General features: G+C 42.4%; 2 protein-coding genes across 4 annotated transcripts; one reads left to right on the top strand and one right to left on the bottom strand.

Annotated features, from left to right (window-relative positions):
- Positions 1 to 9596: 9596 nt before the first annotated feature.
- On the top strand, positions 9597 to 18145 carry LOC147882951 (E3 ubiquitin-protein ligase ORTHRUS 2-like). The gene is made up of 10 exons (XM_087400360.1): positions 9597 to 10067; positions 10742 to 11274; positions 11371 to 11496; positions 11896 to 11995; positions 12106 to 12167; positions 14518 to 14620; positions 14751 to 14874; positions 16589 to 16806; positions 17192 to 17512; positions 17606 to 18145. Exons 1-10 carry the CDS (start codon positions 9627 to 9629, stop codon positions 17972 to 17974), a joined length of 2397 nt encoding a protein of 798 aa, XP_087256486.1. The 5' UTR covers positions 9597 to 9626; the 3' UTR covers positions 17975 to 18145.
- A 36034-nt stretch (positions 18146 to 54179) lies between these two features.
- On the bottom strand, positions 54180 to 103810 carry LOC147882950 (RING/U-box superfamily protein). Of its 3 annotated transcripts, none has more exons than XM_087400791.1 (8): positions 103334 to 103810; positions 87844 to 88296; positions 87557 to 87731; positions 87136 to 87424; positions 72148 to 72220; positions 71871 to 71961; positions 71539 to 71615; positions 54180 to 54757 (listed from the first exon to the last, which is right to left on the bottom strand). In XM_087400791.1, exons 1-8 carry the CDS (start codon positions 103454 to 103456, stop codon positions 54461 to 54463), a joined length of 1578 nt encoding a protein of 525 aa, XP_087256917.1. In that variant the 5' UTR covers positions 103457 to 103810; the 3' UTR covers positions 54180 to 54460. The 3 variants fall into 3 exon arrangements, with proteins under 3 accessions (XP_087256917.1, XP_087256918.1, XP_087256919.1); XM_087400793.1 differs by having other exon boundaries at positions 54548 to 54757; positions 71867 to 71961; XM_087400792.1 differs by lacking the exons at positions 71539 to 71615; positions 71871 to 71961.
- Positions 103811 to 133257: the final 29447 nt, after the last annotated feature.

Below are 133257 nucleotides of genomic sequence, written 5' to 3'. Positions count from 1 at the left end.
TACGATGAACACTTTTCGTAAGATGTGGAAACCCCCTAGTTGAGTCCCAAGGGCTGCAAACCATAAGACTTGGAGGTTGATGAACACTTTTCACTAGATATGGAAATAAGGTTGATGGAAATGAACATATTTCTAGTGGATGAGATTGACATTTTCCAAGTGGAAGCTCATATCAACCAAAGGCAAAAGGAAGAAGAACTAGTAGACCAAAAAGATATCTACCCAGAGTATTACTTATGGGAAAGAGAGAATTGGTCAAGCCCTGAGTGAGAATAAGATGGCTTAGCACAAAACACTTGGTTCCTTAGCCTATTCAAGAATTGAACTTGGGCACAAAGGAAGCATCTCACACAATAGAGATAAGTCAAAAGATGCCTTTACATGGAACCACACATTTGAGGGGTGTAGGCCTTAGATCTCCTTGGTTCCTAATGCCAAGCCATTATGCTAGTAGCAAACGTTTAGAATGAATCCTAGTTATACCAAATAGGTTAAGGCTTAGCTTGATGAACTAATTATTGCAAGATTCACTCACAATTGATTGAAGTGATTGGTTATCCTTTCCAATTATGGTGGTCCCTAAATAGAATGGGAAACTTTAAGAATGTGTGCATTACAACACGTTGGACACCTAGACCATAGCAAAATGATTTGCCATACCCTTCACAAATAGCATCCTAGACCAAGTGGTTGGCCACAAGCTATACTTGCTCATGGATAGGTACATTGGTTGTAATTAAATATTCTTAACGATAAAATACCAATAAAAGATGAGCTTCATCAATCACTAAGAGGGGTGCTTTTATACATGCAAGGTGATGCCCTTTAGACTAACGAATGCAAAATTAACATTCTAAAAGATTCATGGTGGAAACATCCAAGGAGTACTTGACTAAATTTATTGCTATTACTTAGACTCTTGTGTGTACACAATAGATACTAGTCGCCTCTTTCAAAAAAGTCAAGAGGTAGATATCTCCCTAAATTTGGCTAAGTGCATGTGTTCTAGATAGGATACGTCATTTTGCCACATTATCTCTAAGGATCAAATTACGATCGAGCAATTCAAGATTTGATTAGAGATTCATTAAGGATTTTGCTAGGATCTCAAACTTACCAAGAAAGAGGTAAATTTCCAATGGAACGAAAAATTTGCTAAGGCATTCTAGGCCTTGAAAAGGCAATCATCCCATAACCCCTCCATAACCACACCAATCTTGCATCAACCATAGTGGGATGTGATTTTCTATGTGCATGTTGATGCCTTAGGCTATGCCATAGGATTCATCCTAGCTTAACCCGATGGTTGATTGGATTATCCACTCTACCATGCAAGCCACATGATGACACCTGCTAAGTGTAGTTATAGTCCCACCAAGTGCAAATTCATCAGCATGGTCTACAATGTTCAAAATTTTAGGTTCTATTTGCTTGGTAATGCATTTATGTTTTATGTTGATCACCAAGCCCTCCTCTATCAGTAAACAAAATAGTTATCCAAGCAAGACTAGTGCATAGGATTCTATTGTTGTAGGAATTCAACTTTTGCATCATACATAAGCCAAGAAAGGCACGCATTGGAGTGGGAGATTGCCACTCAAGGCTTTCAGCACCTGAGGAAGAATCCAAAGTTTGCACCAAGCTACCAAATTCCCATTTGTGTGTAGTCAATATCATCGAGAATGAGTATGAAGACAGACTACAATACATATCATAGGAACCTTCCTAGAAAACATGCCCTAAGATAAATGGAGGCAGCCACGCTTGAAGGCCTAGAAGTGCAACCTGATAGGGGGGAAACTTTACAAGCAAGGACAGATGGAAATCTATGGACATGGGTGTTGCCACATGAACCATCTCTAGGCACACAAAGGAATTGTAGGAGGCCACTTCAGTTTGTGAATTATCGATGATGGTAAGGAAATTCCTTCAAGCAGGGTTATAGTGGAGCACACTATTCAAAGATGCATACAAGCTATGTGTAGAGTGTGATTATGCCAAAGAAAAGGGGTCTTTTGCCTTAATAGCACATGCCTCTACAACCAAGGTCACCATGTAAATCCTTTTAGGGATGGGACCTTTCAAATAGTACACCCAACACACACGAAACAAGTACATTATTGTGGCTATAGACTAAGTGGGTAGAGGCAAACACATCAAGAGACAACTTAACTTGGAGCACAATCTATGAAAATGCCATCTATTGACGTGATTGCCCAATCAAGTTTATTAGTGATCAAGGCACACACTTGAAGAGTGCAGCATCCTCGTGAAGGAGTTTATGATCATCCATCAAGTAGCAATGACATACTAACCAAGGTACAATAGTTAAGAAAATTTGACCAAAAAAAATTCTGGAAGTCCGTACTCACCAAGACAGTCAGTGACACATCCAAGCCTGAGACATGAAGTCTTGAGCCTCCAAGTAGCCATTGAGCACCAACTCAAAGAACATGATAGTAAGAGGATTCAATAACTCACTGAATTAGATAAGTTGAGAGCCTCAGCAGCATGGCCCTAGCAAGTCATTCAAAGACAGAGGAAGGCATGGCATGGCCAACATATTGTCAAAAAGAATCTCAAGAAGGATATTTTGCTTCTAGTATACAAGGACAAGTGGCCCCCTCAAACCAAACCTCAAGCTAGGGTGGAATGGAACATTCAAGTCAGATGAAGAGCTCAGCAATGGCATGGTCCAACTAGCCGAGGTACAAGGGAAGATGATTTCTGATTTTTTGATGGGAGTAAGCTACAACCCTACCACACAGCTGCCATTCAAAATTTACCTTGATGGCACTCTCATGAAGTTGCATGCACAAGGACCACAAATCAAAGGTGCCACATTGTATAAACATGCACTAATCCAAGGTGGAGCAATGCATGCAAAAATAAAAACAATGATGTTTGCTCTAATAAAAGCCCATTGTGCATGCAAAAGGACACTTTCATCTATTCAACCCTCCATTTAAGGACACTCTCATCTATCTAGCTATCTGCCATCTATCTCTTGTACACTCAAAATCTCTTTGCACGACTACTCTCCATGGAATACTTAGAGTCAATTTTGAACCCCATGCCACTCAAGAAGAGAGTCCAATAACTAGCATCCTGCATCCTCCCTCCATACCAAATTGGCTGGACCCAAAAAAGCTCAAACATAATGGATTGCATCAGCACACATAACTTCTATAGGATTGCATCCGATAACTAGCATCTTACATCCTCCCTGCACACCAAATTCACTGGACCCAAAAGAACTCAAACACAATGGATTGTGTCGATACACAAAACTTATGTGGGATGAGAAATTTATTATAGTAGCTTGGAAGCTATACTCAACACTATGTGACAATGAAGATTTGCCAATAATAATTGATAAGAAGAAGGTCCTCATTAGTTAGCACCTAATTGAACAAGTTTTGGAGATGCCCTTCATTCCAAACAAGCACCCTGTCCCCACAAATCAGAGGTGCGACACTTACTTCCAACATGGAAGTTATTCTATGGTACTTGATTAGCTGGGTAGAATGTGACTTAATGTGGCCATTCTTCAAATTTCTATTGGATTACACTAGCCACAAAAAGAGCATAGAAAACATCTCGAAGATAGTCGTGGCTAAGACCATCTCCACAAATGAGGACCTTTGGCTAGTGGAGTGGGCCACCCAATTCTACAACAATTTCCTCTCCCAAATTTGAGCATGTGCATGTGAGCAAGCCCATTGTAAGGTGGGAGCACACTTGTGTGTTCTCCAGGTTGAGATTACAGCACAACAGGTGCAATGGCCAAACTTCTCAACACCATCATTAGCACTAGGGCCTATCAACCCTAGAAGCAGAGGGAAGGAGCCCTTGCTTGCATCTAGCATAGAGTAGCCATTACCACCATGAAGCATAGAGCAACCCATGGTTATAACAAGCCCAACACTTGCCTAACTTCACTAAGCATTGGAAAAAGGGCAACCCCAAGGGATCAACCAAGCAACCCATTGGCCGAGGAGCATCCAAGCTTAGAGACACCATCAACAGAGCAAATGCAAAAAAGAGACCTCATTAGGGGCTTGCTATTCCCCAGTTTGCATTCCCTACCCCACAAAAAATCTTAAAGACCTAGCCCTTGAGGGAAAACCATCCCACTCTCTAAGAAAGGGACTAAGAGCCATCCTAGGAAGGAGAATTTAGAGGTAGAGTATAAGATTGTTGGTCGCTACTAAATTTGGGAGCACGTTGCTCGTCTTCCTAGACCAACCACTTGCCTAAGCCATACCACTAAACATTTTCCAGCTACAATGAGTTTGTACAATTATATGTATAATTATAATCATGATCTCATGATAAAGAACAAGGTGTAGAAAGAATGAGCCCAGTACAAGGAAGAGAAGCAACAGTTAGTCATAGAGTGCATCACAGCTATGGAGATGCCCACCACAAAGTTGTTGCTTAACAATATCACCAGCCTCTCTAAGTAAAATTAAAAACCTTTGGCAATCACACTCACAAAGTCACATTCAATGTGGGTGTATCTTATGCATGTCCCCATAACCAAGAGTCAAGCGACCACCACAAGGGTGCAACTCAAATTTGCACACAACAGCATCATCCACCTCGATGTGGTCCATGTGATAAAAAAGAATGGTGGATCTACCTACATATTTTAATCAAGATCAACACCATCTATATTTGATCTCCCTGTTACACATGTGGAGGCAACCCATCGTCCCCTTCATCTTGTATGAGCTTGACACCTCCAACCCTTAGAGGTAGCTCTACATCAAACCCAACATTCACATACACATAGCTAGACACTTGTGTGAATCGATGTGTTTAAAAACCATGCATTTAAAAGTCCTTCAATCTACACATTTGATTTATAGCATCTTTTCAATCATTGCAGCTATATAGTAATGTTTTAATTTGTGAGACTATGACCTTGTATGAGGTTTGCACAAATGTTGGGGATATCGGCGATGCATGAACAATTAATTGCCAACACACCCAAGATAATGAACATTTCTTTGAAATCCATAACCTAACATGAAAGGCATCTCACTTATTCTTCCATGAAAAGCAACTCCCTTACTTTTCTTCCATGAAGATCGTTAATTAGAAAACAAATACTAGAGTGTGAAAACATTCAAAAAATTAATTTCTAATAAAAAGAGAAGAGAGACACCAATAAGAGAGGAATTCCTTTCCACATGCTCTCTCTCTCTCTCTCTCTCTCTCTCTCTCTCTCTCTCTCATGATAGATGTGCCTAGTGGTAACATCATGTCCATATGTTAGGAAGTAGAAGAGACATCACCTCAAAATACCATTGACCATTGGACTAAATCCTTTTGTAGGTTGGACTTAAAAGATTTTAAACATTATCCAAACTAATTTTGAACAATCATTTTTTGACCACGAGGATCAGAGGGCATATTGATTATCTCATCAACTCTTGAGAGAGAGTGTCATGCATTATTGATCCCTCAGTATTCTGATTTGAGAAGGAAGAACATTCTGCTATGCTTTATTGATCCCTTAGTATTTATATTTCACAACATATATGCAATTAGCATTAGGTAATTAGCTTGCCTCCCCCAAAAAGGGAGGAGACTAGACTCTAAAGCAAGAGTAATGGGTTTAAAATGTGTAGTTCTAGTTAGTACCTCCATTGGAGCAATCACCTAGACTTCTCATTGGATGGAGTTTAAGGGGCTAGTTATATATTCCACACTTCCTTCAACTTCCATCATTAGAGGAATCAAGCAAGCTAACTTGGAGAGGGAGTAGGGCCTAGAACATCGAGTCATGAAAAACAATGAGCCATGCGTTGTCCTTTGCAACATGCTATTATGACTTTTCACTAGTCTTAAATATTAATCAATTTTACAATCTTTTGGAGACATTAATGAGAACTATTTTTATAACTTTTACAAAATAAGCATAGTTTCAAACTTCTTTTAAAAAATGTACATTTTGCTAATTCAAAGATGAAAAAGTTTATACTTTTCACTTCAAATAACAAATTGAAAAAAACAAGATCGATAATACGATCTAATATTCTTTGAAACTACTAATAATTCATGCATGTCTAACTAAAATATAATACATTACTTATTTAGAATTACAAAAATGTGCTTGTTCTTCTACAAAAAGTTCATCCTAATTAATGAAGTTTATCCCAATCATTGGATCAGAGCATATATTTGGTATTAAGATAAGTAGATATTTGTAGTCCATAGCCAAAGAGGAGGCTTGTTGAAAGATTTTTTTTTAAATAAATGTAGAAACAAAATCAAATATTTGAACTATCAAATTTTAGATGATTGTTAGCAGTACAATTTAGTGGGTTATCTTGTAAATTTGGATTCTGGAATCCACTTTGTTGATAAAGTTGAACATATAGAAATTTTAATCGATGAAACAAACTTTTCATCCAAAAAAAGAAAAATTTCATTCCATTAGAAGGCAAAAAATTTTGTCACTTAAAACTTTCACTGATGGGAAATTTCCGCCGATGGATTTTCTTTTTCCACCGACATGATTTTTTCCTGTTGAAGAATTTTGGAATCCGATTTTCATGAGCGGACAAAGTTTTTCCCCCAATATTTTTGTTCGTTCATGAATCAAAATTCATCTTTTTTTGATAAAAATTTTGTTCTTTGACAAAAGTTTCCTTTTTTATACAAAAATTTTATTTTGCTCACGTTTGTCAACAAAGTGGGTTTTAGAATCCAAATTTTCATCAAATTTTCAAAAAGACTACCACTATCATATTCACGCTTTCAAATCTTGCCTTTTTAAACTAAAAACTATATTTTTGCAAAGGCTAGAGCTCTCAATCGAACCGATAATAGACTAAAATTATAAAATATAGTAATCACAGCCATTTATAATTTGATCGTTTGAATCATTGGGTTTCTATCTAAATCTAGAGATAGTTTGCTTTGAATATACCTCTTTTATGGTCGTGGACTCCATATATACCTACCCATCTTAATATTAAAATATGTTAAAATTCAACCATGTGATCAATTTTGTATAAAAAGACAAGTTGTTTCTTTTGAAATACCCTATCCCAATGTAAAAGAGTTTCATCAAATTAAATTAGATCTTAAAGTAACATCAATTTTACCAACTACCAATTTGTGGATAGCATACTATGTACAACAATTATTCTTGAAATGTATATTGGTACAACTTTGCATGATTTTATTGTCATTTTTACTGACTCAGTGTTCTAGGTCATCACATCTACGGGGTCTAATTGCCTTTCCCTCTTATTTGGGCATGGGCTTCCTTTAGAAGAGTGCTATGGGGAAGCTTGTAGCAATCCAAGGCGATGATTCTTGCAACCTAGATAAAGGATCCACCCATGATACACCCACTCTACTCTTTGTTGGGCCACCCAAATCAAGGAGGACATGCTTATTTCTGGATTGAAATACAAATGCTTCCACACAAGCTATGGGGAGGAGGTACTTATTTTTGAATTAAAATACAAATGCTTGCAACAATGACTCCTATCCCACTTGAGGAATGTAAGACATGGCATGGGAAGAGACATGACTTGTTGAGTAGTGGTTTGCAAGAAGAAGGGTGATAGAGGTTTGTATCCTCATGTGACAATTGTTGCTCTCTTTAAATCATTTAATTGGATCATCCATAGGTGTCATGATTGTCATGTCATTGCATCCCAGGGTGTTGAGGTTCCATTTGATATTTTTAAAAATCCTTTGTTTGGAAAGGCGCGTTCTTCTGTAACAAGCACCATGAATCATTCAGTCTACATGGAGGGTTTAAGGCCATGAAGAAGAGTGACGTTGTGGGTTTGAAGGACAAGATTCTGGTTTTGAATGATGTGGAATTTTTGCCTTTACATCATGGGTTGTAGAAACGGTTCGCGTTTTCATTTTTATCTGCTTTATTTTGTTTTGTTTGGTTGCTTGTAATTGTGTTTGTGTTTTTGGTTTTGAGTGTTTGTTATGTGGTACAATCAAGACCGAGTGAGTGTCAAGACGCTAAAGGCTTTGTATGTTGAATATTGTGGGTGGTGGTGAGAAGGGGAAGTTCACTAACAAGATTTTGTGCTCTTTCGCTTTTAGTTGTCTTGCTTTTGCTAGGGTACTTGCAGAAGTTGCCACGAAGTTTTCAGGCCATCGTTGTGTTTTATCTTTTCAAAAGAATGATGCAATGGAGGATATGCAGCTACGTGCTTGCGAAATCTTGATTGAGAGGCCATATGAAGAGCATAGAAAGAGGAGGTCGTATGATGTTGTTAATATGATGAGCATAGAAAGAGGAGGTCATATGATGTTGTTTTGGGAGAGTTTATGGTAGAGTATGCACATATGGTGTTTTGTTACTTGGTTCTCTTGACCATGTAGTTTCTTCACCTGTTTTGGCTCTTACTTGTGGCAATTCTAGTGAACGTGGTGGTGATCTTCAAGGTGGTTATGGTGTGTCGAATATTTCTATAACGGAAATGTGATCTAATGGTGGGACTTTTTGTTCTGGTGGAGTATCTTTTGCTTTTGGTGCTACAGTTTTGGACGTTTCTAGTGGTTCTTCTTCAGTTGATTTTGTTGGTGTCGATGTTGTTGGTTATGGCATTGGAGGGCTTCTTGCTTGGGTTTTTTCCTATTAGTTTTGATAGTGGTTCACCGGTTGGAGATGTTTCCATTGTTCAAAGCTTCAAAGATGTTTTTGATTGCTGCATGAGGATGAGGATTTCTTGAAGGAGATGGTTTATTGTTGTGTGGACGGTTTCGACTCTTATGTTGGTGGTATACGTACCAGTCATGGTTCTTTGAGTTTGAATGTAACTAATTGGTTCTTTTAGAGGTTGCGTGTTTAATGTTTATGATGCCTCACCGATTGTGGATGCTTTTTCGAAGAAGAGGAAGCGATTTGGCGGAAGTGAATTGCCAGCTTTGGTTCAATTGTAGTTTTTGGTTTTAGTCTGGTATGTCGTTTAGAGGTGAATTGCCATTTTAGTGTCGGATGTTATGTATCCTTGCTATTGCATTTTAAAGACAATGGTAATGTTATGCTGTGTAATGCTTATGTGTTGAGCTGAGGTCTGTTCTACCCGTTTTAATCTTGTACGTAATGGATTAGGTGTCATTTTGTAGTGCATTGAATTTCTGATGGTGGGGTTGGTGGGTCTTATTCTTTAAAATAATTTCATTTGATCCAACGATTTGTTGTTTGTGGACCTTGATGATTAAACCACTTAATATAAAATCTATAGATGAGCCCGTAGGATCTAGGAGCTAAATCTATGGATGCTAAACCACATAATATAAAATCTATGGATGACAACAAGGCACACAAGGCCTAATGGATCCTTGGGGACAAGGATGGCATATGTCTAAGAGGCATTGTGTTGGCAAACCACATATATAAGCCAACAAAGTTACAAACTTAAAGGCTTACAAACGACGAATGACAGGTCAAAGGGGATGATTAATAAGAAGCTTTTACTTTACTAGTTTACGTTGACAGAGTTATTAATGGTACGTTTTTCCCGCCCAATTTTGGTCTCCGTCCTCGTCAAATGCTTCAAATGCATTTTGCATCGTTTCCTCTTTGCATCATCTTCTTCAGAAAGAAGTTCAGAAGTTCAGACTAGCGAGCGATGGCGCAGCTCCCCTGCGACGCCGATGGCGTTTGCATGCTCTGCAAAGCAACTCCTCCAGATTCCCAAGTCCTGCTTTGCAACAGCTGCTGCAGCCCCTGGCATATGGATTGCCTCATCCCTCCCATTTCCGTTGTCCCTGCTGGAGATTGGTTTTGCCCCGACTGTGAACCCTCGTCTCTCCCCGAGCAGCCGCAGCACCCGCTCAATCGCATCCCGGCCCTCGACATCGTGAGTCGAATTCGGGCTATTCGCTCGGACTCCAACTTGACAGAGGAGGAGAAGGCAAGAAAGTGCCAAGATGTAATGAGCAAGTCAGACAACATAGAGAAAGGCCAAGGCTCTCGCGTACCAGACAGCAAGAAACACAAGATGCTGCAAATGTTCGACGAAAACCTGAACTGCATTTTCTGTATGCAGCTTGCGGATCGTCCCGTTACAGTAAGTGATCACGCAGCTGTAGCTCGTCTCTTGAGGTTCCTTTCAAACCTTAGAGACTTTGTGATGAAGACCGCTTGCTGTTTTTGCTCTGCTTTGCTATCGTCCTGTGTTGGCCTGTTGATTTCCGGCATTCGCGATGGATATCGTTCCCTGGAGTTGTTAATAGCCCCTATAATCTACTTTGTTATGACACCAAGAAGACACCTTGCTTATTTGAGCATTTTTAGAAGGAGCTCCGGCCTTGAAACGTTTCCCTTTCTCTTGGTATATACTGTAAGAATGTCTTCCACAGTTCTCAGGACTAACGTCTATAGCATGAGACCTCAACCTCCAGATAGAGCTACGGCCTTGAAACGCTCCCCTTCTATATTCCATTAAATCTATTCGTACCTAGGTCCCTTCCAGAACTCCGTTGTCATGCTATTTCAGACTCATGTTTGGTGTCTGCATCTTCTCCTTTCCAAGGGAGAGGGTGTCAAATAACTCGCATTCTTGCTGCCCCGTCTGCTCATCTCTATTTCTTTATAATCAGTTCCTCATCAGTTCCACTAGTATGCTTTTGCGATCTCCCTACAATTTGTATGGGAACCTGTTTTCCAAGTATCATAGAAGTGCTTCTTTTGAAGGTTGAACAATGTACATTTTCTAATCTGCTGGTGTTTGTTTGGCTTCAGACGCCTTGTGGGCATAACTTCTGCCTCAAATGCTTCCAGCGTTGGATTGGGCAAGGTAAGAAATCTTGTGGTAAATGTCGGGCTGCGATTCCTGCCAGGATGGCTAGCCAACCCCGAATCAACTCTGCCCTAGTTATAGCCATACGTATGGCAAAATCTGCGGCAAATCCTTGCTCAAATGGACCTCCAAAGCCACACCACTACGTCCAGAACCAAGACAGGCCTGATAAGTGTTTCACCACTGAGAGGGCTAAGAAGGCAGGGAAAGCAAATGCAGCTAGCGGCAAGATATTTGTGACAGTGCCTCCTGATCACTTTGGTCCAGTAACAGCTGATAATGATCCTGTAAGGGGACAAGGTGTCCTCGTTGGAGAGACGTGGGAAGATAGGCTGGAATGTAGGCAGTGGGGGGCACACTTTCCGCACGTTGCAGGTATCGCTGGGCAATCAGATTATGGGGCTCAGTCAGTTGCACTGTCTGGAGGATATGAAGATGACGAAGATCATGGCGAATGGTTTCTCTACACCGGAAGGTTGCAGTCTGGATCTTTTCTCTCAAAGTTCATCAAGCACGTACGTGTGTTCTGTAATGACGACGGCCTGAAACTTTGTATTTTAATTTTATGCAGCGGTGGAAGGGATTTGAGCGGGAATAAGCGAACAAATGACAAGCAGTCTTTTGATCAAACATTTGATAAGAGTAATTTAGCTTTACGAGTTAGCTGCAAAAGGGGATACCCAGTTCGGGTAGTGAGGTGACCACTTTCCTCCATCAATTCCAAGTCTCCCCCGCTCCCCCTCTCCCCCTCTCCCGCCTCTTCACCTCGAAGGATGGATGCTTTGTAGTCTAGTTTATATTAAAAAAGGCATTTGGTGTATCACTTGGTGTCTGTAACACAATGATACAACTTCCCGAGTTTGTCAATCCCAAACACACCGCGGATTTATGCAAGTTATCATTCATGCATCTGCTTTATTTATGCAAGGATTTTTCCTTTCTATGTGCGTGATGGGTCTAGCTAACTAATTGAAGTTATTGATAAACAGAGATATAATTGCTCTTGAAGAAATGCAGGTGGCTTGTGGAAAAATACTGCATTTCTAATGACGGTATTGGAGGATTCAGTCTCGTAATGGCTCCCTGTTTATGTCAGGTCTCACAAAGAAAAGCGTTCTTCCTATGCCCCAGAGGGTGGTGTCCGTTATGATGGCATTTATCGCATTGAAAAATGCTGGCGAAGAAAAGGAATTCAAGTACAAACGCTATTTTTTAAAGCCTTTCTTTTTGACTCCGTATTTTTTCTGGCTCTAGTTGTGTTATTCATGTGCTCTATCTATTTAACCATTGATAATTGTTACAACAGGGTTTCATCGTGTGCCGTTATTTATTCGTAAGGTGTGACAATGAGCCTGCTCCTTGGACCAGGTATGGGTTAGACGCAGAAGGCATTTAAGCTGTTTTGTACAGAAGCTCCCATCTATGATCTTTGGTTAGGACGTGCAATCTTCATCTCTAACGTCAGCCAAAACACAGACAGACGCGCAGAGAGAGAGAGAGAGAGAACCAATGTCCATGGGAGACCAAGAGGTCTATGGGACAGCAAAAAACCAGCTAATACATCCGTTCAGGGAGGGCACATAGGACGGCATAAAGCAACTCCAAATTATTATAAGGTACCTACATAGTAGACTGAAAATTAAGATAACAAACATCAATACATCAGTTTAAGACTGAGGGTCTTTTGGATGGGATTGAAACTCCTTGATGAGGGCCACTTTCACACGATATATTGCCCTTGCCCATTTTCCATTCTTCCTAGAAGCCTTGACATTGGCCAATTCCGTTGGCTTTTGATACAGCTGAGCTCGTGCGAGTTCCTCTACTATCCATATCTTGGTCCCTTTCAGCTTCTAAGATTGGTGAAGAAGCTTAATCCGCATATCGTGTATGCTGTGTAATGAGGGTTACCCTTTATAGTGGTGTCCCATCTTCATCTTCATCTTCATCTTCTGGCCATTAAATACTAGGGGTGGCTGTTTTGATTTTTCCTAAATTCGCATTGTATCTATCCTCCAGCCTTCAAGAAGGCCTCCTATTCTAATCTTCAATGCATTCCTGCTTTTGGCTTCATATTCCTTTCTCTCATCCTGAATGCCAGTTTTACTTGCCTTGTATCCACCCTGCACAGTAGCCTTGCAGGTCTGCATTACCTCGACGATCATGGCTTGCTTCTTGGGTCCTTCAAGAACCTGGATTCAAGTGTCTGTGGCGATAATGAGCTCCTCTTTGGCTTGCTCTTGATCTCTTGAACTGGGTCAGGTTTGCCCTTGAGAGTGGCCAGCCAGGTTTCAACTTTGTTGAGATGATTCTTCAAGGTGGTTTCGACCTTGCTGAGCTGATTTTTCATTGCAGAATTTTCATCTCATAGCTTGTTGATCTCAGCTAATAGGAGCACCTTCCATGAGCTTGAGCTTTGACTAGGTAACGGCTTGGTTGGTGTTACCAAAGCATTGGCGAAGGATTTCCTTGGCATCTTGCTTGTGACAAATTGGGGAGACATCCGTGCCAATGATGGCTACGCCTATAGGCTATATCAATGGCTCACGTCTCAGCACTAACTACCATGGCTTGGGTGTGTCATACACTAGGGCAAGCAGCGACAGAGCTGGAACAGACAACAAAGAGCAGGAGGCCTGAACGGGAGGGGCTGAGCCCTACCAACATGTTACGGCTTGCTATGTAGGCAGACAGCATCTTGCTCCACGTGTCGTTGTTTGGTAGAGACCACATTGAAATAAAATGTTTCACTATTAAAGGTGGTTTTCTGTTTGGTTTGATCAAAGGTTTGTCAAGTGTTAAGCTGCACCTGATTTCTGTACTACCTTCACTTATAGAGCATTTATTTCAATCAATTGTCTATCCTTAACCATTTAAGTGCCTCTTTATGTCATTCCTTGCTGAAAGAAGGTGCAACGGGTTGGTATTCTTCATCTTAAGAAATATTACATATACTAATTTGAAAATTTGCTATCTTAATTTAACGACCTTTTTCATTTTGTAAACTTGGTAAGGGTTTTGAACTTTCAATTCCATCTTATCAACCATGAGATTATGTGGTCGTCTTCAAGCTTGCAATATATATAGAAAATCATGTTCATATTAATTTGGTCGGATTTTACTTTGTTCACATAATGGAGAGGGCTTTTTTTTTTGCTTTAGAGTCATTTGTCCACATAGAGGTGATTTGATTTCAAGACGTGTATATTTATTCAAGATAACTTTTTTTTTCTTGGGGGTGGGGCGGTTTTAAATTCACACTCGAAATACAAATATCGTTTTTTATTGATCTTATCTCGATTAGTTTGTTAGAGACTTGCTTTCAGGCAAACACAATTTCAAGTGATATAAACTTAGACTTCAAAATTGCCTTTATAATTGAAATGTAACTTCACACATATCATTCAAAATTCACACGGGCCGTAAGGTTTATAATAGGCTGTTGGCATGAATTAGCTACTTGTGAATGGGGTTGTTTAGCAAAGAAAAGGGATGGCAGCACAATGGAGTTGAGAGATTTTGTCATCTTGATCATGGACTATCTACTACAAAGCCTCTAAGTAGACAAAAGTTCAATGCCATAGGGGGGACTTCAATGCTGAGAGAGAGAGAGAGAGAGAGAGAGAGAGAGAGAGAGGGAGGGGGGACTTCAATGCTGAGAGAGAGAGAGAGAGAGAGAGGGAGAGACAGTATTTACCTTGGTACGTGAATTTATCAGTGATGAGAATGGCGATAGGCCACGACCATTGCCTAAAATTGATGAGTTGAAAGGTGCGATTGACGTGACAGAAAGAAAGTCTCAACCGGCATGGGATTGGAAGGTAAAATCTTGTAAACATGTTTGTATGCATATTAATTGTCATCGACATTCTTAGTATCTTTCAAGTGTAGGATCTATTTGTTGGAATAAATCTCACACTCATTCCTCTTTCTGATTTGTTTGTCCAAAAGGAGGAGGAAGGCGCGTGGGGTTGGGCAATTGCGCCACCAGCTAGTAGAAAGGCTGAGAACGGTGGAGGTGGGCAACGAAATGGAACTCGAAAATCCTTATCTATTGGGCAACGATTGCTAAAAGGTGTGTATGAGAGAGAGAGAGAGAGAGAGAGAGAGAGGTCCTTCCATGATATTGGCGTGATTTGAAAGCCAATTGAAGAGGGTGAGATGTTCTCATGAGGACCCAATTGCTTTGATAGCTCATTTTGAACTTTTGGCTTACCTTGGGACTCAGTTTGATCCCACCAGAGTTGGCCGATTGGTCGATTCCAGTCAGGTGTAGCAGGGTTTCATCGTCTTATTTGGTCGACCTCTTTCCTCCGGTGTGCAGAAGGAGAACTTGCAGCAGTCTTTTGAGCACTTTGTTCCTAGGTCCAGGACTTCGCTGGCAGATTTTGTTGTTGCAGCCCGATCTGAGTTTATCTACTTACACACTTGCGTATTGTGAGTTTGAAAGAGCTGACAGAACTTTGTTTCCCATATTCTACTGCGGTACAAGCAGTGGGTTGCTGTCGATTCTTACACATGGTATCATAGCTCAAATGTTTAACTCTTGTGATCTTACCAACAATGGAAGGGAGGAGGATTCTGACAAAAGTGTTGGGATAATAGGGTCGCTGCCCCACTTGTGAGTCCCCCATGAGGACATGCAACATGTACGGGATAGCATGGAATGAGAAACATGTGGGCAGGGGAGTAGACTGACACATGGGCAGACCTAGATGCTACATGGGCAGCAAGGTGGCTGCACGTGGGAAGCATGATTGGATACTATCTATGCAGCAGTTCTGGCTGCCATACTGGACAGTGCTACAGCATGCAGTAAGACCAGCCATGTGGGGTGGGTGGCCCAAGAGAAGGGCTGGAACGAGCAGGCTTATTGGCTTTTTATAGGCCAGGAGCTGTTGGACCAGAAGCAACAGGTGGGCCTAGTAAAGGGCAGGTCAGTGGGCCCTAGAAAAAGGTCATATAGGATTGGCAAAAAGAGCCAGTTCCAAGTGGCCAGAATGGAGGGTCAGCTCCAGGGATCAGGTTGGGGCAGAAAAAGGCCCCGGTTGGCTGATCTACAGACCAGTCGGTCTGTTTGGAGGAGTGGGGGCAGACCAGCCCTTCCTCATAAATGAGGTCCTAAGATCTGCAGAACCCACTGAAGCTCAGCCTTAGAGCTCGCAGAAGAGGGAGACAACAACGGCAGATGGAGCAAGTCTTGTGCCTAATTTTTAAACTGATCTAGGAGGACCATTTGGCTGATGGTTCATAGGACATCCTTTTTAATGAGATCTGTCATAATGATACTCTGGTTCTCTACTTCATAAAGTCGAAGCGTGGCTTCTCTTAGATCTTGGGGGACCCCGAGAGAGAGAGAGAGAGAGAGAGAGAGAGAGAGAGAGAGAGAGAGAGGCCCCAATGAAAGAAGCACATCTTGGGGTGGAGTCTTTATAGTTAGTGACTTCACAGATATGGATATTCCATGCAGAATGCTGTCCAACTTAAATTTAACTCTCTATGAGCCTTCGCTACCATCAGTAGACAATTCCATTATAATCGTCATCTCTAATATCAAAATCGTGATTCATTCTGAGTTTGGTGTGCTAATGAAATTTTAGTGGAGACATACTATGAGTTCATTCAGGCAGATGGAGGATGTAAGTATAAAGTGGCTTTTGCTCAACCTTTAACTATCAGCTTATTATCTGTGTTGTACGTCACGTCACAATGGTAAGATATTCTAATTCGGGGAGAGAGAGAGAGAGACGTACTGGGTTGATTCTGAATATATAATGTCGTGGTCACAGAATTTGGTTGTGGTATTTGCAAGAAGGTCTTGAAGCTGCCCCTATCAACTCCCTGTGGGCACAATTTTTGTAAATCATGTCTTCTAGCCTTCTTTGCGGGACAGAAAGATGTTCGTGAACGCAATGGAGTTGGTGGACGCTCCTTGCGTGTCCAGAAGGTTGTCAAGCGTTGCCCTGCTTGTCAAGGAGACATCAGTGAGTTCTTGACCAATCCAAAGGTACGCTGATTTCTAAGCACACGCTTGTCTCTTAATGTGTCAGCGCAGCATTGAATCTGCGAATATGTTCAAATTCAATTTCTTCTCCATTATAGTGCTGTAAGCTATACTCTTTATCCTGCCATTTCTTAGTGCGAGGTGCCCTGCGTCTGCAGATTACTTTCTTAACTTCACAGCCAGATCTTGGAAAAAAGACAACAATTCTGTGACACTTTGATCCGTTCAAACTTGCTCTAGGGTGGATGGAACCTTTCCTAGGCAACGCTAAACTATATTTATTCATCATAATTTTATGAGCAGCTGTAGGAAGTGTCACAGGTCTACTGAATGTGTGTATTACCCGAAAGCCTTTTATCAGACTGACAAATGTTCTGGCGAATCTCAGGTTAATCATCAAATGGACGACGTTATTCAATCTCTCACTTCAGAGAACGAAGGCGAGATGGACGAGGATGTTACTCCTTCCAAAGAAACACCTGAGGTTGTCGAGAACGGCCAGGATCCAAGAAGTGATAAAAATGAGGAAAGTGCATCTGATTTGTCACCACAGCTCACGCGATTTGGGGATGATGAAAAATCAGGAGTGGATATTCATGCTGAGATTAACGGTGATTCAAAATCAGCAATGGAAACATCAGAAAGAGAATTTTTACAACTTTGTGAGAGATATCCTGAGTATTCGCGGGAGCTCCTTCGGAGTATGCTGGTACTACGCGGTTCCTGTTATCAATATTTTAAATCAATGTTTGAGGCCGCGTCCGACCTAACCTAGTGGTTTTTTCTTAAATTTGTATTCCAGGCGGATCAGGAAGGGGATTGTCGTGAGCTTGATTCTCTCTTGAATGCCCTGGCAAAGCAACAGAAGTTAAATGACAAGAAGCAAAAACATAGTGGAAGTGTTTCAGGAGGTGGCAATGGCAAAGATAAAAGCAAGTGTGGTGCTAAAATCCTTGAGAAGCAGGATGGGGAGGAGGGAAATGACAGCAGGGACAAGCCTGAAGGAATTGTAAAGCAGGCGAACAAAAAAATGGGGAAGCGTAGAGAGGATGCATCGGAGCGCTTGAAATCTCTCTCCCCTTCGAGTCCATTGCAGCAACCCAGGTCCAAGCGCTTGAAATCTCTCTCCCCTTCGAGTCCATTGCAAGCCTTATCAGACAGCGATTCTTGAAATTGGACTCTTGAAGCTCTGGAACGATATGCTTCTTCTATTCCAATTGTGAGCTGGCTCAGGTCGCAACCTGCTTTGTTTTCAAATTTTGGAAAATGCCCTATCATCATCATGACGAATATTGTTTTGTGACATCCCAGACGGCGGCTATCAGAACACTTTTTGGCCTGCCACCTTCAAGTGGAAGCGTAAGTAAGCGTGTTTCACCTCATCAAAGCGAAAATCGTTGCTTTATTTATTTCAGGGAAATTTTAGAATTGCACTTGTCCCTTCTTTGTACCACCCTCGTATCCTCTCGTTCTCTCTCCCTCAACTTAAGCATAAATTTCTATTTATGCCCCGATCGTTTTCTCCCCTTTTCTCTCTTCTTCTTCTTCTGCTCTTGTTCTTCTGCGCACCTTTCAATTTGCCCCGGCAAGCCTCTTGAATGTATTCAGCTTGTTTGGCTTGGATTGAAAAGTGAATTGTGCTTATTAAAACAGACTTTCACTCCCATGGAATCCTCTCTCTCTCTCTCTCTCTCTCTCTCTCTCTCAAGCTTCCCTCATCACACTCGCATCACTCGTAATCCTTCCCACCTTCCTCTCTTGTACTACTACCGTTTTTTGCTATTGCTTTTGCTAGTGGTTCCACCAACCTTTTTAAGCAGACCTTATGAACAACAAAAGTTCGATTTCTTTCACTTGCTTCTCACTAGTACGTAACCAACTTACCAAAAACTTTTCGAGTATTGGGACCCAAACAAGCCCATGCGTGATAGTTTCGCACGATAGGATACTTGAAGTATCTTCATTTTTTGCATGCTAGGGACTTATGCCCAAACTGTGGTTGTTGGGGGAGGGGGGGAGTAAATGAATTGGGGGAAAAAATTCCTTTCTCTGTCTTCTTGTTCCCTCGTATCTTTTGGGTTTGCTAAGCTTGCTCCCCTATTTGCTTGCTCTCTTGTTGAACTTGCTCCCTTAATTCTTGTTGAACTTGCTCCCTTAATTACTTACTTAACATGTCCCCTCTCTTCCCAAATGTTCTCTCTGACTTCCCTTCCTTTGCAAGATTCCCTTGAGTCTTCTCTCTCTCTCTCTCTCTCTCTCTCTCTCTCTCTCTCTATATATATATATATATATATAATATAAATATAAATAAAAAATATATATATATATATATATGTGGTTTTTTGGGTCCAAAATGAGGGTTTTTGAGCCATAAGTTGAGTGTGGTCTCTTCCGTCTCTATAAGGTTATGTAAATTATGGATATGCTCATTGCTATCATAGAGCAAGTTGTCCATGAGTCTACATTTCGAGCCATAAGTTGAGCTCGGTCTCTTCCTTCTCTATAAGGTTATGTAAATTATGGATATGCTCATCGCTATCATAGAGCAAGTTGTCCATGAGTCTACATATAGTGGGGTGTGTGTGTGTGTGTATTCTCCTCGCCCCACTCGAGACCTTCAAAACAACAAATTGCTTATTCTCTTATGGCTTGGTGTGCATAAATAATACAAGCTCAATATGCTTAAAGTTAGAAGGCCCATTTTAGACTTAGTAAACCTCAAGAAAATTTAACTCAAGAGTGATATAGCTCTAGTTCATGGCTTTACTCTAGAATGGCGTACTTCTATTATAGCCTAGGGATATGTTTTAAGGGATTTATGCTTCTAGAGTTGTGGATTTGGAATTTGCAAGCTTGAGTTATTACCATGCATGTCAAATAGGTTGATTTAACACCTTGAATATGCAGACTTGACATGGTACCATTTATGACCATGGTCAAAAATATACTTTTGAACCACTACCAAGTTTTGAGGCTTAGCCATGTATATGATCTTAATAAAAATCAAAATTCCTAATTTTGTAAAGGTCACAACAATTCTTAATTATGAAGATGTGGGGATATGTTTTAAGTGATTTATACTTCTATTATAGCCTAGGGATATGTTTTAAGCAATTTATGCTTCTAGACCCGTGGATTTGGAATTTGCAAGCTTGAGTTATTACCATGCATGTCAAATAGGTTTAGGAAATAGATTTAACACCTTGAGTATGCATAGACTTGACATGGTACCATTTATGACCATGGTCAAATATATACTTTTGAACCACTACCAAGTTTTGAGGCTTAGCCATGTATGTGATCTTAATAAAAATTAAATTTCCTAATTTTGTAAAGGTCACAACAATTCTTAATTATGAAGATGTGGGATAAGCTATTCAAATGATGAAATTGTGCCAATCTATTAGGGATTTATGGTATTAGATACTAATCAACTAGTTTTCTACTAGAGCTTGAGGAAATAGATGCAATTGTCTAGCAATGAGGCTTGTAGTAACTTTAAAAAATAATCTTGAGCAAAAGTGTCTAATAGCCAAATTTGCTCAAACAAACCAATGAGTTCTTTAGGATCAGAACATGGGTGTAAATGTATATGGATTCAATTCATGAATGTGATCTTCATGTAAATGTATATGGATTTAATTCATGAATGTGATCTTCTTAAATGACTTCTAGTTGCATTCCATTAGTGGCATAATCATGGGTGTCTTGGGAGAAATTGTATTGCTTTAAATAGGAGGAATGTTTGGGGGGTCATGCATCATGAATGGTGTAAATGACTCTATTCTTGGTAATTAACTAGATTATGATTGAATGTGGGTTCCATTTATGAACTTTTTCAATATTGAATTTTTATTGGGGCCATTCTTCTTGAAGTTAGGATGTGGAATTGGATACATGAGTGATGATGCTTGGTCGCCACCAAATGTCCTTTGATATGTATTTCTCACAATGAGTAATGATTTTGGATTGGTTCTCGGTAAGAAGTTACTCTTTTTGGGGATCAGAACTCACTAAAAGTATAGATTTTGAATTGGGAATTTTTTGGGTGGATTTAGTCCCTTGGTCTCATACTTTTTCCTTAGAAGTTTGGCCCAAAGCCTTGTCTTTATTGATTTGTTGGAGTTGCGGTTGGGAATAGTTGTAGGGGTTGAACCTCTTAAACTACTGGATTTCCTCCCCATTTGGGGCTTGATATCATATTGAAGGTTTTGAAGCCTTTCTTATTTCTTCCCAAGACGATGTGCTTTAATTAATATTCGGTAGGCAATGTAAGATATTTTCAATTTAGAGCCAAATACTCTTCTTCCCTAGTAAATTGTATAGTCTACTTTTTAGTGGGATGGCTTGATGTGAGGTTAGATGTTCTCTTAATTTGATTAATGCATTTGGGAATTGAATGGATGGGTTTAGACAACTCCTCAACCCTAGAATGGCCTATGAGCAAATTTTAAGCTCTTTTCCATAATGCACCCAAGATTTTATTGAGATATATAAATGTTAAGAAAGTTTCTCAAGGATTCATATTGTAGTTAAGCTAGGGTGGCTACTAAGACATGTTTTTTGAATTAGTCGTTTGTATACCCTTGGTCATATATGGGGCCTTTAAATCACCATCTTGTGGACAAGAGCCAAATAGGAGATTCAGTTATTCTTGTGGATTAGGGATTTGCAAAATCAAAATGGCGGTTAGTGGGCTTTGGGTGTATTCTAAGTACTTTGGTGCATAATCCCACTAACGCCCATTTATACTCCCAAGTTGGAAGGCAATTAGTGAGACAACATCGCCACTTATCAGGTCGATCTGTGGGATAAGTGGTGACTTGTGAATAAATTTATTGCATTCCCATGCCATGAACTTGGTATGTGTGTAAATGTTTAAATTTAACACATGTAAGCACACTACCTAACATAGACCAATACTTAGAGTTCACTAATTCCATGTCATGTTAAACCATGTCAATGAGTCACCCAACTAGTTAGAATTATCGTATAAATAATGAGATAATGGGGTAGTAATAAGTGCACAATAAGGCACATAACCCAAGTAGAGGTAAAGCTATGAGCTATAGTTCTTAGGTTTCTATCAGATGGTGATTTTGACTTAAGGCCATAGTCCTAGACCTTGGTGGGATTTGGAGGCTCATGTGTGATGATCATGAGTGCATGTGGGAGTGTCTTAGTGGCTAGGGTCTTGTGTGAATGAGTGTGTTGCCACTTAATTAATAAAAGGGCCAAGGTAGGGGAGGCACGTGACACCATGGCTTTAGGTGAGTATTCTAAGTCATAGGTGAGGTCATTGATGTGATTGAGATAAAGTCTAATGCCTATAAATGAGGCATTGTACTTTGAATCAAAAGATGTGTCAAGTGTCTTTTGTCTCGAATAAGTCTCTCTCTCTCTCTTTGACCATATCCCATATGGTATAAGAGCCAAGCCTAGACAATCACAACAATGCTAATCACAAGAATTGTGGTATCTAGAAGTCTCAAAAACCTGACGAGAAGATGACATTTATGTTCTTGCAAATGTTTGCTTGTTCTTCTATTAACAACCTCTACTCAACTTTTGTTCCTCAGTCTCTCACTATGATATTAGCTCAGAGAGGCTACCTCTCAGACTTGTTCTATAGTGTGAAATCACCTTTGATTGTATGCAACTCTAACTCCTTTTCCTTTTCAAAGCATATTTTCTCTATCTTGGACAAGTCATCAAAACATGCCATTGTTGTGGATTTGGGCAAAAGAAACCACACTTGGGAGTGGTTCTTTGGAGCCAACTTTCCTACGTGGTAGAACAAGATAAGCTAGTCCTGATGCAAGATGGTGTATGGAACACTGTCAAGGGAATTGAAGAGCAGTCAAAAGACAAATAAGAGGGATACCTAGCAATGCAAAGCCTAGCAAGAAAAGGAAAATGAGGCACATGCATACATTAGCTTGGAATCTTTCAACAATCTAGGCTTAGTCTTTCAACAAAATGTTTCCCTCAAAGCAAAATTTAATGAGAATGACATGAAGGCAATTCTTCTATCTAGTATAGAAGAGATTTCTAAATGTGCAGACATATTCACTATTCTTAGAGTAGCCTATGAAAGGTCATACGAGGATATGGTCGCCATCTACTTGACGAGGACCATCATCTCAAAGATATTGCAAATGTTGAAGTAGACAAGGCCTTCATGTCAAAGATGTAAGCCAAGATCAAATAAAATAGGACTAGAAGGTGCATGTACTACAAGGAGCTTGGAAACTTCAAAGATAGGTGTTTTAGATGGATGGCCAAGAAACAAGCTAAAGACCATGCAATCCTAGTGGCTGGAGAAGAACAAGACGAAGATAAAAATGTAGCGGAGACATCCATGAAGTAGTGAAGGCCTTGATAGTGATGACACATCTCTCTCCTTATGAGGAAAGTTACGATCAGGCCTTTTGAGTGCTCCTCTTACTTTGTGTGAGTGTCAAGGGTTCTTTGCCTAGGGTGTCCCAAAAATGATTACAATAACTATGTCTGTTTTGTAATGGCTTGTTTCCATAAAAGGGTGTATTATTCATTTCACATCCTTGCTTAGAGCAGGGGTCTTTAGGTAGACTAATGTAGGGTTAGTCATGTGTGGTCAATCTCTTGTATTAGGCTTAATTGGAGGGTTTCAAATGTTGGCACACTATGTTCTTTTGTATCATGTTTTGTAGTTAGAGATAGAATCCCCATGGCTAGTGAAGATTTCCTCAAAAGAATCCATCTTTGCTCCAAATAGTGGTTTGGAGGTTCATGTGTGTGTGAATATGTGTGTTTGAGAGTGTCTTAGTGGCTAGGGTCTTGTATTAATGATTAGGTTTCCCCTTGGTGGATGCAAGGGTCAAGGTAAGTGAGGTCTATGACATCATATCTAAGATGAGTGTTTCAAAGTCAGTTGAGGTCATTGGTGTGATTGAGTGAAGTCTAATGCTCGTTAAAGAGGAATTATACTTTGAATTAAAAGATGCGTGAAGTATCTTATGTCTCTAACGACTCTCTCTCCCTCCCTCACTTCTCCCTCCCTCCCTTATTCCGTCCCTCCGTCCCTCCGTCCCTCTCTCTCTCTCTCTCTCTCTCTCTCTCTCTCTCTCTCTCTCACTCACTCACTCACACACACACACACACGCACACACACATGCACACACGCACGTATGCATGCACACATGCACGCACGCACACACACACACCCACACACACTTTCCCATCCTTTGAGAAGGATACCAATAAAGAGGCTAAGGAATATTATAGGACCTTGCCTTTAACGACATGGTATTTTATGGAGTTTTTTATTACAAGGGTCAATAGACTATTTAATGGCAAATGTACAATAGTCCAGATTAATTGATTGTGCCAAGGAACATTAGAATCAGGAATTAAAGATACCTTGGATCGGAATGAATGGGAGAGATATATGAAATGGAGTTGATACGGGATATATAGAGGAGTAACCCCAATTATGGGGTATACCCCAAAAAATCCCAATAAGTATTACGGATTAATAGAACTGGGATTCAATATGGCCAAAAGGAGAGTAAGAGGTGAGAGGGGAGTCCATTAACTGAGGGCGCCACACATGAGTCCAAGTGTAGTATTGATCAACGGCGCAGAATTAATGAGGGATGCAAAATCACCACTAAGGGGAGATCACCCCAAAAAATCCCAATAAGTATTACGGATTAATAGAATTAGGATTTGATATGGCCAAAAGGAGAATAAGAGATAATTAATAAAAAACCTATGAAATAGGGGGATGCGATACTATAGATATATTTAAAGAGAAATAGAACGCACCTATAATGCCCAGTGGATATCCATTGAGGTAGGGAGATATACACGGGTTATATCGAGGAACTGTGAGAGGGGAGTCCATTAATCGAGGGCGCCACACACGAGTCCAAGTGTAGTATTGATCAACGGCATAGAATTAATGAGGGATGCAAAATCACCACTAAGGGGAGATCACCCGAATCGTCGGGCCAGAGAGGGCGACAGCCGAACAACGGCTTAGTGGAACTATAGACAGGTACTGACATGTACATGGGAGAGGAATTAGACCTCCTCGAAACCCACAGTCAAAGCATCCAAGAGAGTCCCTTCAGGTAGAGAAATGAAATATTGAGACACTATTCCCAAGATATTGAGAGGGAGAAGGAGGCACGAGTCAGGAGCGTGTAGACTCTACAAACACGCAGTAAATCCACTTGAGGCAACAGGCTCGCACAACAAAAAGAGAGGTGCATGCGAGTACCCCCAACAGGAGAGGTGCCATGGACCTTCCACAAGTAAGATTTCACCTCGATAGATACGAGTAGATGAGTGAAACTCGCACTTTGGTCCCCGCATGTGTAGGGGGAGACCTTATAACCAAACAGAGAAGGAGTAGTAGCGCCCTCCTCAGACTTAATAGATTAGAGAAGAGTAGATTGCGTTGTAATATTATCACTGAGGCAGAGCGACGAAGCCTCCCTCAGGACCAAGAACTCTAGGAGAAGAAGAAGCCCTGAGCAAACGAACTTTGTATCATGATTATCGCCAAGCTCTCGGAAACATAGGAGTTTTAGGAGAGACGGATTATCGAATCGAGATAGGAGACTCCACGTATGGAAAACTCCTTATGAGGATTTACGGTAGTTAAAAGTTGAGATAGTTTCCTTGTTGCATAACACAAAATACGATGTCTGTAGCCCACCGGTCTGCATGGAGGGCTTACAAGGTAGAGAACTACGAAGGTTCATAGTTACGTCGGCTTTGATACACTGTCATGGATTGTTTATACATGAATGAGCAAGGATATACTGCATTGTGTGCAGTGAGCTCCTTCCGTGACCATGAATGCCATACAAGATAGGCCACTATGCACCTCGCGAGAATGGAGACTGTTGTAGCTTGTGTATAGTGATCGTTAGTGGGCACAACAATACCGACCAGGCTAGCTTAATGATTGTCGCTCTCGAGGAAACACTACATGCATAAGAAGGTCTCTTTGTAGTAAATCTATAATACCTCAGTAGACTCTACACATGCAGCCCATTCTATAGGTTGTAGTGTTATAGTTCGCCGACCAAAGTTGAGGGCGACACTGGCCTGAGGAAGACTTGGAGCAGAAGCATATATTTATAGTAAAACACTACTGGGGAGCTTAGAGCCTGATGTACGCTACAAGATTGATATGATTACACCTCCTATAGCTAACTAAACTATCTTGAACGACCAACCCCCGCCATTTTATTCAAAAAAGGATATATATTTTTTCAATTGTTTAAGGCAGAGAGATCATACACAAAACATTGAATAAGAAAGAAGGAAGAGAAGGCAAAGTTAAAAGGGAGGAGGTCATACCATCAGACCCAGGATACCCCAGAAGGGAACCTGTCATTCTTACCTACGGCCATATAGAATGGTCCAAAAAAATAGATAAATAGGTTAAGTAAGATTGATGGATAGTGAAAGCATGTATATAGTAGTGAGCACCTCGAAAGAATAGTATGGAGTAAGCTTGGATTAGAACGAGTCTACAGATTGATAGACTTAACAGGAATATAGACTAGCAGATTTGATACAATGAGAACTACAGAACCTAATTTTGCTTCTTGATTGTGTTACCAAGCATATTTATGCCCACTTAAGTATACTGATCGATTATATCTAATTGTTCAAACGTCACTATATGGTTACACAAAAATCGTGATTGTTTCTAATCCTGATCTCACCAAGAGTTGGTATTACCACTTGAAGAAAATTAGCATGGTCATTTATAGAGTATAGCTATTAACATGCAATATGTATTTGTATCTTGCAGTATGCCATGATAGCCAGACCACTTTACAAATTATTAGTGGAATTCTTATGGACAGAAGAGTGCGACCAAGCCTTCAGACCACTTTATAAATTATTAGTGGAATTCTTATGGACAAAAGAGTGCGACCAAGCCTTTCAACTTTTAAAGTGGCGCCTAATCATAGCACCCATCCTTATATCTCTCAATTGGGATATTGATTTTCATGCTCATACTGATGGATCCAAGTATGTAATTGGGAGTGTGATCAACCTGGTGAACATAAGAAAGACTACCCATTTTACTTTGCTATTTCACAACTCAATGATGCAGAGATCAACTATACCACCACCAAAAGAGAAGCCCTAGCAATTGTGTATAGTGTTAAGAAATTTGGACGCTATTTATAGGCAAATGATTTCGTCCTCTACACTGACCATCAAGCATTACTTTATCTTATGAACCGTCTAAGTACAACAGGAAGAATAACTAGATGGATCCTCTTGCTTCAAGAATTCAACTTCAAAATAGTGGTCCGCAAAGGTGCCCAACACTACATTGCCGATCACACGTCTCATGTCGAGTTGGGAGAAGAAGCCACTAGAGTAGAAGATGACTTGCTAGATGCCACGCTATTTCAGATAGATTCTATTCTAGATTGGTGTGCATATATCATTGGGTACTTAATGGCAGGAAGACCGCCCCCTAAAATGAAAGCAGTGGATGCCAGAAAACTATTTTAAAAGTTGCACCCTATCAACTCATTGCACGACAACTATACAAGATGGGCAAGGACCAGGTTTTAAGAAGATGTGTAATGCCTCATGAGATCATGCCAATCCTTAGTGTAGTCCATGAAGGCATTGCAGGAGGACACTTCTAAGGGGAAACCACAGCAAGAAAAGTCCTCCTCGCATGCTACTGGTGGCCAACACTTTGAGCAGATGCCTATGAATATGTCAAAAGCTATGATGTATGCCAAAATGGACTACTAAACCACAACACAAGGACTTCAATCCCCTAACAACAATTGTTGCACAAAAACTATTCGAAAAATGGGGGTTGATTTTGTGGGTCCCATCCATCCAGCAGCGAAGGGAACACATGCACACTACATCATTGTGGCCACATTGATTACTTTATCAAATGGGTTGAAGATAAAGCAATCAAAAAGGCAGATGCCAAAAGCACAACAAGATTCTTATACCACCTGATTCGGTTGCCCCATTGAAATTGTGTCAGATAGAGGCACGCATTTTGTCAATGAGGTTATCCAAAGTAAGTTATAAGAAGACACTTAGAAAAGCATACTTGGGAGGGGGAGGGGTGAAGAGAACTTAGGATATAGAGTATCGAATTAGAAATAAGAATTAAGAGTAAGGGAGGGAGAAAAGTAAAATAAAGAGGACACGAGATCAATTGTGAATTTAAATTTGAAATTAAAAGGAAGACTTGAGGTTTTTAAATTTGAAAGAGGGAAGTTTTTCCTTAAAAATGTTTAGAAAAGGTAAGGAAGATTATGTTTAGCAATAACTACAGTAAACTGGAAACCACAAAGAGAAATTAAATAAAGCATAATGTTAAAAAACCCAAAGAAGGAGATTAGTTAAGTAGAAATAATGAGATTAGTTAAGTAACAGTAGAGGGGTAAGGGGTAAATAGGGAGAAAGAGAAGAGAGGGGGGGGGACTGAAATAAATGGGACCTGCGAGTCCAAGGCGGGGCCACCGGGGTGTAAAGTTACTGACAGGGGAAATGTGTGGATGCATAGAGACATGTGCATAGGTATTTGTGGACAATGGTCATGGGACGCTCGAAAGTACACGGAACTATGGCACAGCAGAGCCGCGACAGCGATCAATGGAGCGGTGGAGGTCACTTTAGGGAGCGAGAAAGTGAGCAAGAAGGTGCATGAGTTCAGAGGCAATAAATGCGCAAGGGCTTGGGAGCTTATGGGTGTGAGGTAGGGCGCAGGGGGGGTGGGAAGTGGAGATTAAGACTTGTGTAAGCAGGTGTGGGGATTTCGCATGAGGTGTGGGAGCAAAGAGTAAGGGGCGGAGTTTGTGAGGGGGCAGTGCACAATGAGTAGTGAGTGATGGGAGGGCTTACATTTATAGGGAGAGTAGGCTAGTCGGGTTGGGGGAGTCGGGGAGGTGAGAAGTCAAGGGGCTAGGGGAGGTGTGCATTGCGAGGCTTGTAAAACAAAGCGAGCGGTGCCCGTTACGAGGTGTTTAGGCTACGCAATGAGGGAAGTAAAGAAGGGGTTAGAAAATGTTGCGCATGTGTACATTAAAGAGGAGTTTTTAATTGTGCGGAGGGGGTTGGTTTGGTTTCAGGATAGTTTTGGTAGGGTGTGGGTTTGGTAGAGTATAAGGAGATAGAGGGAATTAATACGAGAACCAACTTGAGTAGGTGTAAATAAAATGAGTTTATAGGTTGTGGAGTGGGATGAACCAACTTGAGATGAATATCTTGAGGTAAGTGTGGAGGGGGAAAGTAATTGTATAGGAAGATAATTTATTAGAGTAAAGAGAACATGGAGGGTGGGAAGTAAGTTAGCGAAAATATAGAGGAAAATTTTAAAGGCGTTTTAAAAAGAAAGGAAGAAATGGGGGGGAGGCAGAACCATACACAGTTCTGACTGATAGTAAGAGTTGGACCATCCCACTTCTTTACTTGCATATAGTACAGCACATCGTGATTCAAGCTACTCTTTGTAATGGTCAAACCAAGAGTAGATAGAAAAAATAGCATTATCATGGCAATTCTAAGTACTGCGCAATAGATGGAAATCACGAGCTTGAAGGAGTAGCCGGTTGGAACAATAGGAAAATCCCAAAATGGTGATCTTCTTGCCCAAGACCGTGTTAAAAATCTTCTTCCACAATGGATGGCCAAGACTCTTGAGAAATGGCTTCACCACCACGACTATCAAAGGGCTACTATCCATGGACTTCAGTGAAGAGAAGGCAACCATAGTCAGGACTTCGATGAAGTCACGTAAATGCAGAAGGAAGACAAGGTAGACAAGGTGGCATGTTGTGCAAAACCCTTCCCTCTGTTTGTGTTCTCTCTCAGTATACAAATCCTAGATCAAAGTAAAGGAGGGGCTCTCTATCCAACCATATCGCCCTCGTATATGCTAGACAATCGTAGTATGATAGGAGGATATACTGATCATCCTTCAACTTTGACATTCTCAAGGTCCGATCATCACGTTGGATTTCTGTGTCGTTCCCACGAGTATAGATTATGATATATTCAGTCACTAAGACATAGTCGCCAAGACCCCATAAGCTGTGAAGATAGTGGGAGAGAGGGAAGGAGTCTCACTTGTGGCTTTCTCACAATCACAATGGGGGAATACACACAAAGGTGGAGGCTGAAAACAGTTTTCCTCTTCTTAGTTGTGAAAGCCAAAAGAACTCTAGTACAAAGAAAAATAGAAGAACCCTATATGTGGGTCTCAAACCAAACTCAACTAACTAAGGTGGCTTACTAAATGAGCCACAAACTAGAGTAGATAAGGATAGCTGTCATCCAGCTATTATTTGTGGGCGGTGTACCAACCGCATCTCCAGCTAACAAGTCGGTGACATAAATGCACAACAGTCACCCTGGCATATCGCGAGTGGAGCTCGATATCTCAACACTCCCCCTCGAGCTCAATCCCAATTCCTGCACACCAAGCAGGTCTCTGAACTTGCGCAGCTTCTCTGCGCCCAATGCTTTCATGAATATGTCAGCTACCTGATCCTCTGTGCTAACATAAACTAGATCAATAAGACCTAGTAAAACCTTCTCCCGCACATAGTGATAATGCACCTCAATGTGCTTTGTTCTAGCATGAAAGACTGGGTTCTTTGCCAAGTGTATACTGCTCATGTTGTCACAATAAATGACAACCGGCCCATCTGTAGACTGATGCATATCATAGAGTAGCTTATGCAACCAAGCTACCTCACATGCAGCCATTGCTGCACCCCTGTACTCAGCCTCTGTGCTCGACAAGGCAACTGTAGGCTGTTTCTTGCTGCTCCAAGTGACTGCAGCACTCCCAAAAGAGAACACATATCCATTGGTAGATCGTCTATCAGAAATACTACCAGCCCAATCAGCATCAGTGTATCCATGCAACTGTATCTGAACCCCAGCCTCATAAAATAGTCCATACTGCAATGTGGACTTCACATACCTGAGTATGCGTCTAGCCGCATCCAAATGCAGTTTCCTTGGAGCCTGCATAAACTGACTTACCAACCCAATAGCATAGCTCAAATCTGGCCTGGTAATAGTCATGTAAATCAAACTTCCTACTATGCGTCTGTACATAGTAGGGTCTTCTAGAAGCTCACCTGCATCTGCGGTCAGCTTCACATTCTGCTCCAAAGGAACTGAAATAGGCTTACAGCCTGTCATCCCATATTTGGACAGCATGTCCAATCCATACTGCCTCTGCAAGAGCTGTATCCCACTTGGTGATCTAATCACCTCAATGCCCAAGAAATAACGCAGCTCTCCCAAATCCTTCATCTCAAACTTTCACCTCAATAGCATTTTCACATGAAGGATATCTTCATCACTATCACCTGTGATGATCAAATCATCAACATAAATGACAAGCAGCATAATCCCTTTCTCTGTTTTTCTCACATAGAGTGAGAAATCTGCCTTGGAAATCTTAAAGCCAATAGTGACAAGATACTGTCCTATCTTGTCAGACCATGCTCTAGGTGCTTGCTTCAAGCCATACAAGGCTTTCTTCAACTTGCAAACAAACTCAGGATGAATAGCATGAACATAACCTGCTGGCTGCTCCATAAAGACCTCTTCTTGCAAATCACCATGCAAGAAGGCATTCTTTACATCCATCTGATGTAAAGACCATCCCTTTGATGCAGCCATAACAATGGCTGCTCTTACGGTTGCTATCCTTGCAACCGGGCTGAAAGTTTCTTCATAATCAATGCCATATGTCTGTGCATACCCCTTGACAACTAATCTTGCCTTGTATCTATTCACAGAACCATCTGCATTGTGCTTGATCTTATAAACCCACTTACAGCCAATCGCATTCTTGTCTTTAGGCAAAGGCACTAATTCCCATGTAGCATTTGCATCCAAGGCATCCATTTCTTCATCCATGGCTTTCTCCCATTTTTCATTTCCCATGGCTTGCTCAAAAGAAGTGGGTTCTGGTTCCTATATCACTTTGACCATATAGGCATAGTGAATGGCTGTAAATCCATCATATTTCAGCCTATCCACAGGATACCTAACCCTGGTAGACCTGCGCAAAATAGGCTCACTTCCAGGTGCTCTCAAAACATCCCTGGTCTTCCTTACTCCAGGTGTAACAACAGAGGGAATACCCAACTCATCATCAATGCTCTGTTCAGAGCCACTGGATTCACCATCCACACAAGAGTGACCTGCATTCACATCAAACATGGGCTGATGTACCTTCTCTTTTCCTTTTCGTGATACCTGCGTACCACTATCTGCATTGCTTTGAGGAGATTCTCCTGATCTCAATCTACCTGTCCATGGCGAGGTATGTGAACCACTACTAGAGGACACTGCAGGTCCACTGATATTTTGTGATTGCTGCTGTGAATTCTGTGCAGCGTTACCATTTTGTGCATCTACATCAATCATCACATTTACTGGTTTATACCAGCTGCTCATCTCATCAAAAACAACATCTCTGCTCACTGTAAACTTACGAGTAGAGGGGTTATAGCATCTATACCCTTTCTGCTGCAGAGAATAACCAATAAAGACGCACTTCTCAGCTTTTGGATCCAACTTGGACCTCAACTCATCTGGCACATGGACATAGGCAATGCAACCAAAAATTTTCAAATGAGAAATATCTAGTTTCCTACCAGTATACATCTCCTCTGGCGTCATGCCATGTATTGCTGCAGTGGGAGTCCTGTTCATTATATAAACTGCTGTAGCACCAGTATACATCTCCTCTGGCGTCATGCCATGTATTGCTGCAGTGGGAGTCCTGTTCATTATATAAGCTGCTGTAGCAACTGCTTCAGCCCAATAATAATCTGGTAGATCTTTTTCATTTAGCATAGCCCGAGATACCTCTCCAATATGCCTGTTTTTCCTTTTTGCAATTCCATTTTGCTGTGGGGTATGACTGCATGAATATTGCTGCTTTATACCATGCTCCTGCAAGAACCTTGCAAACTCATTTGAGAAGTACTCTCCCCCTCCAGCTGACCTTAGGCATTTTATTTGCAGGCCTGTTTCTTTTTCAACCATAGCTTTGAAAGCTTTGAAGTGCCCAAACACTTCACTTTTCTTTTTCATAAAATACACCCAAAGTTTTCTACTGAAGTCATCAATAAATGTGACAAAATAGTGACAGCCTCCAATAGATGCAGCTTTAGTAGTCCACACATCAGAGTGGATTAATTCCAATGGCTTTTTACTCTCTTGAACATGCCTAGGAAAAGGTTTCCTTGCCTGTTTCCCAAATTGACAGGCTTCACAAACCTTGTGCATTTCTGCAACCTTGAATTTAGGCAATCCTGCAATAATATTTTGGGCTTGCATTGATTTAAGTCACTGTATATTAACATGACTAATGCGTTTGTGCCAGATATGAATATCTGCAACTACACCGGTCCCATGTGCAAACATTGCTGCACTCAATACAGGCATGTCTGCATCCAACGTAAACATCCTACCCTTCTTCTTTCCTTTTGCTATCAAGCGACCATTATTTTTCATATCCTCAACAAAGCATCCATGAGGATTAAATCTGACCTGCAAGCCCTGCTCAACCATCTGACCAACAGAAACCAGGTTCTTGGTGATGTTCGGGACATGAAATACATCAGACAAGTATTTCTTTTTCCCATCCTGCATAGACAAAGGAATTTTGCCAATCTGCGCAATAGGATGTGCAGTATCATCACCAGTCTCCACAAATCCTGGTTTTTCCATTTTCCTTGCATCCTGCATCCATTCAGCATGACCTGTCATGTGGTTTGACGCACCTGAGTCAACATACCACACATCATTGCTTTCTTCTGCACTTGTCACAGAATTTGTCATATGCTGCACCATAAACAAATGCTCATTTCTGTCATCACCCTGTCTACTAGAGGATGCATAATTGCCTTGCTGCAATTTTCCATTCATAATGTCATTCTGCTTTTTGTAGCAGTCTTTAGCCATATGCCCCATTTTACCACAGTAGTAGCATTCAACATTGTTGTTTGCATTTTGGCCTCTCTGCCATCCACCACGACCTCTTTGGCTCCCCCTGCCTCTAGAGTTACCACGTCCTCCTGCATAGGACTAGTTTTCTTGCATTTGCTGCATATTCTGATTTCTACCACGGCCTGCAGATCGGCCTCCTCTACCTTTGCCTCTACCTCTGCCAGCATTTGAGTAGAAGACAGTTTCTTTTGAAGTTCCTGCTGAAGAAGATGCACCACCATTTCTCTGCTCTTCAGAAATTAGAAGAGCAGTCAACTCCTCAAAATCAGGAAATTTTTCACGGACGGCAGTGGATGTCCGAAACTGTGCATAATCCTTTCCTAGACCATTCAAGGTCACAGAAACTAAATCGTCATCATCCACTGGCGACCCAATGGAAGCAAGTGCATCCGCAATTTTCTTCACCTTCATGTGGTAGTCATTGATGCTCATATTTTCTCTCTGCACATTGTGCAGCTCCTGCTTGAGCTGCATTTTCCTGGCTTGCGTATTTGTGCTATACATTTTTGCCAAAGTATCCCATGCCTCCTTTGGCGTACTTGCATCCTGAATATGCACAATCATGGAGTCCGAAATGCTGATCGACAGCCAGTACATAACTTTCCTGGCTCTCTCATGCCATTCTTTGAATGCCTGCATTTCCTGTTGATTGGGAACATTAGGAAGAACAGGTTCTTCTTCATTTCCTGTAATGAACTCCCAATAGCCTTTTCCCATTAAGAAATTCGTCATTCTAAACTTCCATGCCTGGAAGTTGTTCTTGTCAAGCTTTTCAGTGACAATCTGTGAAAGAGAATCAGATGCCATTACAGAACACTGCAAAATATTCTGTCACTGCAAAAAACACAGCTTTTGCCTCACACAGGCAGATCTGCAAAACTGACGAAAGTGGTATTTCACCACACAGTCACTTCCTAGTGACGATTTTGCATCAACAGGCAACAAGTATGAATTTGCAACTCCCAATGTCTCTGCGCATAGGCATACGATGCAATTTCTGCGGTAACTTTTCACCGACCTGCAGAACAGTGGTCGCACAACAAAAACAGGGCCTTTTTCTGAGTGCCTGCAGAGAACTTCCGCCTCCAAAACGGGCCCCGAAATGATCTCGAATCAGAAAAATAAAGTCAACAAGGGCTTCGGCCTTTCCCGCAGCATATAATGCCCTCTCGCCACACCGCGAAGGGCGTCTCAATCTGAGACAGTGCACTCTTGCACTTCCGGCTGTGCTACCTGTAGAGATTTGCTCCCAAACTCGAAAAAGGAAAGCAACACTGGTCCTCTTATCAGGACACTGCGAACTTGGTTTGCTTTCTTGAGCTCCTTACCACGAACAAGGCTCTGATACCATGTGAAGATAGTGGGAGAGAGGGAAGGAGTCTCACTTGCGGCTTTCTCACAATCACAATGGGGGAATACACACAAAGGTGGAGGCTGAAAACAGTTTTCCTCTTCTTAGTTGTGAAAGCCAAAAGAACTCTAGTACAAAGAAAAATAGAAGAACCCTATATGTGGGTCTCAAACCAAACTCAACTAACTAAGGTGGCTTACTAACTGAGCCACAAACTAGAGTAGATAAGGATAGCTGTCATCCAGCTATTATTTGTGGGCGGTGTACCAACCGCATCTCCAGCTAACAAGTCGGTAACATAAATGCACAACAGTCACCCTGGCATATCGCGAGTGGAGCTCGATATCTCAACATAAGCATCCAAGACAAGCCAACTAGGAGTAGTACTTTCGAGCAATTGAGTGAGAAACCTGTTGTTCCAGAGCAATGTCCTTTCTGAAGGGGTATTGTAGCCATAGAGTAAAGTAGGCTCATATGGTCAAGCCCGATACTTTACTCTCTTCTAGGTCACGACCCATTCTAAAGTGGATACACAGTAAGTGACCTTATCATTATAAACGATAAGGGCTCAACAACTTGCTTGGATCATTGCGAGCTACTGATACTCCATTGGGCTACTGCATTCATTTAAGTCGATCAACTTATGCTAATGATTAGTCACCCAAGTTTTCGATTGCAGTTTAGAGACTAAAACCTCTGATAATAGCACAAAGCTAAGGAAAAGAAAGATCTATGGTTCCCATGGAGTTTTGGCTGAGCATAGCTCCTCGCCAACGTCCTCAAGCCTTAATTCATGACCTTCCAGCACACAGTTATCATATATCCAATGGCGAAATACCTTAGGCAGCTCCACCGTTCAAGTCCTCTGCATCCTTGCTTGTTATAGCTAGTAAGTCACTAGATGATACGAGTATGAGTAGAGTACATAGTTTGGATGCTCTTTCGCACAATCTCCAGTTTGGATGCTCTTTTGCACAATCTCCCACAGCTTGCTCGACACTCCTTCAAGTCATGACAGTCCTCTACAGTGGGAAGCATATGTGCATTGGGTGGATGCCAATCTCGATAGAATGTTGGGATGAGGTTGAGCTATTCAAGTCTTCATGAACTGTGTGGGAGTTCTCTCCTCTCAATTCTTGTGCTAGGTAATGGAGTATTGTTCCCTCTAAAATTAGTCACTTGATTTCAATGCAAGTACTTCGTGCAAGCCTTTTATTTTCTACTTATAGAAAATTGTCATAAGATTTTGGACCATCCTCCATTCATAAGGCCATGTGAGTCCTTTCTTAATCTGCCATGAATTCTCTCAGTGGTCCCAACAAGCTTCATCCAAGTGTACTTAGTCCTCTCTAATAATGGTTCAAGGGATATTGTGGATCCAAGTGTTGGTCCAATGGATATTTTGGTATCCAAGGTCCGATGAATATCCCATTAATACCACATTATATTCCAATGAAAATGTTTATAACCTCACTTATGCCATTGACATTCATAAGGATCCTCCCATGACCATGGGCATGCATGGTTGGTCATTATCTAATCAGGGGAGTTCATGTATCTTTTCATTATCAAACATGTCGAGTATCTTTTCTAAGTGCATGCTAATAATCAAAATTCATGGCAGATATTCGATCATTGCCAAAAGCAATAATTCTCCCATTGAGTATAAATGTCTTTAGTGTTCAAGCATACACATCGTCATCCACCAACCATCACCTTAAGGACAATGATTTCCAAGGGGATGTGTGTGTGTGTGTGTGTGTGTGTGTGTATGTGTGTGTGTGTGTGTGTGTGTGTGTGTGTGTGTGTGTGTGTGTGTGTGTGTGTGTGTGTGTGTGTGTGTAGAAGACATTACAACACCCCTTTTTATAGTAAAGAGAAGACAATTTAAAGTAGGAATGAAAAAAGTTTAATGACAAACTTTAAAATAGATAGAAAATCCACTATGAATGAAGTAGCATCACTGGAGGGTGAACATTTTTTTATGAAAAAGGGAAATGTGGGAAGTCAAGCTTTGATAAGTCGAGCTTTGATAAGTCGTTGGCAACATCATTTTTATTGAAGAGGGGAATCGGCCTACTTGCCACCATCCAACAAGAAAATATCGTAAGAACCATTTTAACTTTGATTGGGAAGACGTGTCATAAACACTCCTCCCTTGTTATTGGGGTCACAATAAAATAAGCACTTAACCATGGACTTAAAAAACTCAGTGTAGGTGTAAATCATATGAGTTTACAGGTTGTGGAGTAGGATGAACCAACTTCAGATGAATACCTTGAGGTAAGTGTGGAGGGGGAAAGTAAGAATATAGGAAGATAATTTATCAGAGTAAAAAGAACATGGAGGGTGGGAAGTAAGTTAGCAAAAAATGATAGAGGAAATTTTAAAGGGGTTTTAAAAAAAAAAGAAGAAATGGGAGGGAGGGCGGGGGAGGGGGGGGGGGGGCAAAACCCTTAAAGGGACATTATAAAGGGAAACATATATATAGAAAATGGGGAGGGAGAAACAGAGGAGGGGAAAGGAACTATATATGTAAAGAGAAGGGAGAGGGAGGGAAAAATCAAACAAGGGAAAAGGCACTAAATAAGTTAAAAAAAGAAAGAGAAAGCAATGAGAAAGGCAAATAAAGAGAAGGAGGATATATAGATAAAGAGGGGAGGGAGGATAAATGCATAGAGAAGGGGGGAATTATAGATAGAGAGGGGAGAGGGGGGGTGGGGTTGAAATTAAATGAAAATATCGGGGAGAGATAAACATATAAAAGGGAGGGGGGGGGGGGGGGGGGAACAAGTAAATAGAAAAAGGAAGGAAAGGAGAGGGAAGGGGGGGGGGATTAAAAGACCTGAGAGTCGAATTTGGTGAAAAGGTCGAGAGGGGATCGAGGCTCAAATTCCAAATCAAAGAGCAGAGGTGCAAAGGGAGGGTTTTGTGTCAAAAAAATCGAGCGTGACCATCGTAGACGAACTGTGCAGGGAACTAGGAAAGGCAGGAGGCAGGCATACGGGACTCTTACACGAGTGCAGAGGCTGAAGGACAGGCCACGAAGCGAGCATTAATATAGAAAGCATAGTGGAGCATGGGCAGTAGAGTGGAGCATAGATGGAGGAGGCAGATTTTGCAGAGGTGGCATGCAGCAAAAGGTTTTGTATGGGCCATGAAGCTTTTGGAATATATCTACCACCGTCCTTCTCGCTATCTCCCACCACCTGCATTTATTTTTGCCGTCTCACCTTACCTTAATCGTAAATCATACAAAATTTATCCCTCTTAGCTGACCTTAATCGTGCCTCCACAAATTCTAATAGCTATTTTCCAACATCGTGGGCACCTACTGCTGAGCATACTTTTGTAAGCAATATGTGAACACACACTACCACATCATCACACCTTGTGACATCATCATTTTGATGACATTTGTTTGGGTCTGAAGAGTCCTTAAAAAGGTAAAAATAAAAAAGGTAAGTGGAGTAAAATAGTGTTTGCTCATAAGAGCAATGAAAAAGGCCGGGGGGCATGATGCCTTAAATGTATTGTTTAGGAGGCGAGAGCAAGAGTCGGAGTTGTTGAGGGTCTTTAATTGAAGTGAGACATCCAAAGAATGTTTCTGAAAGGAAAATGGGAGAAAAGGAGAACCAAGTTAGATCAAGGAGTCAAAAAGCCAAAGAAAGGCCTTGATGACTTAAAGGTCCTGCAACCATCCAAAGTTGCAGGGGAGAGCATGTGTGTGTAGAAGACATTACAACACCCCTTTCCATAGTAGTGAAGAGAAGACAATTTAAAGTAGGAACTTGAAATGTTTAATGATAAACTTTAAAATAAATAGAAAATCCACTATGAATGAAGTAGCATCACTAGAGGGTGAACATTTTTTAATGAAAAAAGGAAATGTGAGAAGTTGAGCTTTGATAAGTCATTGGCAGCATAATTTTTATTGAAGAGGGGAATCTGCCTACCTGCTACCATCTAATAAGAAAACATGGTAAGAACCATCTTAACTTTGATTGGGAAGATAGGTGTCATAAACACCCCTCCCTTGTTATTGGGGTCACAATAAAATAAGTGCTTAACCATAGACTAAAAAAACTCGATGTAGGTGTAAATAAGAGGAGTTTATAGATGTGGAGTGGGATGAACCAACTTGAGATGAATATCTTGAGGTAAGTGTGGAGGGGGAAAGTAACTGTATAGGAAGATAATTCATCAGAGTAAAGAGAACATGGAGGGTGGGAGGAAGTAATTAGCAAAAATATAGAGGAAAATTTTGAAGGGGTTTAAGAAAAAAAAGGAAGAAATGGGGGGGGGGGGGGGGAGAACCCTTAAAGGGACATTATAAAGGGAGATTATATAGATAGAAAAGGGGGAGGGAGAAACAAAGGAGGGGAAAGGAACTATGTATGTAAAGAGAAGGGGAAGGGAGGGAAAATTCAAACAAGAGAAAAGGCACTAAATAAGTTAAAAAAAGAAAGAGAAAGCAATCAGAAAGGTAAATAAAGAGAAGGGGGAATATATAGATAAAGCAATTCGAGATCTGAGGTCAGGGTCAACTTGCCTGCCACCATCCAAGCGAAACTACATGTTAGAACAACATAGCTTCAAATGGGTAGACAGGTAATGCCTGCTTACCTGGCCTGCTTACCTCAGCTTGTTATCGAGTTTATTGAGGAACCAAACTACCTTCCAGATCCAAAAGCATAAAGTACTACATATGTTTGAAATGCAATTATTATCCTTATGAAACTATATAATAGAGAGGGAGCATATTGGGGTCCCTTAGGTAATCATAGTTTGAAGTAGTCATAAAAACATTAGTAACATTAGTAATTCATAAAAATATTAATACCTCATAAAAGAATTATGGGGAATGAGGATTTACTCAAATGCATGCAGCTATTAATACCAAAAAGAGTTAAACTAGTAGTACAAGCCATTGTGCTATTTTAGGAATTAACAATAAATGCACAATAATTCCCATTAGTGTTGAATGCCAAATAAAGGAGAATTATAGCTTAATACTTTGAAATAGAAATTAATGTGACATACCTTCTGAATCTCAAATTAATACCCCATAATTAAATGAAAATGTTATAAAATATACATACCACTTAGGGCATTTATTAAAGTACTACAATTAGAGTGCAATTATTCTTAAAAAATACATATGCTTTTATATATATATATATATATATATATAAGAGAAACTTGTGATTCTTATATACTAGGAGAATTGCTTGGTGAAACTTGAAAAGCCTATTAGAACTTGCAAATCATGATAAAAAACCACTATGTATAAGAATGCCTTTCACCAATTATATATTTACAGATTGGAGATCTAGTAGAATAAATAAACATATATAAAAGTATATAAAAGTGTGTGTGTGTGTGTGTGTGTGTGTGTGTGTGTGTACATAGATACACACACAGTGAAAACCTCCTATATGGTAGAAAAGGCCCATTGAACTTGCAAAACCTATTAGAACTAGCAATAGCATATAAAAAACCACAATGTATAAGAGTACCTTAACGAATTATATATTAAAAAAAAAGAGATCTAGCAAAATAGAGATGATAGCCGCCGCCACAACGACTAAGTATGCCTTAGGTTACATAACCGCCTGATACAATGAACCATCCATGATGCCAAAACTTCAGAATTTGATTGAAAAGCAAGCTAGTGCTTGTCTCATAACGTAGACTAGTACACATACTTGTGCTATGGACATAGCACACGCATTATCCAGACCAGCTATTGCACGACTTGCCTGTGTTTGAGTGCCAACAACAAATTAGCTGGCACACACAGAGATGAGATAACCATGCGAAAGAATAGCGTATGTTAACTGCCAGTACAAAAACATGTTGAGTAGACTAGCATAACCAAGTTACAATGGTACCATCATAGCAGCAACTAGCTTGAGTAATAGAGGTGCCTCACCACCATACGTACGCAAAGGAGTGCAGAGCTGGATGAGTCTTGAATAGCACAAGAGTCCACAAGAAGCTAAGGTGTCAACAAAACATGCTACCATGCTGCTGAAAAGTGCCGCCAGTGTCAATACAAAACAACTCGTAGTAAAGCGGCCACACACTTAGAACACAGCCACCAAATGCCTTTACACAAGCGTAGAACCATATTTTGATGAGGTCACAGGACAACCATCTTACCTCAAACCACGTATGCACAAAGAGCTTACTGTGTAAGCAAGTAGGGGGATTAAAAAAAAGATAGGAGATGGCATTGTTCCTAGGTGCGCATAAACAAACAATATGAACCAACCTATCATAGAGAAAGGATTGCATTAGAGACATGCCGTAGGGATTTGTAAACTTCAAGCTGAGCATTATTAGGATTGCGAACTCAAAGTCTAGTCGCAGTATGTAGATCAGGCACCAGATAAACAATTACCAAGATATAACCTATGCACATGAGTATGTGTTCTCAAATCCGCCAACAAAAAATCATAGAGCTTAGATACCATAGGAACAAACGTAGCAAATGACCAAGCCAGTTCAACCTCTAACTTGGGAAGTTGCCATAAGTATGTGAAGCTTGCAACAAGTGCTACTACTGTTAAAGAGCTCGAAGCACACCCCCTTGAGCAAAAGACCCACACAGTAAAGGAATTCGTGATGCAAGGAGTCCAAGGTACAGAGATTGTCCAGTCTGTCCCTTCATGCTTAGCAAACGAAAGAGACAAGTTCCATATCTCGGTGGGTTTCTTGAGGAATCCACTAGATCCCGAAGAGACTAAGTCACATGCACCAACCCAAACATATGCCATAGAACATGCACCAACCCAAACATATGCCATAGAACATGATAACCTTACAATAGAAGTCTATAATGCCATATATCATATTCAAAACACTACAATTTACCTTGACTCTACATATACTCCAGTCAAAGGGAATTTTCATTTATAAGTGAAAATGGAGTCAGTATTTTGTTACCGCCATGCTCAAATTAATCTTTAAATTAATGGCATTTTTGTGACTTTGATATCACTCATGTTACCATTGTGGCAAGAAGGGCCACATGAAAAAGGATTGCTACAAGCTGAAAAGAGAGAAAAAGGATAAGAAAAAGAATGCAAATTGGGGTGCAAATAATATGGAAGAGAGTCCAAGGGAGGACAAAGGAAAAATGAAGATTGAGGAGATTAATGCAGTCACTGATAATAGTGACAATGATATTCTCTTCATGACTAGTCTACCTGTAGACTTGCTTACTACTTCAGATGATGCATATTCCCAAGATTGAATTTTGGATTCTGGTGCTTCATTCCATGTTACTCCTCATAGGGAATGGTTCTCCACTTATGACAGTGGAAAGACAGGTTGTGTGCATCTTGGAAATAACTATGCATGTGACATAGTGGGAGCAGGTGACAAAGTTTTCTTTTGCAAATGGGTCTGTATTTATTTTGAAAAATGTGAGACATTTGCCTAGCTGACCAAGAGTGTCATTTCAATGGGTTAGCTAAATGATGCTAGTTTTCAGACCACCTTTGGCTTTCAGAGTTGGAAAATTTAGAAGGGCTCTATGGTTTTGGCAAAAGGTTCCCAGTAAAAAATAGCATATGCACCCTCAAACAAGGCCTCACACTAACACTCCAAATGCAAAAAAACTATCAATATTTTTCCCATTATGATTTAGGGTCCTACAAACTTTGGCCCCATTCCAACCACCAATGCTCAACATTGCCATGAAATAGCAATGTTGGTGGATGCACAAGTGTCCCAATGCATGCCAGTAGGGTTTTCAATAAAAAAATGCATATGCCAAGACCTTTGTAAGGGACCAAATTTGAAAAAACGCTTGGTAATATAGTCCCCCAAAGGAAAACCAATTCTTGTCATGGATTTGGCCTTACTTGATGAAAATTAAGCGGGACTATGTGATTAAAAAAAGCATCCACAACCTAAAACAAGGCCTTCTGCTAATCCGAATGAAAAAAAAACCAAGAATTAATATTTATACCATGGTGATTTAGAGGCGTACCAAAGGGCGACAAAGGGGCTTTTCCACCACCTTGCAAAGAAAAGTTTGTCCCATCAAACTTTTTAATGTTGAAAAACTCCTTTTTAGACATGGAAGAGGATGCCATGATGCCACCGAGATGGTGCACAAGTTGCTCATAGGCATAAATCATGACATAAGGGAGAACCTCTTGCAAGAATTTGCAAGAATTCTCTAGGGAGAGGGAAAGTTCATGTCATAGATGCTCTTCCACATGAGGCAGAATTAGTATCATAAAAGCTAACTCCAAAGGTTCCATGACTCTAGCCTCTGATGTTATTACAAAAATCATAGCATGATGGATTCATGAGGCAAAAGGTTCATCAACCGCATGCTGCATTTGAGACAGTAATGGAGGAATTTTGGCACTAGCCTGAAAAGAAAAAGGACCGGGCTTCAAAGTCATTGAGATCAAAATTGTTGGTGCCAAATGAGCATGATTTTGACTCTTATTTGATGTTGATAAAGATTTATCAAGTGCTTAAATCACGAAAAGATCAAATACATAGGGTAGCAAGACATAGGAAAGGCAAGCCTACTTGGGCCCACATGGAATATTGGAAGAAAGTAGGGAAAGAGATGAGAAAGGAGCCAAAAAACTATGACCAACAGTGGGGGCTAGCGGTTGCTAGGGTAGCTAAAGTGTCCCAATCCCAATTAGATTTAGGAGATAGGGATGACTTTAATAAAGACTTTGTAAGTTCACTATTGTTCGTCTTCTTGTGGCATCTAAATCCTTTGAACAAACATGTATTCTGATTACAGTTGCACGTATCAACATGGTATAGAAAAACTCTCAGAGTGGATTAAACAAAATAGGGAATTTCTCCCCTTTGTTGATGTAAACTCTTCAAACTAGACATATTTATTTTCAATTGCTCAAATTGAACAAGTAGAAGATGTACTAATGTCTAACATAAGTGCTTATTAAACATCAATGATGAGGACAATGATGATGATGACTAGGCCGTTATATACGTCATAAAGTAATGATGAGTGGGTTTTTGTACTTGGCTAGGAAGTAGTGATGAATAGGTAAAATTTTGTATACAAGCCTACAATTTTAATGTCACAAAAAATGTAATGTAATACATACATATATACAAATGGGCAGATTAGGGCAAGGCCAAGCCTTAATCTTCTTTGGAAAGATTTTCCTCAAAAAAGTGTCAATGTTATCAAAAAAATATATTTTATAAAATTAAGAACATCAATGGACCATCCATATAATCATCGATAATGTTCTCAAATATCTCAGCATTGGTCTAAACATCAAAACATCCATTGATATTAGCATCAAAAAATAGTGTTACATATATCAATGTATTATTTTCAAAATTTATGTGGATATATCTATCAAAAACCAAGGTCAAGTACAAATTCTAATAGATTCTTATACTAATGCTAATATCCAAGTTTTTCCAAGTTACATTTATGAAAAAAATCCTTTAAAAAACATAAAAAAGGAGTAGCATTTCAATATAAAATGTCATAGTCAATAAAATAAAACCTCATTCAAACCCTAAGTCAAATAGCCAATCAATGCATTTATTGATAGTTTAGTAAGCTTAGGTGTTTCAAAAGACTAGCACATTTATTAATAGATTAGTAAGCTTATGTGTTTGAAAAGTTGATTCCAAATGTACTCGATGTCATCTCTACTATAGTGATTATTAGAGACCATAATATAGTTGATGTACCTAAATGTATTATAAAAATTTATAAGTACTATTCTTCAAAGTCTAGCAAGTTTTCAAATAAATTGTAACTCATACCATGCAAAGTATAAGCTACAATATATTGGTGAGCATGAGTACCCTATGGGGATACCGTTTTTTGGGTGGACTATGAATGTATCACTTTGAAGATAGGTCCAACACCCACTCTATTAATATCAAGGTTCCTTAGAAATCACAAGCATAGGGTACTTTTTAAAATACTCATTTGGACCAGTGAGTTGGGGAGTTATGGCGTACTCGTTTTTAAAAAGCAATAATCTTGGCTATTTCCACTATATTTGAGAGAAGGCTATCAATTCCTTTAATGAGAATGTCTTATAAACAAAGAGTAATGTTAGTAAGGGAATGTCTCATAACAAAACATTTGTAGTCCAATAGTTAGGATGATTGCCTTCCAACAAAGAGTAACGTTGGTAACAAAGATGTGATGGATTGTTTAAGGGACACTAATTGCCAAGTCAAAAGAGAATTTGCATATCCAAAATGGAAATGTATGTATTTTGAGCAAACTAAAAATAATATCTTATTTATCATGATATATCTCCTTAAAGGTATTGTGAATATCATTTAGAAATAATGTGATTAGATTGGTGATATAAAAGAAATGCCTTTTGATGCACTCATAATCTCCCATGAAGAGACCTGGTGGGATTCTAGCCTCTAAGGCTCTTCTAAAACTTCCTGGCATTACTGACCATGTAAAAAAGGAAGGGGAGACTCTTCTCTCGGTGCCCTACACTCCTTGGTGTCCCACTGCAAATGCTTTATGGGGACACATACATAGAGCCAAATCCTCCATGAATCCCAGGGAATGTGATTTGGGTATACCATCTTGAACCCCAAAAACACTACTCCACATGACCTACAACCTTGACAAGATGAATTGGAATATGCATAAGTATACCATCTGTAGACCTAGACAACCTGCCCCTAGCAAGAATGTCAAAGGCCAAGGAATACCTATTTTATCCATTTAGCCCTATGACCTAAGGTGGGATCTCTAATCTTGTAAAGGCCCCAAGCCAAGTAGAGCGAGCTTGAGGCCCATCACCTGGAAGAACCCAATCCAAGTGTAAAGGCTACATCAATCTGCTAAATTCTCCCTACACATTCTTTGAGGTGATTTACTAGTTAGATTCTTTAATCATCTAAAAGTTTTTGTAAATCCTTCCATAAACCCATAGAGGAAGCAAGACCTCTCTCCCATCTAGACCATTGAATACAGTGAAAAGTACTAAGTGGTCTATTATTCCACATGACAAGCTACATATCATTCTCTTCCCAAGAGGAAGGGGCAATCTCTAAAGGGTACTATTAAATCTAGACCAAACTTTAAATTTAGAAGCCATAAAAGGGGAGGAGGGAGCCTTGAGATAGGCTGAGCTAAAGATCCACCTAGCACTATATATCTAGTCTCCACCTATGGTGGAAGGAGAATAGGACTATATTTAAATGAAAAAATCCCTCCAAGTATCCCATCTCGGAAAAATTCCTTTGACCACCACCTTGCAATAATAAGGCTCTATTCTATAATTTTTTATCTATTATTTTGAGGCCTCCTATCTGGGCATATGATCAAAGTCTCGCAAAACCCCCTTGCTTTGGTGTTTGTTGAACCATATAGTCCATCCCAAAGAAACTTCCTTATCATCCTTTTGAGTTGAGTGATGCAATCCTTAGAATGGCACCAACAAGAGCATACAAACAATGTTGTGGCTACTCTCAATACACTTGGTTGACCACCACCACCCTAAAAGCAAGGTCAAGTTTGGATGAAAGAAGTTTCGTCCTGATACTCCCCACACTAGGTTAAGTTGATGTAGAGGAGAGATGCCCATACCAACTTGACAAGCCAAGTGTCTAACCAAATGCCCCTCTGAATCCAATTACAACCAAAATCAGCCCCCCAATATGGATTGTAAGGCCATTGGATTTATTCCAATTAACATGTGGACCTGACTCACAAAAAAATAAATCCAAGGCTGTCCTAAAAGAGGTGAGATCCTTGGAGTGGCATCCAAAAAAATAGCAATATCATCAACTAGCTCACTATCAAAGAGCTCCTCATGTTGTCTCAGGAGAACTCTCAGCCCTATAATGTCTAGCTGAGATCTCTTTAGCCACAAATAAATACAATGAGGGGGCAAGAGAACATCCTTGGAAAACTAATCTAGAAATCTAAAACCTCTCTCCACTTTCTCCTCTAATCAACACTTAGCTATGGGCTTACCTATACAAAGAGAAAACCCCTATGATCTAAGCATTTCAAAATCCAGACTGTAGATGGGTACCCCCCTAAAACCCCAATCTACTCTCCTCATAAGTGTTCTCAAAATCCAAAAGTAGAATGGTAGGGACTAGTGAGTCACCATAGCCCAATGTGAAGCCTCCAAAAAAGAGAAAATATTATTAAAAATGATTCTACCATGCACGACGGCCATATGCATATCATGAATAAGATCTAGTAGAATGGGCTACAAACACAAACTGATAGGTTTGGCCATATTTGTTCCTAGGAGAATGATGGGCCTCCATTGGGAAATGATAAATTTTAAGCCTCCCTTTGAGATAAGATGAATGAGACCCTATAAGTGAATCAAGCATAGTACTAGAGTCCCAAACACCCTATAAGGCTAAGTTACCATGGTCCCCAATCATGTCTCAAAAAGCAAATAAAAAAGAAAGTTACCATCCCATTTGAGGGCAAGAAGTGTAGTTTTGAATACCGGATTGCTGAAAGGTGCATCCATTGAGACTCTCATGTTTGGTTTCTCCAATACTAGAATACGATTCTAAACTTCATCATCTTTGGCAAGTGTGTCAAGACCTACTGCGAGAAGGGAGGCACAAAAATATGTAGCTATATGCAAGACAATATTTTTTAGATCTATCTACAAAAGTCCGTCAAATTCAATAAGCTAAGAAACACTTTCTCTGCCATGTCTTGAGCCAAGGGTAGAGAAAATTTGTGTTATTGACTCTACCTCCCATCTTAATCCAAAAGGACTCCCATGTGTGAAAGGCATACTATACTCCTTGATCTAAAAAATCTACTAGTGCGCACTTGATATAGCAAGACACTACTTAATCAAAGTATCTATAGGAATTTTTCTACACTTCCCTCTATAGGACTTCCAACTCTCATCAGAGTCTCATCTCCTGTTTGAGAATCTCATGTCTTCTAGTGGTAGCAATAGTATGATAAAAATTACTAACACCAGATAGGGCTATTGCCACATGTGGAGGGGATGGCATTCCACTTTGTAAATGAGATATCCAAATCTATAAAAGACCCTTTTTGAGGCCCTCCTCTACATACAATGCACCTAGAATGTTGATATTAGCAGAGTGGTTCCTTACATGAGGCTCAAAAATCATCAGAACCCTCAAAGAGAGATCAAAGGTAGTGCATATTGAGCCACATCTATTTAATGCCCAATCATCAGTCATCTATCAATCCATGCATGGATGGCATCTGCAACATTCTATTTGTGACCACAAGAATAGGAGCAAATGAGGCAGAGCATAAAAGGCATCATTTATCCAAGTATATATGCCATGAACCTAAAATAGCATCCCAAGCTACTCTCTCCAAGGAGTGAATTACGCATTCTCGTCCCCCCTTTTTATCTACAGGAAACTCCACCATGCTAAAATCCCCTCCAATAATCCATGAGTTTGCTATTGGGCCCATGAGAGAAGAAAGGACAAGATCTCCTCTATTGTCCTTCCAAACAAGAACACGACCTCGTCTATGGTTGAGGGCATATAGGTTGAGGAGACCAACCTTACACACCCCAATCAACAAAATGATCTATTGTGCTCTAGACGTTATAATGATACCATGTCCAACCATGATAGGAAGAAAGGAGTCCAAAATTGAATGCATGTCTCCCCTAGTGCCCAAAGCATATGACCTAAGAGCGATTCACCTAGGCTTGAGCAATCTCTGGCATCCAATTTGTGTTCTTGAAAAAAATAGTGTTGGAACCCCTAATAACACATGGATTAAGCTTATTATGAATGAGCTACCATTGGTAGTGATGTGATACACCACCCAAGCCCTAAATATTTTAGGTTTAAAACAATCCTCATCGCTGAGAGGAAGTAGGTTGAACAACTTACCTAATTTGGTGGAAAAAGCAACTCCCTCCTATGTGGCAGATCTCATGGAATAGTGTAAAGGAGGGAAACATAGAGGAGAAAGAGTGCCCAGCCCTATAGAACATGACACTCTATCAATACGAAGATCAAGAACTACATCATCAAACGTAGAGGGCACAAACTTCATCACTCCAAAATCATCCAGTGGGGAGAGGAGTTCCTAGGACTAATCCAAACATGGTGTTAGAGTGTGTAATATTCCCACTACAAAAAGGTAATGAGGCGTAAACCATCTCCCTCCCTCGATCCATGACTGAAGGCTAGAGAGTTAAGGTAGAATGGGATACTCAGATAGAAGACGAGGATTTGGAGTAGAAACTGAAGGAAAAATAGGTCTCATCAAGGCCATGCGTACTAGGAAATCCCTAGCCATAACCTAAGAGGGTTCAAGGGCATCACTAACCAGAAGCAAAAGTGGGATATCAAATGCCCTAATTGATGCAGGGTGCGAGGCTAGAGAAGAGACCTACAAGTTTGAAGGTGGTGGAGGAGCTACAACTCTAACCGCAACCCAATGGGGGGCAATAGGTGATGGACGCACTCTTAGTCCCAGATGCATTGTTGGTGCTAACGAATGGGAGACACCACTAGTATGGACATGAAATATGTGTTGAAGAAGCACTCTGAGGAGGGTTGCACTAGAAGACTTCTTGGGTCTTTTCTTCTTCTTTGGGAAATCTCTAGCAAAATGCACAAAGGTCTTGCAAATCCTACAATACTCCTACCTATAAGTAGTCTCAAGTCTCAATCAAAAGAGTGAACCATCCAAACATTGAAGCATAATGTGGTCATCTAGGATGTTACAGTTAGAAACAATGACCTGCATTCGCCTTCGTCATTTTGTGAAAGTAAAAAAACCAAGGAGGGGGGGGGATCTATGTGACCAAGCCAAAAGTAGCTCCAATGGTAGCAAGGAGTCGATGATAAACCTATGGGGAAATATATAAACAGACAAGTAACCCATCTATCCTCCTCTATAGGATCAGAACCCAATGTGAAGGCTAAAATGATTTTTCTCCTGGAGCCAACACCAAGGGGTGAGCCTTGAGCACTATGCTCGCGGCCTTAACAGAACTGAAAGCCACCTAGAAGAAGCAATATCCCAATTATTGAATGTCAAAAAGACTGGGAGTGAGTTCTTTAGGTAAGGCTGCATGCATCTAGCCCCTAGCTTGTGATCTGGAAGGGTGGGACCCGATAATGTGCACGAAAAGATGGTGGAGCTTTCTCTACTATTGCAACTCATCTTTTGAGAATATAATAGTTATTTACGATCAATGAAAGTGGTTGAAATTAGTTGAATGCATATTCATTCATCAATCCAGTATGGAGGCCAACTCAACCACAAATAAAGCTATAATAGTTCTTTACTCTATCAATGGAAATGGTTGATCAGATGAATGGATATCCAATCATCAATCAAGTGTGAAAGGCAAACTCAACCACAAATAAAGCTCCGTTAGGATGAAAGAATGAGTCTGAGAGGAGAGGTATATAGGGGTTGGGAGAGGCTCAGAGATGTTAGGAAGAGAGAAGAGAGAGTGAGGACAGGTAGAAGGAGATGCAAGAGATGAAGTTGGGGCGACTAAGAAGTGAGGTGGAGGGGCTATTAGTAGGTGAGCAAGGTGAAAAGGAGAGGAGGAGAGGGAGTTAATAGTTAAGGAGGGCTGGGTGGGCCAAGGAGTAGGTTACCAAGTAGGGGAGGCTAAGATGCAGTAGAGGAGCTAAATAGCAAGTAGCGGGAGGTTAGTGGTGAGCTAGGGGATTAGAGAGAGGGGAGAGGGAGCGAAGAGGACCAGCAGGGATGAGGAAGCTAAAGATGGCAGGCAAGGATGAGGGAGGAGAGGCGAGGGTAGAGAGAGAGAGAGGGGAGAAAAGAGAGTAAGTGGGAAGCAAGAGGGACAATTGATGGCACAAAGGAGAGGAGGGGGAAGGTGTGGAAGAGTGGGGGGGAGTTCGGAGAGAGGGAGGGGATATTAGGGAGGGGGGAGAGGGAAGCCCGAGGAGTGGGAGGAGGAGACACAGATGAGCAGTTCCTGTACTTCCTTTTTTAAAGAGGACATGTTTGCAATTCTATAATCCTTTGTATATTTGTAGCTTTTAGTGAATGAGATTCTTTACAAAGCTTTTCACTTAGTTGCCATGACCAACTATGGTTATGATGTTATGATGTCACTTAATTAAGACGTCACTTAAAATTTACTTGATACATGATTATAACTATGGAGAGAGAGATTCAATTTTTTACAATCAAATATTGGGTTAAATATGAGTATTAAGAAAGGCACTACTAGGTTGATTGGTATATGTTCAAACATTATCTTTAAGTGGATGATTCTTAACTTTGATTCCAAGAACATAATTTTGTAATTGCTATAAACCATATACTTTGTGTTATTGGATGGAGGTTTTTCCTAATTCTATAATGATTGATGCTCACTTTAAGCCTTAGAGAGATCAATGATGTATATGTTTCATCATTTTAGAATTTAACAGCTTCATATAAAATTGTTATGTAGTTGTGTGTAAGTATCTCTTTCCTTGCCTATAATACTAAGGACTTTTATAATGTATCTTGAGATTCTTAGCCTTTCTCACGTACATGAGAACTTATGGGTAGCCTTCAGACCCAAGATTAGCACAACATGATGCAAGTAGCTTAAGTACCTCTTAAAAACCTATATATATCTATATACATACATACATACATACATGCATGCATGCATGCACGCACGCGCACACACGTGTGTACGTACATACATACATACACACACACACACTTACATACATACATATACACATACATATACATACATACATATACATATACGCATACGCATACGCATACGCATACCTATACCTATACCTATACATATACCTATACCTATACATACACATATACATATACATATACATATACATATACATACGTACGTATACACACACGCACAAACTTTTTTTTTGGTACATACACACATACATACATGCATGCATGCATGCATACATACATAAATATAGATATATATGTATGTATGTATGTATGTATGTATGTTTAAATACATCTCAAAATTTTGTATAATATCTTGGGAATATTTGGGTTTATCACATACATGAGAACTTATGGTAGTCTTAAGACTGAAGATTGGCACAACACGATGCAAGTAACTTAAGTACCTATATATGTAAGCACAACAATCCTTCAGTCTATTTGCAAGAGTTGAATTAGCCACAACCATACACACACACACGCACACACACACACACGGTTCAACAATCACTCATTTTATTAATTATCATCATGTGGATGAAGCAAGAAGATGCACCTATATGCAATAAGATGTTGCAAGGGGAGGAAAGAGAAGTGAAATTGAATAGCTAATGCCTAAGAAAATAAGCACCTTGATTTTTTATGACACAAAGAGTGTGCAATAATGGTTGGGACATGCCTTTAAAGAGTTAAGCACAGGTGCAAGAAAGAATATGAGATATTTATTTAATAATGGCCTTGAAGAAACCATGCTCTAAGAGGCACTGCGTCAAACAAGAGAAAGATGATATATTAATTGTTGTGATGGGCATATAAGTCCATACAATTGCTTTTCAATCTTTTTCACCAAATATGAGGACCAAGTACTATTACTTTTACCTTACATCACATACTGCTATACGTATTTAATCTTGAATGGTCAGGTACACACACTTTGTAATATGTGATCATATGAATGAAGACTGGTCACAAATCTATAATAATTGTGTATTAAAAAAAAAGGTATCTCATGTATGTTCTACATTAACACATTCAATTAGCATATATGTTGTAGACAAGAAGATTAATCGAGAGTAACTCTAATATTTGTTTCCTATATGGAATTACTAGGTCACTATTGGACATATTAATATTTATTTTTTACATGGAATATTAGGCCATTGTGCAAAATATTGTAATGTTAAAATTAGTGGTGGCTAATGTATTAATTAGTAGGAGGATTAGGGGCAAATTTTCCTTCTAAGGTTTTTTTTCCTAAGCACAATTAGTGGTTGAGATTAGGATTGAGTGAGTTTTAACTCATGCTAGGGTCTACCTAGTTTTTTAGGAGTTTTTCATGTTGATAGCTTTTTTTGGGGGCAGTTTTTCCTTCTAAGGTTGTTTTTCCTAAGCACAATTAGTGGTTGAGTTTACGATTGAGTGAGTTTTAACTCACGCTGGGGTCTACCTAGTTTTTAAGGCTTTTTTCATGTTGACAACCTTTTGTACTATTTATTAAGAAAAAACGTACATCATATTCTATCAGCATATAGATGTTGTAGATAAGAAAACTAATTGAGAGTAGTTCTAATATTTGTTTCCTACATGGAGTACTAGGTCACTATTGGAATATTTGTTTTTTACATGGAATACTAGGTCATTGTGCAAAATAATGTAATTTTAAAGTTAGTGGCTAACATATTAATAAGTTGGAGGTTTAGCAGCAATTTTTCCTTCTAAGGCTTCTTTTCCTTACCACAATTAGTAGTTGAGTTTAGGATTGAGTGAGTCTTAACTCAACTAGGATCTACCTAGGTTTTAGGGCTTTGTCATGTTGGCAGCCTTTTATACTTCCATTCTTGCAACTTCAATTCAAGATTACTCTAGTGAAGATGGGAGCTGACCTGGTGGGAGTGGTTCTTGGTTCAGGGTTCGACCACTTGTCCAACTCTGCTTGCTTCAATTTTTTTGGGTGATATCAGCTCACAACCTTTTGTACAACCACCTAGATGTCCTTCTAAATCCTATACCAGCCAATTCATGCAACATTTTGTATACTTGTGCATTGTACTATCTCTCCAGTTATGCAAAAGTCTGTACAGGTCTTACCCACACGTACGACATTTTGTGAAGTATCTAAGCTCAACCCATGCTGTACTTTTACACATTTCATATGGATTTTTCTATATAAAGCTTGCTACACCAAGTCATACAACTATGCCATACACAGACAGTAACAGACTTTTGTTATTTGTTGATTATGTACCAAGCTTCAGAAACAACAGAGTGCACACCTTTAGAATGCCCACTATGAAAAGATCATGCATTTCTTGCCCAACTTACACGGTTTACAAAAAGTATGTTCATTGATGCTTGTCTTGAGAACAGATGACATTTGGCTTCCTAATTAGTTGGGAAATTCCCCCACTCTACATGTTAACACATAATTAGAAGACTGGGCAGTCAAAACTCACTATACAACGAGCTTCAAAGTGTTTTACTATACAATAGCACAATTATACTTTTGAAGTCAATCCATTAAAACAGAAAAAATCATTCTGGGTTGAAAATATAAATGACCAAATTTAATACTGATGTTAATTTCCAATTCCCACAGTATGGAGGAGTGGATCATTAGGAGCTGGACTACCTTGTGGGGGACCCATCTCCGCATCATGGAACTCGTGGAATGCTGCTTCAGGAGGTAGAGGTTGTGGACGTTGTTCTCCCTCCAAATGTGGCTCTTGTTGCAAGTTCCTTGCATGAGTATGCTCAACTGCAATCCGCCGCCTCCATTTTGAGTATTGCAAAGCAAATGCGTTGCTAATCATTGCCAGACCAAATCCTGAAAAAGATGCCAGTAGAACTGCCACAACCGCAGGCTTCACATGTATCTGAAAATATTGAAGTATCACATAAATTAGTGCACCTTTTCCAGAGACACATTTACATATTATTATGGGCAGATAGTCACTTTGTGCATTTAACCTTCAGCAATATAACCTATCAACGGACATTGAAACAAAAGATATGTCAACTGCAGAAGGCATAGCTTAACAAGAATAATTATATTAAAGGAAAACTCAAATGTGGCACACTCTTGATAGGGACCCTCGTTCATCCCCACCAAGAGAAGAGGCTTTGCAGATGGAAGCGCTGAATTACAGATTGTACAGAAGCATCGCCTTACACAGTGTTGTACGGATGACTATTGGGCTGAAGCTGATAACAACGATGGTGTTGGGTAGCACTTGAAGCTGGTTGATGGAGCAACAAATGTCGCACATTTCCAAATCTGTACTAAAGGAAGCAAGTGCAATTCATCTGCCAGAATTAGATAACCTACTCTCATACCACTAATGGGTGCAGGAAGCAATGGAGTGGAAATGGAATGCAAGAGCAAACAACAGCTGAGAGAACTCAAAGTACTTGTAAATGGATAATGAAGAAAGTACAAGTGTGGCCACTATATGGCCCTAATATAAATTGGTTGATCAACGTAAACTGGTTGACCAAGACTAGGACCAAATGCCCTAACTAGCTTACAAGGCCATACCAGAGCTAAGTAAGAAACAATATAACCACAAGCATTGACTTGGATGTGCTAGGAACTCTCTGAGCAGACCAAAATCACTATTGAAAAGACAATGGCGCCATCCATGGATCTCATAGTATATAGGGCATCCGAATGCATAGTGACTATCTATCTCAATATCCTACACAATAGGGCATACGACAGGGTGGAGTGGTCCTTCCTAGAGGGTACTATGTGGAGATTGGGTTTCTCAGATAGATGGGTCAAAGGAGTTTCAGTGCTTTATGCGGGGAGCTCTAGTCAGATGCTTATTGGAGGACACATGGGCGAGGCCTTTCCTCTCTCTCGCTCGGTCCGCCAGGGCTCCTGCCCACTCGCTCCCTTCCTCTACTGGTTTGTGGCAGAGGCTTCGGGCTACTACTTGAGATCACAGGTGGCGGGCCTCACAAGGTTGCGGCTCCCAATCAGACAAGAGGAGGAGCTGCTTGACTCGGAGTTTGCAAATGACATGGCCTTGTATGTTGAGGGCACCATAGCGAGTCTGGAGAGAGTCAGGGGCGCCCTAGCTATCTATTGCAAGGCCTCGGGTGCACGGATCAACTGGACAAAATCCATAGGCTTCTTCATAGGCTCTGAGGAGACAAAGAAGATCCATGAGTGGGGGAGTGACTTTGGCTTCAAATGGATACCGTGGGGCCAGACAATGAGATACCTCGGATGCCAGGTTGGTATTGACATTACAAAAGAGCAGCAAATCGCCTCGGTCCTTGAGAGTGTTTGGCTCAAGCTTCTCTACTGGAGCTCGGCCAAACTCTCTCTAGCAGGTCGCGCCTTAGTGGCAAACCAGGTCCTTGCCACGGCTCGGTATATCGCCTCCTGCAGGTGCTTTCACAAAGGATGCATTGGGCAGCTCCGACAGTTGGTTCAGAACTTCCTTTGGGCAAGTTCGGACGGCACGAGGAACACTAGAGCCCGAGTAGCTTGGCAGACACGGTGATCATGCTGCAGGCACTGGGAGGCTTGGGTATCATTGATCCGAAGATGCAGAGCAGAGCCCTCCTCTTGGGCAAGTTGGTGGTTCGTGACCTCACCCCAGGTGCAGAGCCTTGGAAGCTCCTATTACAAAGAAGGCTTCTAAGGAACACGGGACAGTAGCAGCCTTCACATAGATGGATCTTCTCAGAAGCCCCCCTTACAAGGAAGGGTTCCCCCTTGATGAGGAGCCTTCACAGGGTCTGGCGAAGACTGGCAGGGAGTCTGCCTAGATGCAGAGAGGAGTTTGAGCGTCAGCCCCTAATGTGGCACCTAGAGATCAGAGATCAGGAGGGGCGTATGCTCGGACAACTGACTCACGTTGGTTGGGCACAATGGGACAGTGGTCCGCCGGCTGGGTCCTTTGGCCGTTGGAGCAGATTACCCATGGAGGCAGAGGCGAAGCTTGATGCCCTAGCGCATCTGCGAGGGGCAAGACAGCGGATGTGCAAGATTGATGTAGCCATTCCTAAGTCTTGGTGGAAAGGACTTCGCGTATGGAGAGACAGCAGATGGTTGGGACAGTTTTCCTGCACTGGTGTTCCCTTGAGAATGTTGATGCAACGAGGCAGCACACACCCCGGCTTCTTCCGTGTAGGACCTGGAGGCTGTTTTTATGTCCAACTGATGAACATTCCACTCAAAATGTGCAGCCATTGCAATTACTAATCGGATGGTGGTCATCCGGGATGTAGGAGCGAATGTCTCCTCATAATCTATGCCCTTTTTCTGAGCATAGCCTTTAGCAACCAGCCTTGCCTTATATCTGTCAATGGAGCCATCTGGCTTCCGTTTGACCTTGAAAACCCATCGTGTGCCAATGGCATGTTTACCCTGTGGCAAGTCCACAACATCCCAAGTCTGATTTTTTGCAATGGACTGCAACTCATCGTGCATGGCATTCATCCAATGCACATTATCCTTTGCCTCTTCGAATGTGGCAGGCTCCTCCTCATCGAGGAGAGTACCTGCATATGCTGATTCCACTGAATTAGCACTATCCATGTGCCTTGCTGCACTGCGAGTCCTGCCAGATAACGGAGCATCAAGTTTACTCTCCCTGAGAGTCTGTAACAGCCAGTTTGGGACTGTTTTCGCTGCATGTATGTCTGCAATTTGTTGCTGCACCACCCGTTCCACTGCCTGTGGAGGGGGCAAGACATCCTGTGGCGGAACTGAAGCATCTGGAGGTTGCTGTAAAATCTGATTTGCATCAGAAAAATCAGCAGGGGAACCCAAGGCAATGGGTAGCAACCCCTCAAAGACATCCTCTGAAAAGACGAAGGCATTTGAAATTCAGCCTGAGTGTGACCTGAATTTTCAGAAAATATCACATCTCTACTTACTATGATTTTGCGTGTAGCAGGATTGTAGAGACGGTACCCCTTGCTTTCTGCACTGTATCCAACAAATATGCATTTGATGGCTTTATCTGACAATTTGTGCCTAAATTCAATTGGCACATGTGCATACACAAGGCATCCAAAGACTCGGAAGTGATCCACTGAAGGCTTCCTGTCATTCCAGACCTCATAAGGAGTTTTTGTTTTTAAAGCCTTAGTGGGAGCCCGATTCAAAATGTAATTGGCACACATCAAACCCTCTAGCCATTTTGCTGAGGGGTCAGCCTGACTGTGAGCTGATGCACAATATCCTTGCCTTTGAGAAAAGCATCAAATTCTGCAGATAGGTATTCCCCACCTCTATCCGTGCGCAATGTCTATATCTTGAGTCCGGTTTCATTTTCAACCATGGCTGAAAAGTGTTTAAACACCGTGAACACTTCAGATTTCTTTTTCAGCCCATAAACCCAAGTAAAATTGGAGTAGTCATCAATAAATGTAACGAAGTAGAGATGACCACCCAACGATGGAGTCCTCATGGGACCACAGACATCACTGTATATAAGCTGTAATTTGCTGACAGCTTTAACTAAACCATCCTTCTTGAAGGGGAATCTATGCATCTTACCTAAAATGCACCCTTCACAGGCATGTGGAGGAGGTATCTCAAGAGGTGGCAATGCATCAACCATTGAAAACTTCTGAAGTGTCATCAAGCTGTTGTAATGCATGTGGCCATATCTGGCATGCCATAATTCTACATTTTACATCGCAGCTGTAGGGGTAGAAACTGCAACAGCATGGGCTGCTCTTTTCTCAAAAATATCAAGCTGAAAAAGCCCACGCAGTAGAGTATTAGATAACCTTAAGGCATGGTAAGCTTCCCTGTCTCGGACAGCACATTTGTCATCCTCAAAGATGACCTGAAATCCTCCTCTGTTAAGAGTGGACACTAAAAGGAGATTTTTGGTTATGCCAGGCACATATAAGACATCTGAAAGTCTGAAAATTGAGCCATCAATGGCAGTGAGCTCAACCTCTCCTGTGCCACGTACTGAATACGATAGCACAAGTGACTTTCTTACCAACGGGAGGTGGATGCAAGGAAGTAAAAAGACACTTTCTAGAAGTGATGTGCTTGGATGCACCGCTGTCAAAATACCATGTGTTCAGTGTTTCATTAACACTGAAAGCAGATGCATCTGTAGAAGAGTCATAGCTGCAAGTCAAAAATGCATATGTATCATCACTGCAAGAGGCTGTACTATCCCGAGCATCTGGAACAGCCAACCTAGAATCTGAAATGCAGATAAAAAGGCATAATCCTGTCCAACAAAGTTGGCTGCAGCATCTCCACTGTCAGATGCATGAGGAGCTGAATCTGAAACAGCCATACCTGAGCTGTTTTTCTTTTCTTTTGCAAGCCTTTTCCTGCATTCTGCTATGTGATGACCTGGCTTTTTGCTGTAGTGACAAAAACCCTTCTTCTTGGGCTTACTTGCATCATTTTTAGCCTTTTGTGAAGGCTGTCCTGACTCACTGGAAGGCTGATTTACTGATGTCTTTGCCTGTCCCTTTGTTTTTTATTTAAATTTTGAGAGCATGGCTTGTTCACCTGCACGTGAAGCTAAATTTTTCCTGGTCTGCTCTTCCTGAAGCAGTAGTCCGATCAACTCATGAAGAGTGAGAGGATTTGCACCCCCCCTCAATGATAAGTTCAGCGAAGTGTGAAAGCTGAGATAAGACTCAGGAAGAGAATTCAGAGTGGTTGTAATCATCTCTGAATCACGAATAATTTCATCTATGTTTAACAATTGCTCTCTTAGATCCTGTGGCTTTGTGAGGTGGACTGACATGGAGTCACCCTCTTCCATATGTGTATTACTCAACTCTCTTTTCAAGAAAGATACCCTTGCATCATTCCGAGCTGCATACATGCTTTCCAAAATATCCCACGCTGCCCTGGAGGTCTTACACGACCGGATATGCGGAATGATAGATCTTTTCACTGAAAGAGAGATGCATGACAAAGCTAAGGCATCCCGTGAATCCCATCTCTTCTGCTCTGGAGTAGTGACTGTAGCTGCACCAACAACTTGTCCTGCAGCTGCACCCTGTGCACGACCTCTTCCACCTCCTTGCTGAGGAGGGGTAGCAGGTGCAATATCTACTGGTCGGATCTCATCCCCATTGACATAATCCCATAAATTTCGATTAATCAAAATATTACGTACCATGAAACTCCAGAGGGAGTAGTTGGTACCATCCAACTTGTCTTCTTGTGAAAGACCACCGAACTGGAACTCATTCTGATTTTGATGGGCCATATCTGAGAAAAAGATTGAAGCAGATACAAAGCTGAATTCCCTTACTGGGAATGAAATGCACAACTCCCAAAAAACACAGCCAAGCACGGGCTGTAAATGCAACTTAGATTTCTGTACTTGCACCGTCAGAAATCTGTCCAAGCATCAAAAACTCTCCAAAATCTGCCAAAAGTGCTTCAAACACTCCAAGAAAGGCAGCATGAACTGAATACTCCAAAAAATGCTCTCCCAACACAAAAGCCCCAATTTGTGGCTTGAAATTGCAACCAGAAAGGGGCAAAATCACTAAAAGCCCCAAATCTGCAATTTCTGAACAAAAGCCCCAAATTTCAGACTAGATCTGCTGATCTGTCTATAAAAGCCCCAAATTTTAGACAAAATCTGCAATTTTTGCTCCAGATGTAGCTCCGAAATTACACAATGATTGTAATGTCTGCAACATACAAAATGCCCCAAATGTACTCCCAAAAAACTGAACCAAACTATGGTTTTCTGCAAGATGTGCCTGCCAAAGAACACCTGCAGATGAAGCAGCCCGTGCAAATCTGCAAATACAGATCTGCAAGTACAGATTGTACGGATGAACAGATTGTTGCCACACGTGTGGTACTGAAGAACTGCACGCAGATCTACGGAAGGTACGGTTGGTACGGTAAGTACGGATTGTGCGGTATGGACTGTACGGTACGGTACGTACGATCCGGTACGGCACGTACGGAAGTAACTACGCATGTACGGTCAAACAGACGAGCTGTACGGCGAATCTGTATGGGCTGTACGGCGAATCTATACGGCACTGTACGGGAGTAGTGCGGAGGTTGTACGGCGCTGCACGGGAGCTGTATGGAAGCAGTACGGAGGCTGTACAGCGCTGCACGGGAGCAGTACGGAGGCTGTACGGGAGCTGTACGGCACTGTGCGTCGGGATTCCGTACAGTCGTACGGACTGTACGGACTAGATGATGCAGGCTGTACGACGCTGCACGGAGGCTGTACGGCACTGTACGTCAGGATTCCGTACAGTCGTACGGCACTGTACGGGGGCTGTACGAGAGTAGTGCGGAGGTTGTACGGCGCTGCACGGGAGCTGTATGGAAGCAGTACGGAGGCTGTACGGCGCTGCACGGGAGCTGTACGGAGGCTGTACGGCACTGTACGTCGGGATTCCGTACAGTCATACGGACTGTACGGACGAGATGATGCAGGCTGTAGCTAGAGGCAAAGAGTAGGAGCTAAAGGGAGCAGGGAGCCCGGAGCTCTTGAACCTACTCTGATACCAAATGTGAGAAGATGATGAGTGAGAGAGAGCAAGAGAGAGTGAGAGCTGGAAGCTTGGAAGCTGAAAGCTTAGTTGCAATAGAAGAGTGTAAGAGTACAACACAATGAGAGAAAGATAAGGTTTTGTCCTAGTGACAAAACCTTAGTAGTCACTAACCATAGTTAGTGAACTAATTGCGGTTAGGGAAAAAAACCTCTTAAAGAGGGAAAAGTGCCCCTAACTAGCTTATTATATTACATTGGTCACTGCTGAATTATATCTATAATTCTAACACTCCCTGCTCTCTTCAGCTCCTCCTCTCAGCCTCGTTGAGCGCCCGCAAGCTCCTGCTCCATCGCCATCGTCGTCCGTACAGATCGTCCATACAATCTGTATGGACTGATTCCGTACAATCCTGAAGAGTACCTGTGTTGCTCGTCCGTACATGCGCTTCCTTCCTTACTGTTCAGTACGTTCGCCGTACAACTTCTGTACTGTATTCCGTACAACAGTCGTCGACTGCTTCGTACGTTCGTACACTACAACGCCATACAATTGTAGTGCCCATACTATACATGCGCTGACGCTCGTACCAGCACCCCTACAACGCCATACAACTGTAGTGCCCATACTGTACTTGCGCTGACGCCCATACCAGCACCCCTGCATCATCGCCGTACACGCCGTACAGCAGGTCGTCGTACCTACTTCCGCACAACTTTTGGCAGATTCTGGAGAGTTTTTGATGCTTGGACAGATTTTTGACAGTGCAAGTGCAGAAATCTGAGTTGCATTTACAACCAGTGCTTGGCTGTGTTTTTTGGGAGTTGTGCATTTCATTCCCAAAAAGGGAATTCAGTTTTGTATCTGCTAAAATCTCTTTCTCAGATATGGCCCAGCAAAATCAGAATGATTTCCCGTTCGGTGGTCTTTCACAGGAAGACAAGTTGGATGGTACCAACTACTCCCTATGGAGTTTTATGGTACGCAATATTCTGATTTCTCGCAATTTATGGGATTATGTGAATGGGGATGAGATCCGACCAGCAGGTATGGCACCTAATACCCCTCCCCAGCAAGGAGGTGGAAGAGGTCGTGCACAAGGTACAGCTGCAGGACAAGTTGTTGGTGCAGCTATAGCCACTACTCCGGAGCAGAAGAGATGGGATTCACGGGATGCCTTAGCTTTGTCATGCATCTCTCTTTCAGTGAAAAGATTTATCATTCCGCATATCCGGTCGTGTAAGACCTTGAAGGCAACGTGGGATATCTTAGAAAGCATGTATGCAGCCCGGAGTCTTATCTCAGCTTTCATACCTCGCTGAACTTATCATTGAGGGAGGGTGCAAATCCTCTCAACTTTCATGAATTGATAGGACTTCTGCTTCAGGAAGAGCAGACCAGAAAAAACTTGGCTTCACGTGCAGGTGAACAAGCTATGCTCTCAAAGTTCAAGTCAAAAACAAAGGGACAGGCAAAGACATCAGTAAATCAGCCTTCCAATGGGTCAGGACAGCCTTCACAAAAGGCTAAGAATGATGCAAGTAAGCCCAAGAAGGAGGGTTTTTGTCATTACTGCAAAAAGCCAGGTCATCACATTGCAGAATGCAGGAAAAGGCTTGCAAAAGAGAAGAAAAACAGCTCCGGTATGGCTGTTTCAGATTCAGCTCCTCATGCATCTGATAGTGGGGATGCTGCAGCCAACTTTGTTGGACAGGATTGTGCCTTTCTATCTTGCATTTCAGATTCTAGGCTGGCTGCTCCAGATGCTCGGGATAGTACAGCCACTTGTAATGATGATACATATGCCTTTTTGACTTGCAGTTATGATCCTTCCACGGATGCATCAACTTTCAGTGTCAATGAAACACTAAATACTTGGTAATTTGACAGCGGTGCCTCCAAGCATATCACTTCTAAGAAGTGTCTCTTTACTTCCTTGCATCCTCCTCCCGTTGGTAAGAAAGTCACTTGTGCCAACAACTCGTCATATTCAGTACGTGGTACAGGACAAGTTGAGCTTACCGCCATTGATGGCTCAGTTTTCAGACTTTCAGATGTCTTGTATGTGCCTGGTATCACCAAGAATCTCCTTTCAGTGTCCACTCTTAACAGGGCTGGATTTCAAGTCATCTTTGAGGATGACAAATGTGCTGTCCGAGACAGGGAAAATGATTATGCCTTGAGATTATCTGGTACTTTGCTGCGTGAGCTTTTTCAGCTTGATCTTTTTGAGAAAAGAGCAGCCCATGCTCTTGCAGTTTCTACTCCTACTGCTGCCATGCTGAATGCAGAGTTATGGCATGCCAGATATGGCCACATGCATTACAACAACTTGATGACACTTCAGAAGCACTCTATGGTTGATGCATAGCCACCTCTTGAGATACCTCCTCCACATGCCTGTGAAGGGTGCATTTTAGGCAAGATGCACAGATTCCCCTTCAAAAAGGATGGTTCAGCTAAAGCTGTCCGAAAATTACAACTTATACACAGTGACGTCTGTGGTCCCATGAGGACTCCATCATTGGGTGGTCATCTCTACTTTGTTACTTTTATTGATGATTACTCCAATTTCACATGGGTCTTTGGGCTAAAGCGCAAATCAGAAGTGTTTATGGTGTTTAAACACTTTTCAGCCATGGTTGAAAATGAAACTGGACTCAAGATACAGACATTGTGCACAGATAGAGGTGGGGAATACTTGTCTGCAGATTTTGATGCTTTTCTGAAAAGCAAGGGTATTGTGCATCAGCTCACAGTGAGGCTGACCCCTCAGCAAAATGGCAAAGCTGAGAGGAAAAATAGAACTCTTATGGAGATGGACAGATGTATGCTGAAAAGCAAACACATGCCTCACAAATTCTGGCTTGAAGGTCTAATGTGTGCCAACTACATCTTAAATCAGGCTCCCACTAAGGCTTTGAAAACAAAAACTCCCTATGAAGTCTGGAATGAAAGAAAGCCTTCAGTGGATCATTTTCGTGTCTTTGAATGCCTTGCATATGCTCATCTGCCAGTTAAATTTCGGCATAAGTTGTCAGATAAGGCAATTAAGTGCATATTTGTTTGATACAGTGCAGAAAGCAAGGGGAACCGTCTCTGCAATCTTGCTACACGCAAGATCATTGTCAGTAGAGATGTGATATTTGCAGAAAATTCAGCTCACACTCAGGCTGAATTTCATATGCCTTCTTCTTCAGAGGATGTTTTTGAGGGGTTACTACCCATTGCCTTGGGTTCCCCCGCTGATATTTCTGATGCAAATCAGAATTTACAGCCACCTCCCGATGCTCCAGTTCAGCCACAGGATGTCTTGCCACCTCCACAGGCAGTGGAACAGGTGGTTCAGCAAGAAATTGCAGACATACATGCAGCAAAAACAGTCCCAAACTGGCTGTTACAGACTCTCAAGGAGAGTAAGATTGATGCTCCATTACCTGGCAGGACTCGCAGTGCATTAAGGCACATGGAAGGTGCTAATTCAGTGGAATCAGCATATGCACGTACTCTTCTCGATGAGGAGGAGCCTGCAACATTCGAAGAAGCAAAGGGCAATGTGCATTGGATGAATGCCATGCACGATGATTGCAGTCCATTCATAGAAATCAGACTTGGGATGTCGTAGACTTGCCACCAGGTAAACATGCCATTGGTACACCATGGGTTTTCAAGGTGAAACGGAAGCCAGATGGCTCCATTGACAGATACAAGGCAAGGCTGGTTGCTAAAGGCTATGCTCAAAAAAAGGGCATAGATTATGAGGAGACTTTTGCTCCTACATCCTGGATGACCACCATCCGATCTGTTATTGCAATGGCTGCACATTTTGAGTGGAATGTTCATCAGTTGGACATTAAAACAGCCTTCCTAAACGGAGACTTGTTGGAAGAGGTTTATGTCAAACAACCTCCACGCTTTGAAATTACATCAAATGCACTTCAGGTATGCAAGCTAAATAAAGCTTTGTATGGGCTGAAACAGGCCCCTCGTGCATGGTATGCCAAGATTCATGCCTTTTTGACCAGCAAGGGGTTGCACAATAGTCCTACTGAGAGCACCCTCTACATCAAGAAGGATGGGGGGGAAATTTTAGTCATCATTCTTTATGTCGATGACTTACTGCTCACAGGGTCCAATGAAGATAATATTGCAGATTTCAAAGCTGATTTGCAGACCAACTTTGACATGTCAGATTTTGGGCTGTTTCACTTTTATTTGGGGATCCAGTTCTCTCAAGAGAGACGTGGCACTGTTATGTCTCAGTCCAAGTATGTGCAAAAACTCTTGGACAGATTTAACATGCATGATTGTAAGCCCATAGCCACTCCCATGGAGCCAAGGCTGAAACTCTCAATGCATGATGCAGGAGAATCAGTTGATGCCACATTTTACAGTTAGGCCATTGGATGCCTCATTTATCTCTACAACACTAGACCTGATATTCAGTTTGCAGTATCTCAGGTGAGCAGGTATATGCACAGCCCAAAAACTATGCATTGACAGGCAGTTAAGCGCATCTTCCATTATTTCCAGGGCACGAAGTCTTTTGGCTTGTTATTTCCCCGGGGGGGGGACTTGCAGATGCATGCATACATTGATTCAGATTGGGCTGGTGATTATGACACTAGGCAGTCCACTAGTGGCAATTGTTTCTTTTTGGGTAAAGCTTGCATTTCCTGGCCGAGCAAGAAACAATCTATAGTGGCTACCTCATCATATGAAGCTGAGTACAGGGCAACTTTCACAGCAACAGTTGAATGTGTCTGGCTGCGTCGTCTATTTGCTTATCTTCATCTCTCATTGGAGGGTCCTTCTCCAATTCTCACTGATAGTTAGAGTGCCATTGCAGTGGCAAAGAATCCAGTGTTTCATGCTCGCACGAAACACATTGAGGTTCACTGTCACTAGGTCAGAGAGAAGTTACATGCAAGAGAGATCAGTATGATCTTTGTGACCACACATGACAATGTTGCAGATATTTTCACCGAAGCACTTCCACATGAAAAGTTTGAGGCATTTCGCAGTGCCCTGAACTTATATCCGTTTGGTGATTAATCATCCTTGTACATGAGATTGGCACTGCAGGGAGGTGTTAGAATTATAGATATAATTCAGCAGTGACCAATGTAATTTAATAAGCTAGTTAGGGACACTTTTCCCTCTTTAAGAGGTTTTTCCCCCTAACTGCAGTTAGTCCACTAACTATGGTTAGTGACTACTAAGGTTTTGTCACTAGGACAAAACCTTATCTCACTCTTTCAGTTGTATCACGCTTACACTCTTCTATTGCAATTAAGCTCTCAAGCTTTCAGCTCTCAGCTCACTCTCTTGCTCTCTCTCTCCCCGAATCTTACAGTTTGCACCCGAGGAAGATATCATACTTCTTCTGGCTGGCCGCCCACGGAGGCTTGCCCATCAGACCGTGGTTGGAGCAGATGTGAGTGGAGGGGCAATGCCATTGTTGCTCCGATGGTGTCCTAGAGACTATCCCGCACTGCCTCTGGAGCTGTCGTAGCGCAGCGAGGATTTGGATGGGAGCCCTCAGGATCATGACATGTATGTAGAGTCTTCAGAGAGACTACACTTGGGAGATGGTGGTCTGGTTGACAGAGGGAGGACATGCGTTTCAGATTGATGAGATCTCTCTAACCTACCGGATACAAGGTCAGAGCATCCAGAGGATAGCACTCCACGAGGTAGTCTCTTCTAACAGCCTAGCTCCTCCTCCTCCTTGGTAGCCAGCATGACGGCATAAAACATTTGGGTGGCTCGTTGCAGCCCGTGATGGGTGAGCACCCGGTTCCACCCATGGCTACCCTAGTCGCCATCTCGCAAGACATCATATACACACTACGGTCCACCTGGGAGCGTGGGACTCCAGGCTCTAGGACGACTATCGAGAGGCGTGCTCATCTCTGCAAGGCTTGGCCTACAAGAGTTTTCTACATTTTCACCCCGCGATGCTTGTAGAGTCCCCCACTTGGCTATTAGCCCCAATACCAGAGATCCCCTAGCAGTGAGCTGGGTTTCTCTGGAACAAACAGGTTCTTTCTTTCAAACTTTCCGGTTTTTTCCATACTCAGCACCTTCGGCGCTGCTGTCTTGTATGAAAGCTTTCAAGCATTAATAGAAGGTTCCTTTCTTTTGGAAAAAAAAAAAAGAAGGGACTCTTGTACATCCTTGCAGGACGGATCCATGAGTCAAAAAGAAGAGACTTGATTCTGGCATCTTGAACTACAAGTGGAAGCACTGACCCTAGAGTCTGGCTAGTGCGGCATGTCTCTCATTCAAACGGGCCGCATAGCTGGATGCATCATGAAGATCGAGCCTAAAAAGAGAACACCCAAGCATGTGTAGACACAACAATCTCTACGGAAGCCCCATCGAACGTAAACTACTCTATCTGTGCGGCCACTCAGGATGTGTTGAAGATCATGACCTTGGTTTTACCCAAGTTGATTGTAAAATTATGTGTATCATAGAAAGACTGGAGTGCATCCAAATGCCACTAGAGACTCTCAGCCGAGGAGAGTCGCACCACATCATTTGCATATAGTAAAATCAAGATCAAGGTGCCAGCTAACGGGGACCATGCACCAACTAGAGTCCTGATGAAGGACACAAGCTCATCAATGTAGAGGCCAAACAAAGTCAGTAACAACAAGCAACCTTGTTTGACTCCAATGGTGTGCATGACCTACTTTGTCCATCCTATCAAAGTCTTGGCTCTGCCTAACACCCGGTCATATAGTGCATGAACTGCCTTTGTAATGTCTTCACTATGCCCTAGAGCAAAAAGTCTCTGAAAAGTTAGGCTCGTGGTAATAATATCAAAGGCTTAGTGGATAAGGAGTCAAACCTATGCATGAGTGCTAATCAGTGAAGGCAGGGCTTTTTAGTCCTTCCACTAAATCCTCCTTATTTGTGCTCTAGCTAATCAGTGAAGGCAGGGCTTTTTAGTCCTTCCACTAAATCCTCCTTCCACTTAATTCTCCTTATTTGTGCTTTTAAGTCCTTCCACTAACCCCACTAGAGAGAGAGAGAGAGAGAGAGATGAGCACAAAGGTTGAAGAGAAGGAGAGGGAGCTGTGTACACTAGTGGATAAGGAGTCAAATCTATGCATGAGTGATAATAGGTGGAGGTAGGGCTTTTATAGTCCTTCCTCCAAATCCTCCTTATTAGCCCTCTAGCTACTTCCCCCCCTTGGTACCAAGCCCACTAGCTTAGCATTCTTTGCCCCTTCATTACAGCCCTCTAGCTACTTTGCCCCCTTGGTACCAACCCCACCTAGCTTAGCATTCTTTTCCCCTTCATTACAGCCATCCCTTCCATCAGAAATTTTCCCTCAAAATTACATGGCGTAATTTGTTTGGAGTGAGCATCTAAGATAGTGAATGTGCCAAAAGCTACGTAGAGGATGTAGCCCTCCTCATCCATAGAAAGCTCAAATAAGATTTGCACAGTTTGTCCGTAAAGCAGCTTCAATAGTGGAACATGAAACGCGTCATGGATTTTTGAAGTGGGTCCAAGTGATAGACTACTTCCCCTATTGCCTTGCTAGCTACTCGGATCTATCCTCTCAACTCTTTACGCTGCTGGTCCTAGCAAGGTTGCATGTGGGTGGGGGGCTGAGCTACCTCCCAATGACAGACCCTCACCAAGTGTCCCATCTACTTGCAACGTAGGTAATAACCAAGCACGCCGGAGACCTCGACCTTCTGCTGAAGCTCTCCTCCATCTAGTGTCTCAAGGAATATCTCCTTTGGTATGGTCTCTGGGCACTCTACAATCACCTTGATTGTGAGAGCCTTCATCTACGAAACAACCTCCAATGGAGGACAAGATGGACCAATACTCCTTCGGGAGTCCCAGGTTGCAAAGCATCGTTGGGAATCATGGCACATGGTGTGCCGTGTCCACATTGCCAACGAGAAACCCATGATACCATGGAATGAAGAACACTAGGTGCGGGCTGAGAAAAATGGGACTCCGTTCCACCAAGGCCTCGGTGGCGACGGGGGAGTGAGCTGGAGAAGAAAGACCTCTCCCATAGATGGTGACATCTTGGATGTGGTCACTCTCTAGAGCCAAGTGCGCCTGGATCGAATCGTGAACCTAGCTCCTCGTACGCGTGAGGCCAACAACATGGCCCACCAATGAGCCCCTCTTGCCAAACCAAAAAAAGGTCACCACCAAGATTTCTTCTCGCGTACCAAAACAAATATGGTGTGTCGTGTCCATATTGCCCACTAGGAACCCGTGATACCATGGAAGGAAGAACACTAGGTGCGGGCTTAAAAATGGGATGGGACTCTGCTCCACCAAGGCCTAGGTGGCGACGAGGGAGCTCAGTAGGAGAAGAAAGACCTCTCTCCCATAGATGATGACGTCTTGGATGTGGTCACTCTCTAGAGCCAAGTGCGCCAGGATCGAATAATGAACCTAGATCCCGTAGACATGAGGCCAAAAATATGGCCTACCAATGCTCTATCTTGGAGAGACTGAACGCATCCTTCGCCTGTTGTTTGTCCTCCGGGGAAAGTGCAACCCAAATGGTTGTGAGAGTCGAGGGAGCTGGCATGAGAGCCCCTCTTGCCAAACCGAAAAAAGGTCACCACCAAGACTTCTTCTCAGGTACCAAAACAAATTTGCTGCCCTTGCTAGCAGCGAGGGGAGAGAAGCAGGAAAAGGAAGGCGGGCTGGAAAAAGAACAGAAAAGAGAGGGGGAAAGGAGGGGATCCTGAATGAATCACAACCCAAAAAACAGAGAGGAGCAAGCCTGCTTCAAGAGAAAAGCTGGGCTGTTCGAACCAGCCAGACCAGAAAAAAGAGGGCGCTCAGGCCCCTCGACAACGTCCAAAGCAGCTGGAGCTCCTGCACAGCCGCACACCCAGGTGTGGACAGGAAACCATGCCCAGTGAGGGCCGAGCAGCAAGCGCAGATTGTGTGCTGCCAAAGGAGGGGGGTGGAGGTCTCAGGCCGGGGGGGGCACAGGGCTAGCAGGAGAGCAGCCGTAGGGGAGAGCCCAACAAAGATTGCCCATCTTGGACACATCAGTTATTGCTTCGTGCAGTAAGAAACAATGACTTGCATTGTTGCAATGTTTAAATCCCATGCTAACATGTGTGAATATGGATAATTGTCATTAAAGGCTAACCCAAATAAGATTATGTGAGCCCTAATAAAGTTGTATATAAACACTGTGAAATATGATAATGGTATCTAGCTCACTCACTGTGAAATATGATAATGGTATCTAGTGCAAAGTATTCCTTCGCTTGCTCACTCACACTGAATGCTCCTGTTGCTCGCTCGCTCACATCATATACTCCTGTTGATTTGTTCCCATTTAATCTTTAACATCATTGCTGTAGGTTTTTTCTTTGATCCCATCCATTGCACCAATGATTAGGGCAGACAATAAGAGTAGGAAACTATCTTCAACTCATAGAGTTCCCCAAAGGTACTACTAAGCATTTAGCCACAACCAAGGTCATCCACTGTCATTTGGCCTACAAAATATCCAGGTGAAGATAATTGCTGACTTCTTGCAAGATGTGCAAAATCTGATGCAGCAAAGGAAAAAGTATCATAATTGTTCAAGATAAACACATCATGGTGTATTACGAGGAAAGTAAGGGTATCATATGTTAACAACCAAAGGATTTAGATTGTCTTTGAAGACAATTAAAGAAAGGCTTAGATCGAGGATTTGCCTACCTGTACTCCATCAGAACCACATGAGGTCCTAGATCACAGAGCCTTAATGGTCAAGAACCATACTGGCAATCTACATGAATGAAATGTGTAGAGCATACTTAGCCATGCTTGTCACCGAATTATCAATATCAAAGGGCTGACTCACACAAACTTGATCTTCAATGCCTAAGTATGGTTATGAATTCCTCATACCACCTCCACCAAAACAGCACAACTCCCATCCACAGAAGGTCTTTCACTGGAATAAGAGAAGAAAATTATAGAATTCCTGTGATTTTTTTTCCTAAAATGTCATCTCATGATGTTAGACACAATGGGGACCTTCTCAAGCAGTGAGAACATTGTTAGGCTTCCAGAATGCAAGTTAAACTTGTTCTTTAAACTGCCTAGTTCAAGACTTTCTTTTCCATCTTCAATGTTTTGAAATGATGCAAATGATGGAGGCCAAGTGTTTACCACTGAATAGAACAAGTGAGAAAACAGGATCACAAGCCCAAATTGGAATGCAGCATAGATCCAGATGTACTTTTTGACTGCAAGCCCCGCTCAAAAACAAAAAAAAAGGTGTCACTTTCAAGCTTTTATTGGCACCAGAGACAAGACAGAAAGTGTTTATCATTAGATTACACATTGCAATTTCCGGCATTCTTATATCAGAACTACATCAAAACCATCACAACTTGCAACTTGCATAGATATGCTGTATAGCATATCCACAAACAGCAATGATATTGAAATTGCAGTAAGAAAAGATGTGGCTGTATTGATTGTGTTTAGATACAACTCACCTACAGTGGATGCAGTGATGGATGCAAGAAACCCAAGAACACAAGCAAATGGTAATGCAATGGCAAGTGCACCTGAACCCATGTCACTAACCTGCTTTTTGAGCATAGTTGTTAGTATTTTTACACATAGTTCTTAGTATTTTGGCTTATCAAATAAGCGTTATTTTTTCCACACTAAAGGGCAAAAAAACAACCTTGCATTCCTGCAGACTACCTTATAATAGCATAAGTTTAGGCAGTAAAGAGCTGTAAAGGTGTGACCGCGTAGGAACCTTACCAGCAATTGTTCCAGAAAACAGAAGTAACCTAGCATGCTTATCATTACAAGTACTGGTACGTCTTGCCAAACCCTGCAAAATGGATCATCATTATATGAAAAATTAGTATGTCAAGATCTTTTAGAAAATGCTTAAACAAGCTTATACATAAGCGTACCTGGAAATGTGGCAAGCATCTCTCTCTCTCTCTCTCTCTCTCTCTCTCCAGCCCAACATTAGGCCAGATAAGGAGGACAAGGTTGAATATTTTCAATCTTTGTGCTTCATTTGGCAACACTTCTATCCATTCTTACATGGCAATAAACAGTCCTAATAGTGCACCATGAGATGGTATGTGTCGCATTTATGCACCATTCATCTGTGATATATTGATTTCGCGTTGCTATAATACTGAAAGGTTGATTGATTGTGGTGATTAATTCCAAGGTTATCTTCTGCTTGAAATATTTCATTACTATTGATTGTGTCAATCCAGGGGAAGAGTAATTGATCGGGCGATGGCATCTGGCAAGCATGATCCGCCATATTTTGGGCGCGTAGGCGCAACTCCAGTGATGCGGGGATGAATAAAGCTTATGCCTAATTTTTTATATTACAAAAGCTTATGTACATATTTAAATTTTGGAATATTAGTGGCTTGGCTAAGTGAATAAACTAAAGTTAGAAAAAGCTTTATTTTTAGAAAAAGCCAACTATTCTAGAAGGTGGATGGGCTTTTTGTAAAAGGGTGTATGGAGAAAAGCACAGAGGCTTTTTGTATGATTTTTGCTCGGAAGCTTTTTGAGAAATATACATAAATACAGCTCGAACAGTAAATCCATTTAGTACATGCCAATTGGTATTTGATTTGAACCATGAGGCAAGGATCCAAGTCTCGCATAGATTGCCTGAACTGATTCAGCTTGTAAGTCTGAAAGGATATGGAGTACCGGGATCCATGTCCCTAGGATCCATTACTACCATGTGTGTCTGGTTCAAGTTATTGGAGGCGAGTGAACTAGCAGATTTCACTCAGAGTGGTGTAGTCCACTCAATTGTTGTGCTTTGAGCTGACTTCAGTTGTAGCTCCTTCAGGCTCACAGAGTGTAGGTCTAGAGCATTGCCTGATGCTCAAGAGGGCGATAGTTCCTCCACCCCCTTGTCAACAGACAGGCTCACGGTATCTAGAAGTCACTTGGCGACACTGTATGTCTCACCCAAGGTATTGTTTGCTGACAATACATCTGCTACGAGACTTCTATGATGAATATACTAGTCACTCCACACGGATGAGACAGTGATATATGGATGGACTCGTGCGCTCTCCTACACCATATCATCATTGCTGGTGGTTTATGTTTATAGCAGCAAACTCCATAGTTTGCTGTCTCAACAGGAGGGTATGTCATGGGGACGTGAAGTTATGAACCGTGACTAACTTTATCTTAGGGGACTAGCCCAGGGGAAGCAACACTTCCCAGAAGTCCCTGGGTGCACACACTAGGCCTACTTGCTAGGGGCAAGGCAAGGTTTAGAGGGGTCTTCAAGTTAAGCCCAAGGAAACCAATGTTTCATTGGTTAGAAGGGTTAGGATTTAAGTCTGATGGACAAACCAATGTTTCATTGGTTTGTGTGGGTTAGAGCATTAATGAGGGGGCCACGTGGCAGCCCTCATGCACACCTACCCTCTTGCTCCCCTTCCACCTTGGTTTTGATGAAGGTACGGGTTTTCTTGAACATTGTTGGCTCCTCCCTCTTTCCATATGCCTAAGGCTCTTTCTCCAAGGCTTCCGTACGGCTATACGAAAGCATTAATGATTAATTGTACGGGCTGTTACACAAAATCCAAGGCGGACAAGGATAGATTGATTAATTGATATGGCCCACTCTACAGTTGTAGTTGACTTTTTTTCTATGATTATGATTCTATTAGCATATTAGTACTTGGGGAAGGTCTGGCGTACCGACCCTAGCATTGAGCAAGATCAACTGCAGCTTTGGCGACTCTGGCTCTGGGAGGGGCGGGCCTTGTCAGAGCTTGAGTGGGACCCAGGAGAGTGGAGCTGGCCAGAGGTTGTGACAGGACAGGGACCGACCTCCTTCTTCGCCTACAGCACGACTTTGGGCAGGCGAGTTCTTAGGAGGATGCAGAGTCGCCCCCCCACCCAGCGGCCTAGCTGGTATGCACAGGGTATCTCCAGATTCTTTTTGCAGGCCTTCTGGAAGGCCTTGTGAAAGAGCTGGCGGCTGCGGAAGATCTCCTACTTCCTGTGGCTTCTCGCCCACAAAGGTCTTCCGGTGGGGAGCTGGTTGAGACAAATAGGCCAGGACGGACGATGTCAGATCTGCCGTGTGGTTGAGGAGTCACCAAAGCACTGCCTGTGGAGCTGCACTCGCGCCCAGGAAGTGTGGAGGTGGACTTTCGGGATTCTCACTCGCGCAGCACCAGAGCTAGGCTTGATCACGTGGGGCGCGTTCTGTTGGTGCAGCACCGCACCTGGTCTACATCACTTATTCGAGGCATGCCAGCAGGACCCCACTTTCCTTATCACGCAGGGTACATGGGGGCTGCTCGAGGGTATCCCGCAGCACCTAGCAGAGGCGGATACAGGAGTTCAGGAGAGGCAGCCAGTCTGGGAGATTATCAGCAGCATAGCAGGGTGGCACATTTGGACCTCGCGTTGCGCGCAGATCCTCGGTGGCACCTCCTTATCGACTGCCCAGGTCATGACTGATATTTGGTGCAAGATTATTCATACCCTCAGAGGCCAGTGGGACCAGATTCAGGAAGATTCCCGGTCCGGTCAAGAGAAGCGGAGACGCTTCCTTCGGGCTTGGAACACTCAGGGCCTCTTCTTCGAGCAGACCTCACACGGCCTTCGGTGGTGCTACTCACCACCCCGATGGCTGTTCATTCACACTCGCCTTATCCCGACGTGAGAGAGTGATTTATTGTGTTACCTTTTAGGGCTGTGTCCGATTTGTGTACGCAGCCCATCAGCTACAAGCTGACTTTTTGTATCTTGTTCTCGAAGTAATATAATTAGCACTGTTTTTTCGGTAAAAAATTAGCATATTAGTACTCAGCAAGGGTCCTAGCGTACCCTTTGCTTCAGGCCCATCAGGAAACAAGGAAGCTCATTTTGGGACCCTAAGAGAAATTCACGATTTCTTCATTTTTCTTTCCTCTAAAACAATAAAATATGACATAACCGCACTGACGTATGGTGCAAAATTTGGTATTTCTGACATCACCGGCGCGTCCAGAGCGGGCCAAAACCCTCGAAAAGGCTTTCGAAATGCCGAAAACAGTCCCCCTAAGGCTTGGAAAAGGACAAAAAGGCCCGGAAAGCAACCTGTACAAATAAAAGCGATTTGACAGGTTGGACCGGGCCTTTTCCAGGTCCCCCCCCAAGTTGGACCGAAGACAGCAGAAAGTCGACACATGTTTTGTAGACTTTTGGAAGGCCTTTAATAATGTCTCACGATCCCGCATGATCAGGAGACTACAAGAGATGCAGATTCAAGAGACACTGATCTGGGTGTGATGAGCCTATATGAGTCAGTCAGATGCAGAGTTAGTGCCCCAGGTGGTCTATCAGATTGGGTCGAGAGTACGATTGGGGTGCAATAGGGTTACCCGCTCTCACCCTTTTCGGGCTTTACATCAATGAGATCACTTCCTTCATAGACCGTCTAGGAGGCGAGGGATCAATACTAGCCGATCTCATGATACGGATATTGCTATACGCTGATAACAGAGTCATTATCTCATCTTCAACGGAGGGGCCACAGAGACATCTGGAGGCCCTAGAGGGGTTCTCCAGAGAGAGAGAGAGAGACCTGGCAATCAACCTTGGGAAGACCAAGGCTATGGTCTTCAATACCTCACACGCAATGCTTTGTCGAACTTATCATGATGAGCCACCGGAGATAGTGCATTCCTCTACATATTTGGGAGCAGCCTTCACAGGACCCCTATTCACTATGACACATGCAACCCAGGCATGACTCACTCGGGGACAGAGTGCTCTGGCCTGACTGTAGAGACAGTGCTTCCAGGCACACTAGATACATAAAAAGTGCTCGCTTTTCGATACGCTAGTGCGATCGACTGCCATATATGCAGCACTCTTCTGGGTATATGATCTACTTATGGCAGAGTGGAGGAGATTTGAGCGGCTACAGGTGACTATGGGATCTAGGATGATTCCAAGTAAGCTCTCAGAACCACATGAGATAGTATAGGCAGAGTTCGCCATGACACCACTACAAGTTGATGCCATCTTCCAAATAGTGACATTCATTCATACAGTCTAGGACTTATGAAGACTACCGAGGTTGGCCCTGGAGTCATCCAAGCGACTAGCTGAGAGCGGAGCAGACACATGGTATGCACGTCTATCCACATGGTTTGCCAAGCACGGGATTCACATGGACAGACTTCCCGCCTTTCAATACAGTATGGATGTACCCCCTGAGTCAATCCCACGCGATGAGATTAACCATATCGTACAGCAAGATCTCCTCCAACCCCACACATCTCGGACTAGAGGGGGGGGGGGGTTTCAAGAGCCCCCCACCAAGACCCAATTCTACCGCGACCACTTCTTGAGAGTATAAGAGGAGGGATTCATTATTAGACCCCCAGTATCTCGAGGACAGAGGAGTCTCAATTGCATCGCCATTGGACAGATGCGGGTTTCATCCCATCACCTGAGGATTGAGGCAGGGGGAACAGCACGTCTACCCAGAGAGCAACGGATCTGCATGCTATGCACACTGGGAGTCATTGAGACAGAGGAGCATTTTATTTGCGCTTGCCCAGCCTACTATGAGACCAAGGGACGATACTACTACCTCTATCAGGATGGGAGCAACCTCGGCCCACTATCACGATTGATCCACTTCCATGACCAGGTCTGCATTGGGCTCTATCTGCTCAAGATGCGCTGACACAGGGAAACTCAGCTATGACAGATCAAAGAGCAACACGAGGCGACCAGACCACAGGATACAAATACTGACCAAGCCATAGCGACGTGTCACAGATTTTTATGCATTTGACAAGAAGGATGGTTCAGTTAAAGCTGTCCGCAAATTACAGCTTATACACAGTGATGTCTGTGGTCCCATGAGGACTCCATCGTTGGGTGGTCATCTCTACTTCGTTACATTTATTGATGATTACTCCAATTTCACTTGGGTTTTTGGGCTGAAACGCAAATCAGAAGTGTTCACGGTGTTTAAACACTTTTCAGCCATGGTTGAAAATGAAACCGGACTCAAGATACAGACATTGCGCACAAATAGAGATGGGGAATACTTGTCTGCAGAATTTGATGCTTTTCTAAAAGGCAAAGGTATTGTGCATCAGCTCACAGTCAGGCTGACCCCTCAGCAAAATGGCAAAGCTGAGAGGAAAAATAGAACTCTCATGGAGATGGACAGATGTATGCTGAAAAGCAAACACATGCCTCACAAATTCTGGCTTGAGGGTCTGATGTGTGCCAATTACATTTGAATCGGGCTCCCACTAAGGCTTTAAAAACAAAAACTCCTTATGAGATCTAGAATGATAGAAAGCCTTCAGTGGATCACTTCTGAGTCTTTGGATGCCTTGCTTATGCTCATGTGCCAGTTGAATTTAGGCACAAGTTGTCAGATAAAGCCATTAAGTGCATATTTGTTGGGTACAGTGCAGAAAGCAAGGGGTACCGTCTCTACAATCCTGCTACACGCAAGATCATAGTAAGTAGAGATGTGATATTTGCTGAAAATTCAGCTCACACTCAAGCTGAATTTCAAATGCCTTCTTCTTCACAGGATGTCTTTAAGGGGTTGCTACCCATTGCCTTGGGTTCCCCTGCTGATTTTTCTGATGCAAATCAGAATTTACAGCCACCTCCAGATGCTTTAGTTCTGCCACAGGATGTCTTGCCCCCTCCACAGGCAGTGGAACAGGTGGTGCAGCAAGAAATTGCAGACATACATGCACCAAAAACAGTCCCAAACTGGCTGTTACAGACTCTCAAGGAGAGTAAAATTGATGCTCCGTTACCTGGCAGGACTCGCAATGCAGCAAGGCACATGGAAGGTGCTAATTCAGTGGAATCAACATATGCAGGTACTCTTCTTGATGAGGAGAAACCTGCCACATTCGAAGAGGCAAAGGACAATGTGCATTGGATGAATGCCATGCACGATGAGTTGCAGTCCATTGCAAAAAATCAGACTTGGGATGTTGTAGACTTGCCACCGAGTAAACATGCCATTGGCACACGATGGGTTTTCAAGGTCAAACGGAAGCTAGATGGCTCCATTGACAGATGTAAGGCAAGGCTAGTTGCTAAAGGCTATGCTCAGAAAAAGGGCATAGATTTATGAGGAGACATTCGCTCCTACATCCCGGATGACCACCATCCGATCAGTAATTGCAATGGCTGCACATTTTGAGTGGAATGTTCATCAGTTGGACATAAAAACAGCCTTCTTAAATGGGGACTTGCTAGAAGAGGTGTATGTCAAACAACCTCCGGGCTTTGAAATTACAGCAAATGCACTTCAAGTATGCAAGCTCAACAAAGCTTTATATGGGCTGAAACAGGCCCCTCATGCATGGTATGCCAAGATCCATGCCTTTTTGACCAGCAAGGGGCTGCACAATAGTCCTACTGAGAGCACCCTCTACATCAAGATGGATGGGGGGGAAATTTTAGTCATCCTTCTTTATGTCGATGACTTACTGCTCGCAGGGTCCAATGAAGATAAAATTGCAGATTTCAAAGCTGATTTGCAGACCAACTTTGACATGTCAGATTTGGGACTGCTTCACTTTTATTTGTGGTCCAATTCTCTCATGAGAGACATGGCACTGTTATGTCTCAGTCCAAGTATGTTCACAAACTCTTGGACAGATTTAACATGCATGATTGTAAGCCCATAGCCACTCCCATGGAGCCGGGGCTGAAACTCACAATGCATGATGCAGGAGAATTAGTTGATGCCACACTTTACAGTCAGGCTGTTGGATGCCTCATATATCTTTGCAACACTAGACCTGATATTCAGTTTGCAATATCTTAGGTGAGTAGGTACATGCACAGCCCAAAAACTATGCATTGGCAGGCAGTTAAGCGCATCTTCCGTTATTTGCAGGGAACGAAGTCTTTTGGCTTGCTATTTCCCAAGGGGGGTGACTTGCAGATGCATGCCTACAGTGATTCAGATTGGGCTGGTGATTATGATACTAGGCAATCCACTAGTGGCAATTGTTTCTTTTTGGGTAAATCTTGTATTTCCTGGCTGAGCAAGAAACAATCTACAGTGGCTACCTCATCATGTGAAGCTGAGTACAGGGCAGCTTTCACAGCAACAGTTGAATGTGTCTGGCTGCGACGTCTATTTGCTGATCTTCATCTGTCTTTGGAGGGTCCTTCTCCAATTCTCACTGATAGTCAGAGAGCCATTGCAGTGGCAAAGAATCCAGTGTTTCATGCTCGCACGAAGCACATTGAGGTTCACTATCACTACGTCAGAGAGAAGTTGCATGCAGGAGAGATCAGTATGATCTTTGTGTCCACACATGACAACGTTGCAGATATCTTCACCAAAGCACTACCACGTGAAAAGTTTGAGGCATTTCGCAATGCCCTGAACTTATATCCGTTTGGTGATTGATCAGCCTTGGCACTGCAGGGAGGTGTTAGAATTATAGATATAATTCAACAGTGACCAATGTATTTTAATAAGCTAGTTAGGGGCACTTTTCCCTCTTTAAGAGGTTTTTCCCCCTAACCGCAGTTAGTTCACTAACTATGGTTAGTGACTACTAAGGTTTTGTCACTAGGACAAAACCTTATCTCTCACTCATTGTGTTGTACTCTTCACACTCTTCTATTGCAACTCAACTTTCAGCTTCCAAGCTTTCAGCTCACTCTCTTGCTCTCTCTCACTCTCCATTCTCTCACATTCTCTAGTGGATCAGTTCTCATCCGCATACACCTTAGCTCTATCCATAGCTTGGCGGATGTTAGCTCTCGCAAGTGCTAGCATCTCCCGCATCTGAACCACAAAGTTTGCGGCACTAGGCACTTTCTAAGGTACTCCAACTATAGTTGGATTCGCTGGCCTATAACCATAGTTCAGCTCAAACATGCTGGACCCTGTAGAGGAATGTTTTCTATCATTGTAGGCAAACTCCAACAATGGCAGCCACTTGTCCCATGTATGTTGCCTCAATGACACATATGCTCTAAGCATATTCTCTAAAATTTCGTTGATTCTTTCCGTCTGACCATTCGTTTCTAGATGATCCCCACTACTCATTCCCAACTCAGTCCTTAGTGTCTCAAATACCGCAGTCCAAAAATAACCGGTAAATTTAACATATTTGTCTGACACTATGGATTTGGGTAATCCATGCAGACGAAATATATGTCTAATAAACAAATCCGCCACTTGCGGGGCACTAACAGACTCTCTAGTTGGAATGAAGTGAGCCATCTTGGTAAGACGATCAACCACCAGAAGGATAGAATCATATCCACCTTGTGTCGTACGCAGACCTACAATAAAGTCCATGGAAATACTCTCCCACTTACTTAGTGGTATCTCCAAGGGCTGTAAAAGACCGGGTGGCTTCACCCGCTCGGTCTTACTTACCTGACACGAAAAACAACGTGTCACATATTCATGAATATGCTTTTTCATCTTTGGCCAAAAGAAATCTCGCTTCACAAGATCATATGTCTTCTCGACTCCTGGATGTCCCGCACATGGGCTATCATGGCATTGTCGAATGACTCTCTGCCTCAGATCACTCTGATCAGGTACTACTACCTTGCCATTTCTTTTCAGCATACCATCCCTTATGGCATATCTTGCATACGTTTGGCCTTTTCTGGATGCTAGGTCATCATTTTCGGTTTTAACACATGAGCCTTAGGCCATAGACTCTGGACAAACTCATCCACCTTTTGAGTTTCTCTAATCTCGGCCATTAGAGCACTCTCTAATACCGTGAAACTCATGTTATGCATAATGCGTGACAACGCATCAGCAACTTTATTATCTTTTCCTCTTCGGTACCGAATCGTCAAATTAAACTCCTGCATGAGTTCTGCCCACCTAGCTTGGCGGCCTCTCAAGTCAGGTTGTTTACAAAAATGTTTCAGAGTATCATGATCAACATCCACATAAAACTCTGATCCATACAAATAATGTCGCCATGTTTTCAAAGCATGGACAACAGCATACAACTCTAATTCATGAGTTGGCCAATTTCTTTGAGAGGGAGAAAGCTTCTTGCTTTCAAAGGCTACTGGCCTTCCCTCTTGAAGGAGAACTGCTCCTACCGCAATGCCACTTGCATCAGTTTCCAGGAACAACGGTTTCTGGGGATCAACTATTTTTAACACCGGTCCTGTGACCACAGCTTGTTTTATGGTGTCCAAACTTTCTTGTTGATTTTGTCCCCATATAAAAGGTACTTTATCTGAGGTCAGATTAGTCAATGGCGATACTATTTAAGAATATCCTTTGAGATGCCTTCGATAAAATTGGACAAATCCCAAGAATGATCGCAAAGCGGTCAAACTCTGAGGGATTGGCCAAGTCAGTATCGCAGCCACTTTCTTTGGATCCATTTCTACCCCCTTTGAAGTAATTATGAATCCTAAATATTCAAGTCTAACCATACACAGTATAGTTTTCTTCTTATTTACATAAAGACTGGCTTTCCTCAAAGTACTGAACACTATTCTTAAGTGTTCACGATACTCAGTAATACTTTTACTGAATACCAGAATATCGTCAATAAAATGTACTACAAACTTTCCGATATACGGACGTAGTAAATCGTTCGACGAATGTAGCAGGAGCATTGGTAAGTCCAAAGGGCATTACCAAAAACTCATAATGACCAAACCTGCTTCTAAAAGCGGTTTTATGCACATCCTCGGCTCTAATACGGATCTGATGGTAGCCACACTTAAGATCTATCTTACTGAAAATTACGGCCCTATGTAATGCATCTAGCAAATCATCGATCCGAGCCATCGGATACCTGTGCTTAATAGTGATATTATTCAATGCTCTGTAATCTATACAGAGACGAAAAGTATCATCGTTCTTCCTCTTTAATATCACTGGCGAAGCAAAAGGTAAAAAACTGGGTAGAATCTGCCCCAGCTTGAGGTATTCTTTCAGTTGTCTTCGCACCTCAGCTTCTTCTGTAAAGCTTAATCTATAGGGAGGTCGATTTACAGGTTCTACCCCCGGGATAAGCTCGAGGTATTCTTTCAGTTGTCTTCACACCTCAGCTTCTTCTGTAAAGCTTAATCTATAGGGAGGTCGATTTACAGGTTCTACCCCCGGGATAAGCTCAATTTTATGTTGAACATTCCGCTCTGAGGTAACCCATAAGGTAACTCATTCCTAAAACAATCAGAGAACTTCTCCGATATCTCTTTAGCCAACTCGGCCATTTTCCCATCTTGGGTAGCCTCAGTGCTAGTCGATGCATCATTAATCGACTCTACCGATGCTATACACAGAGATAGAAACTCTTTTGGAGTCTTCCGAATTTCCATGGCTGAAATCAATGGTCTTCGAGGTAAATCCTTCTCACCTCGCAAAACATATTCTACCCCGTTCATCTTCAACTGGTAAATATGCTTTTTCCAATCAATGGCTGGATTTTTCCAAAAATGCCAAGCCATGCCTAGGGCTATATCTGCGTGAGCAAGTCTGGTCAGTTCAAAGTCCAGCTTCTCAACATAGTCCTGAATTCGAAGTTCAAACTAGGTAACCCTTTGGTCCCATACTTCAGTTGAACTTCCGTCTGCCATCCTGACCGTATAAGCATAGTCAGACGGACTAGTTTTCAACTTGAGCCTCTTAATAAGCTTCGAGTTGATTACATTGTGCGTTGAAGCTGAGTCAAACAACACAATCACATCATGATTGGCTACTTGCCCTTTCATTTTAATCAACTCGGGCTTATCGAAAACCGTATACCCCGTTGTTGCGGGCTTTGAAAGGATGTTATCAGGTGCACCGCTTACTAACTTAGTAACAGACACACTTAACAACACAGGTACTAACCTCTAAGAAGGTCCCGCCAATTGCATCTGCATATGTTCCGCATTGGGACTCTCCTGCATTTTCGCGTCGCATTCAGATATTATCATGTTGGCCGTGCGATAGTCTTTATTTAGTGGACAATCTTTCCACTAATGTCGCTGAAGGCAGCCGAAGCACAATGCTTCTTTTCTAGCTTTCTCCTTTGGCTCAGGGGTCAACGAGGACTTTGACCAAGCCCGACCTGCCATTGGAGTTACTTTCCTTTTCACCCCAACGGTGGTACTTGTCTTTGCTGGTCCCTCAACCGGCTTCACCTGCTTGGTTTGGCCACTTGGCTGCGAGACACTTGTCTTTGAAGTCCATTTCCTCTGAAATCCTCCTTTCCTCGGGTACTCATGCTGAGTCCCTGCCTGCACAAATCCACTAGATCTACCTCTGGCATCCTCATAGTTCAGGGCTACTGCAATAGATTCATCTAATGTAGTCACATATTTAGCCCGAACTTCCATTTTAATCTTGTCGTTCAGTCCATAGATATAGTCTTTCAACTGAACCGACATAGGGAGAGGGTCTGTTATCTTCATAACACATTCCCTGAACTTGTCAGTGTACTCTGCCACCGACAAATTCCTCTGGCAAAGGTTTCTATAAGCATTCCAAGCTCGGGACTCTTCGTCAGGTGGAAGAAAGTGTTTCTTAAATTCAGCTTTAAACCCTTACCAGGTGGTAGGGGGATCTTTCTGTTGCTTTATCCACCATCTATCCGCTGCCTCAATAAACAGGTGAGTGGTCTCGCGGATTTTCTTTAGATCAGATCTGATTTCACAAATGGCGAAGGCTTCTTCCCACTTGTGTAACCAAACCTCGATCACATCAGAACTGCGCTCGGTCATCCGACCAGCGTACTTCTCCGGTCTATAGTTGGCAATATTAGGTACCTTGACCTTCGCACGTTCTGATGAGTGTATACTGGGCTCTGGCTCTGCTGGAGCTTTGCCCTTATCATTCCTAGATGGTCTAGCCGACAAGGCTTGCACCATTTCTCTAATTTCATTTTGACCAGCGTTCACTTGAAGCTGCTGGTTCATGATCTGTTGTAAAGCATCTTCTAATACAGAAATCCTACCCACCAGAGTAGGTGTTGTGTGATGGGACATTTCTTGCGTAGATCACGCTCTAGATTCACCAAGATTTGCCCTGGAATCTTGTCCCTCCGCTTCCATTCTTTTAAAAGGGAAAATAGTTTTTTTTTTCACTTCAGATTCCCCTTTGCTGTACAGGAATAATGAACTACAAACTCTACTGTGCAGGAACAAATCGCCTGCAAACTGGAAACTAAAACTTGATATAGAAGAAAAAAAAAGGATGCTCCCTGGAGGTTCCACGTAACACAAATATCCCTTTGTGTGATACCAAGCTACAGCCTGCGTGTACGTGATTCTGCCTCGTCAAAAGCCTCTCGATGCAACTTCTAGTTTCCTCCAAAGTAGCCGTCTGCTCCTGAATATAGATGTTGCTGCCTCGACGATCTACTAGATGGAAGGAAGACTTCGTGGAGTCTCTCCAATATAAGAGAAGCAGGATTTGTCGTATAGAAAGATGAGGCCACTGATACGCTTGACACCGCCAATCACCAGGCTCACAGGCTATTCGTGTGATCACGTCCCCGTTCACGAGCCTTACTGTTCGTCACTTCTCAACGATAACCCGGAAGCAGAGTTCCTTCGTCAATTCACGGGCTAATTCGCTATCTGTTTCGCAAATCTTTCACCCAACTCCACGCATCGCCTCTGGATTTTCATCAACCTACCTTACGGGAACCAAATGATACATTCATAACTGATCTCACGTTCTTTCATCGACCGAACCAAAAAATGTGTGGCTTATCAATTGTTGCAGGAGTGTAAGGTTCCCTTTCTCGTCAGCGGCTTTACGTTGGTCGTAATTGCGCTGTGTCAATCAGACCGCTTCGTTAAAGCCCACGAACAGTCACGCATCCTGTGCGCTCTGGTCTTACGCTGGCCGTCCGTGCCACCCTGCTTCCTTCATATGCTACTCCTCATCCAGCCTGAAGCACGCATCGCTCATCACGTCGAAGGGTCTCCCCGTAACTTCAGTTTCACGCGCCACCGTTCCCTGGCCCTACTGTTCGTCGTCACAGCCTTGACCTAGGCTCTGATACCAAATGAAACGAACACTGACTAATCTCTCTGCCTTTTTGTCAAATTCACGGATGAAATTCACAGGCGTAGGCATCATGTTTTTCCTCCCAGCCTCATGGATCACATGTACCAAAGATACGTAACTTTTTTTCCTTCATGCTTATCCACAAGCCCTCAATTGTCCCATGGGCCCGCGAGGCCTCTCGCGGACGTTAATACATCTTTTCTACTATGAGAGATCAGAGAGCAACAAGTGGTGACCAAACCACAAGATACAGAGGCTAACCAGACACAACGGCATGTCTAAGATTTTTATGCTTTTGAGTCAGCTCCAAGACATAGTAGGATGGAGGAGGGAGAGCTAGCTGATATGCAGACAATCTGGATTACCAAGGGAGGGATGCAGAGGCCACCCACAACAAGGAGAGCGACTACAGCACATTCTATTGAAGTCTGACCTATCACAGCTTTCCTTAGAGGAGGCCGCCCGAGACGAGGGGTGACTCTAAACATAGCTCAGCGGGTTTAGAGATCGAAGAGACCACGTCCCCCTCCACCACCACAGCGTGAGACAGCCCAACAGACGCAGATCCGAGACATTTTCACTGCTCATAGACGAGCCACCACAGTGCCGGGTTTTGGTTTCTGAGTTCCATCTTTCAGCATATATGTTTTGTACTTGATTTTGCTTGAGCTATTGAGCTCTTTATTTCAGCAGAGTACTCAGCAAGGGCCTTAACGTGCCCTTTGCTCGCCCTTTGAGGTTTGCATGGGTTCTTCCTTTTGGTGTACTTTGCACTTTGTCCCATAGGCCCGCGAGGCCTCCCGTGGACGTTAATCTCTCTCTCTCTCTCTCTCTCTCTCTCTCTCTCTCTCTCTCGGTGATTGTACTTTGTCTCATAGCCCCCGCGAGGCCTCCAGAAGACGTAAATACATCTCTCAGACTATTATGTAGGTGCTCTGAATAAATTGGGGTTGCTTTTGCACTCCTTGGGAGCTGCCATGCGCCCTCCCTAAAGCAGTTGTACTAGAGGGTTTCTTGTTGTCCCATAGACCTTTTGGTCTCCAGTGGACGTTAATAGACTCTCTCTCTCTCTCTCTCTCTCTCTCTCTCCCCCCCCAAAACTCCCCCTCCCCCACAACCCCCCCAACCCGCTGCTGCCTACTACTGTCCATAGTGGCTGCTGCCTGCCGCTGGGCAATCTGCTGCTGCTGATGCATCCACTGCCGCTGCTTCTCCAACCATTTTTGGCGTGCTGCTGTTGGCCTATCATTCTGCTGTCTACCCATACTGTCCTTCTACAGGCCCCTAACCAGGGCCTTGTGCAGACGCAACGGCAGCTGCCTAAAGCAACCCCAAAGAGCCACTGCAGAACAGCCCAAGCAGCCCATACGGGACCTTGGAGACTGCCCTCCAAAGGTACCTAACCCTCACCTTGAACCCCCTCCTTGCTTTATGTCGAAACCCTCCTATCCCTAGCCTGTCCTACAAGAACCCCTCCCTTCATGTTCCCTTTCACAGAATCATTTCAGCCCTCTTACAGAAAGAAATGCTTTCCAGAGGGTGAAATGCACACCTAATGAAAGAGCTTTTTCAGCAACCCACCACGGGAAGATGAAATGAGATTCTGAAAGAGGGCAAAGAAAGGTACAAATAAAACATAACCTGCAACGTGGACCGTGAATGTAATGTAAACTGAATAGATCCTGATGTACAACATATAATCTCAGGTCGAGAACTTTAGTAAGGGTACAGTTTACCGATGCATCTCTCCTGATTGAGCCACCTGTAGCTGTTGCCATGCATTGGTATTCTGGGTTGATAGCCTTGTTAAGGTGACGGGCAGGTTCTGGACTTCCTGGCCACAAACATCACAGGTTCGATTCCCTTTTATCCCAAACCACTTCATTGCACATTCTTTATGTGCCAAAGCAAGTTCGCCTTTACAAAGACATTCCATTTTGAAAGTTTCACCCCCCTCGTTAAGAATATCCATGCAGATTCTACAAACAGCCTCCTCTTCTGGTATTTCTTCTCCTTCCTCCTCACCTATAATAAAGGTAATATGCAATTATTAAGTCATGCATTCACAGAAATCAATCTTAACAAGTTTCAGAATTCCTTGGACAGGATCTGCTGCACATCAAAGGAAAAACAGGACAATTGCAAGTAGGACAATACCATTATTGGCAGCACTGATCTCTTTGGAATCAGGCGTTGTTGAATCTGCCACAGGCACACGAGGTGTGAGAGGCCTGACAAGCATTGTTCCACCTGCAGTAGACCCCATGCGCCTTAAACTGCCTGTTTTGGGTACTGGAACAGAAAGAGATCGTGCAATACTTCCTTTCAACCTCTGCCACAGGACCAAGCAAAGTCTTTCTGTAAGTTCTGCCTTTCAGAAAACAAAAAACAGTGGGTACTTGAATAAATAAAAAGGTAAATGATGTTTCATAATTTGTTCTTACACTGGAAGATGAATGATCAGTTGAAGATACTCCTCGAAGTGATCCACCAGAAGCAACAGGTGACAAGGACTCAGCCATAGGAGTGACCGGCATTGAAGATGTCCTCTTAGCAGACAAAGGCATCCGCACATGGGCCCAGAAGGAAGAGGGTGATATCTTGTCACTATGTGCTCTGGTAGAGCCTGGAGTAAGAACTTCATTTTGTTGTGTCTCCACATTTGAAGGCCTCAGCTTTGAAAGAGATCTTAGTATGCGTCCTTTACCATACAACCTGTAGGCCTTGTTAGAGTTGGGAGTTGGTGGGAGATTTTTAGACATGGAGATGGAATTGGAGCCCTCAGGTGCTCTCACAGGTATCTCCAGCCGCAAGCTTGGGCGTTTATCAATTGCACGTGCTGTTGCATAAATTTCTCTACTTCGAATCCTCGGACTTTCTAATATTCTTTCATGGAGCTGCATAAGAAAGGAGATCCAGATAACTGCTCATCAATTGATGCAAAAGAGAGGACCCCCCCCCCCCCCCAAAAAAGAAAGAGAGAGAGAGAGAGAGAGAGAGAGAACAATAGCACATATAATTAAAAATCATTAAAGTTTCGGAGCACCCTGCGAGAAGTGCAGCGGAATCTAAACACAGTGAGAGGGGAGAGCACACTCACACACACAAACTGCACAAAGAGAGAGAATCCAAGAGATCTCAGGCCAAAACCCCGAAACCTACTGGGGAAAACCTCTACTGAAGAAGACTGCCCAAGAGCTCACAAGACTGCTCAAAAGGCTCCAAACTGAGATGGAAAATGAGGGAGGGGGGCCTATATATAGCCCCAGCCCCCCTGGTTGGTTGGTCTTGGTGGGGCCACCCAGCATGCCTAGGTGGGCCTACCCCCTCCTACTGTCCATAGAGGCTGCTACACAGCCCTATAAAGGGCCTGGCCCCCCATGCCCATAGGCCAACTCAGTCTGTCCAGGAGGCCGACCTGGCAGGACCACAAGGCTTGACCCAGCAGTCTGATACCAGAGGACACATCCAGGGGCTCATCACATAGCACACAAACAAGCCCAAAAGGTGCCCTGATCAGCAGGGATCTGACCCGCAACCCTAGGCGCCTCCAAAAGCTGCCACGTAGTGCATAGGCTGACCCAGAGAGCTTGTCCCCTGCCTGGAAACCTCTACCTGCACTGCGCAGACTGAAACGTGGTAGCATGTGGACCCGGTAGGACCCCTCTATCCTACAATACCCTTATGGGGGGCAGGCACACCCACAAGAAGGCCCTCTCTCTGGACTAGCCTAACCTCACAGGAGGCGGGCACACCCACAAGCACTAGCCCTCTCTCTCTAGAGTGACATCAAGGGATGTTGACCTCCAACACCCCCTCTCAGCTCTTGGATGGAATGCAGATGCCAGGGAGCTGGGTGTGCAGCAAGAACAACTGGAGGAATCTGTCGTGTGATACTCCATTGCTAAAGACCGCCACAGGTACTGTTCCATCCTTTCCCACCAAAATCAATTGTTCACTATGAGGAGACGAAATCCATGACCATCTCACCAAGGTGGAGGCTGTGATGGACTAGTAGGATGCAATTGGCACAAAGTGGAACACAAGTCGATTGGCCATGCTTGTGCTAGGGTCTAGGCATCAATCGGTTCATCACAACAACGATAGCAAGACAACAGTCTACTCGCATGACATTTGAGCAGCTTGCGCCTCCTGCTCTAGGAGGAAACTCGAGAGAAGCAGCATGACACAAATGGCGATGACAAGGCCTTCCTTGCGACCCTAGTTAGGGTCTATTGTAGGGTTTTATCTCTATGACTACCTAGAGTAATCTCTCACTGTATGTTGATGAATTCTCAATACAGCTTGCCGTTCTCTCCAACCCTCACCAATTTTCAACATTTGGTATCATAGCAAGCTGCCCTTCACTCCCAGCACCTAAGTCCCCATCCCTCTGGAGACTATTTTGTCGCGTGATGCATGAATTTTATGAGCAAAAACCTATGAGCAGGTTTATCCGAGCCTGTTTTTCAAGAGATTTAAAAATTTGTATTTCTTTAGGAAACATGGTTTTTACACTTATATTTTCACTAGAACTAGATCCCTTTATCATAAAAATATACAAACTAGTCACTCATTCATTTTTACATAACATAAATTTTCTTATTTAGAGACATCCCTTTATACCCCTGTTATTACTTCAAAAAAGTGTTGAAAAATAATTCCATTAAGAAACATCCCTCATAATCACTCTCAATGTAATAATATTATACATATATAATTACTTATTAAACACATTTATATCAATATGATCCCCTATTAAGTAAAAGTTGTAAGAAGGATCATAAGGGAATTTTCATAGAGAAGTCTACTATACATGTGGGTTTCTTCAAAAGCCATCCCATTATGTTGCTCATCATTCCCAAAGTTTCATGTAAAGATTTGTGTATAAAATAGGCATTACTATAATACTTTGCATATTTATAAGTGAAACTATGTTTTCTTTCAATCCATTTTTGCCATATTTTTACATAGTTGGAAGCTTTTTTTTTTCCTTAGCTCGGACGCTCATAAGATTTCGCTCAGAAAATGGTCATCCACTTCTGTCGCAAAAAGCTCCATCTATTTCCAGAATTGTGACTCACCTACTGTAAAAAGCGTCACCTTTGGAGCAGTTTTGAGGCTGGTCAACCTGTTTCGGGCCTGCTTTTTCACACATGCAGCAGGATGCCATGTTTTGGATGGCTTCTTGAGGTAGTTTTGGAGCTGGGCAACAACTTTTCTGGTGAAAAAATCACTGCAGCAGCTGCATCTCGACAGGTCAACTCCATTTCAAGCCTCTGGCCTCATTTCTAAGGTGATGTTTGGAGCTGCGTTGCTGGAGACTGTTTTGGATCTGTTCTTCTACGAATCGACCTGTTTTTGCTGCATTTGGAGTGTTATACATCTTTTAACTGCTACATCCATTTTTCGTGTGCAGTTTCGAGGCTGTTGCACAACAGCATTGCTACTATTTTGGTACTGTTTCAGCAGCTACTCTCGGTGCGGTTCTAAAACAATAATTTTTCAACTTGTTTGAAGTTTTTTGGAGCACCTACCACTGGTTTTGTGGGGGTACTATTCTTCCCCAACTTGCTGCAGCAGCAGAAATTGTCCTTTTCGGAGAAGTTTTGATCCTGTTCCAGCCCCTATAAAGGGTTGAAAATCTCTGATCTTTGCTCTGGCTCTGAAGACCATTGTCTAAAGCACATCTGGTGCTGCCATTCAGTCACATTTGAGGAGTATTTGCTGTTTTCCATCAGAGAATTTTGGGACTGTTCAAACAGTCGACCTTTGCCATCCGATTTTGATAGTTTGGGACAGATTTTTGAGGTGCATCCTCAATCCAAGCATTGGCTTTGAAAGTGAACATTCATTAGTTGTGCATTGCATTCACAGTACGAGAACTTGTCAAATTGATATTTGTGCATTTGCTTGAGATGGCCCAAAATCCACGTGATGTTTTTGGTTTACTTGCACAGGAGGATAAGTTGGATGGCACCAACTATTCTCTCTAGAGCGACACAGTTAGAAGCCTTTTGGTTGCTGAGGGACTTTGGGATTTTGTCACAAGTGATGATGTCCATCCCACTCCTATAGCTCCAAGCACCCCTCTGCAACAAGGGGGAAAGGTTGTGGCACAGGATGTGGGCAAGAGGCTCAACCACAAGATGCACCTATTGTAAAAAGCCAGGTCATTTCATTCATCAATACCAAAAGAGGATTGTAAAAGAGAGAAGAAAGCGTCTACTATGGCAGTTATTGCAGGTTCTGTAGCCACAAATGCAAGAAAGGAGCAAATCTTGCAAAGCATGATTGGGCCTTCTTCCCATGTAGTTGTGATACCTCTTGAGATTCATGCACATTCAGTGTCAATGAAACACGTGGTATTTTGATAGCGGTGCATCCAAACACATCACATCCAGGAAGGACTTATTTAAGATGCTATCATGTGCTCCTATTTGGCAAGAAGGTAACTTGTGCCAACAAATCTTCTTGTCCAATTAGAGGGATTGGTGAGATTTTTCTTATGGCCATTGATGGCTCTGATCTCTACATACATGATGCTTCATATGCCCCGCGGATAAAGAAGAATTTGCTTTGAATTTCCTCCTTCATTAGAAGATGATTTTAGGTCATCTTTGAAAAAGGATCAACTAGACCAAATCAGTCGGCTTCCTCATAGAGCGACTGAGGAGGTTTAGGAGATCATAGACGGGGGGGCGCATTGGACTTCAGTTGGTTTCCATGAGGGCAGCCATCGAGATACTTAGACTGCCAGGTTGGGCATTGACATCTCAGCAGAGCAATAGGTTGCCCACCTGCTAGAGAGTATGCTTTTGTATTGTAGCTCGGCCAAACTCTCCCTAGCAAGATGAGCCCTCATAGCCAACCAAGTCCTCGCCACCACTGCCTGGTACATAGCCTCGTGCTAGTGTTTTCATAGGGAATGCATGAAACAACTCACGCGCTTAGTACGCAATTTCTTGTGGGCGCGATGGAACAGCAAGAGGAACACAAGAGCCAAGGTCATTTGACAGGTGGTCACCGGTGGTTCTGCCCCAGGCGGAGGGAGGACTTGGCATCATTGACCCAGAGATGCAAAGTAGAGCCCTTTTGGGAAGGTTCAGAACCCTGAAGCTCTTGCTCCAAAGAGGGCTTCTTAGGATTACACCCGCACTCGAGGTCAATGGAATGGATCTTCTCAGAGGCTCCCCTCAAATGGAAGGGCTCACCGCTGAAGAGGAGTCTTCATACAGTTTGGCAATAATTGTCGAGAGGACTCATCCAAGCCAGCTCACAGTGCCGTAAGGAGTTCAAGCGTCATCCCCTCTTATGGCACCCAAAGGTTCGAGATCAAAGGGTTTCATTCTAGGGCAGCAGACGCACATTGGTTGGGCATAGTGGGATAGTGGCCCAGCAAAATCATTTGAGGCATGGAGCCGCCTCCCCACCAAGACAGAGGCACAAGTGATCGAGATTCACTTTGCGATCCCAAAGTCTTGGTGGGAGGGTTTGCATAGAGCCCTTCCATAATGGGATGGTCAATATCAGGGTGCCCCTCAAGATCTAGTTTTTGCCTCAATCCATCGGATCCTTCCGTTCCAGATAATAAAGAGTGGGGCTTGGAGGCCTTCTTATGTTGGAGCCCTAGAGATGGATGGGGCCCTGGATATGCTTGAGTGGCAGAGTATCAAGGTAGTAGGCCGTCTAGGCAAGGACTAGACCATTGCTGACCTAGCTCCAATCTTAGCGAGGCAAGATGGGTCACAGTGGCATCTTTGGTTGTGGGAGGGCCGGCCTCTTAGTGAGGTGCAATGGGATCCGGGGGAGTGATTTTGGCCTTCACATGTAGGGCACTCCAAGCACTTGAAGAGGGTGGTGGAGGTGCCCTTCTTCTCGTACACGACACGTATTGGTCGTCGCCTTCAACTTGAGGCTGTTGGAGGCAAACTTCAGTTAGGGTGTCTTGGAGAGGATTAAGGGTGTTATTTCATGCAGTCTCCATAAGTTTATTATTCCAGTGTAATGTGTCTGTGATTTCTTCAATTGGTATCAGAGCAGGAGAGATGGAGTCAAAGGTGAAATCCAAGAAGGTGGTCGTTTACTAGTTTAAATTTCCCTACATGGCAACTCAGGACCCGATTATACTTGATGGAGAAAGGATTATGACTGGTAGTGTCTGGAGCAGAATAAGAGCCGAGCAAATCTGACAAACAGAAGAAGAAGACCAGGCATTGGGATAGTCGCAACGAGAAAGCTCTTGAAATCATTGGTTGAGCACTTGGAGCTAAATACAATCATCATCTCGATCTAACAGCAAGCACTAATGAGCTTTTGTTTCCAAGGTGCCTACTGATTAAAACAAGATGCTAAAGAAGTATAGTCGCCTCAAATTTTCTTGTGGTTACAGTGGCAAACCCGGCCGCCAAATCAAAGGAATCGACACATGCAGCAGAGGTTCAATAACATTTTGCAGGGATTGTAAGGTGGAGAACACCACCTATGAAGAGTATGATTTCTAGGGATACACAGAGTTGCAAATGATAGAATAAAACATTGTAACAAGGCCAAAAACACCTGCAAGGTTGAGGCCATTGTCTGTCTAAGTCAAGTCGGCGTTGTTGTCTAGCCAATAAAATGATAACCGTGCTTCTTTGTTAGCACCTATAAGTTTCTTAGGATGGATTACCTTTGGAAACTCACACTTGGTTTTGTGGAGAGCTGTTTGGTAGGTATCTTTTTCTGTCAACTTGCAAAGCAAATCCTTTGTTTTGGATTTGCAAAATTTGTTTACAGGTTACTGAGTTAATTTAGAAGCCACCCACTCTCAATTTGAGGAGCGTGTTGGAGTAGTTAGGGCGCCTTGGTTAGGATTAGGGGGGTTTAGTATTTGGACGTGTGGCAATATTGCATGCTTTGCATGGACGGACCTCGGTGGAGGTTATATCCTGGCACAGTTCGAGGAGTCATTTTTTGTAATCACGCATGATATGCGCCACGATGGTTGTTCTATCCACACTAACCTTATTGAGCTGCTTTACTTCATGGCCAAATGTAGAGTGTCGTGGGATCATCTGAGATGTAGTCTTTTTGCAAACCACCTACTTTTTCTTGTTCATCTCGGTTCATTGATCTTGTCATTTTATGCAGTCTTCATAAGTTTATTGTTCCAGTATATTGTGTCTGCGATTTCTCGAGAGGTTACAGCTTGGACTCCCTCGAGAGAGCGGGTTGAGCAGCAACTTCCCGAGGAGGTTCTCTCCACATTGTGGTCACGCTTATGGACCAGCAACAGGCCACAAAAGGTTTCATACTTTTTCTTGATGGTGGCCCATAGAGGTTTGCCCCTCAATTCATGGCTGGAGCAGATGCACATAGCTAGCGGATGCCACTGCTACGCGGATGGAGATATGGAGATGATCCCGCATTGCCTTTGGAGCTGCCCTGCAACACTGAGGATTCGGATCGGTCCCTCCGGATTGTCATCAAAACATAGAGGGTGCAACGAGTTTACTTGGGGGATTGCTACTTGGCTGACAAAGGGGGGTCACACCTTCTCCATCTATCTAGCCTCTCCAACTGACAAAATCGAAGGGCAATGGGTCTCTAGATACAAGCACAGAACGTGACACCTCCTTCCAAACAACACACTATGCCATCACCAGAGGACAGCTGGGGGGGACAGTGTCCAACATCACTGCTTGAACATCTAGGTTGCCCATTGTAGTTTGTGATGGGAGGCCACCAAGTCCCCCCAACAACCAACCTATTTGACATCTGCTATTGAGACATCATCTACACCCTGCGCAACAACAAGATCTCAAATGACTGCTGAAGCCCGAGAGGCAACCGCATTTCTACAAGGCTAGGCCTGCAAGTGTCTTCTAGGTATTCCCAAAGCGAATAGGCATTCGATGGATGTATAGTCTTCCACCCTAGTGTTAGAAATCAAGAGAGTAAGAGAGCAGGTAGCAAGAGAGCTGAACGTAGTGTTTGCAATAGAAGAAGTGACTGTTACAAGAAGTGGGATGGGTTTTGTCTAAGTGACAAAACCTTATCCTTCACTAACGATAGTTAGTGAACTAACTGGTGGTTAGGGGAAACCTCTAAATGAGGGAAAAGTGCCCCTAACCTACTTATTACATTACATTGGTCACTACTGAATTATAATAATAATTCTAACACCCCCCTGCACTGCCAATGTCATGTACAAGGAAATTCCAAAAGGATATAAGTTCAGGGCACTGTGAAATGCCTCAAACTTTTCGCCTAGAAGTGGTTTGGTGAAGATGTCTGCAACATTGTCATGTGTTGACACATAGATCATGCTGATCTCTCCTGCATGCAACTTCTCTCTGACATAGTGATAGTGAACCTCAAAACACAGGAATCTTTGCCGCTGCTATAGTACTCTGACTATCAGTGAGAATCAAGGACCCTCCAATGAAAGATGAAGATCAGCAAATAAACGACGCAGCCAAACACATTCAACTGTCGCTGTGAAAGCTGCCCTGTACTCAGCTTCACATGAGGAGGTAGCCACTGTAGACTGTTTCTTGCTCAACCAAGAAATGCAAGCATGTCCTAGAAAGAAATAATTCCCACTGGTGGACTGCCTAGTATCATAGTCTCCAGCCCAATCTGAGTCACTATAAACATGAATCTGCAAGTCACCCCCCCTGGGAAACATCAAGCCAAAAGACTTTGTAGCTTGCAAGTAACGGAAGATGCGTTTTACAGCCTGCCAATGCATAATCTTTGGGCTGTGCATATACCTGCTCACCTGAGAAACTGAAAACTGAATATCAGGTCGTGTATTGTAGAGATAAATGAGACATCCAACAGCCTGACTATAGAGTGTGACATCAATTGATTCACCCGCATCAACTTGTAAGCTTCAGCCCCGGCTCCATGGGAGTGGACATAGGCTTGCAATCATGCATGTTGAATCTGTCCAAGAGCTTTTGAACATACTTGGACTGAGACATAACAATGCCACGTTTCTCTTGAATAAACTAGATCCCCAAAAAGAAATGTAACAAGCCCAAGTCTGACATATCAAATGTAGCTTTCAATTGGGCCTTGAAATCTGTAATTACTTCCTCATTTGATCCGGTGAGCAGCATGTCATCTACATAAAGAATGATGACCAGAACATCCCCCCCATCCTTCTTGATGTAGAGGGTGCTCTCAGTTGGACTATTGTGCAGCCCCTTGCTGGTCAGAAAGGCATCAATTTTGGCATACCATGCACGTGGGGCTTGTTTCAGCCCATATAAAGCTTTATTCAGCTTGCATACCTGAAGTGCATTTTCTGAAATTTGAAAGCCCAGAGGTTGTTTGACATAAACCTCTTCCAACAAGTCTCCATTAAGGAAAGCTGCTTTAATGTCCAACTGATGAACATGCCATTCAAAATTTGCAGCCATGGGTATAACTGACCTGATGGTTGTCATCCTGGATGTAGGATCAAAAGTCTCCTCATAATCTATGCCCTTTTTCTGAGCATATCCTTTTGCAACCAGCCTTACCTTGTACCATTCAATGGACCCATCTGGTTTTCTTTTGACTTTGAAAACCCACCGTGTACCTATGGCATTCTTACCTGGTGGCAAATTCACAACATCCCAAGTCTAATTTTTATGAATGGACTGCAACTCATCGTGCATGGCATTCATCCAATGCACATTATCTTTTGCTTCTTCAAATGTCTCAGGCTCCTCCTCATCAAGAAGAGTACCGGCCTAAGCTGATTCAATTGAATGAGCTCCCTCCATGTGCCTTACTGCACTACGAGTTCTGCCAGGCAATGGAGCTTCAAGCCTACTCTCCCTGAGAGTCTGAAGCAACCAATGCGGAACTGTTTTGGCCGCGTGTATCTCTTGAATTTCTTGCCTGACAACTTCATTCACACCCTGAGGTTGTACCAATTCAACTGGGGGCTGAATCTGTACTTGTGGAGCTGGCGGAGGTTGCTGTAAATTCTGATTTTCAGCGGGGGAACCAAATGCTATAGGAAGCATCCCCTCAAACACATCATCTGAAGAGGCCGGAATCTGAAATTCAGCATTTGTATGTGCAGAATTTTCAGAGAATATGACATCTCTATTGACAAAAATCTTGCGTGTAGCAGGATTGTAGAGACGATAGCCTTTGCTTTGTGAACTATATCCCACAAAAATGCATTTTAGTGCCTTATCTGACAACTTGTGTCTGAACTCCACAGACACGTGGGCATATGCAACACAACCAAAAACTCTGAAGTGGTCCACTGAAAGCTTTCTCCCATGCCATGCCTCATAGGGAGTGATTGTCTTCAAAGCCTTTGTAGGAGCCCGATTTAAAATATAGTTTGCACACATGAGGCCTTCCAGCCAAAACTTGTGAGGCAACTTCTTACTTGTGAGCATGCTTCTATCCATTTCCATGGTGGTGCGATTCTTCCACTCAGCTTTGCCATTCTGTTGAGGTGTAAGCCTCACTGTAAGCTGATGCATAATACCTTTTTCTTTCAGAAATGTCTCAAATTCATGAGACATTTACTCCCCCCCTCGATCTGTGCGAAGCGTCTGCACCTTGAGTCCTGTCTCATTTTCAACCATAGCCACAAAGTCTTTGAAATGCATAAACACTTCTGATTTTGCCTTGAGACCATAAACCCAAGTGTAGTTGATAAAGTCATCTATGAATGTAACAAAATAGAGATAACCCCCAAAAGCAGATGTCCTTATGGGACCGCAGACATCACTCTGAATAAGCTGCAATTTTCTTGTAGCTTGCACAGCACCATCCTGCTTGAAGGGAAGCCTATGCATTTTGCCGAGAATGCAACCTTCACATGCATGAGGAGGAGGGGACTCCAAAGGAGGTAATGCATCAACCATATCATGCCTCTGAAGTGTCATTAAGCTACCATAGCTCATGTGCCCATACCTAGCATGCCACAACTCTGCATTGTGCATTGCAGCAGCGGGAGTGCTAACTGATAATGCAAGTTGGGATCTTTTTCCATATAAATCAAGCTGAAAAAGACCCCGATACAAAGTGCCAGACAATCTCAAAACATATTATGCACACTTGTCATCATCAAAAACAACCTGAAATCCTCCTCGATTGAGTGAGGACACTGAAAGCAAATTCTTCTTTATACCTGGCACATAGAGTACATCTGAAATCCTGAAATCTATGCCATCAGTGGATGTGAGAATAATATCTCCAACTCCACATATTGAATGAGAAGAATTATTTGCACATGTGACTTTCTTCTTGGTGGGTGAAGAATGCAAAGTTACAAACAGATTTTTCTTGGAAGTGATGTGCTTTGAAGCACCACTATCAAAATACCAAGTGTGTAGTGTCTCATCAACATTGAAAGAGCATTCATCCTTTAAAGGATCGTAACTGCAAGTCAAAAAAGCATATGGGTCATCATCATTAGTGGCTGTAGTATGTGAACTACCCACTAAAAAATCTGAAGTGCAAGTCAAAAAGGCATAGTGCTCTTCAACCAAGTTGGCTGCAACATCTCCTCCATCATGGCAATGTGGACCTGATGCATCTGATACAGCCATACCGGAATCCCTTTTCTTTTCTTTGGCTATGCGCTTCTTGCACTCTCCAATATAATGACCTAGCTTTTTGCAGTAATAGCGGATGCCCTTCTTTTTCTACTTGTTTGTATCACCATGTGCCTTAAAAGAAGGCTGTCCAGAATCAGCTTTATGCTGATGTGTGGGCTGATGGGCATGTGGCTTATGCTGCCCTTTACCCTTGGGCTTGAACTTAGAGAGCATAGCATGCTCGCCAGCCCGGGTTGCCATATTTTTGTGTGTTTGTTCCTCCTGCAACAGAAGTCCTACCAACTCGTGAAAGGAGAGAGGATTGCTGCCCCCCCTCAACGACAAATTCAGCAAGGTGTGGAAACCAAGATAGGACTCAGGAAGAGAGTTCAAAGTGGTGGAGATCATCTCTAAATCCGAAATGACTTCATCAATGTTTAGGAATTGTTCCCTGAGATCCTAAAGCTTCGTGAGGTGAGAATTCATGGAATCTCCCTCCTCCATATGTGTATGGGAAAGTTCTCGCTTCAGAAAGGAAACTCTGGCATCGTTTCTTGCTGCAAACATACTCTCCAGTATTACCCAAGCTGCCATAGATGTCTTGCATGACCGAATATGAGGTATAATGAACCTCTTGACATAAAGAGAAATTACTGAAAGAGCTTGTGCATCTCTAGAGTCCCATCTTTTCTGCTCTGCTGTGGGAGCTCCTGGAGCGGCTGCTCCAATTACCTGTGCTGTATTTGTACCTCTACCCCTGCCTCCAGCTGGAGTGACAGGTATAGGCATTGTATCTGGTCTTTCTTCATCTCCATTGACATAATCCCAAAGATTTCTGCCAACTAAGATATTGCGAACCATGAAACTCCACAAGGAGTAGTTGGTGCCATCCAACTTATCCTCCTGTGTGAGAACCCCGAACACCTCATTTGAGTTGTTATGTGCCATTTTTGCCAGATAAACTCAGAAATACAGCAAACTGAACAAGTAGAATCCCTTCCTGGGATGTAAGATGCACAAGTAAATTCTGCAAAGAAGAATATGCCCACAGTGACAAATATTGTCACAGCCTGTCAAAGGCTCAAAATGCACCACAATCTGCTCAATGCCCAAAAATCTGCAAATAGAATCTGAAAAAGGTGGCAAAAGTCTGCAATTTGACTCGTACTGAGTCCAAAACTGTCTGCAAAATGCTCTTTTACCTGCAAAATTGCAACTTAAAATGCAAAAGCCCCAATTTATTGTGGGAAATTGCATACAAAGAGGGCAAATGGTCTGAAAGCCCCAAATGTTGCATAAATTGCACTCTGCGTGCAAATTTCTGCAAGAAATTGCACTTGAAAGGGGCAAATCAACTAAAAGCCCCAAATCTATGCATTCTCTGCAAAAAATGCAAAAGCTCCCAAAATGCAAACCAAACAATGGTTCTCTGCGCAAATGCTTATCAGGAAACACCTTCCAGAGTCCACCTGCAAAGAAAAACTCTACACAAAGTACGGGCTCCTCAGCTTGTACGGAACTATCAGTACGAAATCCGTACAATGTATGCGCGTACAGCGACGGGGACGAGCATTTTCTGAGCGAAATCTTCCGAGCGTCCGAGCGAAGGAAAAAAAAAGCTTCCAACTATGCATAAATATGGCAAAAATCGATCAGAAGAAAACATAGTTTTACTTAGAAATATGCAAAGTATTATAGCAATGCCTATTTTATACAAAAATCTTTAGGTGAATCTGTAGGAATAGTGAGAGTATAATGGGATGGCTTTTGAAGAAACCCACATGTAGAGTAGACTTCTCTATGAAAATTCCCTTATGATCCTTCTTACAACTTTTACTTAATAGGGGGTGACATTGAAAACCCTCTCTCAACCTATCTTCATGAAAGAGTTTCTTCAAAGAAAACTCATTGAAGCAAGCCATCCAAGTAGTTTCACCAGCGAAACCCCTTTGAAGCAAGTCTCCCAAGGTAGTTTCGCTGGCGAAACTACCTTGGACAGCACTTTTAAAAGTGACATAACTTTCATATCCAATGTCCAAATATAGTCATTCAACCACTCAAATTGATCGGAACACCCCATTTGAGCACATCTATGGAGTTATATTTTGGAAAATCTTTCATATATAGTATTAAATATTACATGTATTTTATGAGAGTGATATATAAGCCCAAGTTAATACTTATTTATAGTAATTTAAACTTCTTTAGAAACATGTCCATAAATATGCTATAAAAACACTAAAAAGATATTGCCATATGATATAAATGTGTTAATAAGTAATTATATATCATAGTATTATTACATTGAGAGTGATTATGAGGAATGTTTCTTAAAGGAATCAACACTTTTTTAAGGTAATAACAGGGGTACAAAGGGATGTCTCTAAATAAGAAAATTATGTTGTGTAAAAATGAATGAGTGACTAGTCTGTATATTTTTATGATAAAGGGATCTAGTTCTAGTGAAAATAAAAGTGTAAAAACCATGTTTCCTAAAGAAAAACACTTTTAAAAATCTCTTGAAAAACACGCTCGGATAAACCTGCTCATAGGTTTTTGCTCGTAAAATTGACGCATCCTACAACGACTTGTACGGACGAAATGTACGGATGTACGGCTCTTGATGTACGGGTGTACGGTTGCTACTGCTATTGTTGTACGGGCGGCCAACTGTACGGGGTACGGACAACAGTTGTACGGATGTACGACAGGTGTGTACGGAGTGCACCGAATCTGTACGACGACTGTACGGCATGTGCGACGATGTGGATAGCAAGTGTACGACGGAACTGTACAACGGTACGGCGTACGATTGTATCGGCTGGCGCAGATGTATGGAATGCTGGCGGGCTAGTCAATGGTACGGACACCGTACAGAATGTACGAAAGCAGACGCAGATGTACAGACATCAAGAGCTCCGTGAGCTTGTACGGCTGTACGGACCTGATGGTGTTGTACAGCTCCTCGAGAGTTGAAGCTGTACGGAATCAGTCCGTACAGATTGTACGGACGGAAGCTGCAAGCAGGGAGCTTGGAGCAAGAAGGTCTTGCGAGCAAGGAGCGGGGAACTAGAAGCAGGGTCTTGCTGCTCTGATACCAAATGTTAGAAATCAAGAGAGTGAGAGAGCAAGTAGCAAGAGAGCTGAACATAGCGTTTGCAATAGAAGAAGTGACTGTTACAAGAAGTGGGATGGGTTTTGTCTAAGTGACAAAACCTTATCCTTCACTAACCATAGTTAGTGAACTAACTGTGGTTAGGGGAAAAAACTCTGAATTATAATAATAATTCTAACACCTAGTTGCTACCCCTGTTTCAGAGATTCCTTAGGCAGTGAGATGGGTTCTCTGAAAATATGCTGGTTAACAACCAGTTCTATTTTCTAGCATTTCTTCCACGATTAGCATCCCACGGTTGAGTGATTTGTATGGTTGGTTTCTTTTTCAAGATAAATAGGAAGTTTTTTCCCCCCGAAAAGAGAAAGCAAGCATCAGCAAAACGATACATGCTGGACCATAGAAGATCGGTTCAGTAAATTCTGCATGTTGATTCCATACAAGGAAGAAATGTTAGCTCATGACACAGCCCACCTATTCATTAAGCATTGGTATCCTATTTGTGGGTTTCCTCACAATATTGTATCTACTAGAGATTCAAAGTTTACCAGTCAGGAGTGGGCATTGTTCGAGAAGTTTGATATGTAGCTACATCTTTCCAGCTCATATCCCCCGAGACGGATGGGCAGACAGAAATCTGCAATCTGCTAGCATTTGATATTCTCAAGTGTTATGTTAATGATCAGTGGGAGGTTTATCTTCCCTTGGTCTGGGCCATCTTGAATGATTCCTTTTCATCTAGTATTGGGTGGACACCATATGAACCACCCTTTGGCAGGCAGTTCAAGTCTCTTCTCATACGGACCACCGAGACAATTTATGAAGCAGATCAGATTGGGGAATCTTAGGAGTGGGTGGGGATTGGATTGCCAAGGCACACACCAGGCATTGTCAAGATGTGCATTGTGAAGAAGGCAATGGGTGTACTCACGCATCATCCAGCAACGAGTGAAGAGCTGTAATATGAAGTCTTGATCCCTTTCTCATCACCCAAAAGATCAATGATGTGTCATGGAATCACAGCTCTCACCACAATGGTACATGCATACAGTCTTTCATGTGGCTTGGCTGAAGCCTTGCATGGGACCTCCACAGGTCTTTCTGGTCTTCCAATTAGGCGTTTTGGCAGCAAAAAAGTGCTCCTAAAAGAGCTAGATTGGCCCTTCAAGTAAAGCACTAAAGAGAAAACGCGTCAGAGATATCGCGCAAACCAACGAGTAATGAGCTTACAGAAGCAAAAGATTAGATAAAAGCGTTATTGATGCAGTTATTGCCTACCTCGTCGTTCTCCATGAATGACGGTTCAGGCTTCGCGATTAGTGTAGCAATTAAAGAGCCATCTCGTTGATCACTGCCTTCTTTGGTTCGCTCCTCTGTTTCAATTTCCATCGGAGTATTCATTACCTACTTTCCAGCATGACGTTCTCGGCTGGTCATTATGGCTTGGGTGCAAATGGGATCGACTTGCAAGCGACGTCAATCTAATCATCCATGAAGCACGATCCGTATAACGCATGGGCCCATTGCGAAAGACATTTCCGTCGTCCAACAGGCTGGTACACAGCAAATCGAAGGTACCCAAAATGAGAGGGAGGGAGAGGGGCGAAGAAGGGGGAAGGGGAGGTGGAAGCTGCAATGGTAGGAGGAGGAGGCGGCGGCAGCGGCGGAGGAGGATGAGGAGGAGGAGGAGAAAGGAGATCAAAGGGAGAGTGGTGAGTGGCGTGAGCATCGTGAGTGGTGAGCCCGCAGCAGCCCAAGCCCACTTAAAGTAAGATAAAGGACTTGTTGAGGGCGAGATGATGGGACGGATGGAAGAAAACGAGATCGCCACTCCCAGTTGACGACAGTAGCACTGCCCTTTATTAAGCCCTTGCTAACCCAAACCCCAATGCATTATAATTGCATGCTATGAACAAGGTGAGGAAAGTGTGTGCTTTTAAGGGACAATGGGTTGCACATACTTGTAACATGATTGCTTTGAGAGTCATTTCCATGAGTTTCTTCTCCATCTTTTATGATAGTCATCCCTCTCATATTGGCGCTCTCTCTCTCTCTCTCTCTCTCTCTCTCTGTGTGCCTCTGGACAACACAAGAAAGATTAAGAGTGAGCAACACACAGGTCTCATCTACCACCTGTGAACACATCAAGCAAAAGCTTCCACAATTTGTAAGAGGGTCCATCAGTCTCATAGAGATACTTCAAAACCACGGCATTTGGCGAAAACCATGGATAACACCAATACTCACTCACCACAACCACTTGCTCAATTTATGCAAGAGTAACTGGCATAGTAGACTCAAACTAAAACTCAACAACTCATGGACAAACAAGCTACATGTTATGTTATGGGATCTTGGGTCCAAGGACCCTTGCGACCCAACCACGAAACTCATACCTAACCTGACCAGGTTGCAGGGTTTAGGTCTCGAGGGTAATAGCATACACTTGTGTGACCAACATGTTCTCACAAGTCCCAAGTTCCACGTTTCAAGTCACGGGTCTCGAGTTCTAGGATAGGTTTTAGGGTCCAGATTCTAAGAAATGGGTTCTAGAATTCAAGACTCTAGGTTCTTATGGTTTGGGTTCAAACCCACCACGAAAGCATAGGTGCCAATGATGGACTCTCACTCCCTAACATCAGGACAGCCTATGTGGGTCCCATATATCATATTTTGGTCTCCAGTAGATGATAATATACTACTCTTCTCTCTCTCTCTCTCTCTCTCTCTCTCTCTCTCTCTCTCTCTCTTCCCCCCCTCCCTCCCCCCTCCCCCCCCCCCCCCTCTCTCTCTCTCTCTCTCTCTCTCTCTCTCTCTCTCTCTCTCTCAACCATGAAGCACTACCTATAAGCATTCATTTGCTTTTTACCATGATAATCGTAGGAAAAGTAGCTTTCTCCCTTTGGAAGGTGGCAACTCACATCAACCCCCTCTCTATAGCCTACCTTCCTTCCCAAATGTTAATAGGCACTAAAGTTCACACAAAGAATGTTAATAGGCACTAAAGCTCACCCAAGAATGTTAAGGGTGACATTTGAACAGTTCTTGATGATAGCAATATTGCACCATAGTTTGTGATTGACGATGGTCAAACTCAATTCCAGGATGTATATTTCAAGAAGGGATCAAGGATATGTAGTTTTCTCCTTTGAAAAAAAATTCTTGCACCAACACAATCGAAACTGTCTACTACTTGGAGTGGCCACTTCTTTGTTGGGTGAGCTACCTAAGGTGCCAAAATCTATTTAGGCACAAAGCAATCTCCTCATTAGTACAATTTCCTAGCAAAGTCATCTCATGCATTTAATGTCATTGCACTCAAAATTATGTAGGCCTCTTTGCAATCTCAAGATCTACATACATCCAATTGTGCTGAGCTTTATATCCAATCATGGATCTACTTTTCCCTATTCCAAGCACTTGACTTTTTATTAATAAGAGGTACCATTATTGCAAATGCCTTCCTATGTGCTATTCAATCCAGATGCACTTCCTCTAACTAAGTCAACACCTCCCAAAAATCACCACATCAAAGAAACCTTCCTGTTATTTCCAACCCAAGAAATCCCTCCAGATCAACTTCCCCCAATGCATCTCTTTCACAAAAAGATGACACATTTTCTCATTTAGTTAATGAATTTATTTGCTGAAATCAATTTTAGGTTGTGTTTTGCTACAATAATGCATTATTTTTATGGAAAAATCTTGTGCAAATCATATGATAGTTTATTTCCATCACATTATTTTGTAGTATGATACACAATTATGTTGTGAAGACCTAAAGTACAATATGAATATATTCCCAAAATGAGATGACTTCCAAAAGAATGTGCATTTGTTTTATAGTGTTATTCTTCTTTTAATATATAACCTAGCTTGATTTAATATGTCATGTGCAACAGTTCCATTGAGTTTGCCAACCATGACGTTCACTATTGTAGCATGCACTAATCACCCACCCACAAAAAAATACACATGAATCATTAGACCTAGCTACTGGATGGGACCTACATTATCTGTTATCCCATACCATCTCATATATTGCTTTCATAATTTATGCATGGATTTTAATATTTACTTGCTCTTTATCTTAATCCAAGTGGAGTATGGGTCTTACGTCCTTGACCAACATCCATTGAATTTGCCAACCATGACGTTCACTATTGTAGCATGTACTAATCACCCACCCACAAAAACATACACATGAATCATTAGACCTAGCTACTCACTGGGACCTACAAAGATGGTATTATCCGTTATCCCATACCATCTCATATCTTGCTTTCATAAATTATGCATGGATTTCAATATTTACTTGCTCTTTATCTTAATCCAAGTGAAGTATGGGTCGTACTTCCATGATCAACATCTTTTAATCTTTAATTTTATAAATATATTATATTTTTTAGATGAACTAATACATTCCATTTGAGTTTGTTTAACTCTCTCTCTCTCTCTCTCTCTCTCTCTCTCTATATATATATATATATATATATATATATATATATAATATATATATATATATATATTATATATATCCCCCCTTATTTTATTTAAAATAATAATATTTATCTTATGGAAGTTTGTGTTTAATGTAGGGTCTCATTGTACCAAATCACTTGTGAGCTTTTTATTAGATGGTATTACCATGACTAAACCAAATAATTGTTTCAAAGTCCTAGAATTTCATATGTAGCTATGAGGACCAATATTCTTTAGTTTGATTTTTCTACGATTATTTTTGCTATATATTATAGGTGGTTTTATTGTGATTATATCAACATGCATCTTATGGGCTCCTTCAGCCATGCATTGACATCAAACCTTAATAATGGATGACTAAAAGTATTAGCTTTTACATATTTGCATGCAATGTGCTAACAAGTTTGCATTAAGACTTACCCAATATTTTTCCTCTACAAAATAGGGCACGTGGCTTGGTGTGGGAAATTGGAAACTTATATATTGGTTATTACATTTAATGATCAACATAAAGATTATTTGTCATACTACCTTACCATAGCCTTAACCATGCACTTTACATTCTAATACGTTGGGCTAACATGAAAGCACAATGACAATATCTTCTATAAGAATGTAACTACTAATCAAATTCCTATTTGTAGATGGAAAAGCATCCTTTGTAGAGCTTTAACATGTTTCTCATAGAATAAGATTTTCATTGGGGATTAAGAATAAAATTAACATACTTCACACATGTCTAATTTACACATGAGGATCTTGAACTTTTATCCACCTATGAACTTGTGCACCCATTTTGATATAGATGTGTTGCACATTTTGACTATGTAGGCCATGGTTATTCTTTAATATGGATTACTCAATAATTGCAACAAGGCAAACAAAATAGTTTTGCTGCTTGAACTAGGTTTGTTAAGGTAGAATAACTTCCTTAACCTTTCTATTTTGGCCAAAGATAAGGCATTTAATAGGATCCTGACCAACAAGTAACATGGACATATTGGCATGAATCGATAGTAATAAGTAATTTATGCTTATTAACATGATTTTTAACAATATCATCACTAATTAATCATCATGGTTGAGATTTAACCTTTCAAGCACCCCAATTAGATCATTACTATGTTTATCAAACTAGTTAGAGCAATAACTATTTGTATTGTTGTGTAGGGGTCTAATGAACAATGAGATAGCACTCATTCTATCACTCGTACCTCCTTCTTAGTGTTCTCACCACTTAGCCAAATTAAGTGGTAGAGCCATGCCCTTCTACTTTGCAAGAACCCTTGGAGGCTTCTCAATCTTTGGCATAAAGTGGATCCTAGTTTATTATGTTATCAAACCTTCACTCCACTAGCACTATGTAACTTCACACATGTTGACCTTGGGTTATTGTCCAACTCGAGTCAGGTTACCACAACAAACTCGGATGGAGACACATACATGAAGCCGTGGGTGAAACCCATTAGCCAAATAGTGCAACTATGAGTTAGTAGGAAGGGCCAATGTAGATTATGCTAGGAAACCAATTAGTATCAGTGGTTTAGCGAGTTTTGAGGTCTTGTTTACGAAGGTGATACATCTCACCTACCTAATTCCATGGTTATTTGGAGGATGAGGCCGAGTTAGACGGCCGAGTTAGACTAGACTCCTCCCCATCCTCTAGTTTTGACTTGTTAGGATCTACACAAGCTAGAAGGAGGTGAATCTAGTTGCTCTCACAAAGTGTGGAGCCTTAGCCATGGTGAGAATGAAAGAGTGTATGAGCATTGAGTCTAGGCTATGGCTATTTGTAATTGAATGACTCTATTTTATAATACAAGTATTATCTACATCTCCAGCTTTCCTTTTCATACTCTTACAAACACACAGGTCTCATCTATCGCCTATGAACACATCAAAAAAAACTTCCACAATCTATAAGAGAGTCCATCAGTCTCATAGAGATACTTCAAAACCATGGCATTTGGCAAAAAACATGAATAACACCAATATTCACTCACTAGAACCACTTGCTCAATTTTAGAAAGAGTAAGTGGCATAGTAGACTCAAACTCAACTCAGCAACTCATGGACAAACAAGCTCCAGGTTATGTTATTGGATCAGATGATATGACTTTTGAGGTCTTGAATTTCGGTCATAACGAGAGTGTCAAGGTTTTGAGTTACAAGCTCCAAGTTTCGGATTCTAGCTCCCAAAGTGTTATAGGTCTTAACAAATGGTTCTAAATTTTGGGCTCTAAGGTTATGAGATTCAATATGCTAGTTTCGAGGTCTTAAGTTTTAGGTTCCAACAACGAGGTGGCTCCAAGAGTGTTAGACGAGGATCTTCAAATAGGTCTTGGATAGATCTGAGCAACCAAGATTGAGGCCAGTCAAGCCGATAGATCTTGACCTAGCAAATGTATTGACTAACTCAACAGTTGCCAAAGCAAAGGCAACTTTTAGCCTATTAAAGTGAATATTCTAAGAATTCAAAGGTGTTAATGATGAAGACCCCTACAATCATGTGCATAGTTTTTTGCATATGTCATATAAATGGTGCCATGACCATGGAGGATTACATGAATTACTTCCACTCAACTCAACAAAGATAGCATGGTTACTTCGACATTGGGAATAGGTGTCTAAAGCTTTTCTCAGAATAGTCAGACAAGCAATAAATAAGGAAGATGTCCACACCAAGCTCATTGACTTGAAGCAAAAAGAGAAATAAATTATTTAGGACTTTGTGTTAAGCATGTGTCCCTCATCAATCATCTAAGCACACCACCAATCACTCCCTACCTAGTTAAGAACAGGTTGCACTCAGCTAGACCTATGGACTCTAGAGAGTGTCAATCTGACCAAGGCATGTGAAGAGTTTCTAGACTAAGTAGTAGCAAAGAGTGGACCTGCCAGGAAGAATCCAAAGAAAAGTCTCAAGTGGAGTCATGAGAAAGATGCCTCATCCAAAGTAAACAAGTTAATGTCCATGCTTAAGAAGGCCTAAAGAACTGGGTTTCTCTGGCAAGCTTGGTCAGAAGAAACAATAGTGCAACAAGTCTTCACTGTAAGGACACGTTGAGGATGAGTTTTGGAGTAACCTTTTGAAATATGAAGGTTAGTCTTAAAATAACTGAACTGCTTCAGATTGCCCCATACAAGTAAAGAATTCTTATTATAATAGTAGCTCAATTTGTGGATTCACTTATTGACAAGCCAGTAGTAGATGAGAAAGTTCCATTCATCACCATCAAAATGAAGAAGCAGAGTGTATCTTATCTAGTATGATCATGGGATGGTAATTCATGAGTGAATAGCATTTTGGAGGACATGGCTAAGTGGTTGAATCTGAGGAATTTAAAACCTTCACCTTTTTGAGTGTGCATGGCTGATTATAACAACTAGTTAAGCCCAAAGGCAATTGTAATATGCCATTATTACCACAGGTGACATTTCAATATTATACAATAGGTCTAATTAGCATATCTTTGAATATGAATGGTTGTCCAGTATTACTGGGTAGACTCTGGTTGAAAAGTGCCAAGGTATTGCATGATTGGGGATGTGAGATTATTGATAATCATGACTAGAAATACTGTTGCTAAATACCCGCAAGTTCAAGGAAGGTATTGATTCGTTACCGACCAAAGATCTAGAGGTCAAGGATGTTGAGAGTTCACGCTCAACATCATGTGATCATGTGTGCATAGCACCATCACGTGATCATATGTGCATAGCACTAACCTTATAGAGTGCTATAAAGGAAAGGGTTAGATCCCCTAACCCTAACCCTAAAAGGGTTTGTATATATTCTATTTTTTCAACTAAATCTAGTGTAGAGTTAGTCATTTGTGGTGTGCTCTCTAGCTGTGCCCTCTCTTCTCCTCTCCCCTCTTCATATTTTGTCATGGTATTAGAGCATGGTTCTATCTTCCACTGAGGCGCCATCCTTCTTGAGAGTGTGAGAGAGATTGTGAGATTGAGAGTTCTCTTGAGTGATTGTGAGATTCTTCCATTCACTTTCGTTGAGAGAAAATTTCTGTTCATTTTGGAAGAAATTCCGTTCAATTCCGTTCATGAGAGATATTTCCATCATTGTGAGGATTGAGAGATTTCTGTTGCATTTCATTGAGATGTTCTGTCATTCTTTTGAGAAAGATATTTGTTCTTCTGTTAAGGAGAGAGAGCAGCCCTCTACCTATGCGGCATGAGAGAAACAGATCTTTGTTTTGAGAGCTTTGTCTTGATTTATCAGCATCTCGATTGCATACAACTCCAAGATAGGCAACTCTGCAACTATATGCAAGAGAAAGGCCTTCCAAACGAGCTTCAGCAAACTCTTCAACAAGCAGATAATAGAGACGATGCCCTACGCCTTCTCCAAACTACAAGGCAGCTTCCATCGATGCCCGTGCTCCAGCCAACCTGCTTCAACAATCTACAACTTAAGGCTAAACTCAGCACCTCTAGCTATCGAGATGAGTTCTCCTTTCTTCAGCAACCTTTGTGCAGCAAGCTCCAAGCCTCAAGGCTGACTCTCCATAGCCTCCAAGGCGCCCTCAGCTACATAGCTCCCGGTACCTTACTCTGCAAAGACAAGGCCATCCATCTCTCCATCAAGTGGCAATGCGAGCGGCTACTAGTAGCCTGCAACAAAGACCCAGCATCAACCTCGACCACCGAGCAGCATCACCAGCCCAACGCTCTAGCGACACAAGCTCCTGCAGCTCCCTGTGCCATCTCCAACGTCTCAGCATGCTCTAGAAGCTCGCAGCATCAACGGGCCTCTCGCCAGCCATCAACACTGCAACACCAAGCACTAGCTCGTCGACATGCTCTCTGGCCCGCTCCCTCGCCTCGTCTACAACCGAAGCCTCTCCAACATCTATTGCTGTTGTCCATAGCAGCTACGACATCCAGATCTCCAAGCTCACGTGAAGATCCATAGCACCCAGCTCACGTGAAGTTCGACAACAAACGTGCATGCTCCGGGCTCACTGACTCCAGCGCTACCGAATCCAAGCTGTAGCCATCGCCATAGCCATAGCTGGAGCTCACGGGCTCCCTCTTCAATAGCGCTCATCCACGAAGCCATGGCTCTCCTACAAAATCGACACGAGCAAGCAGAACGCCCATGGACCAACGACTCCATCGATAGAATCTTCAAAGATTCCAGAGCATCTCTAAAGATTTCGGCTACCCACGCCCTGACACGTGGAGGATAAGTCACACACCCCCTTTGACTTGTGGCATCTATCCTATCACAAGGGTCACCACAGAGGTGAGGTCAATCAACTAACACGTGGCACTCTATCCTCCACGTGGCATCTTATCTGCCACGTCAGCAGTCCACACCACCGAGTGCCAAATCACCATCGACTGTCGTGTCAGCCACCACGTCATCAGCAACCATGTCATCAACGCCATGTCATCAGCACCACGTTAGCTGTGCCATGTCAATTGACACATCACTATTACCACGTCATCATCGACTACCACATCATTAGGCCACATCATCATTTCCATGTCATCATTACCACATCATCTACCATGTCATCAGTGACACATCATCAGTGCCACCTCATCAGTGCCACCTCACTCCTGCCACCTCAGCACAGAGCTTCACTGGCACACCTCTTGCTAAGCATAGTGCCACATCATCACTGCATGTGACTCACAGTGACACATCATCATTGAGCACCATTTGCACTCCTTTTGCCCCTCCACCTAGATCAAGTCATATCTCTTGATCCAGGAAGAATTTGATGGCGCTCCAAGAGGGAAAGTCGCTCGTTTTTTTGTGCTCTACGCGCTCGTTACATCAGCGTACATTTTGGCTCAAGTTACACTCACATTTGAGCCTCACCGACAAAACCACTTCCTTCACGCACATTTACCTCTACATCGACGCATTTGACCCAGCACTTAAAAGAACAAAAAGAAAAGGAATTATTTGCTGTTCTTTCATCGATCGATGGTTGGTTTAGATCTAGATCAGAGTAGACTAGATCGCCATAGAGGGGACGCTTTGAATTCCCCAAGTTGCCAATCTAAGCCATGCCTGAAATTCCCGACTAGTACCTATTCAGAGTCAGTCCATACGCTCACATCCGATTTCACATCATTACATTACCTGAAACCTTATGTTCATCAGTTCAGTGAGCAAACTTCAGAGTTTAGAGGTATTGTAGATTGATTCAGTGGGCAGATAGCATTTGATTTCACACACACATGCCACCATTGTAAAGCCTATTCGGCTATCTCATGGCATCGTGCACATCATTTTCAGCCTTGTAAAGCCTCTTGGCTATTCCCGGCATCATTGCCACAAGCCTTGTAACACAGATCAGATTTTATATACTACAGTTCTATCTTTACCGACGGTACAGAGATTTCACTTGGCATCTTAGTGTATTTGCAATTGATTCATACAGAGATTTTCAGGACACTTTTTGAGTACATTTTTTGCACCATGTCAACTAGCAACCTCAATCTGGAGGCATCTGCTAAGTTAGACAACTCTAATTATGGTACATGGAAATACCGAATGGAGACCATTCTTGTGCTTCAGGACTAGCACCAGCAACGGGATCTACATCTATACAAACAGTTTTTGCACCAATAACAGATCCTACCATTACCCGAGCTCAAGCAGAATGGGATAAGAAAGACAAGTATGACTATCACCTAATTAAGCAGAATGTGCAAGATGTCATGCTAGGATAACTCAACACAGTCAAGACATCAAAAGAAGCATGGGATATGTTCGCAGCTCTCTACGAGTCCAAAAACACATCCAGGATTCTCACCCTGAGAAACCAGATCAACTAGAGTTTCCGCAACAGCAGTGAAACCGGTCATGCTTATGTACTCCGCATCAAAGACTACAACAATCAACTTGCAGCAGCAGGAGAGACTATGAATCCCGCAGAAATGGTTTAAATAATCCTGAATGGACTAGGAGAAGGATATGAGAAGTATTGCCATCCAACGACAAATTCCAACACTGGAAGAACTTCGGTCAGTTCTACTTGGTGAAGAACTCAATACTCAAGCCATTCAAGCACGTAAAGGTCATTCTAATGATCAGACATTCACAACTTCAGATAGAAGCAGAGGCAAAGGCAGAAACAGAGGTAGATCAGACTAGAAAAGTGGTCATCATCAACAAAATCAAAGTTAGAATCAGCATCAGCATCAGCAACATCCTCTGCAACATCAAAATCAGCAAAGAGGAAATCATTCCAACCGAGGAAGATTCCAAGGACGAGGGAATGCATCCACCAATGTGTCAAACATTCAGTGCAACTACTGTCACAAGTTTGGACACTATGAAAGAGATTGCCGCAAGAAGTAGTACGACCAAGGCGGTCAATCCAACAGTAATTGAGGGAATTCTCGAGGAAGAGGAAATCATCTTGGTGGACATTCTAGTCATAGTCATTTTGCAAATGAACATGGAAATATATTTCTTGCAAGTGAGGAATTGCATCAGACTGATATAATGTACCTAGACATTGATTTCAATCCCAAAGAGGATTTCAACTATCAAGTCGAGCAAGTGGAACAGGATCCTTGGTACATCGACAGCGGTGCATCATCTCATATGACAAATCATCAGGATTGGTTCACAGAAATGAAACCATTAGAAGGACAGAAAAATGTCATCTACACAGCAGACAATACACCGAATCCAGTTCAAGGGACAGGTGTTATCCCTATGAATAATTTCACTGGTACAAAAGGATTAGTCAAAGATGTGCTCTATGTTTCGAAGCTCAGCAAGAACCTTTTGTCAGTAGGTCAAATGACGGAACACAACTACAAAGTCATCTTCAACAGTGATGAATGCACTATCAGAGACAAATCTAAAAGATGTCAGCTAGTAGCAAAAGGTGTCAAGGAAGGATGCTTATACAGAATGCTAGCTATAGTACCAGATAAGCATGCCATGTCAGCTCAAATGCAACAGATGCCACTATCTGCAAAATGGCACAAGAGATATGGTCATGTCAATTTCAAGTACTTGTTAGATCTCAGGAATTAGAATATGGCAATTGGGATTCCGAAGCTACAGTTTCTTGGAAAAGTTTGTGAAGCATGTTGTTTCGGCAAACAAAAGCGAACCAACTTTGTCAGAAGTACCTCTCGTGCATGAGGTATTCTTGATTTGATACATACAGATGTATGGGGTTATGCCCAGACCCACAGCATCAATGGTTCACTTTATTACTTGACCTTCATCGACAACTACAGCAGATATTGTTGGGTCTACTTTCTGAAAGAGAAATCTGAAGTGTTTTCCAGATTTCAAGAATTCAAAGCCATGGTAGAAAACTAGACAGGCAGAAAGATCAAGGTCATGAGATCAGGCAGAGGAGGTGAATACATGTTTTCAACATTCATGAACTTTTGCAAAAATCACGGCATACGAAGACAATTCACATGTGCAGATACTCCTCAGCAGAATGCAATAGCTGAAAGGAAGAATGGGACTTTAGCAGACAGTGCTAGAGCAATGCTTAGTGAAAAGCATATTCCGAATTAGTATTGGGCAGAAGCAATAGCTACAACTAACTATTTGCTTAATCGGCTTCCTACCAAACCGATACAAGGTATGACTCCTTATGAAGCATTCACTGGACACAAGCCACGCATTAGGCGTCTTCGCATATTTGGTTGCATAGCATATGCCCACATACATGATGATCATTGTAGGAAATTGGATGCGAAGTCATGCAAATACATCATGGTTGGCTATAGTGAAGAAAGCAAAGCATACAAATTGTATGATCCCATCAACCGCAAAGTCATTATCTCTAGAGATATAATCTTTGATGAGGAATCAGAATGGAAAACCTCACCCACACAGGAGATAGAAGCATCGACTTCACAGTCATCTACAGAACAGGTTGATGAAGAAGAGCAAGAATTGCTAGCAACACCCCAAGCAGAGCCACAATGGCTCAGACGGTCTACTAGGGAAAGCAGACCTCTAGCCAGATTGACACATGCTCAGAAAGGCAAAGCAATTCAGGTGGAAACCACCAACTATGCTCTTATGACTACCATCATGGCTACAAAAGAGCTAGTGTACTTCAAAGATGCAGCAGACAAGCCAGAATGGCAAACTGCTATGAATGAAGAAATGGATGCTTTGTATAAAAATAACACTTGAAAATTATGCGACCTTCCACCAGGAAAAAAGGCCATAGCCAACAAATGGGTATACAAAGTGAAGTACAATCTAGATGGTAGTATTCAGAGATATAAAGCCAGATTAGTTGATTTGCACAACAATATGGTCAAGACTATGATGAGACTTATGGTCCAGTAGCAAAGATGGATTCCATATGGTTCTTGATATCACTAGCAACGCTTAGCAAATCGAATGTGTATCAGCTCGATGTCAAGAATGCATTTCTCAATGGTTATCTAGACGAGGAAGTCTACATGCAACAACTAGCAGGTTATGTTGAACCAGGAAAGGAGAAAAAGGTTTGCCATCTTAAGAAAAGTCTCTACGGCTTAAAGCAAGCACCCAAAAGTTGGTACAGCAAAATTGACAAGTATTTTGTTGATCTGGGATACATGAAGTCCAATGCAGATCATACTCTCTACTACAAAGTTCAAGGGGAAGACATTACTATTGCACTTTTGTATGTAGATGATCTGATTGTGACAGGAAGCAAGGATAGCTTCATCAGAAAATTGAAACAAGGCTTATCTGCAGAGTTCAACATGAAAGATCTTGGACTTATGCACTATTGTCTTGGAATTGAGTTCTGGAGAGATTCAGATAGCAGATTTATGAGTAAGCTCAAGTATGTTGACAGTCTCCTGAAGAAGTTTCATATGGTAGATTGCAAGATTGCAGCCACTCCCATGGAACAGAGTTTGAAACTTACTAAAGATTCAAAAAAGCCTATAATGAATGACAGATACTACAGGCAACTCATCGGATCTTTTATATATCTGACAATCACATGGCCAGATTTTTGTTATGCAGTAAGCTCACTAGCATAGTTTATGGAAAATCCAAAATAGTCTCATTGGAATGCAGCCAAAAGAGTCTTGAGATACATCAGAGGTACAAGACAATTTGGAATAGAATACAGAGGAAGTCGTCCACGGTTGTATGGATACTGCGACAGTGACTATGTCGGAGATCATGAGACCAGGAGATCGACACAAGGATATGTATTTTTCCTTGGTCAAGTTGCTATATCATGGTTGTCAAAGAAACAACCAACTATTTCTTTGTCTTCGACTGAAGAAGAATATAGAGCACTCACTACAGGTGCATGTGAGGCTATATGGCTCAGAAGACTATTGTCAAATACAGGTTAATTTGATGAGTCCAAGCCAACAACAATATAATGTGATAATCAATCGGCTCAAGCATTGGCAAAAAATTCGAAATATCACTTCAGGACAAAGCACATTGATGTCAAATTGCACTTCATCAAAGAAAGAGTGTTACTTGGTGACATCACACTGTAGCATTGTGATAGCAAAGAAAATGTTGCAGACATCTTTACCAAACCACTCGGTAAAGAGCTATTCGAGAAACACCGACTAGCTCTTGGTTTGATGCAGAGGAAGGACATTCCCATTAAAGGGGTGTGATGGAATGTAATGCGCAATCCTTCTTCGATTCCCCAAAATCATCATCTTGAGGGAAGGCCTACTTCATGATGTTGATCTTGAGGGAAGGTGTTGAGAGTTCATGCTCAACATCATGTGATCATGTGTGCATAGCACCATCACGTGATCATATGTGCATAGCACTAAACTTATAGAGTGCTATAAAGGAAAGGGTTAGATCCCCTAACCTTATAACCCTAAAAGGGTTTGTATATATTCTATTTTTTCAACTAAATCTAGTGTACAGTTAGTCATTTGTGGTGTGCTCTCTAGTTGTGCCCTCTCTTCCCCTCTCCCCTCTTCATATTTTGTCAAAGGATTGGTTTCCATAAGATGTTGAAACTTGGTTGCTGGAAATGCAAATTTTTCATGTGGGAGAGATTGACATATGTCAAATGGTAGTTGATCTCAAGCAAAAAATAAAGGAAGAGAGATTGGTTGAACAACCAAATTTGTACCTGAGTGCCTTCACGAAGCCCAAGATCACAATTACTTGGGTGGTTTGATACAAACACTTGGTTTGTTTTGACTCAAGAACTCAACTTGGGGATGACTAAGGAAATAGTGGTGGTAAGCGCTCATTTAGTAAATGATAAACTCTAAGTTGTTAGGATCTTGTTTTTGCAATATAAAGACATGTTTGTGTGGAGTCACACATATTTGTGAGGAGGTCCCCAATAAATATGCTAGCATAGAATTCTGTTGGTACTAGATGCCAAACTAGTCTGATAGCAGAGATATAGGATGAATCCTAATTCTTCCAAGCAGGTAAAAGCCGAGCTTGATCAGCTCATCCAAGTAGGGTTTATCTGTACCACTAATAGGAGTGATTGGTTATTCCCAATTGTGACAATGCCTAGGAAAAATGGCAAGCTTCAAGTTTGCATGGATTACAAGAAGTTGCATGTTTAGGCAATGCTAGATCCTTTCTCAATACCTAGATGGAATTCTTAACCAGGCTGCACGGCACGAGATGGACTCATTTATGGATGGCTATAGTAGATATAATCATATCTCTATAGCACCTAATAATTAGTCAAAATTTACTAAAGTCATGCCGTTTAGTCTGCATAATGCACCATCTACTTTCTAGGGATTCCATGGTTGAAAATTTTAGGTATTATCTGATTGAGTTCATTGCCATTTATTTGGATGATTTTTGTGTATACTTAGCTATGTCCATTTATTTGGTCTATCTTGAGAAGATGTTTGCCAGGTGTAGATAGGCAAGAACTCGATTAAGTGTACAAGTTGGTGTACTACTCGTCCATGTGATTTCTAAAGGTATATGAAGTAAGCCTAGCAAGGTCCAAACCATTGACAAGATACATGAGCCAGAGAATCTGACACAATTGGTGTCCTTTTTTAGATTCATCAGCTTCTATGGAAGGTCTGTAAATAACTTTGCCAAGATTGCAGCCCCATTGTATGAGATAACCAAGAAGGATACATGTTCTAGTGGAATGAGGAGTTGTCTATAGCTTTTCATGAGCTTAAGAAACGTGCATCTGAGATGCCTATTCTTAGACAACCTAGGTGGGATGTGATTTTCCATGTTCATGTAGATGCCTTATGATATGTAGTTGGTATCATATTGGCACAAGCTGATGGAAAATTGGACTACCTAGTCTACTATACAAGCTAGTTAATGACACCACATTAAGTGAAATTATAGCACTACCAAGTGTGAATCTCTTGGATTGATGTATAGTGTATAAAAGCTTTGGCGTTTTTTGCTGGGAAATCCATTCATATTTTATGTTGATCATCAAGAATTGCTCTACTTGATGAATAAAATAGTAATTCAAGGATGCTTGGTAAGATAAATATCGCTACTATAGGAATTCAATTTTAAATTTATTCATAAAGAAGGGAAATCTCATGTTACAATCAAAGCAAACTATTTCTTCCAGTTTGCAACCTTAGATGAAGCTAAAGAAGTTTCTACAAAGCTATAAGATGCTCATTGGTTTGCCATGGAGTTTATAGAAATCAAGTATAATGAGATGCTGCAATATCGGTCACATGGAACCTTTCTAAAGCACATGCCCAAAGATAGGCACATGCAATTGGATTTGAAAGCCTGGAAGTGCAATTTAATTAGTGGACATTTGTATCGTCAAGGGGTAGATAGAGCGCTACAATGATGGGTTCTACCACATGAACATGCCATTATACTTACAAAGGCACATATTGGGCCAGCTAGAGGTCATTTTAATGGTAAGTTGACTATTTAGAAGGTGTCCCATGCAGGTTTATGGTGGAGCCCTCTCTTCAAAAATGCTCATGCTTGATGTGTGGAATGTGATGTCTCTCAAAGAACACGGCGATTGCTTACGTAAGATCACATGCCTTTATAACCACGGCAGCCATGGGAAGCCTTTCAAAGATGGGGCTTAGATTACATGGATCCTTTTAAAAACATGGCACATTACACACATAATACATATTATGCTACTAAGTGGGCAAAAGCAAAAGCCCTATGAGATAACTCGGCTTTGAAGGACCATTTATGAGCCCTATTAATGGAACCCAACTTTTTGGTCACTAAGTTTTGAGTAACAATTTATCCATGAGCCAAGGCAAACATAAGGACATGAAAAATGTGAAGCTGAGGCAAAACATTGACCACAAGTTACTGGCCCCAATTTGATTCAAGACCAGGTTAAGTTACCATGGCCAAATTGAGTTAAGACTAGGTTAAGTAATGATGGCCAGCTTGGCTCAAGACGATGCGTGAAGGCATGGGTGCAATCAATCAACTAAATGGTGTGACTGTGAGTTAGCATGAAGGGGCAACACAAATTATGCTAAGAAACCAATCAGTAGCAATGGTCTAGCGAATTATGAGGTATTGTTTAGTAAGATAGTACATCTCAACCACTGAAGTCCATGGGTATATAGAGGGTAAGTCCAAGTTAGAACAGGCTCACCCCCTGGCATCTAGTTTTGTCTTATAAGAGCTATAAGGAGCTGAGTCTAGCTACTCTTAGAGTCATGGAGCCTCAATCGAGGTGAGAGTGAAAGAATGTCTAAGCACTAAGTCTACAGCTATAGCTATTTGTAAACCGCGAGTGGTTATATTACTATTTGCATATATGGCTATATTACTATTTGGCCTTCCTTTTTGTACTCTTGCAACACTTGTAATCAGTGCACATGCTCATTCACCCATATCCATATAGTTTTCCCCATGTAGCATAGAACCCTATGATAGAATTCAATGTTTAACTTTGGAATTCGAGCATCAAGTAGTCCTTTACACAATGAGTGACCTCATGAGTGCAAGGACATGCATTGTGTACTCACACCAAATGCCCAGCACCAAATTCACTAGTTAACCAAGGGGTGAGGAGAAAAGAATGTTAACAACACATTACTCAACCAACTTTCACATCTCCAAACTCATAACCCTTTGAATTGAAAAAAGAAAGTAGGAGGCTTCCATATCTTCCACCCTCCTTAACTTGGCTGTGGCTATAACCTTTTGACTATGGAGCTAGCTTGCTCTACAACTATGACTTCATACACCACACACAATGTTTGCACATTTGCTTGTGGTGATAAGCAAGCAATTAAATGCAACGTGCTAGATACTAGTAGGGGCAAAAAAGAATGTCATATTTCTCTAAGAAAATGACTTATATACATAAGGTTTTAGGGCACATCTCCCAAGCTTAATCAAAAGTCCCTTTCCACCTCTATTTCCTTTTATAAAATGAACTCGCCATCTTATTCATTCCTCGAATATTTTGGCATTGTTAACATGGTTCTCAGTTTGTGACGCCTCAGAGCATGGACCATGTTGATAGTATCTTGATCATTGGAGTTGGTCCATTTGGTGTATGTTGATGCATTTGGAAGTATCAACCCCTGACTTTTCATTCCTATATTTTCATCCAAAGTTGTCTAAAGTTGTATGGCAAGTGGGGGGTTCCAATTAGTCATATTTAACTATTGTCCAATGGCAATTGAACATTTTATTGCTATGAAATATAACCTAGCCCACCAAAGTGCTAGTACCTTCTTGTTAGGATCAAAATGCAATCATAGTTATTAAGTCTTGAACTTCATTCTGAAGTGGGAGATCAAGTCTACTACTTCAAGAACCCTATTAGACAAGGGTAATTTAAAAGAATTAGCATGTTTTGTCTCCAACTATGCTTTTGAGGCCTTAATAGACAATGGAACTTTTGAGGCCTTAATGAACAAAGAAAATATGAGTATATTTAGGAGCACTAGAATGATATGGAAGATGTGGAAGTCAATCTAGGTTGGTTTAGGATAGAACTCATTGTAAAAGTTGGTTCAAAGGAGGAAACTTCCACATCAAATTCTAGGTGGGAAGGATTTTGCTATTCAAGGGAAAGACAAAAGAAAATAAGGCTACCTGATCTCAAGTAGACAATTACACACTTGAAAATACCCAACCCAAGGTTCAAAAGAACGATGGTAAGTAAGCCCATTTCTTTTTTAACACTAAGTGTGCATGGTTTTGGTGACCCCTTAGAGGGGAGGAACCTTATTATCTAAGAGCAAAATCACTTTCACCTATCTTTTTGGCTTTATAGGAAGTTAAGGTTATAGATCTTATTCTTGAGGCTAGCTAGATTAAAACAATTGATAGAAGAAAATTTTGATACTCCACAAAGCATGATGAAAGAAGAGGTGGTGCTACAATTGGAGTATGTCTCACTTCAAAGATGGCATAATTAGGGAGTAGCATGATTTTGAACAATGGTGGTAGCTTTGCAGCATCACATGAGGGGAATACAATTCACAATAGTTTTAGTATGTGCTCCCAGAGGGGCCCAAAGTAGAATTCACACATGGGATTCCCTCCCAAGGATAGGAGGCAATGACTTTGTCTTGGTAGACTTCAATATGGTTGAAGAGATTATAGATAGATGATTGAACAAAGGCTCTATTATTGGTGCCAAGTGTGGGCCTTTGTATGTGTTAGGGGTGTCTGATCACGTTGTTACAATAACCCAGTAGCCAAGTACTTCTTTGTGGCATTGCAGGTTGGGGAATATGAGCATACTATCCAATGCCCATCAATACATGATAATTGGGCATTGGGCATTGGTTCTCCCTTAAAGGCACATTAACCTTTAAGTGGGAGGTTGTGGGGGTTAAAGACCAATGTGCTTTAACCCCGGTTATGTACAATACTCAAACACACATATATATATGGATGACATAGAAGACTAAGGTATTCTGCACCAACCAAAACTTGTGTGGCTCTCTTTCTGGCTCTCCCTCTCTCTCACCTTCTTCCATTCCGCTTCCCTTGTTGAGATCTCTCAATTAAAGTATAGGCCATTGGAAAGGGAGATGATCTGGCTACAAGGAGGGTATATTCCATCTCTTTATGACTTGCTCTAATGCAAAAATGTTTGGAAAATATGCAAATTAGATAGTAAAGCTTGAGAGCTGGAAATAAATATTACTAGGGGATGCATCAAAAGTCAAACAAGATCAATGGGTTCAAATGACTGGTCATTCTCTTTGGTACATGTGGATAACTAGAAACAACTTATAGTTCAACTAGGTCCATACTGCTATGAGCGACGATAGAGCAGCATGGTGTTGTTATGGTTGATCGTGGATGTGGGACATCGTGGGGCTTCCAACACAGGGCTTTGTTTGTAACTATGCATTGCATACCTTAAGCTCCTTTAGTCGTTTGAGATGCCCTCGAAAGTCCTTCCACAATCCTTTGATTTCTTTTTTGGCTACACCTCTTCTAAATAAAATCAGTCGATTCTAGATTGTCTCGACCTCCAACACTTGATTTCTTTGTTATATTCAAGGGAAGGCACTAGGGTTGCATTAACCCTCTCAAAGGCCTGGTATGCCTTATGTGTAGCATCCATCTCGATTTGAACCTCATCTGGTTGCGTGTCTCAGTGTCGATGGCTTCATGTTTCTTAGTTCCATTTGCGATGATCTCAGTCATGGTCTCGATCTAATTCTTGCCGTTGCAATAGTCAAAAAATCTATTGTATTGTCCCACTTTAGACAAGCTTGAGGGGGCACGACTTCTTCATGTTTGAACCTTTGTGCTTAATTGAACACTTAATTGAACACCACCCAACGTCCAACTCTCCCAGCCTTTGAACTCAATGTCCACTCCCTCATTGCATTTAATCAGTGAAGGCCTTGCTATGTCCTTCCCTTTTGGCGATAAATCTGGGTGATCCACATGAAGTGACCCTGACACCAAATGTAATGAACGGATTTTTTGGGTTCATCTCTAAGTCTCTAATTTCCCTCCATCCTACGACTCTTTGAAGCTATAGGACGGCCTATAAATCAGCCATAGAGTCATAGGATGGAGGGAAATTAGAGATTTAGAGAACCTGAAAAATCAGTTTATTATAGTCTATGTGTCGTGGATGATGTCGATAAGATGGGGCTGTAACCGCAAGTTCAAGACCTTGGCGAGGATCTTTTATGCAGTATCAAGCAAAGTGATCAGTCTCCTCTATCGAATGTCTAACCTATCTCCCCTTTTTAGGATCACACAAATCCACCCCTTGCTCAGCGACTGAGGGAGGGAGCTTGTGTCAAATATCTCATGGCAAGCTAAATGAAAAGGGGTGGAGATAATCTCCCAGAAGTTCCAGAAGAAGGCCGAAGTCAAGCCATCCTCGCTTGGACAATTCTGGGTCCGGAGAGCCTTGAGGGCTTCCTAGAGCTCCTCATCTATGAAAGGCTCCTCCAGTCATCACAATAACGGAGCAATAATGCGAGAGGCGGAATGTGAAAAATACACAATACAGAAAGCGCATGGAATGGAAGAGACAAAGAGACATTGATGTACGTGGTTCACCCAATGTGGGCTACGTCCACGAAAAAATAGCCAGTGCTATGTTTTTCTTTTCAAACAAGTGCAAAGATACAAGATACAAGCAGCATGTCCATTGCTATCCTGCTATGTGAGCCACACCCTTATCTTATAATTTTGACCACACAATTCATGAGCAACTCATGCACCAATTTTCATGTATTTTTGGCTTCAGGGGCACTGCCCCAAACCTCGCCAAGGGGGGCCTAAGGCATGTTGCCCACCCCCCTTGGAATCCCCAGTGATAATAACAAAGGGAGTGTTGCCCCCCCCTACCCCCCCTTCATGGGATGGGTATAAACACGCCTGGGTTCAAAACATGGCCAAAAATCAATCTCTAAAAAAAGATCAGGCTCCACATATAACAACTCTCAACTCCAAAAGAAGCTAGATGCTCATGAGTTAGAATTCCAAGACATTAGAGCCAACAGAGAGAAATAGGGCCATCTCATAGAAAATTTGTACCTTTCCTATGTCTCATTCTCCACCACAAAGCTATGTGGATCAATGTTAGAAAAGAGGCCATTGGAAAGGGAGATGGAGATTACAAGAGATGCCTTGACTAAAAGGGGCACATATTCCATCTCTTTGTGGCTTGCCCTAAATGCTTTAAAGGTTTGGAAAATAGTGCAGATTCAAATAGGAGATCCTACCAATTGGAAAGCAATGTGACTTGTGAATGCATCAAAAGTTATAGGTTTAAATTAGGACTCAATCTCTTTGGTACATTTGGATAACTAGAAATAACTTACAATTCAATTAGGTCTAGACTACTATCGAGGATTTTCCCTATATATGGATGAATAGGAACAAAAAAAACTTGATGAAGATGCGTTGAATTACAATGAAGCCCACTCTCAGCTCTATAATTCTAGGACATCAGAGCCAAGAGTGATGAAGATCTAGATAGTGCTCCAAGTACTCATAGCAAGGAGGAGCCTTTTTCATACCACCAGATGTGAACCTACTTGTTGTTGAGGTCTTTCTAGCCCTCACAATTTATGAGTTACCATGCATTACTATTTTTTTAAAGGTATTCCACTGGTAGTTTTCAAAGCCACTGGCAATTTTCGGAGCATGCCAAAGTTACTTCTCTTTAATCCTTCTGAGAGGAGAATCTTGGTATTAATACAAATATCCAAAATTTTATACTCAAACAAAGAAAAAAAGCTCAAGGAGACAAACGTCAAATATAAGAAGCATGTAAATAAAAGAAGATGGGACAAACAATTTGATGAAGGCAATCTTATATGGCTGTGTATAAGAAAAGAAAGGTATTTCAAAGGGGAGTAAAACAAGCTAAACAAGAGGAAGATGAGACCATGTAGAGTCTTGAAGGTCAGCCTTAACACCTAGAAGATAGAGCTACCAAAAGGATAGAGAATCAATCTCATATTTAATGCGGAAGGGGGAGAATGAGCTTGTTAGTGAAGTCCATGTTGGTCAAGGGGATGACGAAGAGTACCAACACGAGAGTCCTCAAGACAAGTACGAATAGCCCTTGATGCCAACAAATGTTCTTGGAGAGGGTGAAGCTTTAGAGTATATTCTAGGACAAGTAGACTATGAGGGCAAGGAGGAAAGAGTAGATAAAGCACTTAATCAAATGGATAGATAAAGATATCACTAAAGGCACTTGGATGTTTGAAGAGCATGTCAAAGGTATAACTTTTTTCTTACGGGAAAAGCATTAGAGAAGAAGTCTAAGAAGCTTGGATGAAAGAAACTAGCTAGCTTGTTTGCAGTGAAGAGTGGAATCTTTCAAAAAGGAGAGTCTAATGCATATATGCTTAAGGCAAGTAGAATGGTAATTGGTTGTAAAGTAGAGATTAATGCAACCACTAACTTCAATGAAGACACACATACATGTGGAATTCTCAATTGTAAAGTAAAAGGTAGACTTAGGCGGGTATTACCTCCAAAGCTAAGGCTCATCACCTTCATTTATTGACCTTCCTTATGTAGGGCATTCACGCATTCACAAGAGACGATCGTGTTCATTTGTCAACTAGTATTGGTTCGACCAATTAGTGATTGGTATCATTTAACCACTTCAGCAGGGCTTTCTTGAAGGCAAGTCAAGGCTGCTGCCAAAGCCAAAGCTCTAGTTGATACTCTAGTGAAGAGAACTAAAGGTCAGATTGCAAGTAGCTTGAAATATTAAAGCAACAATAACTAAATAGAGATGAAGGTTAGATTGCAAAGCTTGAAATATTAAAGTAACAATAACTTCATCGTGTGACTCCATTAGGGAAATGGCTTGGGGGGCACTTGGTCCTCATATAGAGTAGCACATCGGTCAAATTTGATGCTATATGGAGGTGTTTTAGGTGAGTTATGCCCGTTTTATCTTTCAAGCTTGTTGTAGTAAGCAGCCCATAAACAAGTGTGTGTGATTGTTTTTCGTAATGCTTTGGTGCCTAGAAAGAGGTCTCAAGGTACTACTTGGTTTGTGTATTTGGGTTGTAATAGATGTTGGTGCGAGATCTCTACGCCACTACGATGGTTGATTGTCGACCTAAGCTAGTGAGGTGGTTGACCATTGATTGAAACCATTGAGATGGTTGACCAATGACCCAAACAAGCCATGTCGTTGACTTGTAAATTGTTCTACATGCAAGTATGTGTTGTGGGAACTCTTTGGGGAGGAAAAACTTTCATGTTGATTGGAACTAGTGCATTATAAGCTTCCATGTACCCTACGAGTTGCTTGAGTGTTTTATCTACATGTTCCTTCTCTGTAAGGAGGGCTACATTTATAGATTGCAAGTATCAATTTTTTAAATAAATGCAAGGCATATCTTATGGAGGCTGGTGACGACACTAGAGGTAGTGTTTGAAGTTGGCATTTTCAATTGCTTGTTTCCCCAGCTGTCCTCTACACATGTTCATGTATGCATTTTGCAAAATCACTTTGCCCTTTGTAGAAAATGTAATAGTGCAAACGGTAGAGATAAGGAGATTATTCACATGTTTATTGCTCAAAGTAGCCTTCAAATGATCTTCTACTGAACTGAACTGATGCTTCCTTCCCTATTTTCCCCCTTTTTTCAGTATTGCATCGTGTTGTTCCTCTGATTTGGATGTTTTGAGTGTGTTGATGTTGTTGCCTGCAGTCCAAGGGTTGGAGCAATACGTGGCATTTTGTGGCAGGCCCACGTGGCCAATTTACTAAGCGAACGGCCGACCTATTTTCTTATGTGCTTTTGTAGGCACCTAGCTCCAAATGGGATCTAGGAGCCTCTATGGGCCCTAGAGCTGCTTCCGTTATGAGGTAGGGGAGGCACCTAAGCAATGTGAGGCATTGGCTATAGTAACGACTGACATGGAGGTAGGTTGGTGGGCTAGAAGGCACGAGTGCATGGTGCATGCCTAAAGAGGGCCGAGAGATGGCAGGGGGTTGTAGGTAGCGTGCAAGCTACTACTTGCATCACTGGAGACAACGGGGAGTTGGAGAGGGTAGGTGGTGAGCTGAAAGGTTGTGGGGTAGCTAAAGATGGAGGCGAGATGGGATGAGGGAGGCAAGGTGGGTCGAGGGAAGCGAGGTGGGTTGAGAGGGAAGTGGGTGGGCTAAGAGGGAGGCGAGTGGGTTGAGGGAGGTGATGTGGGCTGAGGGAGGTGGGTGGATTGAAAGGGTAGCAAGTGGGGTAGAGAGAGAGAGAGAGAGAGAGAGAGAGAGAGAGAGAGAGAGAGAGAGAGAGAGAGAGAGAGAGAGAGAGAGAGGAGGGAGCTAAGGTGGGAAAAAATGGAGGGATAATGCAAGAGGAATGGAGAAAGGAAAAGAGAAAAAAAGAGGAATGGGAGAAAGAAAAGGCTGAATGGATATCTAAAAAAACCAAGCTCCAAGATAGGGTTCATGCTTTGGAGATTGAAGTGCAACAACTAAATGGCATGAAGGTGACCTCAGAAGGAAAATGCAAAGCAATGGAAGAGCTAAAAACAGAGAAAACCACTCTCAGGAAGGATGGTACAACCATATAGGAAACAATGCTAGGCGCACATGCTTAGCTCAAACAACAAATCAGCAAAGGGGAAGCTAAGATATTGGAATGGAAAGATGTGGTTAAAAAGGGCACAATAGCCCCAAAGAAAGAATTTATCTCTGAAGCACTTCAAGAAGAAAAGAGAAGGACTAGCAAGGCATTAAATGTCCTAGTAAGAGGCCTCCCAATGGGAGACACGCCAAAGGCAGATGCAAAGATCTTGCTCACTAAAATGGGGGTCAATCTCACTCGTGAGACAGCTTGGAGAGTGGGAAAGGTGAATGCACCAGTCAGGCCACTAGGAATGAAGTTCAAAACTACTTTGGACAGATCCATCCTCATGAGCATCAGGGCAATCTTTGAAGGGGTCTAAGGCCTATTTGGATGATGATCTCACTCTCCTACAACAGGAGCACCAGAGGGAGGGTATGGTATGTGTAATGGTAGCAAGAGAAGCAGGAAAATGGGCTGCATATAGGGATGGTAGAGTGACCATCCTAGAGAGAGGAGACATAGAGGAGAAAGAAGATGGGGAGTTATGACGGTGTCGAAGCCATGGGATGAGTGCACACAATGGATTAAAGATGGCTATGGGAAACTGAAATGGCATGCTTTGTTGGTCTGATCTGGGAGGATTCTTGGAAACATACACTAATAGAGACATGATCTTCTACATCGAGACATATGAGAGCCCAGATAGAGGGTTGCCGATAGTGACAGGATGGGAGTCAGCCCATAGAAAGGAATTGAGGCGAGATAGTGGAGTGCGAGGTTTTGGGGCGTGGCTGTCACCTGATTGAGACCAATCATATTTGTAGTATGGAGAGAGGAGCATGCACGCCATATGTGGACACGAGCCTAGCTTCTAGATGCTTGACCGATTTTTGTTGCGGTGTGCTACTTCCCCCTAGATACATCATCTTGAGGTCACTTCAGAGGGACATAGCCCTTATGAGATGATACATGATGACATATCAGAGTTCTCTAGGCAGGGAGACACCCTCCCTTTGGGAGATTTCAATGCACAGACAGGAGACAGATAGGTAGGCCCACTAGACTTTGCATATGAGAAAGATCCCCACATAGTTTCAGAGCTAGATGCGGTAGAACTCGATATGCTGAGGCACTCCATAGATGCCCCACATGTGACACGATACGAGCGACATCTACTTGAGTTAGGGGAAGTACATGACCTCATCATCTACAATGGTCTTTAGAGATGGCCATCATTTCGAAGACTCACTAGTTTCCCACATGGTGGTTGAATGAGCACAGTGGACTACCTATTGGGCCCAATAGCCTTTGCTCCATGAGCACACGACTTCATTGTACCCCCTCCCCCACTCGGAGCTAACCACTCATATCTCACATTTCGTATCTCGGTTAGTATGCTAGCCATAGGGAGAGCTCCCCCCTCACTGGCTCGTATCCAGATTCGCTTTGACCGGGCCCTCAACCCATTATATGTGAGTCATTTAGCTAGAGAGCTTCCAGCCCTACTCGAAGATGACGTAAACCTCGTCCATGCCTTCGACACCATCTTAGTGATATAGGACGTTGCCATTAGATCCTTCTCCACGACCTGACCCACGCAGGATTGAGATGAGAAGATGCCTCAAAACCCTTGGTTCAACAATGAATGTAGAGAGGCGAGAGCCCACCTCACACGAGAGAGAGCCCTGGGCCAATTGACACCATCTAAGGCAAAGTGGGTATTCCGACGATTGACACGCTCTAAGACAACACAAGGGAAGAGGAGTACCCAGACCCGGTCACCGGAGCTGGTGAGAATACTTATCACAGGACACATTATGGAGAGACTATATCAAGCAAGGTCTGGGCTATAGAGGCTTCTGGATAGTTTATGTTGTGGAGTAGAAGCGCAACCAATCCACCACCTAGAAGCATGCCAAGTGTGTTTGTAGGACAGCAGAGACGAGCCACATCGACGAAAATAAACCCGTTTGAAGCAAAACTCATAAGAGGTCACCGTAAATGCATGCAGGGTTGAACATCAATGCTTCATACCGGGAGTTACTTGTGGCTTGAGCTTGTATATTGCTAATCAAGGCCGTAGCAAGAGCATCAGAAGCCAAGGAGCGAAGGACTACACCTACGTGAGAATCCATGGAATGAGCAAAGGGAACACCACGTAGGCAACACACGATGAAGGCCATGCAACAAAGGGATGTGCAGCACCGAAGGGCCATGTACGAAGCTCCAAGTAGCAAGATCTAGCAAGGCTATGCCTGAGAAGGCTTAGTTACCACCGCATCTGTTTTATTATGCACACGTAAAGGACTTAGACTATGTAAAAACAACCGTACCTGACAGGCCGCCATTGTGTCGATTGAACCCGGTGGAGGAGGGGAGTATGCTGAGCAACAAAGGTTTTTCCTTTCAGGAGAGTAACCTGGCTAGGCAGAAACAGAACCTCTCATTGCTGATGTTCTTTTATCAAGAGTAGACTAGGATGGAGAGGCTTGCCAACACCGAGAGACTAGTTAGAGGGCAGGGAAAGTAGGCCACCACGATAAGGCGGTGCTTCAATATAAGGAAGAAGAGAAGGGACGAGCATTCCTCACACACAAGATGGATGAGATTATCATATCATTTCGAGGAGGAGATCCAACCATTGGATGGGGGCTTCTATCGGAGGGGAAGCTACCTATTCCCATCATTGATTCAGATGTGTGGCGCACTTATGCATGCTCTCTTGTGATGTCCCTATGTAGGTGCCATCGGATATGTCCTCTATGCCCAGGCTCGCTACTTGCCACTTATTCACCACACAGACTGCACTCTGTCGGCTACACAACTGGAGAACACGACGGAGCACTTTGCACATCTTAGCTTCGATCTAGCACATATGTTGAACCTGGTAGTATGCCATGGCTTCCCACCTACTTCGAGCACCACCACTATTGTGCCAATACAGAAAGCTGGGGACACTATGGATATTGGGCACCCTGATGATTGTCCACAATTTGGCCAAGATTTATGGGTTGGTATTAAAAAGGGAGCTCAATAGTCATATAGAGGCTCGAGGATAGCAGACACTAGGACAGGCGGGATTCCATAGGCAACATTCTACTCTAGATCACATCTTCACTCTAAGGGCTATCATTGAGGAGGCGAGGTCCAAACACCTGAAATTCTACACCTACTTTGTAGACTTTTGGAAGGCCTTTGACACTATCTCGTGATCCCACATGATTAGGAGACAACATGAGATGCAGATCCCAGAGACGCTGATTTGGGGTGTAATGAGCTTATATGAGTCAATGAGATGTAGAGTTCGGGCTCCAATTGGTTTATCGAATTGGGTTGAGAGCACAATCAGGGTGAAGCAGTTTAGGCTCTAGGTGGTTTATCAAATTGGGTTAAAAGCACGATCGGGGTGAAGGCAGGGTTGCCCCCTCTCATCGATTCTCTTCGAACTTTACATTGATGAGATCACATCCTTCATAGACCACCTAGGGGGCAAGAGATTCTTACTAGCTGACCTCGTGATACATATATTACTATATGCTGATGACATAGTTCTTATATCATCTTCAGCGAAGGGGCTGTAGAGACCCCTGGAGGCCCTAGAGGTGTTTTGCAGAGATAGAGACCTGACAATCAATCTTGGGAAGACCAAGGTTATGGTCTTCACAAACCCCCCCCCTTCCCCCCCTCCCCCCCCCAAAAAAAAAAAAAAAAACCTTGGAAAGACTAAGGTTGGCCTTCAACACCTCATATGCAGTACTTTGTCGACCCAGCTTCACATACCATAGTGAGCCAGTGGAGATAGTGGAGTCCTACACATACTGGGGAGTAGTCTTCACAAGACCCATCTTCACTATGACTCACATAGCCTAGCCGCGACTTACACGGGGATGGAGTGCTTTGGCCTGGCTAGAGAGACACTGCTTCCATGCACACTTTCAGGATCCACCTATGAAGGGTTGGCTTTTTGACACATTAGTGCTGCCGACGGCCATGTATGCGGCACCCTTCTAGGGTAGTGATCTCCCGAACACATATGGAGGAGATTTGAGCAGGTATGGGTGAGTAAGCCCTCAATTTCGCATCAGATGGTACAAGTAGAGTTCCCATGACACCTATACGTATTGATAATCTTTCAGATGATGACATTCATCCATAGAATTTGGGACTTGCCTCGGTGGAGACTACAGAGGCTAGCCCTAGAGTCATCTAGATGACTCGCAAAGAGTGTAGCAGACACATGGTATGCACGTGTATCTGCATGGTTTGCCAGACATGGCATTCAGATGGACATGCTTCCCCCCTTCAATATAGCATGGATGCACCTTCTGAGTTGATCCCACAAGATGAGATTAATCATATCATACGGTTAGATCTCCTCTAGCTCCATACATCTCAGACTTCGGGGGGGGGGGGGACCAAGTACTCTCCACCAAAACCTAGTTCTATCGTGACCACTTCTTGAGAATATCGAAGGAGGGATTCATCATCAGACCCCAATACCTTGAGGATAGAGGAGTCTCACATGCATTGGATAGATGCGGGTATCATCTCATCAGTTCAGGATTGAGGTGGGGAGAGCAGCAGACATACCCAGAGAGAAGTGGATCTATATGTTATGCACATCGGGAATGGTTGAGACAGAGGAGCATTTTCTTTGTGTCTGCCTAGCCTACTATGAGATCCGGGCAATACCACTGCCTCTACCAGGAGGGGAGTCGCTTTGGCCCACTCTCACTTACTGATCCACTTTCATGACCAGGTTTGCATTGGGCTCTACTTGCTTGAGATGCGCCGACATAGGGAAATTCTAATATGATAGATTAGAGAGGAGCAAGAGGCGACCAGACCACATGATACAAAGGCTAACCGTGCACACGTCACTGACTTTTATGCATTTGAGTTAGCTCCAGGGCACAATGGGGTGGTGGAGGAGGAGCTAGTGGATATGTGGGCAGTCTAGATTAGTACAGAGAGCCAACACAGGGGTGCCGCGAGAGAGACGCAGAGACCACCTGCGACATGGAGAGCGACTAGAGCACACTCTACTGAGGTTTTTTGACCTATCACAAATTTCCTCAAGGGAGACCACCCGAGACGAGGGATAACTTTGAACATAGCCCAGTGGGTTCAGAGATTGAGAAGACCATGCCCCCCCCCCCCCCCCCCATTGCGAGACAGCCTGATAGACATAAATATGAAATATTTTTGCTGCTCACAGACGAGCCACCACGGCACCGGGCTTTGGTTTCTGAGTCTTA

This window comes from Dipteris shenzhenensis, chromosome 29, assembly GCF_047967505.1.
Source record: "Dipteris shenzhenensis isolate YYH24624 ecotype China chromosome 29, Dip_SZ_1.0, whole genome shotgun sequence".
Taxonomy (NCBI): Eukaryota; Viridiplantae; Streptophyta; class Polypodiopsida; order Gleicheniales; family Dipteridaceae; genus Dipteris; species Dipteris shenzhenensis.
This window is presented reverse-complemented; position numbering and strand designations above follow the sequence as displayed.

Coding starts and splice junctions, on each gene's coding strand:
- LOC147882951 (XM_087400360.1), top strand. CDS start 9,627: ATGGCGCAGCTCCCCTGCGACGCCGATGGCGTTTGCATGCTCTGCAAA. Junction 12,168..14,517: donor GAGCCTGCTCCTTGGACCAG/GTATGGGTTAGA, acceptor TGAATTTATCAG/TGATGAGAATGGCGATAGGC. Junction 16,807..17,191: donor AGTTCTTGACCAATCCAAAG/GTACGCTGATTT, acceptor GGCGAATCTCAG/GTTAATCATCAAATGGACGA.
- LOC147882950 (XM_087400791.1), bottom strand. CDS start 103,456: ATGAATACTCCGATGGAAATTGAAACAGAGGAGCGAACCAAAGAAGGC. Junction 71,962..72,147: donor GTTTTCTGGAACAATTGCTG/GTAAGGTTCCTA, acceptor CTCAAAAAGCAG/GTTAGTGACATGGGTTCAGG. Junction 54,758..71,538: donor CTCACTTGTTCTATTCAGTG/GTAAACACTTGG, acceptor CAATATTTTCAG/ATACATGTGAAGCCTGCGGT.